The sequence below is a fragment of the Pinus tabuliformis genome, chromosome 5_1 (genome assembly GCF_031772625.1).
Source record: "Pinus tabuliformis cultivar Carrire ecotype Pingquan chromosome 5_1, CPIR1, whole genome shotgun sequence".
Taxonomy (NCBI): Eukaryota; Viridiplantae; Streptophyta; class Pinopsida; order Pinales; family Pinaceae; genus Pinus; species Pinus tabuliformis.
Genome location: NC_142305.1, coordinates 517,388,083 through 517,532,261, shown reverse-complemented (window position 1 = coordinate 517,532,261; position 144,179 = coordinate 517,388,083). Strand labels below are relative to the sequence as shown.

Sequence of the window (144,179 nt, the reverse complement as noted above, 5' to 3'; positions counted from 1 at the left end):
TTATCGATGAGAACAATCCCTATCCCATGTTACTGGGAATAGATTGGGCCACTGATATGAATGGAGTGATAAATCTAAAGAAGCGCAAAATGATATTTGAGAAAAAGTCACCACGCGTAGTGATACCTTTAGACCTTGTGGAAGGATTGTGCTACACAGAGCCAGTGCATGACGACGAAGTAGACTATATCTAGAAGATAACTGCTCGAGATCAATATTGGGTAAATCCTACAGCTGATGGTAGGATTTCGTGAGAGCACGAAAGCTCCTGCACATCAGATTCGGATGAGGAAATAGAACGATGGCGGAACCGGTTACACGAGGTAACCACGCTCAATTGTAACATGATGGTAAGATCACTACACTGCATGACAATAGAAGTAAGGGATCTGCCTATGTATGACAGGTTGACAGTGGTGGATGAATTCCTGAACAAATTTGAAAGCGCAGTGCCAGAACAGTAGCGGTTCGATGCTCTGAAATGGGCATTGCACACTACGCCCACAAGGTGGTGGGGTACGCATTAGAGAAGCTTTGAGGACTTGCACGGATGCAGAAGGATGATGCGCCTACAATTTGGGAAACCACAGATGTGGCTAGTAGACAAGTATGACGGACGAGATGATCCACGTACACACCTCGCAAAATGGACCAAGGTCTACGGGGAAGAGCCACAACCAAAATGGGTGCATTTGTTCTATCATACTCTAGATGTCATACCCTTGAATTGTTATAATGAGATAGAGCTCCACCATGGCATGAGCTAATGGGATATCTTGATTGAAGGATTCCTACTAACCTTCACGTTTGAATATCGTTGGTGGGATATTGTTGATGATGTGGTACAAGAGGTAAAAGAAGCTATCTTCAAAATACCCCAGGAGCCAATAGAAGTGCTTCAGCCGGAATGGGCGACACAACTGAGCTACGTGCTGGAGTGTTACAATGTAAATGTTGACGAGGATGATGAGGACCCACGAAATATTAACATTCCAGAAATGGAAGGCTATTGAGAGGTTCAAGGACCATTAATGATCTGAATTAGATCCATAAAATTTTTATCAAAGTGCTATTATTGTATCAAAATCAGGACAGACTTCAAAACTTGTGAACAAAGAGCTATCAGGAAGACCTCTGGACAGTGGCAGTTTGTAGCCAACAAGGAATGACGAGGACCTTGGTCAAGGTGCATTGACCGAGGCCCATGGAGACTGCGCAAGACGCAAACTAGCAGTTAGGAAGTCCGGATCGGAAAATGGAGGCCGTTTCTGATGCGCGATTAGCGCTAATCATGCATCGTTGGGAAAAACCCCTTGAGAAGGAAAATCCCTGAAGCGCTCGGTTGCATGGGCAACCAAGAAACTGTAGGGAAAGCGCTAAAGGAAAGCATGTTGGGCGGCAAGCGGATTTGGCAGGAGAACGAGTGATTCCATACATTGCACGACACGTGTCCAGTGGATGAGAGAGAAAACCACCTCTCATCGCGGGCTAACGGTCGAGCAAGTCAACCGCATGATAAGAGTGAACACCATAGGATTTGGGGGCTCCAAATTTGACAGCGGAGATTGCGCCCGATTAGAAACTAGATCTAAAGGGAAAATAAGCTACAAAACATAAAGTTTGAAGTCTGATTTGACCACTGAGTTGGCGGATGAATCATTACATGGTGTAATCGAAATACTGAACTATTTGAGGAAGAATTGGTGGAGTTCGTGAGAGGACAAGTGGCCACTTCCCTGTGAGACGTTGGTGATGACGCAGAGGCAAGGAACTCCAAGCGAATAGCAGCAGGCGATCTAAAGGGGCCGAACAGGAAGCGAACAGTCATGAGACAAGTTGGATTTAAGCCATGAACAGACAGAGAATAGAACAGAGGAGGAGGAGAACAGAGACAAGCGAGAAAGAGGCAGTGAAGCAAGAAGCAGAAAACAGAGAGCCAAGCTGACCTGCAGAGTTAAGGCAGCATCGAGCAGATAGAACTAGGCTTGAGAGGTTCAAGCAATCCCTGTGAGGATATTTGTCAGGAATTGAGCACCACATTGGACTCATCCCATTAAAGACCAGAGAGGTCAAGACTTGGTAAGGAAAGAGTCTGTGCACTCTAGTGGCTTGGGGAATCCAAGAACCACCCTACTAAGCATCCTCTATTTCAGGAGACTCAAATTGAGCTCCTCATTGTAAAAACTCTACTTTAAAGACACAATAAGAATAGGCCACCATTGAAAGCTGGAACGGAGACGTAGCCCAGGAGGATTGGGTGAACTCCTTGTTAATTTGTTGTGTTCTTGTATTTGCTTACTGTGTTTCTCTTACTGTTTTCCATTTTCTAGTGTCTGTGTATTTTGTAATCTGATTGATCCGTTGCCTAAGATAACATAGACACACACCAACACATGAGTCTGTAATACCTTTATTCATTAATTAATTAACTGAGATCACTTATGAGTGATTTTCAGATCAATTGATTGAGGATCCCGACATCACCGCGCTGCTAAAAAAGAAGCAGGTAAACATTGGGACAGACACGGAACCAAAGTATGCCACTCTTAGAGATTATTGGGATGATGCCACGGTGGATAAGGTTGCTGAGTTACTCCGTGAATACCAAGACTTATTCCCGACCAGAATTACGGATTTAAAAGGGATCGTTGGTGACTTAGGGATGATGAAGATCACCCTAAAAGCCGGCGCGAAGCCGATTAAGCAGAGGCCTTACAACTTGAATTCGAAATATAAGGAAAAGGTCTGCATAGAATTAGACAAAATGCTAGCAGCCAGAATTATTGAGCCAGTGGAAGAATCCAACTAGGTGAGTCCTATGGTAGTGCAAGAGAAAAAGCAGAAGGGCGAAATAAGAATCTGTGTGGACCTCAGGAAGCTGAACGATGCCTATATACATGACCCATTCCCAACACCATTCATAGATGAAGTATTGGAAAATGTTGGCGGCCAGGAAGCATACTCATTCAAGGATGGGTTCTCAGGGTACCATTATATCAAGATCATGCCATAAGTTAGGAGCAAAACGACCTTCGCAATGGAATGGGGCTGCTTTCAATACAGCGTTATGCCGTTTGGATTGAAGAATGCGCCAGCCATATTTCGCGCATCGTTGTTGCTGTGTTCAAAGAATACATCCACAAGTTCTTGGAGGTTTATCTGGATGATTGGACTGTCTTTGGATTAGTTAAGCACCATATAGCAAGCTTACGCTTGATGTTGGATACTTTCTGACGACACCAGATTGCGCTGAACCTTAAGAAGTGCACATTCCTCATTCCTTTTGGAAACGTGTTGGGACATGTGGTCTGCAAATAGGGACTGATGGTGAACCCTACGAAGATTGTCGTTATTCTAAATTTAGAAGCACCATGAAGTGTTAAACAACTGTGCGCTACCTTGGGACACACTGGGTACTACAGAAAGTTCATCAAAAGCTATGCCCAAATCACCACGCCGATGGAAAAACTATTGAAAAAGGATGTTACATTTTGCTGGAATGACGATTGCATGAAAAGTTTGGATGTGCTGAAGGGGAAATTGGCCTCCGCACTAATCCTGGTCTTCCCAAAATGGGATGTATAGTTTCATGTCCATGTTGATGCGTCGTGTATCGCGTTGGGAGCAGTACTCACACAGGAGGGCGGGGAAAGCTTGGATCACCCTATCGCATTTGCAAGCTGGAGGTTGTCCAAAGCAGAGAAGAACTATTCCACCACCGAGCGTGAGGGGTTGGCGATGGTGTACACGCTCCAAAAATACCGACACTATTTGCTCAGAGGACATTTCAAGATGTATACCGACCATTTTGCGTTGAAATATCTAGTCAATAAGCCTGTGTTGGGGGGGCACATATGCAAGTGGTTCTTATTATTCTAGGAATATGATTTTGAGGTTGTAGTAAAGCCGGGAGAACTAAATGTAGGACCAGATCACTTGTCACACATTGAGACAGGCGAGGAACCCACTAATTTGGAGGAGGGACTACATGACACTCAACTTTTTGTTGTGCGCATTGCAAATAGACACTTCGAAGATATAATCAACTTTTTGACCACATGGACCGCACCGAAGGAATACTCAGTCCAACAGAAGAAGGAATTGGTGGTGCATGCGATGGATTTTTCTGTCATCGCGGAGCACCTATATAAAATGGGCAATGATGAGATATTGCAAAGATATGTACCTGAATTTGAACAAAGTCAGATCCTCGCGGAATCACATAGGGGCGCTGCAAGAGGATGCTATGCAGGATGTGCGACCGCACAAAATATTCTTCACCTAGGGTTATGGTGGGCAACACTTCACCAAGATTCAAAAGCATACTGTAAGGCCTGTGATGTATGTCAAAGGACCAAAAAACCATCGTGAAGGGATGAGATGCCGTTGAATCTGCAAATGACACTACAACCATTCGAGAAATGGGCAATTGACTTTGTGGGACCTATCAAACCTCAGGGAAAGACGGGCACGCGCTACATCATCACCACAATGGAGTACCTGATACGATGGGTGGAGGCACATCCGGTTAAAGACTACACGGCTGCTACGGCTAGGAATTTTTTGTTTGATAACATGTTGACCTGATTTGGCTGTCCGAAAATCTTAATGAGTGATCGCGGAACACATTTCTTGAATGAAACCATTAGCGTGCTCACAGAAGAGTTCCAGGTGTATCATCAGAAGAGTACACCATATCACCCACAAGCTAATGGGACTGTAGAAGCTTTCAACAAAATACTAGAGGTTGCACTGGCCAAAGTGTGCAACGCGTAGTGAAATGATTGGGACCTGCGTGTACCTGTCGTGCTATGGGATTATAAGATAACGTGCAAGAAACTGACAGGACAGACACCTTTACGGTTAGTTTATGCCATGGAAGCTATCATGCCAATGGAATATATCATACCTAGTCTACCAATAATAGTGCTCACAAGGATGACGGACTGCGAAGCTATGGAGGAAAGGCTCGTGCAATTAGAAGAACTTGAGGAAGAACGGTTTTTTGCTGGGTTTCATTAGCAGGTACAAAAGCAACATGAAAAAGCCTGGCACAACCACCATATCAAGTTGCACACCTTCAAGGTAAATGAATTAGTGCTGCTGTATGACAGTAAGTTTGAAAAATTTCCTGGGAAATTCAGAATGCATTGGTTGGGACCATATGTCATTAAGGAGGTCATAGACGGAGGCACGGTCCAGCTAGTCAAACTAAATGGAGAACCCTTCCCAGGAAAAGTAAATGGCAGCCACTTGAAGCCCTACATGGGTGGGTCGGCTATCTGATTAGCCGGCTGACGGACAGTCTTTGCGCTTCGAGGAGCCAGACAAAGGCGCGAGACTATAAACATATGCAACAGATTCTGGTAGAAATGTAAGGAAACAATTGAGACATGGAGGTCTCAGAAAAAAGGATGCAGCAGGTTCAACAAGCAGCAACTTAGTGCACAACGGACATCAGTACCGTTCGAGAACAGTTGGAGGGACTTCGCGCAAAGGTCACGCGTCGACAGAGTGACTCGAGGGCGAGTCACGATGTTTATGTTGGGGGAATTTTGGGGATGGAATCCCCCCACAACATGTTTTTGGGCTCAAAGCCCAAGTTTTGAGTGATATTATTGTAAAGCTCCGTGAATTGCAGGTGTGAAATGTATGTTAGAGTCATAGGGTTGTCCGCCCTAAGTTTGAATGTAATTTCAGCCTACCCATGGTCCATGGACCGTGAGATTGTATAAATAGAGCGAGGCTCAAAGTTGTAAATGGATAATTATAGAATCTAATGGATAGAATGAAATAGCAAAGCATAGAAGATGAATCTAAGTGTGTGTTGGGTCATAGTAGTAGGAAGAGGCTCTGTGGCTGAGTGCACAAAGGCCTAGTAGAGTCCACAGCTGAGTGTGCAGGGTAGAGTTGAGTCTGTAACCAGAGAAGAGATTAATAAAGAAAGGTTTTGCTACCAATTCTGTGCATCTATTCTGAGTTATTACATGTTTGATATCATTTGCAATTATACTGTTTATTTACTATGCGCACTTGTATGAATTGTGAATATTGTTAAGTATAACTGAAAGCATACAAATAAGCTAATGTTGAATGATTAGTAAGGACTTGGGTAATAACACTGTTCAGCCCCCGAGTAGGCCTACACGAAGGTAGTATCTCAGGCTGTGAGGTACAGGACAGTGCGCGTAGCAATGTGCAAAATCGCGGACCACTTGAAACCACCAGACATCTCTAGGGTGTGGAAACTTGGTTCCAGCACCCTCCCATACTACTTTGGGTGAGACCTCAATCCACGCTCCACGGATTGTTACCGAAAGGGTTAGTAGTATTGGGATTTGTTTGGCTAAATCACCTCTGAACCTGGGTCAGGCGCTAACAATCCAACAGCTTCGCTGCCAGCAGACCTAGACAATACCTCGACGGAGTCACGCATGAACACAAGCATCGATCAGCTACCATCAACCTTGGTCAGTACCATAGTGGAGCTACTTGCATCACCTCTCTACGGAGGAAGCCTTCATCTTCTTTTGCCTTATTCATTTTTTCAAATTTTTCATTTTTTGTCATTTTTCAAAAAACGTGCATAGCCACTTATTTATTTTAGAGGTGGAAGAGGGATCCTGACTTTTTGAGAGCACAAGAGGTTGTTCCTTCAGAGAAGTATTTTATATATACCTTTGACATGCTTGTTAATGTTTTTCACCTCACCTTACTCTACTTGACTAAGCTGACAAGGGTTAACCCAAAAACAACGATTAGAGTAGGTTGTACTAGTTAGAGTGCACATGTTGTGTTTTCAGCAAGATTCACTTTGAACAGAATGTGTTTTTCATTGGTGTACCATTGACTGAAGACAACAAGTTCTTCATAAAGATAGATGACGACAGATACCCAAGTGTTGATAGTTGTACAAGTCCTCTTGTACTTTACTATGCTTGTCTTAAGAGTCATACACAGTATCATGTGAAAATAGCCTACAGACATAAACAAGAAAACAAAACAATAAAGAAAAGAGAAGAAGCACATGTGTAAACAAAGAAAGTAAGTGAAGCAGGAAAGCAAACAAACAAACAAAGAAATCAGACATGCATGCAAGCAAACTAGAAAAAGAAAAACAAACACTACTCTTACTCCTAAGCTAACAGTGCATGGGTCTACTCACTTGAAGTGATATTTCCAATGCAGCCACTGGCACATTGGTTGAGCCATGTTGGTGAAAGCATGGTTCACGAAAAGGATAGTCAAGCAAAACAACAAACATGAAAGATATAACTATGAAGACCAACACACTCTGAGCTTAAACACGTCCACATCAAAGAAAAGAGTGAAAGCGCAAGACAAGCATTTTGCGGACTTGGCATGGTGCTGTGACACATTGCATGCAGATGATAAGCATGTGCACTCTCTTCACTATGACAGATAAGTGAACATGAGAAAGAGACACAAATTACGTCTTGCAAGTGTGCTTGCTGTATATGATTCCTCCAATGCATGAGCGATGGGATCATGTGATTCATGTGGATGAAGTGAAATCTGTGTATTGGATTGACCTTTAATGGATACCGATGGGTGATGAGGAGGTTTGCGTGTTTCAACAGTTTCCTCACTCGAAGTGAAACTAACCTTAGGACAATGAGGGCCTTACATAACCATTAGCTCGGGTTGAAGTGCCTCAACAGCCTGTGGGGTTTCGACTTCATCAACAGATAGATCATCATAAACAGGTGGCTTTGAAAGATCAACATCGTGATCAAATATATGAGTAAAGAGATCATGAAAACTACGATAAGAAAAATCAATGAGTTCATCAACATCGTCATGATTTGATGAATCACATAAAGGGGTAGATGAGAAGCAATAATGTTCACCATTTGTGTTTCTGGAAAAAGTAGATGAAATATCAAGTGGATCTTCAATGAAATATTTGTCCTCTTCACTGTCAAATGACGGAATGACATCGAGTGTGTTCTGCGAATGATTGGAAGTATATGCATCTGTGGATGGATTTAGACGAGGAAAATCAAAGATAGCATAATCACCAAATATGTCAAGAAAAAGTGGAGGAGGCGCAGACAGAAGGAGGTCATCCTTCACTGCGGGTTCATGCTCAGATTTCCAGTCATACTCCTTGTAAATGATAGCGTAGGTTGGTTGTGCAATACCAACTCCATCAATAGCTTGATCCTCATTCACAACATGTGTACATTCTAGAACGAAATAACACAAGACAGTGCAATTCGGAGGATCAACAAAATGCAGGGATGGAGGTTGAGTTAAAAAGTGCATATGACAACCCATGGGTTTCCCAACCAAATCTGTGCAGAAATTAAGAGTAGTGAGGGTGGGAGAATGTAACCATTGAATAGACTTGTGTGCACGCCCTCCCACATAACTCTATGGGGGTGGAGCTATCTGATGAGGGGAAGGTGGAAAACCACTAGTGACAACAACTATGTCCTCTTATTATTGCGTAGCTCCATTAATGAAGTATGCTGAGTGGGGTTTGAGATTTTTCTTCCTTCGTGGACAAAGTGATTTGAAACATGGATACTCATATTTGTCCCAAAGATATTGGAATTTATCTAACTTTTTAGAGCTTCAAAAGAGAGAAGATGAAAGTGCACCCAAAATTCCATTAGCGATTCATGCGGTTCCTTCCATTGTTTTAACATTTTCTTATTAAGAGCTTCAAGATCAAAATGATGAAAAACATATCCTATTAGATTAATGAACTATTTGAATGAGTGCACGCAATTAGGAGGAAGTGGGCGGCACCATAGCAATGGGTATTCGCAAAGTGCGTGTGCAAGCAACACACTGACCCCTACTTCATCAAAACCTTCCACATTCTCCATGAATGCATGGAAGTCATCTAACTACTCAGACCAGGCCACTTCACCTTCACCATCATATGCAAGTTGAGATAAGTCATTAAAGAATTTCCTCTTGACTTCAAAGGGACGTCCGTTGGACAAAATTTGCGGAGGGTTAACTATAATAATATCCATGATAGATGTACGGAGATTGAAAACAGGGTGTGAGGACTCAGCTTGTCATCTGGCCCTCCTTCTAGCGCCAGAAATTTTGATGGTGCTGGACTCGCCAACATGTGAGGGGATCTCCCCGGTAAGAAGTCCCAACTAGACCTCGGACCATTGTGAGTAGGAGTCCCAGTAGTGGGTAGTACGATATTTCCTTGATCTCGGTTGCACGCAGAGGTAAGTAAGATGTCCTTGTTGGAAGCAAGGGTATGACCTTTTAGCAAGTCAAGGAAGGTCCATGAAAGGCTCTAACACACAGAAGGGTAGAAGAGTGTGCCCCTTAGAAGCCTATGATTGTGCGTAGCTTGAAAGGGAACACACGAGCTGAAAGACATCTCAAGATGGAAAGCAGGATAGCTGGTGATCCAAAGTGATGGGTTATATCAAAAACACGCTTCGATAAGATTCATACAAACACATACAGAATAGTCCATACATACATGCGTAAATTACAACTACATACATTGTTAGAGTAACCAGGATAGCCGAACTACAATAACAATATATGCATGAAATGTGTTGGCTCTTTTATATTAAAAGAGTGAAAGATACAATCATATATACAACCATGACAACCACTAGCCTCCATAGTGGAACGTTACAGTCACTGCCACCTGCGCCTCCAAAGATATGTACTTTCTCTACATTGTGGAGAAGCCAAGGCTCGTTACAATACACTCCAAGATTTCTCTAAGTTATACCTCTTAGAAGATTAGCTCCCAAAAGCCTCTATAATGAGTTATGAGGTTCTATATATAGAAAAAGGTGGGGTGACCCTTGACATTCTCCTTTGTGACTCTTCAACTACCCTCGTGACTCTTCAACTTACACATGAATGCTTACATTCTACTATTGACACTTGGTTTTTCACTTCACAACATGTTTACAATACAATATGCACATGTACCCATGTGAGACAAAAATGGGCTTGAGTAAGCTATGCAAGACATCATTGAGACTCAGGAAGACTAACTCATCGACATCCTCATGGTGATTGATGGTAGCGAACTGATGCCAATCTTGGTAGTTTGTTATGGTGTCCGCGTACTTCGTGGTGACATCCATCTAAAAGCGAACTCTTGCCTCCATTGCATCCAGGTACACTAATTTGACACCTTTGTCCAAGTCATTAGATAGCATGTGTATCATGGTCTTGAGTGTAGCTGGACCAACAACATACTGGTGCATAGTGTTTGCACTGATCTCTAAGTCTGCGTTGGTGTCTATGCGCATCAACTTCTCGAAGTACATGTCCAGCTCCAGTCGGACTTGGTTCTTTGCTTTCGTCTTAGTGAGTGTGCCAATGGATGGGATCGCATGCATGCGCACAATGACATCCATGCTCCTGAACACTCATGCATGTGAAGCCGGTAACCTGGTGATGATCTGTGGGAGTTCCTCATAGATCTGGATCTCACTCCGGATGGGTGCCTTCAACTCCACTACCTTTGGCTTCATCGTCTTTGGCAAGTACAATGGGGCTCCCTTGTACCTCATTGTCCATATTTACATGTGATCGATAACAGTGTGTATGTTTGTCAAGATGCATGCTCTCCTAGCACAACACTACTGCCAACAGTTAGGATGGACAAATGACTTATGCATGGTGACGAACCTGAAGTACAACCTTTACATGATGGTCTCAAGAGATGATACTTCATCAAGTATCTCTTTCTTCAACTCTTCTTTGGCGGATGTTGTAGATTTCTCTTCTCCCTACTTGGCTGCTTGTAGCTCCTTAAACATGCACTCGTTCTCATCTATCAAGAATCTCACACTTGAGTTGGTGGCTTTGGCATATGCCTTTGTAGCATTGACCAATGCAATTGGATTTTTTCACACATTGGACATGATTACTCATTCGTGAAACTATGCAGGAGATACATGGACATATAGAGTGGGAACTCTATGTGACGACATAACTCTGTGTTGTGACCTATCGAAGGATATGTTTTGCACATTTGCTTCCAGATTGTCCTCAAGGATTTTAGTGTCTCCTTTATCACTTGGGACTTGCTCTGTTCCCAGATCTGGTGAAGCCGGTGGAGTGACCTCTTAGCCCTTGGGCATGAGATTTGTATCCTGATCCTGCTCTTGCTGAACCACATCCATGTTCATCTATTCTAACATCTATTCAATCTCTTGAGCGAAGTCCTAGTATTGCGACTGCTCACCCTGTTTTCTATCTGCCAACTATTCTCATGAATCAACAGCCTGTATTGGCACATTTTTATCAATGTGTGCATGTTTCACCTCTTGCTTTTCATGTTCATGTTGCGCTTTCTTCTCTCTTTTAAGCATCTCTTGTTCTTCCCTTAGTTATTTCTTCAACTGCTGCAACTACTTTTTTGCCTCCTCCAGCTTTTGCTTCTCCTTCTATCTTTAAGCAATCCTTCTGTTTCATTGTCACCTCTTTTCCTCAATCTTCAAAGTTTCTCTCAATACAAGAGGATCTTCTTTGAACTTGTAGCTTTGCTCCGCCTTTGCATTGTTATTAACCTTCCTCTTACCTTTGCCATGCGCGGGTCTTCTGCCCTCTACTGTTGCTGATGTTGGTGCTCTCTAAGATGTTGTTGTCTTGGGCATTTCTAGCAATTCTATAGCCACTTTAACTAGTTATTTGAGCCTTGAGGAGTTATAACAATATCTCCATCGGTCTTCCTCAGGCCAATGACACACCCCATGAATCGAAGGAGGATACACTCTCGCATAGTGCTCCTCCACTAAGCGATGCAGGTCATATGGAATGAAACTGTCGGTGCCAAAGGTGAACCTCTTGAATTCCTCCATCTCGACCTTAACAGACTTGAGATTCTAGGTCTCATACAACCTAATCCGCAAAGGAAGAGGGGACCAAGGTGCCTTCTTCTTCATATGCAGTCTTGCTGACAACCCTGTCGAGATGTGGTATGCAACCTCTTGCATGACCAACTTGTCCATGGAAAACTTTGGTAACACATGCGTAGCCTTCTCCGCGCCGTACACTCAGACGAAGTTGCCAAGGGGTGAGGCATACCAATATTCTATGTTTACCAATACCAGCATTGCTACTTGTGACATGCAAGGAGGATCCTTCTCACAAATCATCCTATACACTGAGGTTACGAAGTGGTCTGATAGTTGTAGTATAGCTCCATGGAAGTTCCACTCAGAGAACAACTTGTAATAGATATCCACAAAGGTTTTTGAAGGTGTCCATGCCCAACCCAAGCCAGTGAACTGCTCACGGCCACATATTGCATCAAGTATGTAAGCGGACGTGAAAATATTTTCTTGCTGACCCTTGGGTGGATTCCAGGCATTTGTTACTTTCCCCTTCAGTTGGAGAGCCAACATTTCAGACCAATTGAAAGGTCTTCCTTCATTCTCCAGCTGATCCAACATAATCACCCAACTCTGTGGGTAGGTCTTTGTGCTTTATTGGCCATATAAGCGACATGTGAAGATGACCAAGAACTGATAAGCCTTCCACAATGTCTTTGTCTTGTATACTTGGTTGGGTGTTGTCCTGAACTTAGACGGCTCTCTCACCCAGCTCTTCAAGATGTCTCTTGAGTTTGCACTACTCTTGGGACTGGTGAAGAGTGCATACATTGTGTTCATCAGCTGCGGCAAGTGATACATCTCCTGAAATTCCTCTGCCCTGAAGGTAGAAAGTTCTTCCACTAGCACTTCTCAACACCATTGTCTCTGGATCAGTATGCGAGACAATCCGTTGGATTATTTCCATGCATGGAAATGCGGTATACCTGCATGCAACCTAATACAAGCCAGACTTGTGTATGTTGACACAGACTCTGCAGTTCTCTAGATTCTCCTCAAAGGTGCCTGAAAAGATGTCATTAATGTCCCGCCATTTGATCTTGATATCCTTGTCTATGAGAAACTTAGTGTCTTCATAGATGGGCAAGCTCATAGACACTTGCTCGACCATATCTCCAGTTGCTCTCTCAATGGTGTTCTTTGACCCTGCTCTCTTAGAAGCCATTGTACCCATATTAATGAGAGATTGATGAACACCTATGATACCTAGAGACATATCAACACTCATGGCAAGTAAATTGTTAGTTGAAAACCAAAAGCAACATGAGGACTGACATGCAACACACCTAGATGACTGACTGTGAAATTTGTGCAATTTTCATTGGCAGGCTGGGAGATTGATTGCCAGAACTACGTAGAGCACAACCAAGACTCCCAATAGATGATTGACTAATGAAATTCCGTAGAGCATAGTCTAGCTTGGCTTGCTGAGGACTAAAATTGCATAATGCACAGTTTCAGTGAGCATGACTGCAACCCGGGAAAATTGCATTGCGCAATTCTGGGGGCCATCTAAAGCACTACCTCTCAGACTTACGCAAAGCACACCATAGGAGGCCAGTGTGAGGAAATCTCTACATAATTTCTGGGAGCAAGGCAAGGCCTTCCATCGCATAAATGTGCAATGCAAGCCGAGGAAGGTAGGGTTTGGGCCAAGGCAGCTCAGACCCGTCGACGGGCAACTGAAAATAGTAAGGATTGAATGCATTTGTGAATCTGGGTGCACACATGAGTGAATGAACATGCATGCAATCAATAAGTATAGGATTCAATAAAATGGGAAAACAATGAAGTGTGTGAAGTGAGTCGCCACAACATCGACCGTTATTGCAGAAACTGTGTCATGCGTGCGACAACAAGGAAATGCAATGGGAAACTTGAAACAATACTTTTACAAGCTAACATGCATTAAAACAACAACAAGAATTCAATAAAAGAAAGTAAACAACACTCACACAAACCGAAATACAAGAAGTGACAGAAAAGCAACAAAAGACATGAAAAGCAGACTTACCCGGAAAAAGTTGTGTTGCGTGATTCGAAGGTTCCTAGATGCGATGGGAATGCTAGAGCTCCAAGATCAAAGTGAGGAATGAGCTTTGAAGCATCAAATAAATAGTTTTGACAAGATTGAGGCTTATGATGCACATGCCACAAATCTAGGAAAAAGTGGCACTCGGCGGGAGGTTTCTAAAATGGATTTTGTATGTAACCCCCAACTGCTAAAAGCAGATCCTTAGAATCTAGGGATGTTTTTTGCTTTTTACCTTTTTGGGAGAAGTTGCCCATGAATGCAAGGCAAGATTGCTCAGTCCTAGAGGGAACTGGTCAACTTGTGAACACATGAAATGGATAACAAGCCTCAGGATGACTTCTGTGTAGTTTCTGGACCGAGTGGCTTTGGCTGCCCCTCAAGATCTGCACAATTTTTGGACTAAAACTGAGGCTACCAGCCAGAACTGCACAAATTCTGAGAACAAGCCCGGTGATGGGATGCTTTGCGTAATTTTCAAGGGGATGCCAGCCGCATGATTTGCGCATTTCTGGAGAGCAGCTGGTTGCCTGAATACTCTGCGCAATTATGGAAAACAAGGCTGGTTTCCCTCCAGTTTTGCGCAATTCTCCAAGTCAGCGCAAGAACCAGTCGAAAACCAATTCTTGGGAAGTTAGCTTGTGGGTGAAAGGAAAAAAAGCTAGCAAACACAAGCTGATAAGCCAAAGCAACTCAACTGAAAGCATAGGTACTTGGGCAATGCAAGACATGCTACTAAGTATTGTTGGTAGGGAGGCTCCAAAACGAAGCTAAGGCCAAATTTTGGAAGATGGTTGTAGCCACTACAACAGAACAATATATTTTTAGTTTGTGGAAACATATGTCCAAAATATGTCTCCAACTTTGTAGAAAGTCATCTTCATGTCCAATTGTTCTAATATGCTATGCTTTTATATTTCTAAAATAAATGTATGATAGATGTTCTTGAACTAAAAAAACATTATCTGACATTCACACCCTTAGCTAAACTTCGTTGCTAGAAAGGACTAGTCTCCGCTAAAAGGGATGTTATAAGTCTCATTGTTCATATATTTGTTGAGTCGAAAGAGATAGATTCCTTCTTAGCAACTTCCATGGTTGCTCATAATAGCTCCCATGTTCTAATAGTTTTTTTTTTTTTTTAATATTAGAAATATATTTTCAAAATGAATATTTGTATTTTAGTTTCGACCCAAAAAACAATCATCATCCTTAACATATTTTTCTTCAAATTACTTTTTTTTTTTTTTTACAAAAAACACATATTATATATATATAATTTAAAAGTTGTGAATTTTAAATACCATACATATATATATATATATGTATTTTTTAAATATATCTATACATTCAAAAATATATTTTAAATAATTAAAATTTAATATTTAACCAAAAATTATATCACTAGGTTTTTTTTGAAAAAGATAAAAGTTTCTTATAATTAAATTGTTATTATAAAAATTTGATATATATATATAAACTTCATAGAAATATGACTATATTAATTCTAATAAGTAATTTTTTCCAAATACATTATAACCATAACTAAATATTTAGTAACAAAAAAATTATGTTTATATAGATTTGTTATTTTATTTTATTTTTACATTTATATATACTTTTTTCCATACTTTAAAGGAAATAATTATAAGAGAATGATATATATAGATATAATACAATTTTAATGAAGTTTTTTTTCTTTGAAATGAATTTGTGAGATGCTAAAGAGGACATAGCACTCAAGTTGTGTAGATTTAAAAAATTAAATTTCCATTCTAATAATTTTTGGTGTAAAAATCATTATGACTATACTTTAGACTACAATGTTTAGACGACATTTTATATGAGGGAAAAAAATATAAAATGTTTAGACTACACTTTTTTTCTTTTCATAGATTTATAAGTCATGTAACCACCTAAAATTTATAAAAAATATGTATAACATTTACATCCATAATATCTTATAATGTCAAAGTTTGACATGTTATTATATTCCAAACATGCTAGTTCCAAATTAAATTACACAGAAGCACTAAATATAAATATGCCAAATTCACAACATGCTTACCAAAATGAACTCTTAATCTTAAATATACATGTAAGGCATACATGCACATGCCATAAAACAGAAAATACCTCTACTCATATTGGTCTTAATACATCCTATAAATATATATCTTTTCATAATTACTTTGTTTAATAAATGAATTGTTGAAGGTAGACACCCACTCCCTTCACTTTTCATCCGTAAATAAATATAAAAACCACCATAAAATATCCATTCTTCATGAACATCCAATTAGGATAATACTTTTAATGAATATTATCAATATAAATTAATATTTTGGTATTTTAGCAGGAGTGTGATTTAATGAATTGAAAGATTTTCAAAATTATTCTTCCATATATTATCTTTATGGTTCATGGTTATTGAATCCTATAGAATTCTTGTAACGTTTTCCTGTCCTATATAAACATGTCACTCCTACATCATGACTACTTAATTAAAGCAATGTATCCTTTGAATACTTAGAATTATATCCATGTGTCTGAATATCTTATGTGAAGGACAATGTTCATTGATTTAACAACATTATTTTTGTATCCATCATGTCTACATTTTGTACATATCACTTTAATCGTGTATAATTTCAACTTTATAAATAAAATAAAATAATATATATATATATATATATATATAATCATATTTTAAGTAAGAAGGAATAAGATATGAATTGTATGTATGTTATTTTAATAACTTGGAACTAGTGTAATATAAATATACACTATAATTAAGCACAATTTATTATTATTATCATTTTGGAATGCTTGACAAGTTTTATTAAAATATAGTATATTTATTAGTTAGTTATCTCAATATTTGTGAGTATTACATATATAACATATTGCTTTTAAGTTTTATAATAACATCATTGTCATGAGCTGTGTGGACCTTCACTCATGTCCAAAGAATAAAATGTGGACCTTCACTCATGTCCAAAGAATAAAAAGAATAAGAATATTTTAGGTTTTCGAAGAATCTATTCATAATATGAGTCTTCTTCATAAGTTCACAATTCCCTAAATGATCATTTTAGTGACCTTCCTAAACCCCTATAGCCAAGACTTAAACTTTTGTTAACCCACTATGCTAGTTTCACAAGTTCTACAAACTATATTTAAACATATGTATACATAGAGTTCTAAATGTGATGAGGTTGCATTTTTAATAAATTTATAAAAATAAACTTTAGCCATAAATCTATGCATTTGTATACATATATTGCACATAGTTTCTTGTAGCCTAGATATATTTAAATGAGTTTAATATTTATGTTTAATTTTTTTATCTGGAAAAGAAGTGAATCACTAAAAGAAAAAATAAAATTTTATAAAAAATAAAAAATTTATCAGATTTGACGCTGTGTGCATACATGTGATTAGGTTTAATGATCAAACATTGCACATGTTTTCTTGTAACTTACACATTTTTAAATAGGTTTAAAAATTATGTTTAATTATTCTATCTTGAAAATAAAATTTTAGTGAAAATTGAATGAATAAAATTATATTTCTGATCTTCTAAATGAACACAAGAAAACAAAATATTTGTCGGATTTGACTGTAACAAAACCTTTAGTAAATTACCAAAAGAAAAATAAAATCATATAGAAATTTGTCTAAATAAAATTATATTTTTAATCTTGAATACTAGAAAATAAAAGATCTACCGGATTTAATTGTAACAAAACCTTTAGAATCTTTCATACACAAAATGTTGAATATTTTAACCCCAATAAAACTCCTAATCAAAGGTTTGTTCATAATCAAATATGAAAAAATAAAATCTACCAACATTACATTAGTTACGGTATCCGACTACCAACATTACATTAGATGAATAGCTATGGTGCACACCGTGTGATAAAAAGGTATCCGACTACCAACATTACATTAGATGAATAGCTATGGTGCACACCGTGTGATAAAAAGCACAACACTTATTCAGTGGAGAGTGTTTAGTCACACGATGGTATTCCACTTAACCTGCTGACCACTTGCATCACATTTTTTTTAATCTTAATTTTAAATTATACTATTTTCCTCATCAATAATATTTGTTTTCTCGGAATTTCCGTCTATGTGAATTTTATCATTTTTTTTAACTAAAATTCACCCGTCAACTCACAGATTTTGAGCTTGTAATTATAAATTTATTCTTTAAATTTATCATTCTGGTCGATCTCCATCTCTAATCCCTACGAATTCTGTGAAACGGTTGCCTAACCATCTGTGATTTTTCCTAAAAATTTTTTTGACTCATATGACTCAAGTGCTGTAATCTTGGGTTCTCATACCACTTAATAATGTTTACGGGCTAACCCCGTGTTGATCATATGTTGGTGTATTCTAGTCACTTATTAGAGCATACATGTAACCGGTAACCCTTTGTAACGTAAGTTTTGATGATTTTTCTTCTCATTGAATTATAATAATGCCTCCAACCTCCTATTGAGTTATCACTGGCATCTTAACATTATGACATGTTTTCAGGGGCAATCTTCTTTTATTTTACTTCATTTGGGATGTTATGCAATGCACTATAAGTAAAATGGCAATAATATCATTTAAATTATACTTTACACATTACACATAATACATAACTTAAGAAAATTAAAATTAGCATTCACGTGATATTAATTTCTAATTCATTATAGGATTCATTATAGGACTTGGATGTTCCTCTGAGCCATAAACTACAATCTTAATTTTTTCTCAACAACAGGTCACCCATAAGGTGGGGCTTCTAATTCATGGGGCAATAGGTCACCCAAATCTAGATACATATCTAGTAACATAAACTAACCAGCCAAGGAACCAAACCCAAAACCCTCCCTTCTATACCAAACCAAACCCACAACCAAGTAATGCACCCCTTTCTCTACACTTGTGGTCCCTCGAGTTGTGCCATTACCCTCCAGGGTGTCTAACTCAGCCAAACAAGGATGTTCTCAGAGCCCTGATACTCTGGGAGTTCCTACTGCCCTCCATGGTCTCCAAGTACCCTCTAGGCCCTCATATCAATCTCTAGTAGCCTCCAACATCCAGGCCGACATCCCCTATCAACCCACACCGAAGTAGTGCAAACCATTCTCTACACTTGCAATTCATTGGATTATGCCACTACTTCAAGGGTGTCTAACTTGACTAGATAGAGATGTCTAAAGCATTGTCGCTCGAGGAGTTCATAATTCCATATTGGATATTCTCTCACTATATCTAACTACCTTATAGTACCAATATATTTCTTTTTATGTGCATGCTTTTTCTTTAACACTTCACAATATAAAGTCACTTAATGAATTTTTTCAGAAACATATGCACTTTAATAATTATTAAATCATTTAAGACTTTTTTGATGCACATGGAGTCACATTAATGGATTTTTTTTAGAAACATAAGCACTTTAATAATTATCAAATCATTTAAGACCTTTTTGATGCTCCTAGAGTCTTAGGCCCTTATCATCTTTATGCATATTGACATGCATGAGATATCATAATTACAACACCGGGTTTTTTATCCTCAAAATATATATTAAAAATAAAAAACATATGTACATGAGCATGGACACACTTGCCCCAAAACATAAAAACATGCCCGACCACATTGGCCTTAAAACAAAACATAAAAGCATGCATGGACACATTGGCCCTAAAAAAAATCATCACCTCACCAATCTAATTAGTATGTTCGTATTCACCAACCTATGTTTCACATGTACATGTTACATTCTAATACCCTCTATATTTGAATTTATGATTTTTTAAAAGAAAAAATATGTTTTTAAACGTTAGACCTACTCAAAGTGTAGTCTAAGAAATACATGTTTTTAAAGTGTAACCTAGGAAAGATAAGTCCCAATGATGTTGTCCAATGGTTAAGTGGAGAGGTTTAGTCTCACAAATCTTGTGGTCTAACACTATATATGTGATAATTACTCCAAACACATTCACACTATATATGTGATAACTACACCAAACACATTCACTTGATTAAAAAATCTAAATGAGATGTTTTTCGAATTTGGCTTATGACAAAAACTTGGATGCTCCATTTTTATGGCGTATCCCGTATCCAGATTGTAGATTCGGGTCGTCCTAGGCCCTTGCCACACAACTTTCGCTGAGCCATCTGATGACCCGAATGTACAATCCGGATGGCCGTGCAGCTCCTCTTCTTTTGCTAATTATGATCGAAATCGGTTGCAACCCTTCTTTGTCGGATCCGTTATTAGCCCCTCTTCTTAAATGATCAAATACTTTTGCTGCTTCTCTCCTCCTTCCTTCACTCTGACGGTTTTCACCTGCACTCATAAATACCGTGCCTTCAACGAAACCTGCAGACGGAAACAACGAACAAGAAATACTTGGATTCCGGTATACGAAATGAAAACGTCAAACCAATATTTGAAAATGGAAATAAGAAAAAAGAAACACCATTATTGAAAATGGAAATAAGAAAAAAGAAACACCATTATTTCAAATGGAAGGAGCAAACACCAATCAAGAAAACCCCGGATTTAAAATAGATATAACAACCATGCAGCACGAGAATGGCAAAGGACAATGAAAAACATTAGATAAAGCAGATTGGGAGAATGGGAAGCATGGGATAATAAGTGGTCAAATAAGTGGTCAGGGAGATAAAAGTTATTTATAAATTTCTTTGATTTTTATAAAACAAATTGATTAAAAAGTTAGGATTGGGAAATAGTTTTTTTGGGGGCATCAAGCGCATTTATTAATCAAAATCAAAAAGACTTTTATAATCATAAAAATATGTTTTTTATTATTTTATTGAAATGTTAAAAATAATTTTTATTTTAAAAATGTTTAAAAAATAAATGGATTTAGAAGTAACACATTATAATATAAAAAAATTAGATAAAAAGATAGTTTTCACATTTACAATAAAGATTAATTTATTATTTATGGATAAATTTATTATTTATGAAATTTATTCAGATATAATATAAAATAATTTTTTAGGACATTTTGATGTTTTTTAATATAAAATAAAAATGAACACAAAGTAATTTTTTTTATATAATTTAAAAAAAAATTATTTGATTTTAATGATAGGTGATTTTTACAACACAAAATGAGTGAAGTATAATTTTTCTTAATTAATATAAAATTGTCTGTTTTTTTAATTAACATAAAATTGACTACATATTTAAAAGTATTTGTAACAAGAAAATATTTCAATATTAATGATAAATAAAATATTTTAATGTTTAGACTTTTTTTTACGCTCAACATGAAATATATATATGTATAAACTTCGAATTTACTATTTTTTATATAGATTAGTTTAAATCAAATTCCTCCAGACACGTGATATATTTAAAGTTTGCTTAATTTAAGATGAACATTATACCTTACATCTGGGTGTCATGGACACCCACACAGAGGAGGTCATGGTAAAGGAAGACTTCCTCTCCCATCTTGGCAGTGACAAGGCATAAGTATTTTTATTGCAATATTTCCCATAAAGAAAATTTTAAGGAATGAAAATTTTGTTCATGTTTAGAAATTTTGGTGAATCTTCCTAGTTTTTAATATGCAAAGCTTAAAATGTTTGGATATATTTTTCTAAAAACATTCAAATTTGTAATGATTTGATATCATTCTCTATAAAATTTTAGAGATTTATAAGGTAAAATAATTGTATATTATAAAAATTGGGTGAATAGATTTTAGAGAAAAAATCTTTAAAATATCAGCCCTTTAAATTTTCTATGATCTCCATTTCCAAAAAATGATAATAAAGACAAAAAGTCAAAAATTTAGGTTACGAGAGACCACGTTTGAACTCTGAGAAACCTCCTCGGTAGACACTTCAAAGACCAAGAAAACATAAACGTTCTGTTGGAAGGCAATATGTTGGATACGAAATTCCACCAGCACCATGCCAAGGTGGCCAACCGACATATTGGGAACCTTCTCGACATGCAACTTCAAGGCTCAATGTCGCCCTTAATGGACACAGTTATGGATTCCTTCTCGCTATCTCTAGTTCAGGCTGACATTCCACTCGACATGCATCACAGTCCCTTGCCAAAGTGCCACCAAACTCTCAGTGATTCAAACGCAGCTGCAGTTGGATTAGGCCCCTCCAGTAATCGAAGCGACCACATGAATAGTCAACGGGTCTCGTCTCTCCAACACCAATCAGCACAAACAGCTTCATCCAACCAACTGGCCCCAATGATGCATCCTCTTCCACACGATGCAAATTACCACAGGTCATGTGTCGTGGTCCAGGAAGACCAACCCGAATGCTAACTGGGAAACACACGTCTTCCAAGTTAGCTATTCTCACGACCATAATGTTGCAGTGCTCCCTCTTCTATCTGTAATTTTTCTTTTAGTTCCATATGTTATCTTGCTCCTGATTTTTTCTATTATGTCGCTGTGTATTCTTTCTCCTGATTTTTTCTATTATGTCACTATGTATTCGTCAAGAGGACCTCTGATTTCTCCTCTATAGGCTGAGGCCTCCTTCTTATATAATTTTCTCTAGTGCGTAACCTCTACTGTGTAACCTCTAGCTTATGATCATGGTTGAATTTTGCAGGACGTCATATGAATGTTATTTTTGTATATCTTTAATATAAGGACTTTTTAGAACATGAACATTATCCTATCGCAGGCGTCCACGTATTATCTCGTCCCCGTTGGGAAAAAAATTTGTCCAAATTGTTCATTTATATTTTTTAATTTTTATTATATTATATTATTTGAGTAGAATTAAATTTTAAATTTAGTTAGTTTTTTTTTATTTTTAATAATAAATTTGATTCTTGAATTGAGGTTTATGTGATCCATATCAAGTTTATGAGAAAAAAAATTCGGCTTAAATCTCATAAATAAATTTGATATTTTTAAATATTCTTCTAATAATTTTATTTTACAATATGAATTATTAATATTTATAATTTCACATTATTAATATTTGTGATTTTATTAAATTTAAGATGTTTTTGTGAGATTTGATATTAAAAAAAAAGATTTTTTTTTTCATTAATTTAAACTGAAAATTAGATTTTTTTCCTTTATTTTAATTATAAGAAAAAAATTAAATTCTTAAATTCTTAAAATTAAATTCTTATTCTGAACATATTTTCTAATAATTAATTTAATTAGTTTTTTCAATTTTGGATTGAGGGCTTTATTCATAAAAGTTAATCTTATGTTTAAAAAAAAACATCCAAAAGAAAATCATTTTAATATAAAGGCAATTTTTTTTAGTTATTTGATATTTATATATCTTCCTTATTTATATATAGATCATAAGTATCTTTTTAGCAAGTTTTACTCCCAACTTTAACTAAAAATTCTGAACATTTATTTATGTACTAACCCTAAAATTTTATATAAATATAAATAAATTAATTGTAATAATTATTTAAAAAAATAAATCAAATATATTCTATATTTTATTTACTATAATAATTTTAAAAAATATTTTAATAAAAATATTAATATTAATTTTTATTATAAATAGTTTTTGAATTAATGTAGAGGTGTTGAAAAAGTAATTAGTGAAAATGGAAAAACATGTTTTAATTAAAAAAAAATAAAAACCTAAATTTTGTTTTTGAAAAAAAAAAACAAAATCCTTTCTGACACCTTGATTATCCCAATAATTTCATATAATATCCAATCTAAAATTATAATATCTTTATATACATTTGAAAAAATAAACGTCTATATAAAAATAATCTTAAAATTAAATTTACAAGAAAATAATATTAAAATTAAATATAATATCTCCTCTTAAAATAGTTTTAGAAAAGAGTCTTCCTTCCATTAACAATAAGGCTATAAATAGTTCAATTATAAGCTATTTATAATAAATAATTTTAAAATTAAGCGCAAGATAAGGCTATAAATAGTTCAATTATAAGCTATTTATAATAAATAATTTTAAAATTAAGCGCAAGAAACTTTGTGTTATTCTCTTTTTAAAAATTAGTTTTCCTTTTCAAAACAAGTGCAACTGCGTAGCGGCAGTCCCTGCCTATAAGAGACTATGCATGTACTCCACGTAGTTGTGGTTCCATTTTGCATGCACTTCACGTAGTTTAGTTTTGACTATGAATTTTTTTAGGGGGTGAGGTATAAAGTCATGAAAGGTGGGAGTTGAGTCAAGTTTATATCAAAACTAACAAGATGGCAGTGGGACAACTAGTCTATTACATAATGAATATTCTATCTTATATCCTGGAGAATAATCTAATTAAAAATTTGTATAAAAATTTATATACAAAAAGAAAAAAAATACTTAATATATAATTATTTATCTCTTTTATAAATTTATACAAATAAATAAATAAAAATAATTTTAAAATTACCAAAAAAACAACATTGTACCATAGCATAAACAACGTGATAATATTATAGTAACGAGAATTCATTTAATATCACTCACTCGTTGTCATTACTAAGAGTTTAATGGAATCCATGAATTTATTATTCACTAAGAGTTCTAAGCAACTGTACATATTTTAAATAAATTTATATTCCATAAATGTCAACAAGGAGAATAAGTTTTGTATGATATGTTTCGAAATGATATCGTTCTCCCGGAGGCACTTTTAATATGTTTTTAAAGCAACATCACGACCTGAAACAAAAGAAAGAGAGCCTTTACAGTTACTACAGAAATTTTACGTGGATCCAACCTCTTTGATGTTGACGTGGCACTTTTTGGTTCCGTGGAGAAAGAAACTGTGAAGTGGAGAACAAACGCCCTACCCATCATGCAGAGGCCCATGAGTTAAGTATTGCGTGAGTGAAAAGGACACATCCTATCAAAAGTTTTAGAAGATGGTCGCTGAGTTGTAACTCTATACATATGGCGAACATGCATGAGCCGTGTCCACCATTGACAGTTGTAATACACAATACGATATCAATGCCTGAATCAACAACTTCATTGTTGTTGCCATGAGCCCAATAAAATGTCACCTGAAACAGGAGATGGGTTACTTTACCTTTCGTCCATGGAAAATGCTAGAGAAGCACTCCAGAAAATTCGAGCATAAAATCTAGAGAATCCATGAGTTCAGCTGGAGAATAAAACAACCCAGCTGAAGAATACAACAGTCCAGATGCTTTTGGTCCACTCCTGCCGAAAAGATAATTCAGGCCAATTTGGAAGCAGTTCCAACCCAGCTTCAACTGATTCCAGCAGTTCTAGAATTACACCATATGTACCTCCACACGCTAGAAGGGCTAAAACTACAAATTTGGAACGATGGAAATGCCGAAAAGCTTTGCAAATTCAGAGATAGTGACAAAGCGTTGCAAATTCAGAGACAGTGACAAAGCGATACAATGCCAAAGTATAGATGATTATTTCTTGGAATCAATTAATGGGTTATTGTGGAATCTGTATGTGAAAAACAGGTTGCAACCTACACCTGTAGCTTTTGAACTTTTAGTTTGTACAGAACATTATTCACTGGTAAGAACTTTTATTTACTGGTGCTTTTGAACTTTAGTTTGTACAGAACATTATTCACTGGTAAGAACTTTTATTTTCTGGTAAGAACTTTATATCAAGATTAACAAGATGGCTGCGAGGCAGCTAGTCTCTGTGAAGAGAGCCTTTACAGTTACTAAAGAAATTTTATGTGGATCCAACCTCTTTGAATATGACTCATGAGGATCCACATAAAATTTCTGTAGTAACTGTAAAGGCTCTCTTCACAGAGACTAGCTGCCCCTGGACTACTCTTCTTTGCATCAGAAAAACCCTTTACCCCCACGGGCACCAAAACTTTGTCTGAATTTTTCTTGCTGGAATTGCCCTGATTAGTGAAGCTAATTGCATCACCTTGGGGAGGATTGTTAATCCCTTTTCTATCAACCTTTACTTCTTTTATCTCCTTTGAAACTTTTGGGATCTGGTTAATGGGCAGCTTTTCTAGTATTCTCCTCGACTTTCTCCGAGAACCAAGCCAAAGAGATAACATAAAGAGAATTAAGAAAATGAATGTTCCAACAGCCAAACCAATCAGGACCCAGAGTTTCATCCCAAAAATGGATGTCTTCTTGGATAACTGAGCATTCAAGAACCCTCCAGACGACATTTTTAAAGTCTAGTTCCACTGCCAGAGAACAGTAATTTTCAGGCAAGGAATAGGAAGGTAACAATCAATGTTGCATTAAACCAAGCAATGAAGTAAAATGAAATCATCATACCACGAACGTTCTATCAGTGCCAATTGCCAAGGTAAACAACTAAATTCCCCAGAAGCGCAGCTTGCATCTGCAACCAAACTAGACAGGACACACACTAAACCCATGTTTGAATGCGAACCTTTATAAATATCCCATCACCAGCCAAAATTGCTTTTACAAAATTAAATCTGTGTTATGGTCGATAGGTTTTCACCGATAATAATCTGAAAGTAGAGCTTGTCCGTTATGGACTTTTAGGGAACCTTACTTCAACTTTTAAAACTTACTGCAGCTACATTGCAAGAATAACAATTTATAGGTATAAACCAATTTAGTAGCCCGTGCCTGCACACCCAAATGCTTTTGGCAGGCATAATCAAATGACACTTCCTAATTAAGTATGCATGGTAACGATCTAACCCTAATCAGTAAAAATAGCATTGGCTATGGTTATGCGCAGAGGATAAAAAGAATTGACAATTGAGTTTAAAATTGTGGCTCTGCTACCTGTAAATTACAAAGCTGAAGAAACAATTTTTCCTTGAATAACGAATCCAAAACTAGGCTCTTGCATTGTTGGGGGCATGGGGATTAACAATGTACAAGCAACAGTAATTAAAAGACGAAATTCAGCACCATAATATGAAAAAAGATTGCAATTTCGGCAATTGAAAATCACCTCTCAGATATGTGGATTACTCGGGTGGTCGTGAAATGAATGACCGTGCTTGAATTAAGAAACTCCCCTGAGAAAAATATCCCATAGTGCCCAAAGTCTCTGTATTCTGCCCTAATTGCCAGGAACCCCTGAAACATTTGCTAACATGCGCGCATGTATGAAAAATGTGTTTGCTAACCTGAATGAAGATAGATAACCTGAATGAAGATAGAGGGCGGTGGAATAAAGACATGTCGACAGCTGTAAACAATCGTGTCAGTGAACAATGACAAGTATAAGGGTGCTGCGTTCATGCAAGGTCCACACGCCAATTTTGAAACTTAGGATAAATTAAGTTGCCCACACCAAACTAACATCGGGGCAAGTGATGCGGGCAATAAGAGGGTAAATACAAAACTTTGGCTAAATTTTTTTACACAGAAACTGCCCAACATAAACTTTGGTTAAATACTAAATAACCGGTACAAATTTACGGTCAACGCATGAATTAATAGTCAGTCAACCGGCTAATAGTCCCTGCGCTGCCGTAGGCAAGGACTAATAAGGCTATCAACGCTTTCGATGGAATGACTTTGTTAAAATTGTGAGTTTTCCTTTTCAAAATAAGGCTATCAACGCTTTCGATGGAATGACTTTGTTAAAATTGTGAGTGGATATCCAAATATGATTCAATATTAAGTAAAAAAAAATAGATGTGAATTTTCTTCACTCACACTACTCTTATTTCTCAAAAGCTTTCATTATTTATGAATTTGAATCATTCATATTATTTTCTATTTCTAAATTATATTTATTTTATTAAACTATCATTCATATATATTTAATATATATATATATATATATATATATATATATTAATGATTATTATAGTATTTTGATCTAATGATAAAAATAGATATACATTTTTTCAATATTTATTATAATATTTTGATCAAGTAATAAAATAAATATTCTAATTATTATATTAAAAAATAAAATAATAAAATACATATTTTCAAAAATAAATATATAATTTCAATATTAAAATAGTTGGATTATTATTGTTATTATTATATAATATTTTTTGTTAAATATTATTCAAAATGTTATCTTTATATATAATGATTGAAATATGAAAAAAAAACTAAAATACCAAAGTTATTTGTGGTTTTTTAATTGAAGGGTAATTATGTTGACGGAATGTGGAAATCTATGTCATATTGTTAATGGTAAACTATGCTAAAGAAAATGGTGGCTATTTTAAATATTTTTTTTTAAATTATAAATTTTAGATAATGGTTTATTCTAAATATTTTTGAATTATTTTTAATTTGAATATACAAGTCACAAGAATTATACATTTTTTTTTTAATTTACAATATTGAAAAACGTTATAATGAAAAAGATTAAAAGTTATAAAATCGTTGTAATATTTAAACTTCTGGTTTCATTATTTTCTAGAATTTATTTTTAAGATTTATATTTGAGTAAAAATAGATTAATTCTATGATGAATTTGTTATTGAATAATGTTTGAGAGATAGTCTAGGTAGTACCAAAACATAATTTAATAAGATGCATGTTTGAAATCATATTAATATAGTAGAATTGAAAGTTTAGTTTATTAGAAAGGGCCTCATGATATGTTATATTTTAATATTGTTGATATATTAATTTGATTATCTTATTTTATATTTTAATAGCTAAGTTGTATTGAAATTGTAGTAGATATTGTTTTTATTAAAACAAATAATGAAGAGACAATTTAAAATAATACAAAATATAATTATGTTCATTTCCTAATATTTGTGCACTAATTAAATGTCTAATCTAGAATGGCCTTAAAATTTAATAAAAAATGTAAGTATATAATATTTTAATATACACTATAACAAAATACAATACAGTGATTTTGTTTTACTTTATTATTAACACTTATATTATTAAAAATTATTATTTAATTTATAAAATTTCTAAAGCAATTTATAGATTTTATTAAAATTTAAATAAAAAAATTTATTCATTTGTCTATATTTCTATATATATAATTATATAATTTTCACAAATTATCTCGAAATTGAATACTTAGTTGTTCTGGTTAATCAACGTTCTAAAAGTACTTCAGTCTAATTACCCATATGTTTAGTGATCTAAGAAGAAAATGGGCAAAAATAACTATCTAGTTTTAAAAATAATATATTATATTTTTGTTTGAAAAAAGAAAAAATATATATTATTTAATTTTATAATATAAAACAATATTTTTAGATAATAAACGAAATTTAAATAATTTTCTTAAAATATTATTTCAATTATACTTTTATATAATAAACGAAATTGGTTAGGAATGCAACCATTATTGAGGGTTAAAATCAAGTCCTTCAACTTTGTTTAATATCATCTTTTATATATATATATATAATTTTATTTTTTATTTTATTTATTTATTTATTTATTTTTTTCTTCTGAATTTAGACTAATTCTATTGATAAAAAATATGGTACAATCAAGAGAGACAGAAAACCGGCAACCGGAAATGATAGGACTATCAACCTCGGTTCCGGAGAAGGAGTGAAACAAGCAAGAAGCTCCAACAAAAGGCTGGAAGCAAAAACACTGACTTCTACCCAGAATGGGCAGAAGCCTCAACACGAAGCTTTTTCCCTTTTCTTTTTTTGACTTCAACCCAACCATCCTGGGGTGAATGAGCAATAACAACTTGAAGATTGGGGATCTCCACAGGGAGGCCCTCCTTTTCTAAATCAGAGGAGGAGGTCAAATGAACGCGCTTCTGGGCAATGGCTGAATCGGAGGAATGTGCCAGACCATCGGTGGAAGGGACCACGGAAGGAGGGGCTTGATCCAATTCTGCATCGCTATCTTCATCTTCAGAGCTAGAGGAATCAGAATCCACAACTGGAGGTAGAGAGCAAGGAGCCCATCGTTTGGACTTGGGCCTGGAGAGGTTATCCTTATTCTTTTTTGCCGGCAGAGATGGGCAGGAGTTCTGCAGATGCCCTGAATGGTGGCAATGGCGGCAACGGAATGCAGTGTTTTCGTAATCCAGAGTCTGGGTCCAGACAAAGTCGTTTATCTTGAGATTGATTTGTTCTGGAAGTCCTTTGCTCAAATCTAGCTCCACACATATTCTGGCATATGTGTAGAGACCTTGACTCTCCCGCCAGGAATCTCCCATAAGGAAACTACCCAAGGTGTTGCCTATCGCTTTATAGACTGCCCAATGCCATAAGTGGGCAGGTAAGTTTGGAAGCCTGATCCATACAGGTGTCCTGGTAATGACAGCGGTTGCTGGATCAAAATCTGGGAACCAAGGAGTCAAGAAGAGCCCTGCAGTTCCCATGAACCAAGGGCCTTCTTCTAAAGCCTTTTCATAATGCTTACTGTTCTCAAATAGAACTATGAAGTATCCTTTTGAGCAGAAACTGATCTTACAATGATGAGTCCAATTTTCATGGATCCATGCATAGAGGTCCTGAGATCGCGGCCACAGTCCGTTAAATCTGCAAATGATGGCTCTTTCTGCAAATTCTTGAAGCTGGTTTGCAAGACCTTCATGGGTGATTTCAACAGAGGGAACTTCCTCTATCTTGTCAACCAAAAAAGGCCTAGGTTTAAGGGCTTCTGGGGGTTTGGGGTTCTCAAAATCTACTGCATCTTTGTAAGAGAAAGGAGGAGTAGAGAATGATTGTCCCGCTGCACCTCCTCTCAAACGAAGGGTTAACACCAAAGAGCTATTTCTGGTAATGTTGTAATAAGAGAGGGGAAGAAGGTCTTCAAGTTGTTTACCTTGAAAAAGAAGTCTCTGAAGGCTTGAAGGGAGCCCAAACCTCCTTTCTAAATCCAGTTTGAGATCCTGCACCAAATCTGAAGAACTGACCCATTGCATGATGGTTCTGCCAGTAGGATGAGAAATTTGGATCTGAAAGGAATCTAAGAAGTGCCTAGACACAGTGCCAGGGCCTCTTGAGCGTCCGAGAGCAGATCTACCATGGCGATGATAGGGAGGGGATTTCTCTTGCGAAAAAACCAGTCACTTAAAAACAGAGACAGATCCTTGTCCAGATTCGCCAGTCTTTGAGCATTGACCAAAGCTGGATGAGGGGCGCATTTGTTGTGTACTGCTAACCTTAATACCTCTGCAAGCATATCTGGCGAGATCGAGAAGCAGATCCGCTGCTTGCTTTCGGCAGAGATGAAATATGGAGCATTCCAGCCGCGGCATTGGGTTGAGACAGAGCCAGAGATCCATGGTTGAATCCTTGGCCTGTTGCTTCGGAAATTAAAATCAGCCCCATTTGTTGTCGGACTATAGTTTCAGAGCGGTTTCCTGTCATCGGTCTCTTTTTCTTTAGCTGTGGGAGAAACATCTGTGCACCGAATCACTAGATTTGGGGATTTTGCAGAGCAGGTCTTCGATCTCTGGATGCGAGTTGTAGCGATAGCCATATCTTAGGGTTTTCCTCCGCCGTTAAGTTAAGTGAAAGTTTATTCAATATCATCTTTAATTATTAATCTAGTGTATCTTTTTAATTAGTTAAATTATAAATCTGAGGAATAAAAACTAATAATGAAAAATTAAATTAAAATATATTGAATTATATTTCTAATCATCCACCAAGCTAGATAAAAAATTGATTTATGAGACATTTTTGTATTTTGGATAAGACACTTGACTCCATTCAAGGTGTATCACACATACCATTTCAACCAAATAAACTAAAAAATTATAGGCACGCAATTCACGTATACAAATAATTAGTGACATGTCACCACGTGGCTTTTGTTTCAATGATTTTTAAAATAAAAATAACATAATGGAAATATAACTAGCAATTGCCCCTAAAGGTGCAAAGATACACCAAAGGAATTAAGATTGGGGAATATCATCTTTGGTTTAACATATCCAACTATAGGAATTCATGACTTGTGTTTTGCTATCATGTTAGCTTTACAGTTAAATCTATTTTTAAGTAAGTTAGACAATGAAGTGATTTGTAGAAGGTTTTTTTTTGGAATTATAGGTATGATCTGATGAGTCATAGTAAACATTGAGGCTTTTGGAAGTTCCTCGTTTGAATCCTGTGTTTTCGGACGACTTGTGGCATAAACTCCATGTTTATTAAAATTGAGGTTATTTCCATTTCTGGTCATGATATCTGGTTTATGCCTAGTCTAAAATACATTAGCTTTTGGGGAGGGAGACAAATTTGTGCTTGATATCTTCAAATTTGTTCTTTTTTTTATTAGTTTGACATCATGTTAAGTCACCAAAATTTTGGAAATATTTCTTCTCTCACAACATTTCTTCTCATTTTAGTCTGATATTTATGGAAATTCTGTCAAATTGGACTTGATTGGATCTCAGTTTGTTATTATGTCTGCATTTTTTGGTACAAAAGAAAATTATTGACATTACACTACCAAAATTCCTTCTTAAGATCATGAAATATAAGCTAATAGAGTTTCGAAATGTGCGAGGGTCATGACCGAGTATTGTAGGTCACATGCTTTGGCAATTTGGGTTCAACTTGATAATCCTTGGACATATTTATGTAGATTATGCTTTATAAAGTTATCCATTTACTTCCTAGTTTTGTCTCAATGTTCCTTTCTCTACAATACCACCTCATTGGAAAGCAACCTAATAATATGCTTTTTTTTTTTATATTGTGAACTATTAGCTGAGACACAAAATACAAGCTACCCATTTAAGATTGACACACCAAACAAACTAACCATTTCAACACTAATATCACCTAGATAACTGGGAGAGTAGACATTGTTTTTACACACACACCAAATTTGTGTTGAGTATTATATTGAACAAATAATTGTATATAAATACATAAACTATGCCTTAAGATAAACTCAAAATCTTAAAGCATTAATAAAATGTCTAGAGTCAATATCTCAACCATACACTAAAATAGGAACCAATTCAAGAAAATCTCCGATATCTAAATAGATCTAACCATTAGAATCAATATCTCAACCACACACTAAAATAGGAGTCAACTAATTCGAGAAAATCTATTTTATCCAAATAAAATCCATAAACCTCTAAAACTTGAGATTCTCAAAATCTGAAAAAAAAAAAAAAAAATAAATAAATAAATAAATAAATATTGGGGTCAATATCTCTATAAGAATAAATTAATTAAAAAAATATCTTACATTCAAATAAATTCAACATTCTCTAAAAATCAAAATTCTCGACCTCTACAAATTCAACAACTGAATTGAGAGAAAATTCATTAAATATTGTATGAGTTATGTAATATTAGGTCAAATTAAAAACTCTCACATTCCTATCATTCCTATTCGTCCCAATCCTCTATGGCAGTTGATAGCTCTCTTTTAGGGTAGTTTTGGAGAAGAAATGTGAGAACCTCCATTATTTCACCATAAAATAAGATTATATAAAATATACCAAATATTGAAAAATGACTAGTTTCACATAATTGGTGGAAAAGAGGGACTGGAAGTACACATTTCCTTGGTAGAATGGCTCGTTGTTAACTCAATTTTTCTAGGCCAAATGCCTACTCACCCAATGTGGATCGAGCCATCCTTCATCACAATAGCCAGAGTAGTTTGAAGTCTCATCATGTGGATGGGTAATTTTTTATATATTTTTTATTTTATAAAGATTTGATTATGAATCTCATAATTTACCCAATATATTATAACAAAAATACTAATTAACTATTAGATAAACAATATATATTTATATTATAATAATAAATTTCACTTTTAGAAAATATTGTAATGTGGAGTATTTATATTATAATAATAAATTTCATTTTTATAAAATTTTTTGATCTACATATTTTTCTCATGAGATCTAAAATTTTGATTCCAATAGATTTCCATGCTGAAAACGAAGTTAAAATAGATGTGAGTAAATATGTTATTGAGACACACGACATTTTGGAACTCTAACACTGTAGCAGAAGGAATTAAAGTAAATGAAAGGGAAATCCAAAAGAATGGAATGAATTATTTAGGTCAACTGAATATGTATCGTACAAGAGGGAAAGCAGGAGGATTGGTGTCTCGTCAATCGAAGACTATTGGATATCCCCACAAGGAAATAACATCAATATATTTATCATCCTTCATCCTTACTAAATTTGAATCGACCATAGGCTCACTACTCCACAGAGCTGACTCACAGCAGATACCATAGGCTCATAGCTTTTCACAACCAACCTCCAAGCAGCCTTCACACTCAACCTCTACACCAACGTGTTAGAATACTAATCACGAAATTGTGTATGATTGTTCATGTGACAACAAACCCTATTCATATGACAATGAGTTCAATGTTAGTCGACAGGAGTCGGTAAGATATGAATTTTAGTCGATGGAGATCACTATTTATTCTTTGGCTCACACATGTATAAATAATGGTGTTTGGTAATGAAATAAACAAGCGCATGTGATGAGTTTTCATTTTTTTTATGGTATCATAGCTGAGGGTTTCAACTAAGTGTTTAGGTGAGTGTGGTGGTTACACCAGGAGCATCTTTGAGAAGTTGTGACATTGTATGAGGAGAGCCACCAATCACTATGAAGTCGACCAACCTGTGAAAAAATTGAGTGGCCTGTGTATGCTCCATGTTGGAGTTGTTGGAGAAAGAAACTGCATATCTAAGCGTTGTTTGATTTTGGGGTCAAGAGAATTGTTGTGATGAAGTGTCTTTGAGTGGTGAGAGGAGTCGTTGAGCTGCTGTATTAAGAATTGTCTGGAGGCGTTTTTGAATGTGTTGTGCGTAAAGGAGAAGGAGACTTGCAGAGCTTGAAGTGTTTTGTGTTGTGTCACTCTTTAAAATGAATGTCTTGTGGGATTCACAAAGGTTGGAGAGTTTACCTGAGAAATGACCTGTGTAATACATATGAGTGATGATGCGGTTAATTCTGATGAGTTTATGCTACTCTTGCTTGCTATTTCCTACTATATTGGATGTTGAGGGTTGTATTTGTGTGTGGAGGACGCTGCATTGCTAGTGGGAGAAGTTCTTGTTGTTTGATGTGTGTGAAGAAGTACACCAAATTTTTTCACTTGTGGTTATTGGGAGAAGTCGTCAAGTGTTCGGGAGGAGTGTGTGTAATGGTGTCACACTAGTTGTGGCTTGGAAAGAAAGCCACAAATATGAGGTTAAGAACGCAGGTGAGGGGTGAATAGTGTGACTGCGAAAAAGAACATGTGGAAAAGTAGGAAAATTGAGATTGATGGTTGTGTCAAAGCTCAAACGAACAAAGCATTTAGTACAATGTATAATAAAGCAAGGATCCACTATTAGGAAACAACGATCATACTAGGGGGGGTGAAACAGTATTAAGGCTAATTTTTAATTCTTTATGCCAATTTACTTTTCTTATTTAACTTGGCATTCATCCATATAACCAACAACAATATATAATGTGGCAACAACATTAACTCAACACACAAACATGCAAACCATAAGCATCATACACATTAGACATAGGTTTTTCACGTGGAAACCCTTTTGGGAAAAAACCACAAAGCTTGTTGTTATTATTGATGTAAATAGAAACACCTAATCTATTACATCAATCTGTTTGTGAGCACCCACTCATAGGAAGCACCAACTCCCTTTGATTTGTTTGCAAGAACCAACTAGTAGGAAGCACCAACTCCCTCTATCTCTAGACACATGTCCAGCTTATCAAAAGTAGCATATGAGGCACTGACCTCATGGATTTGTTGCAAACACCAACTTGCAGATCCTTGGATTTATGCAAGCACCAACTTGTAGGAGGCACCGACCCCCAAGCCTTCCTAAGCTCCACTAGAGATGGAAGCACCAACTTCTCGATTTTAGCCACCAAACCATACTCAAATAAGAATTAGTTGTTCTCTGTAGTTTGGAAGCAACTCTGCCTGATAACAACTTTTGATCACAACTCACTTTACTACACTTTTTAGCTCTCTACATCACTCTTCAACATCCCTTTAATTTTCTTATCATCAGTAGTCTCTCAACTCTCGACCTCTCTACTCTCCACAACACAAAGTCTGCTCTTGGCCTTGCTTCACATAGCATAGGCTGAACTCTTGAACTTCTTCTCTCTAAGGCACACACACATCCTTATTCACAGAGATTAGGAAATTTCCGCCTTTAACACAGAGCGTAGAAAATTTAGCCTTGTTTCAATGCTCATGGGCAACTCTAGGCCTAACGCACATAGAGTGCTACCCTTGGGGTCACTAATTTTATGCTTAGGCACTTTTGGCCTTTACTCACAAAACTGGCTCTCACCTAGCCTTTCATAGTAGTGCACTTACAAGCTCTTTTCTCTTGGATCTATGGAAACAATACTATTTTGCACCCCCACTTGCTCAATTGAGGTCATGGGTTTTGTTCCTCTGTTGTCTCCCCGATCGATGTTTCTACTCTTTCGATGCTGCCACACAATCCTCTTCGATCATTGTGCACTGTACTTCAGCGTGACCTCTACATGATGCTATCTGCATCAAACTTGATCTCTGCCACTGCATTCACTGAGAATGGGCACCTAACTAACCTTACTATCTTCTCCATACTAAGAATTAATTCTCAGTCCACCTGCTTACTCAAGCTAGGCACAATCCTCCCTGTCTACCAATCTTACATCACAGAGGCTCTCCATGTTGAGAATTTAATCTTATTCCACTTGCACACTCCATTGAGATTGTCCATGCCTATTCATGGCTCACAGTACTTTAACATGGCTTTTCTGTTTTTCATTTATTTACAATGCATGCACAGGAGGTCTTCGACCATTCATCCTATGACCAAACATTTGTTCCACATTTACTCCTGTAGTTTCCAACCCATACGCCATCAATACACCTATGTACTAAGATATTGGAGAATTTCATCGCAGCACCACAGTGGTGCAATGTTTCACATTATCGATTTCCGATCTCTAATATTTCAGCCCCTTTCGATTTAGCCCTCGTTGAATATCCACTATAGGACCGGGTGTTGTGACTGGGAACAAACCATATTGGAGCCCCCTATATTGGTGTTTTTCATTTGTGGCAAATATGCGAGAAACTACAAACCTGTCATCATCGATCTCCAATTTTTAAGCACCTTCCACTCAACCCTTACCACACACTTCTTACCATAGGATTGAGAGTGCTGACTGGGGGTTTGGCCTTAACGCGTTAAGTCTTTAAGAACTCTGTCGAGGGCCTTTTTCTTTTGTTAAAGCTTTGAGCCCTTGGTTTCTTGTGTGTTCCACAACCAAGGGCTGACACCATCAGGGCCTCCTTATCGACATTTTTCACTTGTTGTCCATATTCCAATAACCACAAATCGTTGATTTCTGATAGTCCCGTCTGTTTAGCCCTAGCCTTCAGTTCCGTAACACTTCACGACCGCGTGTTGTCCAACATCTCGACGATTTCCAAATGTGGCCAATGTGCCAACCATCACAAACCTTTGATCGTCGATTGCCGAAGTGACATCATCTCATGCCATGTGGCATATTCTGACCAGTGACACATGTCACTCAGATATTTCCCATTAGGCCATTCAAAACACCTAAACTTCCTACCACGTGTCCCTTCGTACCATCACGTCATGCTGATATCAATAGTCACGTGTCCCTTATTGAAACTAATCAAATCCTGCCGCGTGTCGTCATCAGAGCTTACCAAACCCTACCATATGTCCTTATCAGATCCAATCACTAGCTTCCATGTCTCCTTATCGAACCTAATCGGATGCCTCCATGTGTCCTCCTTGAGGAGAGATAAAGAGGCCCACCAACCTTTGTTTTTCAACGAGTTCCTTTGTATTTTCCTTTTTGGCTCTCCCAAAAATTTAACACTAGAGGCTGAAATCCCTGATTTGCTGGAGTTCTAATATGCGGGACCTCAGATTACGATCGCCGATTTTCCTGGATCGTCGATATGGCATGCCCTTCGATATGCCGAGACCTCCAATTTTCGATATCGCAAGTCGCATACGTAGTTGCGTTGCACCACTAATCCTCTAATCATCGATTGCGATTCGTTGGGACCTCCGATATGCAATTCATTGGGACCTCCCATTTTCCGAGGCCTCTAATTGTGATTCTCCAGGACCTCTGCACCGAGCCTTGAATCCCCTAGTCATTGATATGCTAGGATGGCTTGGCTTCCAATCTCTGATCTCGCTGCACCTCTGATTTGCGGGACTTGCGATATGCAGGATTATTCCCTTCTTAAGGCTTTAACACCCTGAAATTCAGTAGGTCATAACTTTTGATACATAAGTCCAGAGAAATTTCCAATGGACAAGGTTTGATTAGCCATTGATCCCATCTGATACCTCAAAATATGGATCCAACCTCACTGCCAATCTTTTGCTCCTGAACTTTCCAGACATCCAGGAATCACATCCGCAATGTGACCTTAGCATGAGGCCTGCATCTCCCATGGAATTTCATCCTGGGCCATCACTGTAATCATCTTTTTAGGGAATTTCCAATAAGCCTAATACTATGATGATTCTCTACATGAAGCCTGCAAATACCATGAGATTCTTCCTTGGCCATCACTACCAACATTTGTTGCAACAAACAACCAAGCTTGTCTGGTTGACATCAATGCCAACACTCATGCCTACTGTTAGGCATGACCAACTTCCCAACACATCTCCCCAGCCTGAATGTTGAAATCAAATTCCAACACACTTGCAGATGCCCTCACTAGGCCACTGACCGTCCACACAATGCCAACTATCCACCATCCACAGTTAAGGCTACTAGAAAAATCAACCGGAAGAGCCAAGAGTGGGAAGTTGAATGCAAAGAGATGGGTTGCATTGAATGATGGAAATACAAGAATAACCAGAAGGGATGAATTATGAACAAACTCTGTTGAGTGAAGAGTCATTGGAGATATGGAGACAGTGTTAAAGGAAAGTGGGTTTTACTCCCTGGTTCATGTAAACTCAAAATTTGGGTATTTAATCGTGAAATCTTTTATTTAATCGTGAATTCGTTGCAAGTAAGATTCAATCTCTTGGGAAATGAGAGCTATTTTTTCAAATAAATTGTGCTATGTGGAGCTCAGGGATGTGAAGTCTATTGAGAGACTACAGATTTGTGTTTAGAGAGTTCGATTAGAGGAGTAGCCAAAAGCGACAAGATCTTCTGACGTTTGCTAATTTGTGCAGGGATGTTGTGTGCTGAGAATTATTCTCTGTTGTGAGTTGAAGAGTACATTGTGGTGCAATGTCTAGCGAAAGAAATATGAAAGGTCGTGGCTTCAAGCCACTGTCAATCTGTGGGATCTATCCATTGACCATTGATATCTAGCCCACCCATTCTCTTTCAAATTGAAGAGTCATTATTGAAGAATCACAACAATCAAAGGAGTTGTGCCTATTATTGAAGGTGTGTGGCATGGCGTGGATCGATCTCAGCATGAGCAGTGAACGTGGAAAAACATGGAGGTGACTAGAGAAGTGTGGAGTTGTGTGCAAGTGTGTATCCAATAAGAAGATATCGATTGCTACATGTAGAGTTTGCAAGGAGCCTGAATTCATCGAATACATTCGCTCAACAGTCGAATGGTGTGGTGAGCATTGATTGTGAGCAAGTATCTTGTGGTCATGGGTTCGTCCTCCACAACGGGCATGATTGTTGTATAGAGGATATTGTTGTGAAGGAGGAGAGCTCATTGTTGCAAAACATTGATCAAAAGCATGGAAGAGGTGTTGTAGCGCAACAAAAGCATGGTGGAGACCTGTGTGGTGGGGTGAGAGAGGCTCGACTCTCGAGCTCAGCATGGATCAAACTAGCCCTGGGCATGAGGCTAAGTTTTTTATTACCGTTGTTGGGAATTTCGACAAAGCTATACAGGGTTTAGCATTATGCAATGTGAGTCATGCAACCATTGGTGATGCTTGGTGCTTGATGCCAACTATTTCTTTGGAACCTGCGCGTGGTATTTGTTAGATTTTTTTTAGAGAACAAGCATTGATATGTTGTGCAGAATTTGTGATGTATTGCAGGAGTTGAGTAAGGAGTTGCATTGAATCATCGATTTGAACTGACATTACAGATATCCTAGTGAGCATGAAGCTCACAGCGAAAGAAGTGGATGTGCGGATTTGTTGGAGCTGACAGAAAGAGCATGCCTATAAGTGACGAGTGAGCAAAGGAGACTCAAACAAACTCGAAGAGAATTGAAAGTGCTGAAGAGAAAGAATCAAAGGCAAGAGGAAGAATATGAAATTCTTCCACACACATAACCAAATATGAATCAATTAGAAGCTTGAAGAAACTAGTGAAATATTGAAAAGATTAATGTCAGTTCTACCATCTTTCTCGGGTAAAAAGTTTAAACTTTGAGAAATGAAAATTTAAGGAATGCTTGGTTTAGTAAATTTATGGCAATTTGTTCAAGAAACTTCGATAAATTCCCAAGATAAGAGTACAAGTGTAGTAACATTGCTTCTTATTATATCATCTCTAGATGAAAACACTTTGTCTAGTACTTTGTATGAATTTGGTGAAATATGTGATGCAACATTTTTTTGGGATATTCTTGAAATGAAGTACAACATGAAGTGGAGTGAGAAAGTTGAAGTTAAAGAAAGTGTTTTTGAAAATGATGATTGTGCTTTCAGTCTCATAATTGGTTATGAAACTGAATATGGAAACATTGATGTTGCAATGATGGATGATGAATGTGTGTCTGTAATTGACATTGAAACATGTGATGATGAAGAAACAACCATTGATGTAGAATCTGAATATTTTTATGAAAAAAGTCCCTCTGATACAGAGACGTATGAACTCAAATTTGATGAGAATTATGTATCTCATGAAGAGTGGTTCAGTATGATGCATGAAAAGCATTTTATTGATAAGTGGTTGTTTGGTGAGAAGAGATGCCTATGTCCATACACAAATCGAATGCAAGACAACATGTTTGCAGCAACAAAGTTTATTAAAGAGGTTGAAGACATGAAACAACCAACTATGAAAAAAGAGAAAGAAGAAGAAATTAAAGCTATCTTAAAAGAGCAGGATGACATGAATTAGTATGGTTCTTTTTATGATTTTTTATATAAATCTAAGTGTCGAGATATTGAAAGTTAGGAAGAAGCAATAAAACTTGAAGAAATTGCAAGCATTAAGGACAAGTCTTGAGAACCTACAACAATATCAAATACAAAGAATGCTAGCACCGAATGAAGATCAAGAAAAAAGGAGAAACTCCACTGCTGTTTTATGGCAAGAAAGGTGAAGATGAAATTGCACCAACAAATGTACAAGCATGGACTATTTAGCAAGAAGGCAAAACTAAAAGCTCTGTTTTCGAGTTGTGTGTTGTATCCAAATTATGTTGTAATCCTAGTTGAGACTTAGACCACTAAGCAAGTTAACATGTAGGTCGTGATTAAGGAGAGGTGTTAAAATACTAATCACGATGTCTTCTATGATTGTTCATGTGACAACAAACCCTATTCATATGATGGTAAGTTCAATGTCAGTAGGTAAAAATCGGTAAAATATGAATTTTAGTCGGCAAAAATCACTATTGATTCTCTAGCTCATACATGTACAAATAATGATGTTTGGTAATGAAATAAACAAACTCATGTGATAAGTGTTCATTTTTAATACAACAAGCCCTCAAGACCCCTCACTCTGATAACCATATCAGAAGAAAAAGTTCAACACAAAAACTTACTGATTTCATTCATAAACATTGTTATTTATACATGAATGAGCCGCATATTCAATAATGAGTCTCCAAATTGTTTTACCGACTATTTATTTCTCTCTTACCTACAATGCGGACAAATAGTTCTTCGTCGGCATATGAATAGACATCATATTTAATCTTTGCCTAAATGTGAACCTGCGTGCAAGATCATTGAATTTTAATGAACACTATATGAATGAATCACGTTGTATTCATTTTTAAACAAAGATATTTTTTTTAAAGGGTTGAATTTATTTAAATAGTATAAAATACATTTTAAACCATTAACAATTTTAATTTTGTTCACAGTGTGGCTAAAAATAAAAAACTTAAAATAATTAAATAACATTTTAGAAATATATAAAAATCATTATTTCCTTCACAATTATATCTTTTAATTCTAACAAAATTAAAAAAATTTGTATTCAAGCTTCTGTGATCTACAATGAATTAAACAAAGTTTTTCCGGAGATAATTTTTTGGCCTATGCGTTTCCAACCAACAAATGTGGTTCATCATCAGGACCAGATGTCCCTAAACGCATCGGCCAAAAAATTCTCTTATGTGATTTCTACCAAAAAACTTTGTTTAAAACCAATAATAATAATAATAATAAAATTATTAATCTTTAAGAAAATAAAAAACTTAAAATAATTAAACAAAACTTGAGAAATATATAAAAGTAAGTTTATTTTAATGAAAATAATTTTATTTATTTATTTAATTTTTTATTTAGAATTGGATAATATAAATTGGAGTGAAATTACAATTTTTTTTGTATCATTATCTGTGTAGGATACTAATTCTGTGTCAGTTCTCCATTGCCCCCTTTCCTTGGATCATTAGTGAATATCCATCTCAGTATAGAACATCTCCGTTGAATCCTTCCTTATATCTCTGGATTCTTGGGCGGTTTATAAGCCTCCTGGGCTAAACGTTAGCCCAGAATCTAAATTTTCTGATGGCCTCAGGCTCCTCCGGCTCCGCGCTTACCCCCTTCCCCGCACCCTATATCGTTGCCTCTAACGCACTAGGCGTTGGAGTTTTACGAACACTTTAATAAAAATATGAATTTCGAACATTGAAAGTAATGATATTTTTTAAAACTATTGGTAGTTATTTATTTACATTATATCAATTTTAAATGAGAAAATAAATTTTAAATAATTGCTTAGTTTTTATTTTAATTCAGCTGTCACATGGCAACATCAATCCAAAGAGCAGCAAGAATTTGTAGGGATATGATGCATGCTCGTTTCCTTGGCCATGAATCAAGTCACATTACCAGTCTTGTTATGATTTCTTTAACCCAAAAGATCGTAAAAGGAAGTCAAAGTGTTTATGTTGACTTACCTGAACTCCAAGTAGACTTTGTTGCCTACTTGTATGTATTTACACTTTTATAAATCTTATGTATTTAAACTTTTATAAATCACATTTTTATAGTGATAACAATTTTACATAATGGTTTGTTATTTTATAAAAAGTGAAAGAGAGATTTATAGGAAAGCGTATATATTTTAGGTTTTTTTTTTTTTTTTAAGATTTTATTGTGTGATTTTAACCAGAAATATATGTTCTTAATTTTCTAAGTTTATTTAAATTATAATTTATTTAATTTTGGAGAAAAATAATTTAAAATGTTTTTTTTTTTTAATCATACCAAAATTATTATATTATCATTGCTCTTGATAAGATAATTTTAATTTTTCTTTAAAAACTATATTAACGTCATGTTATATATTAAATTAAAAATTCCAATAATTATGTCGTAAGGCATTTCTCTTTAAAATGAACTCTAAATGCTTTTGTGTCTTAATCGTAGCCGTTAGATGTAATGTTAGACGATTGAAGAGAAATCAGTCATCTAATTAATAACTAATACATTAATGTTTTTTAAGGTTTAGTTAATAAATCGGTTTCTGTTATGTACCAAGCTTTACTCTAACGACCTCACTGAACCCGTCCTGCCTACGGATATCCGCGTTTGATGCAGAGGAGGGTGGGGGTGTTGAGGAGGGCGCAACGGAGTTGCTGCAGAGGAGGGCGGCGGACCTGCAGAGAAGGGAGAAGGGTTTTGACGAGGGCCGCAGAGGACGAGGCGACTCTTTCTTCGCTGCATGAGGGCCGCGTAGGCCATTTTTTCTGCAGATCATTTTGCCCTCAGAATATGGCGCCCTCTGCATATTATGGTGGTAGTTATGAAGTTTTATATATATTTGGGTCACTGTTATCTTAAATTTTACTTTATCTTTGCTGTTCGTGAAAACCTGTAGGTGTATAGAGGATTGATTCTACTCTGCGTAAGGAGAAAGCCCTACAAGTTACCTGTTGATACGAGTTAAAAACAGGTGTGTTAAACTAATGCAGAGTGGTGCCACCGTCAGTGTCTTGTTTCTGGTGAACAGACTCTAGAAATCTTAGATACAAACTTCAATATCTGTTTTCATCTGCTGGTTAATTAAGTTTTTTTTCCAAACTATTTTCCCCTGTAAAAAGATATTAGTCAATTTCCGTATCACAGTGAGGATTAGATTGTATGGATTATATTAGGTTTTTTTTTTTTTTTCTTTGCAGAGACTATTAATTTCCATAGCACTGTATAGATTATTTTGGTTATTCCTTGTGTTGTTTGGCTCTTGACCTCCTTCTCATGTTCGCCACAAATGCCTCTTGATAGTCTAAGGAGTCTTAGACGGAGAATCCATGCCTCTTGATAGTCTGAGTCTCAGACAAAGAATCCTCTGCATTTCTTGATATCCTTTAAGATTTTAATACCTTGGATGGCCCCATCTTGCAACCCATGATAAATATTTTCATAACATAAGAAAACCTTTAAATTCCTGCAAAACCTTCCCCGTGAGGATTAGATTGTGTGGATTATATTAGGTATTTTTCCCGCAGAGACTATACTACTTTCTAAGTTACTATTATAGCACAACTGAAATGACTTTTTTACTGTTTTGTCTACCCAGATAAAGATATTATTCACGAACTGATGCTTAATACATTTGGTTGAGATTTTAGACTCTTCAACAATGTGCCCTTATTTTTCATATACAACTAGCTGAATTCAGTTACCATTGTATCTTTCTTCCGTTTTGAAAACAAGCAACAATTCTGATTTTGCACAATTATTTCTCACTTCTCTGTTTACGTTTGTTTGTGTGATTTCTTTCAGTCTAATTCCTTTTCCTCCCTCTGAAAATTAAGCCAACCCCTATCTAATTCTTGCAAAGCAAAAATGAAGCTGGTATAACATTATAAATATAAATTGTTATGTTGGTGTGTCTTGCAAGTGAGTTGACATGGACAGAGTCTGATGGTTTGACATGTAGATGATGACGGAAAGTTTTCCATATTTTTTATATTTCAAATAGAAGAACAAACCTTAATGTTTTGAAAGTAAACAGGTTTCGCAACTGAAATGACTTTCCATTTTATACTTCCATTGAGTGTAATTTCGTTAGAAAAATCCTTGTTGTCATTTCCACTGAGTGTGAATTTCTTAGAAGTTTTATCCATTTTATACTTCCACTGAGTGTACTTTCATTATAGAAACCCTTTTTGTCATTTCCACTAAGTGGATATTAGATCCCCTACCCAACTAAGAACTTCTTGCATTTCCTTGTTTTCTATGCATTATTTGTTGTCTTAGTAGTAGCCTTTCCAGTCTCAATAGGTATTAAATAGGCATTAAATGGGAAAAGAAAAAAATTCTTAACAGTTGTAGGTGTGCAGAAATTCCCACATATCCTAGAACGTATTCATGGATTCGAATCCAAATAGCAATAGGAAAATATTACAATCTATGGCCTTTAAATACTATGCCAATGTGCCCACATATCCTAGCATGTATTCATGCATTCGAATCCAACTAGTAGTAGGAAAATATTACAATCTATGGCCTTTACCTCTATCAATAAACGCAACTGATGCACATGATACCTTGGACGGAATAAGGATTGTTTGTTGATCAATTCCATAAAAATACAACCTACTGAAAGACATCAATGGCTACAGTATTATCTGATAAATTGAGCAGCAATTATGGAGCTCTATACCATATGGTAACCACATATTCGGTCTTGAAATTGGTTTCAACGATTTTCTTGAGGGCTATAGGGTGTACAAAATTTTTATTTTTCATTGGAATTTCGATCAGAAAAAATATTGCAAACTTTATTTAAATTTCCTTGCTCTCTGTATTTACTCTGTACTCAGTCTTTTTAAATTTATCTTAACATTGTACTTTTTGGGTCATGAAATCGGTTTCAGCAATAATTTGAGCTAGACCAAACAATTCATTCTTTTATATGCATTATGGATATTAGATCCTCTACCCAACTAAGAAGTTCTTGCATTTCCTTCTTTTCTATGCATTATTTGTTGTCTTAGTAGTAGCCTTTCCAATCTCAATAGGTATTAAATAGGCATTAAATGGGACAAGAAAAAAAAATTCTTAACAGTTGTAGGGTGTATAGAAATTCCCACATATCCTATGTATTCATGGATTTGAATCCAAATAGCAGTAGGAAAATATTACAATCTATGGCCTTTAAATACTATACCAATGTGCCCACATATCCTAGCATGTATTCATGGATTCGAATCCAAATAGTAGTAGGAAAATAATACAATCTATGGCCTTTACCTCTAACAATAAACGCAACTGATGCACATGATCCCTTGGACGGAATAAGGATTGTTTGTTCATCAGTTCCATGAAAATACAACCTACTGAAGGGATCTCTACTTGAATGGTTCATGAGGCATAATACTTGCTAAGGTTTCGCAAATGGGGTAGCAAGCTAAGTGGGCTTGATTGTGGGGAAAAACTCCACAGTTAAGCGCGCTTGAGCCAGAATAGATCTGGGATGGGTGACCTCTCGGGAAGTCCTGGTTACCGGGTGCAAGCCCCGGAAGTGACGATTGACGCTATGTGATTCATTTCACTAGTTTCAATCCCACTCCTTCACCCCTGTGAGAATCACCCGATGCAATGAGTGCTAAGTGAACAATTCAAAGATCATGAGAAATTAGCTAGTTACGACTAACTCTCATGGAAATGGTCATACGTTAATGACTTACTTAACGCAGTTGAATCCCAAAAACGATGGCTACAGTATTATCTGATAAATTGAGCAGAAATTATGGAGCTCTATACCATATGGTAACCACATATTCGGTCTTGAAATTGGTTTCAACGATTTTCTTGAGAGCTATAGGGTGTACAAAAATTTTATTTTTCACTGGAATTTCCATTAGAAAAAATATTGCAAACTTTATTTAAATTTCCTTGCTCTCTGTATTTACTTTGTATCCTTTGCATTTCTTGATAGCCTTTAAGATTTTAATACCTTGGATGGCCCCATCTTGCAACCCATGATAAATATTTTCATAACATAAGAAAACCTTTAAATTCCTGCAAAACCTTCCCCGTGAGGATTAGATTGTGTGGATTATATTAGGTTTTCTTCCCTTTCTAAGTTACTATTATAGCACAAATGAAATGAATTTTTTACTGTTTTGTCTACCCAGATAAAGATATTATTCACAAACTGATGCTTAATACATTTGCTTGAGATTTTAGACTCTTCAACAATGTGCCCTTATTTTTCATATACAACCAGCTGAATTTAGTTACCATGGTATCTTTCTTCCGTTTTGAAAACAAGCAGCAATTCTGATTTTGCACAATGATTTATCACTTCTCTGTTTACGTTTGTTTGTCTGATTTCATTCAGTCTAATTCCTTTTCCTGCCTCTGAAAATTAAGCCAATCCCCTGTCTAATTCTTGCAAAGCAAAAATGAAGCTGGTATAACATTATAAGTATAACTTGTTATGTTGGTGTGTCTTGCAAGTGAGTTGACATGGACAGAGTTTGATGGTTTGACATGCAGATGATGACGAAAAGTTTTCCATATTTTTTATATTTCAAATAAAAGAACAAACCTTAATGTTTTGAAAGTAAACAGGTTTTGCAACTAAAATGACTTTCCATTTTATACTTCCATTGAGTTTACTTTCGTTACAAAAACCCTTGTTGTCATTTCCACCGAGTGTGAATTTCTTAGAAGTTTTATCCATTTTATACTTCCACTGAGTGTACTTTCGTTACAGAAACCCTTTTTGTCATTTCCACTGAGTGGATATTAGATCCCCTACTTAACTAAGAATTTCTTGCATTTCCTTCTTTTCTATGCATTATTTGTTGTCTTAGTAGTAGCCTTTCTAGTCTCAATAGGTATTAAATAGGCTTTAAATGGGACAAGGAAAAAAATTCTTAACAGTTGTAGGGTGTACAGAAATTCCCACATATCCTAGAATGTATTCATGGATTTAAATCCAAATAGTAGTAGTAAAATATTACAATCTATGGCCTTTAAATACTATACCAATGTGCCCACATACCCTAGCATGTATTCATGGATTCGAATTCAAATAGTAGTAGGAATATATGACAATCTATGGCCTTTACCTCTATCAATAAACGCAACTGATGCACATGATCCCTTGGATGGAATAAGGATTGTTTGTTCATCAGTTCCATGAAAATACAACCTACTGAAAGACATCAATGGCTACAGTGTTATCTGATAAATTGAGCAGCAATTATGGAGCTCTATACCATATGGTAACCACATATTCGGTCTTGAAATTGGTTTCAACGTTTTTCTTGAGGGCTATAGGGTGTAAAATTTTTTTATTTTTCATTGGAATTTCCATCAGAAAAAATATTGCAAACTTTATTTAAATTTCCTTGCTCTCTGTATTTACTCTATACTCTGTCTTTTTAAATTTATCTTAACATTGTACTTTTTGGGTCATGAAATCGGTTTCAGCAATAATATGAGCCAAATCAAACAGTTCCTTCTTTTATATGCATTATGGATATTAGATCCTCTGCCCAACTAAGAAGTTCTTGCATATCCTTCTTTTCTATGCATTATTTGTTGTCTTAGTAGTAGCCTTTCCAATCTCAATAGGTATTAAATAGGCATTAAATGGGACAAGAAAAAAAAATTCTTAACAGTTGTAGGGTGTACAGAAATTCCCACATATCCTAGAAGGTATTCATGGATTCGAATCCAAATAGCAGTAGGAAAATATTACAATCTATGGCCTTTAAATACTATACCAATGTGCCCAAATATCCTACCATGTATTCATGGATTCAAATCCAAATAGTAGTAGGAAAATAATACAATCTATGGCCTTTACCTCTAACAATAAACGCAACTGATGCACATGATCCCTTGGATGGAATAAGGATTGTTTGTTCATCAGTTCCATGAAAATACAACCTACTGAAAGACATCAATGGCTACAGTATTATCTAATAAATTGAGCAGTAATTATGGAGCTCTATACCATATGGTAACCACATATTCAGTCTTGAAATTGGTTTCAACGGTTTTCTTGAGGGCTATAGGGTGTACAAAAAATTTATTTTTCACTGGAATTTCCATCAGAAAAAATATAGCAAACCTTATTTAAATTTCCTTGCTCTCTGTATTTACTTTGTATCCTCTACATTTCTTGATAGCCTTCAAGATTTTAATACCTTGGATGGCCCCATCTTGCAACCCATGATAAATATTTTCATAACATAAGAAAACCTTTAAATTCCTGCAAAACCTTCCCCGTGAGGATTAGATTGTGTGGATTGTATTAGGTTTTTTTCCCACAGAGACTATACTACTTTCTAAGTTACTATTATAGCACAACTGAAATGACTTTTTTACTATTTTGTCTACCCAGATAAAGATATTATTCACAAACTGATGCTTAATACATTTTCTTGAGATTTTAGACTCTTCAACAATGTGCCCTTATTTTTCATATACAACCAGCTGAATTCAGTTACCATTGTATCTTTCTTCCGTTTTGAAAACAAGCAGCAATTCTGATTTTGCACAATGATTTCTCACTTCTCTGTTTACGTTTGTTTGTCTGATTTCTTTCAGTCTAATTCCTTTTCCTGCCTCTGAAAATTAAGCCAATCCCCTGTCTAATTCTTGCAAAGAAAAAATGAAGCTTGTATAACATTATAAATATAAATTGTTATGTTGGTGTGTCTTGCAAGTGAGTTGACATGGATAGAGTTTGATGGTTTGACATGCAGATGATGACGAAAAGTTTTCCATATTTTTTATATTTCAAATAGAAGAACAAACCTTAATGTTTTGAAAGTAAACAGGTTTTGCAACTGAAATGACTTTCCATTTTATACTTCCATTGAGTGTACTTTTGTTACAAAAACCCTTATTTTCATTTCCACCGAGTGTGAATTTCTTAGAAGTTTTATCCGTTTTATACTTCCCCTGAGTGTACTTTCGTTACAGAAACCCTTTTTGTCATTTCCACTGAATGGATATTAGATCCCCTGCCCAACTAAGAAGTTCTTGCATTTCCTTCTTTTCTATGCATTATTTGTTGTCTTAGTAGTAGCCTTTCCAGTCTCAATAGGTATTAAATAGGCATTAAATGGGACAAGAAAAAAAATTCTTAACAGTTGTAGGGTGTACAGAAATTCCCACATATCCTAGAATGTATTCATGGATTCGAATCCAAATAGCAGTAGGAAAATATTACAAACTATGGCCTTTAAATACTATACTAATGTGCCCACATATCCTAGCATGTATTCATGGATTCGAATCGAAATAGTAGTAGGAAAATATTACAATCTATGGCCTTTACCTCTATCAATAAAGGCAACTGATGCGCATCATCCCTTGGACGGAATAAGGATTGTTTGTTCATCAGTTCCATGAAAATACAACCTACTGAAAGACATCAATGGCTACAGTATTATCTGATAAATTGAGCAGCAATTATGGAGCCCTATACCATATGGTAACCACATATTCGATCTTGAAATTGGTTTCAACGGTTTTCTTGAGGGCTATAGGGTGTACAAACATTTTATTTTTCACTGGAATTTCCATCAGAAAAATATTGCAATTTTTTTTTAAATTTCCTTGCTCTCTGTATTTACGTTGTACTTTGTATTTTTTAAATTTATCTTAACATTGTACTTTTTGGGTCATGAAATCGGTTTCAGCAATAATCTGAGCTAGACCAAATAGTTTCTTCTTTTATATGCATTATGGATATTAGATCCCTTGCCCAACTAAGAAGTTCTTGCATTTCCTTCTTTTCTATGCATTATTTGTTGTCTTAGTAGTAGCCTTTCCAATATCAATAGGTATTAAATAGGCATTAAATGGGACAAGAAAACAAAATTCTTAACAGTTGTAGGGTGTACCGAAATTCCCACATATCCTAGAATGTATTCATGGATTCAAATCCAAATAGCAGTAGGAAAATATTACAATCTATGGCCTTTAAATTCTATACCAATGTGCCCACATATTCTAGCATGTATTCATGGATTCGAATCCAAATAGTAGTAGGAAAATATTACATTCTATGGCCTTTACCTCTATCAATAAATGCAACTGATGCACATGATCCCTTCCAGGGAATAAGGGTTGTTTGTTCATCAATTCCATGAAAATACAACCTACTAACCAGACATCAATGGCTACAGTATAATCTGATGAATTGAGCAGCAATTATGGAGCTCTATACCATATGGTAACCACATATTCGGTCTTGAAATTGGTTTCAACGGTTTTCTTGAGGGCTATAGGGTGTACAAAAATTTTATTTTTTCACTGGAATTTCCATCAGAAAAAATATTGCAAACTTTATTTAAATTTCCTTGCTCTCTTGAACTCTACGTTGCATCATGCTGATCGTATTTACTTTGTACTCTGTATTTTTTAAATTTATCTTAACATTATATCTTAACACTCTAATCTGTAGGTTTTTAAATTGTATTTTAAATCTCTTGTCTATACTCTGTACTGAAGGGGAATCATTCTAACTTAACCCATGTAGTATGAAGCTAAAGAGTTTCATTCTCAAAAAAAGGAGAGCCATTAGTTTAAATACTAGACCTAAGATTTCCCTTTTCATGTTGCTGAGCTTTCTATCGGCACTCATGAGCACTTTAATATTACATATCTTGATGACCTGGGTATGTAGATGTCTATGGCCTTTAAATACTATACCAATGTGCCCACATATCCTAGCATGTATTCATGGATTCGAATCCAAAGAGTAGTCGGAAAATATTACAATCTATGGCATTTACCTCTATCAATGAACGCAACTAATGCACATGATCCCTTGGACGGAATAAGGATTGTTTGTTCATCAATTCCATGAAAACACAACCTACTGAAAGACATCAATGGCTACAGTATTATCTTATAAATTGAGCAGCAATTATGGAGCTCTATACCATATGGTAACCACATATTCGGTCTTGAAATTGGTTTCAACGGTTTTCTTGAGGGCTATAGGGTGTACAAATTTTTTATTTTTCATTGGAATTTCCATCAGAAAAAATATTGCAAACTTTATTTAAATTTCCTTGCTCTCTGTATTTACTCTGTACTCTGTATTTTTTAAATTTATCTTAACATTGTGTCTTAACACTCTAATCTGTAGGTTTTTAAATTGTATTTTAAATCTCTGGTCTATACTCTGTACTGAAGGGGAATCATTCTAACTCAACCCATTTCTCAGTTTCAATTCCTTCAACTAAGCTTCCATACATATGCAAAGTGTGAAATGTATATGGTTTATAACATATGATCCGTGAACAAAAGATTTATCAGGCTAGAAACTGGTTTTGGTGTGCAAGTCCCTGGCTAATGTCATAGTATCCTTATTCACTTTGTTACTAACATTGTCAACGGTTTTAGTGCCATGCCACATGGGCCATCTTTGGTTTGTGGCTGTTTTCTATGTGATATTTCAGGTGATCTTACTGCAGTGGCATAACTGGATGTCCCTATTTTGGGATTACTTGGCTTCCTTTGTTTGTTGCACGGGATGTGTCCTTAGCTCGAACCTTGCAAGTTTCAAAAGCTAACTCTAACCTTGCAAGTTTCAAAAGCTACTTGGCTTCCTTTCTTTGTTGCACGGGCTGTGTCCTTAACATCATGGCTGTTAGTTTTTCCCATTGTATCTTAACATTTCTCTGTACTTTGAGTACATTGGTTTTTACCTCTGTGAGATTCTATTCTGTATAAAGTCTGTTATGCAATAGTGGGTGCCTGCCTGAAACTCCATTTTTATCATTTGGTTAGATGCATATCTTAGAATTCCTAGAATATTGAATAAATTTTAATGTGTTTTCTGTCATTTCACAGAAGTTGTGTGTTAAAAACTATCTCACAACAAGGTGTACCTGGAATGGCGTTACTAAAATGGAAATGGCTTTTCTTGCACCAAATGTTGTGTATTTTTAAATTTAAAGTATTTATATGTTTTATCCGTTTTATACTTCCATTAAGTGTACTTTCATTACAAAAACCCTTGTTGTCATTTCCACCGAGTGTGAATTTCTTAGAAGTTTTATCCGTTTTATACTTCCACTAAGTGTACTTTCATTACGGGAACCCTTTTTGTCATTTCCACTGAGTGTGAATTGTTTAAAAACTCAGAATTGTTTAGATACTTTTTGGGTCTTGAAATCGGTTTCAACAATAATCTGAGCCAGACCAAACAGTTTCTTCTTTTATATGCATTATGGATATTAGATCCCCTGCCCGACTAAGAAGTTCTTGCATTTCCTTCTTTTCTATGCATTATTTGTTGTCTTAGTAGTAGCCTTTCCAATCTCAATAGGTATTAAATAGGCATTAAATGGGACAAGAAAAAAAAATTCTTAACAGTTGTAGGGTGTACAGAAATTCCCACATATCCTAGAATGTATTCATGGATTCGAATCCAAATAGCAGTAGGAAAATATTACAATCTGTGGCCTTTAAATACTATACCAATGTGCCCAGATATCCGAGCATGTATTCATGGATTCGAATCCAAATAGTAGTAGGAAAATATTACATTCTATGGCCTTTACCTCTATCAATAAACGCAATTGATGCACATGATCCCTTGTATGGAATAAGGATTGTTTGTTCATCAATTCCATGAAAATATAACCTACTGACAAAACATCAATGGCTATAGTATGATCTGATAAATTGAGCAGCAATTATGGAGCTCTATACCATATGGTAACCACATATTTGGTCATGAAATCGGTTTCAACGGTTTTCTTGAGGGCTATAGGGTGTACAAAAATTTTATTTTTCACTGGAATTTCCATTAGACAAAATATTGCAAACTTTATTTAAATTTCCTTGCTCTCTTGAACTCTACATTGCATCATGCTGATTGTATTTACTCTGTACTCTGTATTTTTTAAATTTATTTTAACACTCTAATCTGTAGGTTTTTAAATTGTATTTTAAATCTCTGGTCTATACTCTCTACTGAAGAGGAATCATTCTAACTTAACCCATGTAGTATGAAGCTAAAGAGTTTCATTCTCAAAAAAAGGAGAGCCATTGGTTTAAATACTAGACCTAAGATTTCCCTTTTCATGTTGCTGAGCTTTCTATCGACACTCATTAGCACTTTAATATTACATATCTTGATGACTTGGGTATGTAGATGTCTCAAGCAAACAATTTATGGAACTGGAACTTTTAGGAATCATTCTAACTTAACCCATGTAGACTGGAGCCAGATATTTGCATTCTCAAAGAAAGGAGAGCCATTGGTTTAAATACTATACCTATGTGTCCACATATCCAAGCATGTATTCAAGGATTTGAATCCAAATAGGAGTAGGAAAATGAAAATTGTTGTGCTTTATATATTTCTAAGTCTATTACTTTTAGCGGGAATACCTTCTAACCAACCTCCAGGTTTACAAGATATGTGACAGATGTTTCCAACCTATACCAACCATTGGGAGCTTTAAAGCCTGACAGATACTGTAGATACCAACTCAAGCAGTGGGAGATCCATGAACTTATATTCTCATGCATGGGTGATGAGAAGACCACCTTGGCTTACTGGTTCCCAAACCCATTGTAGAGGGATAGCTATGGTTCCTTACTCCTAGCTCAGACCTCATGTGCAATTGCACATCATCTATTTTCTTTTTTGAAGAGAGGTTTATCTTTGTACCTTTGATGATAGGAGAGTTGCGATAACTAGCTCCCAAAATCTCTTTAGGATAGAATAGTCAACCCCTCTACCACATGTCCCTCTTTGGATGACATTATCAGGCTTAGCATTCACACTGTTATGTTATTATTGCAGCATTCTATAATAAATGAACATTTATTCATATCATTTGATAGCTAGCTAAATTTCATTTTTACAAATCATATTGTCATTGTCTTTAAATCATACAATATATATCTATATATATATCTATATATATATATATATATATATATAGATATATATATATATATATATATATATATATATATTAATGATTTCTGTAAAATTCCATTTGAACATGTTTTTAAGCTTATACACAATCTTTTAAATTTTCTAATAACTACCAAATCTTTGAAATTTTTTTCAATAATTTATGTCATTGATGTTTGATGCGTTTTTGTGCATTTTAATGAAGTAATCTAACATATAGTGTGAATGTACTCATTGAAATTTTGATTAAACAAGTTTCTTTTTACAATCAGATATGTCAGTTTAGAATTGAGATGAAAGATTTCCATTTTCATGTTGCTGAGATTTCTATCGGCACTCAATAGCACGTTAATATTACATATCTTGATGATCTGGGTATGTAGATGTCTGAAGCAAACAATTTATGGAACTAGAAATTTCAGTTAACTTTGGTTTCTAGACGACTAAATATTTAGTTGTATTTGATAGGAATTTGGTCTACAATGTTGTGTTATTTGTAGGGAATCCTTTGTTTCAAGCACATGGTGTTGTCCCACTACTTGTTGACACAGACCATCCTGTGGTTGTTTCAGTTAAAGTGACTGGTATTGAAAACAAGGGAATTTCAACCATTGGTCCCTTTTATGTTGTATGTTCATCAATTCCATGAAAATACAACCTAATGACAAGACATCAATGGCTACACTATAATCTGATGAATTGAGTAGTAATTCTGGAGCTCTATGTATTCTGGAGCGTGAATTGTTTAGAAACTCATAATTGTTTAGATACTTTTTTGGTCATGAAATTAGTTTCAATAGTAATCTGAGTTAGACCAAACAATTCTTTCTTTTATATGCATTATGGATATTAGCTCCCCTTCTCAGCTAAGAAGTTCTTGTAGTTCCTTCTTTTCTATGCATTATTTGTTGTCTTAGTAGTAGTGTTTCCAGTCTCAATAGGTATTAAATGGGACAAGAAAAAAAATTCTTGAGGGTTGTAGTGGTACTTCCCATTTTCTCTCCTAACATTCACCTAACTGTCAAGGGTAACCAGCTCCACACAAAAACAAGTAATTCTTTGTTTTCTGTTAACATAATAGCGATTCTATACGGGTTTTCAAACTCCCCATAAGGAAGAGGCCATACAATAGCATTTTGTATAGTTGTATTGATCTGTACAGTAGTATGGTGTACTACAACATACCATATAGCAGGCTATACAGTCTTCCCTCTAGGTTGTTTCTTCTCGGTTTTTGTTTAGATTTGTTTCTGAGGTGAGTTTGATTAATTGTGGAGTTGCTAGATTGGTAGGTAGATTGTGGAGGTTTTATTGTAGGCTTTAAATAAGGAATTAGAAGCTGATTCTGAAAGAAAAATTACCTGTCTATGTGAAAACTATTTTATGCTTCCTATTTACTTTTCCAGCTATTATATGATTGTTGCTATGGTCCGAAATCAATTTCTACATTAATTAAATTCAATAATTGATTTGTTTGATTGAGATCATAAGGGAAAGAATCACTTAGGGCTGGAATTTTCTACAATTGGAACAATGCACAATGGATTCATTATTGAACAATTAGAAGCTAAAATGTCAGAAATTATTTCCATAGCACTTTACAGATTATGTTGGTTAATCACACAACAATGTTAAATATAGATACTTTGCATCACTTCCTAAAAAAAGCCTTGGCCTACTCTGTTTTGTCTCTGGGCGATTCAACTTTCAGGGACATTTCTGGACGTTTCTGGACTACTTCATCTCCGGTAACTGCCTTAATCTCCTTTCTGAGTTTTTGTTTAATTTCTATTTCGTCCATGGACCATGATAGAAAATACTCTGCCATCAATTGTACGTTAGCCACAAAGCATATACAGAGTCTTATAATTTTGATTCAAAATTAATTCCCAATTGAATTGATTCAATTATATATATGCTTTCTTGATTATTTAAACTTTATTCCTCTTTGATTTGCAATTTAACTTTACTACTATTAGAGGAATTTTCGTTGTTATATATATAAACCAGGACTATCACCTAGTTTCATATCTTGATACTACTTTCTAAGTTACTATTATAGCACAACTGAAATGACTTTTTTACTGTTTTGTCTACCTATATAAAGATATTATTCACAAACTGATGCTTGATACATCTGCTTGAGATTTTAGACTCTTCAACAATGTGCCCTTATTTTTCATATACAACTAGTTGAATTCAGTTACCATTGTGTCTTTCTTCCGTTTTGAAAACAAGCAACAATTCTGATTTTGCACAATGATTTCTCACTTCTTTGTTTACGTTTGTTTGTCTGATTTCTTTCAGTCTAATTCCTTTTCCTGCCTCTAAAAATTAAGCCAATCCCCTGTGTAAGTCTTGCAAAGCAAAAATGAAGCTGGTATAACATTATAAATATAAATCGTTATGTTGGTGTGTCTTGCAAGTGAGTTGACATGGACAGCGTTTGATGGTTTGACATACAGATGATGACGTTGAATTAGGTACTAACCAACCGAATCCAAAAAATTGAAATCCTCTTGAGCCACTTGTAACATCTATTTCCTGGAATCTTGTACATAGTCATCATACCTCATATCCACATGGATATGTTGAATTTAAGGTCTTGTTAGGGATTTTGGACTCAAACTTGGGTTTGTTTCCCTACAGAGGCTCTATTGCCATTATCCCATACTCCCTTTTTTTTCTTTTTATTGTATAGTATATTGATTCTCATCTATTCTTTGATTACTTTTTAGATTGTATGCTTAATAGTAAGTGGGTATTATGGTGTTGCATTTATTTTGTTTTGTTTCTCTTGTACTACATGCTGGCATGTTTTGTTTCAAATAGGAATTTGAATGCTAAAAGAGTAAACAACAGAGGGTGAAATAGTTCATATCTGTACTTAGTATTCTTTTTGTCATTCACACATTAAGATGGCAGAAAACAAATACATGCATGTGCATTTGCTTTTAGAATGCATGCAGAAATTGATTTAGGACAGTGCATCTTAGTGTGTGCTCTCTGCTCTATGTTGAAACAATTTCACTTCTCTTTCCTTAGTAGCTAGGATTTTTATTGCAAAAAGAAAGTAAACAACTATTTATCATCTTAGATTGCATATTTAGGAATTGTATATCTACATCACGCGATCAACCATAAAGGAAAACTTCTTAAGAAAGATCAACTATAAAATAAATTTCAACAAACATAAAAATGCTTTGGAACCCAACGCACAACATTTAGAAGTCTGGGCTAGAGACGTATTCCAGCGTTGTAAAGCCTGGTAATTATCACTTTCATCGTAGGTTGGGTGATTCCTCCTCTTTGAGATGACAAGTGCCAGTATGGACTTGTTCTCCCACGTACCGTCGAGTATATATTGGGAGACCACAGTAGGCTATATCCTTTATCCTTAGGAAGCCATGTCTGCTGCCCTATCGATCGCAATGCACTGAACACAGCATTCGGGAAGATTAACTGCCGTACAATAAAAAGTATTATGCAGTTTTGCGATTGGTTTGGTAATCCCCCTGTCTAGATTTCCAGAGTAGTCACTTTCGTTCCTTTTCAGACTCCTTAAAAGAAAAGGTCCATCTGAGCACTTGTCACTTCAGGCTCATTAAAAATCGAAGGCGACTAGAGTCATCTTTAGCTTTTTCTCGACTCTTAAAAATTGAAAAATCAAGTTGTGTCAAAGCATCATAAAATTTATTTTAATTGGAATAACATCACTGTTCCCTCGTTGGTCTTAGGTTGAGAAAATGGAGTCCACCAATCAAGGATTTCCCCTTGGGGGAATCCTACTCCCTTTTCATCTAGGGGAGATGTTGGTGCATCTCATATGGCTACATTGTCCCTTCCAGGGCTTACAATTGGCCCGCCAGTATGGCTTTTCTCGACCTCTGTCGTTCAAAACACTGTGATTCTTGAGCAATCAAATCAGCAACCAGATGATACTAGAGTTACCCCCCAACCTTCTACTTCGTTTGTTTCTCCCTCTCCTTCTTCCTCTTCGCTTGGTGAAGCTAGTCAAACTAAAAACCAAGTAACTGAGAAGAAGAAGAAAAGGAAGGAGAAGAAGAAGAAGAAGCCAATGACGAAAGGGGGCAACCATGCATCATCTGGCAAAAATCAACACACTGCACCATCCAAACCTAAATCTCCATGTGTCATTTGCAAAGGAAATCACTATCATCGAGATTGTCCTTGCATCCCACGGATCTTAAGGGACTGGTCTCCCCGCTTGGCGTTCCTTTCTTGCACTACTTTTGGCTATTGCATATTCCTTTATTCTTTTAAGTGACATACTTCATTTTATCCTCTCATCTAGCTTTCACAAGAGCTGTCCTTTCTTTGTTTGTGAATATGTCAACTAAACAAATGCCAACTGATCCTGAGGATTAAAAACATCTAATTCCAAGCCCGTACAACATACTAAGTACCAGGCAGGTAAGCTGTTCAGTTCCATAATGGTGCCAAAGGTGAAGTTGTTTGGCTTAATAACACTCTCCTCATTTGACCTAAAACATTTCGGGCCTCATGGCATTACCCAATGCAGGCCTTAACAATGGTGCCAAAGCTGAAGTTGTTTGGCTTAGAAACAATCTGCTTATTTGACCAAAAACATTTAGGGCCTCATGGCATTACCCATTTTGTGCATATCATCAAATTACAAATCCTGAAAGTACATAATTCCATGTAACCTCATCTAGCATAGGCATTGCATTAAATAGTTTCAGTGCTTGGTCATTAGACCTATGTTGAGCTAGCCACCTATCATTGCATTCTATGCAAATGTAGAACTTCTCTCCACCATTATGTACAACATTCGTTTTCTTTGGAAACAAAAATACTCATGCAAAACCCAAATTCAACAATATGAATTTGCCCAATACAAATCCCACAACGTAGCTCCAACGTAGCTCTAGTGTTGCTACTGCCAAATTCCCTAAAAAATGTATACATTATTTGGCACGGGAAACTCAATCATCATGCCCTATCTGATTGTTTCTAACATGTGTAGGTTTCTGAAATTGTTAATTTACAGTTTTAACTATGTTTCAAAAGAAATGATCATATAAAAGTTGTTGTAATAAATATCTTTCTTCATTATGTTTACAAGCTTAGATAACCACTCATTTAGAAACAAATTGAACATGCTTCTTGCCCTTTGCCCTTTAGTTCATATATTTTCAAGTAATGTTATAGGAATGTAATGAATATTAAACATCTTACGCGAAGAAAACAACATTTTTGTGTTTTGTTTTGTACCAGAAAATGACAACAAACCTTACTCAGAATGCAATTTCCTCAATGTTATCTGGATCAACTCATATTCAACCATACCTACAAATTGTTGAACTTGAACCAATACAATCAATGCAAAATTCAACTCCATGATATCGTACTGCAATTTCAGACGGAACACATAAGAAACACATCATGCTTCCAAAAGATTTCAATGATCTCGTAGCAATAGGCTTGCTACAAAAGGGTCTGTTATAAATGTTAAAAGTTGGACTACCTCAGCTATTGGTCCATCAACGTAAGTTTGTTATAAATTTCTTATTTCAAATTTAACATTTTTATCTATAACACATCCGCTTCTAACAATTATTCCTATGACTCTCATTTGTCGTGTAGGTCTATAAAGCTAATAGACTTCGAAATTTCTACTTCATTTGCACCCTTAATTAGCAATCCAGAAACTATGAGTATCCCAATCACATATGATGAAAACACTCCATCCTCATCGAACCCAGATCCTTTATCAAAAAGACACTACCCTCTTCCAACTACTCCAACTCCATCTGTTCTGCCAGTTCAAATTCCCATCAAATTGTTAAACCCTTACCACTAAAATTGGTGCATAAAAGGATACGTCCAAAGGAAAACAGCTCTTCGACAATTTCAGAATCAATACGGACCCAGTAAAGTGTTTGGTTTTGACCTGTTCGATACAGAGGGTGGAGAAATACATATTACATGTTTGAACAATGTCGCAGATTATTTTTTCGACAAAATCCAAAATGGAAATGTCTACATTGTCTCTAAAGGGAATGTAAAGATGGCTAATAAGCAATACAACCCCTTGAACAATGACTGGGAAATTTTGTTGAATGCAACATCTACCATAGAACATGTTGCAGTGAAAAAAAGCATAATCCAACAGTGCAATTCAATATAAAATCAATCAATGATATCAGAACAAGAAACGTCAACTCCATTGTTGATATTCTTGGTATTGTCATAGACATTTCTAGTGTGTGCACTATACGTAGAAAAGATAGCTCTGAAGTTAATAAACAAACACTACAACTTCAAGACATGTCAGGGTATAACATAGATGCAATCTTTTGGGGAGATAATTTTAATGCCGTATGACAGGAAATCTCCTCCCTATGTGCTACAGGAAATAACCCCATCATTGCAATCAAATCTACGCGTGTTGGAGAATTTAATGGAAAAAATGTTGGCACTACAATGAGATCCATTATTCTTGTAGATCCTGACATTGAAGAGGCCCACATGCTAAAGTCATGGGTTAAAAAAGAAGGTTCGACTATAGCTTCTACATCTTTGACAACAAGATCTCCTTTTGGCCATCAAAAAAAAAAAATAGCAATTGTTGATATTTACAGTATGGATTCCTTAGAGAAACCAACATTTTTCCAATTAAAGGGCACAATAACAAAAATTGGGATGGACAGTTTTTACTACATTTCTTGCCCATCCATCGTTGATGGGAAAAAATGCATGAAAAAACTTATTCCACAAAATACAGGGATGTGGTTTTGCCCAAAATGCAATGCTGAAGGAAGTGACTGTGATTATAGATACTTATTGAAAATTGACATACAAGATCACACTGGTGACTTAGCTTAAACTGTTGCTTTCGAAGACGCGATATCTACAATTCTTGGAAATAATGCCAAAGACTTCTATTTATTATCTTCAAATCCAGAACTGATCAAGGAAATTGTCTCCAAAGCTCTATGGATAGATCATATCTTCACACTATCAGTGAAGACAGAAAATTTTAAAGGAGTACCACAGTTGAAATGCGTTATCATAAAAGAAGAAAAGTTGCATTTCACGACAGAATGCAACAACATCCTTCGAGAAATTCAAAACATCTTGATATCGTAGATAAATATCGCAAAATGTATTCCTTTCTTTTTGACAATTCCTATTGTCGAATTTTATAAATACAATTTTAGACGATATACTGTTGCATGTCTTCTCACGAAATTTTCTTATATACCATTGAAATAAGTATTCGTCCTCCATTGTATCTAGCATTATGTGAGTAGACAAATTCACATTCTTATCATCTTTTTTCTTTTATCATCTTCTTTCTTTTAAAAAATGAGGTAACTTGCTGCATTACACATGAAACTATCTACCTGTATAAAGAACAAATACTAATATGTTCTTTCAAACACATTATTCAAATAAAAAATTCACATAAAACTATTCAAAACTTAAATTTTTTTCCCTTCTTTCGCTTATATAATATAACATGGTTGTTGTCTCCAAATAACATTCTTGTTTTCCCCTCTCTTGCTTATAGGTACCATAAATTTTGTGAATGGCTTCTTCTTCTAATGATGAACGTGCTCGAAGATACTATGCAACAAATAAAGAACGAATAAATGCACGTCACCATGAGCTTTATCAGGCAGAAAAAGGAATCAGAGAATGTCAAAAACACAAAAAACAGAAGGAAAACCAACATTCTTCATCTGAAATGACCCACCCCGAAAACAATCCTCCCTTGCAATTAACAAACTCTTTATCTTCTCAGCAAACCTCTCAAACAAATACATCCGTACCTCATTGCCCTAACCCCTCCTTTGCACATGCTTTCAGCAACGTTTATACTAATCAAGCACATCGAGATTTCCATGCAAAGATTGATAAACTTCCACCTAAATGCCCATGCTCCATTTGTATTGAATCATATCCTGGAATACATATCTGCAATTCCAACCACATGTATTGCTGCTCCAGATGCGTCTCTGAAACAAAGGGTCATCGCTTCTCATTATCAAACAACATGGACCCTGGTCCTCAACTAGCTATCCTTACATCTCTTTCACAAATAGAAGAAATGCTCATTGCTAGGGTTAACCCTATACTACAGGTAACACATGCACGTGGTGGCCAATATAAATACAATGGCCACACAATTTGTTTTCCTCAAGACATTACAAAAATCGCAAACGTGTTGCCACGACGTGTTGAAAACTTGGACGTCCTAATTGTCACTCGTCATAGTAATGACCATAAGGCTTATGATTTCATTGTCAGTAGACATCGTGTTCTCGCTGCATTAGAATACAAATTGGCAAATGACCCATACTATAAGAATGTTTGTATTGATAACAACACATTGGCATCCTTACCAGCAATCCCCACCGATGTCTCCTCCTCCCTTCACCATTCCAATACTACAGAAACCACTGTCCACCTTTCACTTGAACCACCACATGAGCTCACCGAAGATTCCGCAGACCCATCCGTAAACCAAACATCATCATTCGTACCCATCATACCTAATACAAATACAAAAATCCAAGAAATCCACCATTATTTACATGCTTACAACCACCAATCTGATACTACAATTAAGTGGCCAACAATTGGCTTATCACCAATCAATGAATACAACATAGAAGGTCTACTCTCTATGGCTTTCCCCACCCTTTTTCTGACAGGAGCTGCAATGCCAAATCAAGCAAGAATGAAAGCAGTGCAGTTACATGAATATGCACTTCATCTCATACATTACTACGATAACAGATTTGGAAAGCACCCATGCTTTCGTTATTACATATATAATCTCATGATGCGACATCGCAGTCAAGCAATAACATCGATTTTTGTGAAAAAGAACATCACATATAACTTCCCAATATCTATTCAAGATCTGAACATCCGATTAAAACAATTTCTAGATGAGAAATTGGCAGAGCAAGTCATGCGATTCGGTAGCCCTTTATGTGGAACAAGATCTGTTTGGCACAAAGCTAAAAATGAACTAACGGACATGATATCTCAACTCGGTTTCCCAACATTCTTCTTCACATTAAGTGCAGCTAATACAAAATGTCCTGATCTTCATGCAATCATGCCCGGATGTCAACCTTCTAATATTGCAAAACAACAAAAGTCGAGAAATGATAACATTATCTCTAACCCACATTTAACATCACTATATATGCACCATAGATTCACAGCATTTCATGAGATTATCTTAGAGAAACACTTGAAGACAAAAGATTACTGGTACAGGTACGCATTCTACCGCATTTTTTTTCGAAAAACTCGAAACAACATTCCTCACCTATTACAAAATTATCTTACAAAAATGCATACTTGACAGGTATGAATGGCAACATAGGGGATCTGCACACATCCATGGTTTCCTTTGGATAGAAAATGCACCTGATATGGAAAGCCTCAACTGGGAAGACACAGAAGCAGTTGATATTACTAGGCAGTTCTTCGACAAATATATTTCCGCTTGGAACCCTCGTACTCCTTCGACTTCAAACCAACAAATTGCTTGGCCAAATCCCGAAGACCCTTTTCTATTGTCCACACCGCAAATCTTCAGAACCAATCCTTTCAATTACTATGAACAGCTCATCAATTGTGTTGAACGTCACACAAAATGCACAGAAAGCACATGCCTAAGAAAAAATGGATCCTCATTCCAATGTCGTTGTAAAGCACCATGGGAATTACATCCAAAATCATCCTTATTCATTGATTCCAATGGCCAAAAAACATACACCCTTGTTCGCAACGACGATCGACTCAATAGCCATAACCCTACCATCCTATTTATTTGGCGTGCAAATGTTGACTGCCAACCAGTACTCTCCATACACGGTGTACAAAAATATATCGCCAAATATGCATCCAAAGCAGAAAAAAAATAAGAAAGCTTCCACCACATGCTACGTAGAATTGTCCTAGCTTCACCCATTGCTAACCCAGCAACAACTGCATTTCGAAAATTTCTTGCAGAAACCCTTGTTGATCATGACATTGGAGCACAAGAAACCTGCCATATGCTGCAAAAATTACCATTAACATTATGTAGTCAACCATTCATTTCTTTAAATGTAAACCAAAAAATTCTTATGCGCCTTCCACAAACGAACACCACCTCCACTACATCCCCACGCATCATAGATACATATATCCAGCGCCCTTCTACCCTAGAATCCACATCACTTAGAGAATTAGCAAGATCCTGGTCATATAATCCTCGTCACAAAATAAACAAATGGAAACAAAGACCTACAAAAGCAATTGTTTGGGTCATACCACATTACTCCTCCATACCATCCACAACTGAACCTTGCTACGCTGACTTTTGCAGAGTTGAACTTATGCTATACAAACCTTTTCGCCATATCATACAAGATATAGGAGATTCTGCTGCAGAATTCATCACAAATTGGCAAACATTTCGTCCATTCTACAAACCTTGGCATCAACACCGCACACTATCTAATATTTAATCTGTCGCAAATGATACCTCAACTATTCATGAAACCAATCCTCCAGACACCATGGAAATAAATGAATGGGAATCACTTTCCCAATTACACCCTACAAATGAGCTTCGCATAAATGACCTTGACATGCTTGGTCTTCATGGCTTTGATGACAACCATAACTGGAACCATATCACTATCCCATTAGATCTACAAAATAATGCCATACAATTCATTGAGAATAGCCGCTCCATCCAACGCATTCTTCAAACACATCAACATATCCTGGCGACCCTTACTACATTATCTCCAATGCAAAGAAAAGCTATAAATATTATCTCTAATCATCTTGCTAAGAAGGATTATTTAACTGCTCTCAGAATGATAATACAAGGCATTGCTGGTACAGGAAAATCCCGCCTTATCAATTGCATCAAAGATATGCTCATAAGCCTTGCAACCCCAGAACCTTCACTGGTCATGCTCCTTGCCCCTACAGGGGTTGCTGCCTTCAACATACAAGCATCGACAATCCATTTTTCTCTGCACCTTCCTATAAAGGATCTTATGCCCTTAGAAGGTAATGCTCTTGCAAAATTCCAAGAACTCAGGCATATAAGGTACATACTAATCGATGAAATGAGCTTCATTGGGCCAAAGCTTCTCAGCCATATTGATGAACGTCTTCGAGAGGCATTTCCACAGCAAAGAAACACTCCTTTTGGTGGTTGTTCCATTATATTGGTTGGTGATCTCGGTCGGCTACCACCCGTCAAAGACATACCTCTATATGCAGGGACGAGCCACAAAGGCGCACTGTGGAACACCTTCAATATAGTCATCACATTAGACACAATATTTTGTCAACAAGGCGACAACACCACACAGGTTACTTTCAAGAACATTCTCCAGAACATTAGAGATGCAAATCCAACAATTGACGACTACAACATACTCATGTCGTGCACAGATTCCTTTTTATCAGAAGATGAAATACATTCATTCCATGATTCCATGCATCTATTTCCAACAAATGCTCAAACAATGGTCCATAATAAGCAAATTATGAAATCTCTAAACACTCCAATTGCAAGATCCATTGCTGAAGATGAAAACACATATTCCAACATTTCCTCAGAAGATGAGCAACTTGAGCGAATTGTATTACTATGCAATGGCGAAAAAGTTATGTTAACTTCCAACCTTTGGGTTTCAGCCGGACTTGTTAATGGTTCCCTTGGAGAAATTGTAACCATCTTTTACAAAGAATCAATTGCACCACCACAAATTCCAACATTTGTTGTCGTAGATTTTCCCAAATACATCGGACCTCCTTGGGATGAAATGAACCCCACTCACTTGCCTATTCCAGCAGTAAAAAGAAATGGACGTGCACAAATTCCACTGAAGATGGCTTGGGCTTTAACCATGCATAAATCTCAAGGTATGACACTTCCAAAAGAAACAATTGACATTGGAAAAATAGAACGTCAAGGTCTCACATTCACAGCAATTTCAAGAGTACCTTCTCTACAAGATCTCCGGATTAGTCCCACATTCAGTTTCGATCGCTACAGTAAAATGAAGTAAAACAAAAACATTGCTCGCAGAAAACACGCAGAAGAAATTCTCTATTCAATACTGCCTCTAGATAATCTGCTCCAACCCATACTTTAACATCACCAAAAGGTTTCCTCCATTTATTTACCTCATTCTATTTCATAACATACTTTTCATATCTTTCAACAACAACCAAATTTAATCAATATTAATAATTAAGCAAATATTAGAATGTCTTTATATTATCTATACATATCATTCTAACATTTTATTTCTTTTTCAATAGGACATATGGACTCAAAAATATCATACCTAAGCAACTACAAGTAGAATGGCAAGCAAAAAATATGCGTCTCCAACTACGCATAAATCTCCAATGGTGTTCAGTATGCCATTATTCACCATGCATCTTCCACTAACAATATATAAATCCCCATGGCAAAGGTAACTTCATTTCCATTCATTCCAAATTCATTTTAACACAACTCACCTGCAAAGTATTACTAATAAATTTCCACAACTGATTTACATATTACTAATTCTAACAAAATATACATTTTGCAGGTCCATTACTGCTTCTTCAGGTCTTCGATGCCTCCAACATGTTTTGATACAACTTCAAATATGGAATGACAAGCACAATGTTCTTTAGAATATTATATTGCTTCTCAAACCTCTTCTGTTACAATTCACTATTTGTATTTTCCATTTGAAACTTAAAAAAGGATGTTTCAAGATCAAATACCATTTTGATAGTTTATGTCTTCACAACCAATTCATTGTCAATGGGTTTTAACATATTTTGTTAACAAAATCAATTGATTTTAATGAATATAATACATGTTTTCAATATATCTTGATATTAGTTTAATTTCCCATTTGAATAATGATTTCTTAAATAACCCTATCCAAATCAATATGGATACCCAGTGGTTGTTCGCGTGAATTAATTCGTTTACCTTCACCTTCAACTACGCAATTTTTACCAAATACAAACAAAGGTCTCTAAACAAGTTCAATGGATATTTATGACTACTTGCATTCCAATTCATAGCCACTTTAACCCCCAAAAACGGTTTACGCATGGCTTCCTCAAATTAAAACTCAAAATCATCAACCCTTGCTTTCAAAAAAGCCCACAAAAGCCCATTCACATTTCAATATTCTTCCACACACTATGCCTTACGGTGTTTCCTTTGCAACATTATGTGCAAATGCTAGTTAGATAAAACCTATATAAGAGCATTATCAACCATTCCGATTAATATCAAACTTATCAAAGTGAACGAATATCAAAAAATTGGCGAAGGTATAAAGCCAGTGTCATTAAAATCGAGTGCCACAGGATCTCCTGGAGTTGAGGATACTCATAGAAGTTTGTAAGGCAACATTGCTTATTAATGGGCATTAAATTAAATCAGCGGGGTGTTTATAGTTGATAAATGGCTTGCCAATTATCCAATTATGAGTATATCTAGGCTCGGTTTATTGAATGGCTATTAACAAGGTACTTATTTTCAGCTAGTTGGTAAAACCCATCTATCCAAAAAAGTTTGTATATCGTGATTTTTAAAGTAGCCTAGCCCTCAATCTATTGCTGAAGTTTTATAATATAAGGGCAATATAAATACATGTAGATAAGATAAGATAATTATATTTATGTGCAATTGATGATCACAAAGTATTCAAAGGGGCTGTTGAGTACAATGATGTCTATAAAATGCGAGAGAACCAAACGGTCTCCTATAAAAAAATACAATGTATGAATAAAAAAGATACAAATCAAGAACATAAAAGATACAATGTATGGAATTCCCTGACGAAGAGAATCAGACCCATCTCTCCTAACATTAGAGATGTTATCACTCCAAGAAACTCTCCTAGGTTGTAGATCGGAGATGCCTAGTAACATATAATCTTCAATATTGTTCTCTGAACTATTGGATTAAATGATGGTTTGGATCAAGCCAGATAACCATTTCAACTATGTTTTTACTCCAGACATGCATGAACACCCTCAACGTACAAGGCTTTAGACCACTAATGCTCAACAATTTGTAGTTTCAATGAATGGATGGAGAATACTGACCATATCGGCAGATGCATACATAAACATAAATGAATGGCTAGCTACAGGCAGCAAAAGAAAATACTGACTGTACTGGCAGATGCATATATGACCACATATGAATGGCTAGATATAAACAGCAAAGAAGCTTGCAAATCTAATTTATCAAAGCAGAGATAAGATGACAATTATCTGGCCTTAGACAAAAAAGAAAACATGAACAAATTGTTCAAGTGCAAGCTTAGAACAGAAGAGTAAATGGAATATTGAACATATAACAACAAAATAAGCTTGTATTACTAATGAATGAAGATGAGACGCTTGAGTAGCAAAGTCTCTACAGTATCCAAAAGTTTGAACCCCTGTTACATCTAGTTTTCAGCCTTTTATAGACCTTTACAATGCTCTCGAGCTCTCAAAGGTTCGTAGTGACTTAATCCATCCTCCCTGTCTCTTCAACAACTTTTATGCCCTCTAGGAAAGCATGGATTTAGAGGTTTCTTTTTCTAACAGAAGAGAACCACTTCCTGATATTTTGGCTGCGCTAGCAGGGAGCTCTCTCTTTCCAGAGATGCCCACAATCACTTCTGTTGTTTTTGGCTATGCACATTGTTGATGCACCATGATGTATCTATTTTGGGTTGCAGCATGCTATGGCCCTTCTCTTTCCTTTTCCAGCTTCTGTTTCCCGGCAAACTATCTCCTGGGCTCTGTTATATGGTGGAATGGGTCTTCGGGCCTTTGTTTTTACCTCTAAACTGCAAACAGTGATTGTTTCTATTATAAACAGTGAAAACACTGCAACACTGATAAATCCCACCCATCACTGTTCATTTCAGACTTCAAAAGTCCTCAAATATGGCCTATTCTCCCATCGGGTCCGCCCTTGTCACCATCGCAAGTCGCAAAAGGCATGTTCCTATGTTTTTCCTTGTCTTTCTGAAATACGTGAAAAACACCGAAAACATTAAAAATGGTTTTCTTCAGATTTGAAACTATATACAATTTCATTCCGAAACCCATTGGGTCCGCCCTTGTCACCATCGCAAGTCGCATTTGGCTCGTTCCCTGCTTCCCTTCGTATTTCATTAAAATAACGAAAAATTGCAAAAACCGTTGAAAAGTGGCTTTCTTTGGACCTGAAAATCTATGCAATATGATGTATATAACCATTGGGTCTGGTTATCTCATCACCCATATACTTGTTCATAGGCCCCACCCCTTGGTTAATGCCGATAGTGATATAGCGATGCGATCTGATCGCAATCGCATATCGCCCGAGCCTGAGGTCTATGGTTAGCGCTCATAGTAATCCCCGATAGCGATCGACGATCGCCATCGCAATTTCCCTTGGGCCCGCGCCAATTTCCGCTGATCCGACACGTCGATTCGATCATCGGTGATCACTGATCGGCGGTGTCTTGCACCCCTCCTTTAAGTCGTCCTCCCTACAACGCCAATTGTGATTAGCTACTTAGATCTGGGCCATTGATCGGCCAGATCTAACGGCTGCTGTGCATTGCCATGCTCAAACCTACGATAGTTGGTCTTTTGACTGTTTTAATGTATTTTAGCATCTCGATAGTCTTTTTCTATCTTTTTAAGGGCTTTCCTCCCTCGCTTGTTTGGATCTTTAGATGATCTTAAGCAATTTTGAAGACTTAGGGAGTGCTTTGGATCCATTAGCATGATTTTAAGCAAACTTTGGAGACTTTGGGGGTGTTTTGGATCGATTTTTGGGCCTAATGTTAGTGAGGCTAACATCGGCTCCTTCTGGGGATGAAATCCTCCCTGTGAGGTTTCAAGGATCACAAATCAATGCCTTTCCTATAAAACAAGATCAAATATTCCTCCTAATGTTGCATTGGGCATGGAGTCTATTTAGAATGAAATAAAAACTTGAAAACAACATATTTACAATCCCAAGGCTTGAAAGCCTTAACTGAAATAAAGTTTGAAGAACAACCCATTGAATGGGCCATCAAAAACATCTCCTCCTTCCTTTAATGTATCCCTTTTGAGAAAACAATCACCAAACTGAAAATTGACCCTTTTTATCTTTCTATCCAAGGTTTCTTTCCCTTGGTCAATGGGAATATCAGCAAAATCATCAAAGACTTGCAAAAGCCTATTGATTTAATCACCTACTTCAATAACTTTCTAGCATTTGGTATTATCAGGCAGAGATGGTCTATATTTCACCTCATCTCTGTATGCTTTCAGCTTTGGATGTTTTTCTTGGAAGGTTTTGTACACTTGCTGAATAATAAGGTCTGCTTTATACTCTGTTGTGTCATTTTTGACCTGAAAAGTTAATATAAAAGATGAATCAATTTGTTCCTTCGTGTGGGACACAAGGACTTCACATGTTCTTGCATCTTCCTTAGAGCAAGCCCCATCAAAGAACATGTCCCAAATCTGTGGGTTTTCTTCCTCTGCGATCTGGTAAACTGGTTTTTTAAGCTGCGTAGAGGCCAAATGATAAGGCTTGGTAATGTCAGGACCGAGCTTATCCATGACACCCTTAGGCATTGGATTATGGTTGGCTCTAGTGTCCAGAAGGCAATTATGAAGGATTTTATCATGAATAGACAGAGAAACATAGAATGATGGGGAGTTGTCTTCACAATTTTCAATCATTGGGCTGAGAATAACAACTGGTTGGTCATCTTGCAGATTTACATAGTCAGTGGAAGCTTGGATGGCATTAGGCTCAAGAGCCTCAAGGATAGATTTCTTGAAGGACTCATTCTTCACTGGTTCAATCAGAGGCATAGGTATTCTTGGCTTCTGAGTTTCTGATTGAAAACTGAAAGAAGAAGGGGACTTGTCAAGGCCTCTTACCTCTATGGCTGGAGCTTTGAGGATGATAGGATCAACTGTTGGTTGCTTCTACTTATTAGCTTGCTGTTCTGTAGGGACAACAACTTTATGAATAGGAGTCTCCTTGGAATTATTCATCTTTGACCTCAGATTATATTTGTGTTGATCTTCAGTTTGTAGAACAGCTTCACCATCCCATTCTTGGTTGATCTGGTCATTGAATAATGACTTCTCATAGGCATATTTGGTTAAAAAAATGGCGCTGCCTTTGTCTTCCATACAATGGATCTCATCATCTTCTTCAAATTGCTATTCTTCCATGACTGCATTTTGAAAAGGGGTCTTCACCCTTTGGTCTTCATTAACATCTTTGTTTCTTTGTAAAATTTGCAACTGCTCATTTTCTCTTCTATATGGATTTGGATTTGGAGGAGCAAAGGTATTAGCAACCCTTCCTTTCCCAGAACGCTGCTCAACTTTTAATTTGGAAACTTCAGAGGCTAATGACTCGGCCATTTTATCAATCTTGGGATCTGAAGATGATGAAGGCTTGCCCCTCTGTTTTCTAATATCAGCATTACCTTTGAGCTTCTCTGCACCCAGGATGTTTGATTCTACTTCCAAGGCTGCATCTTGCATATCAGTCAAAGAAGCACATCACCTCTCCCTCAACAGTAAACAGAAGTTAGAATCAAAGGCGCTGGCATAGATGAGTCTAGCAGAGGTAGTGGTGGGTTTCACTTCAGCTGGTATCTTGCTATACATGTGGTTAAATCTCTTATTAAAATTAGACAGCAGCTCACCATTTTCCCTCTGTAAGTTCCCAAACTCAATATGGTAGTAAAGGAGATCCTTCTTATCCCCCCAATGCTTTAGGAATGCATCATCTAAGGCCTCAATATCTACTATAGATTTTGGTGTCAGTTCCCTGAACCATTTTCTAGCCTCTCCATCTAGGATTTGGACAAAGACTCTCATCCAGACATCATCTTCACTAATGTCCAGGTTATCAGCATAGCTATAGAATGACTCAAGATGTTCTTCAGCTAGAACACCTTTAGTTCCAGTGAACTTAGGCATATACTTCTGATATTCTCCAGTAGGCATGGCATTCAAAGGAGTGGGCAGTATTAGAGGTCCATATCTAGAAGCTATGATTCTTTCCATTTTTGTAGGTTCTTGTGGACCTCCCATAGCTCTGGTGGCTAAAAGAGTACTGGCAGTTTGAACGATAGAGGTTGAGGAGTGATTGATAGGACTAAAGGAGTATGATGGATATGAGGTGAGGTTTCCTTTAGGCATACAACAAAAGGAAAACCTAAAGAATAAGGAGCTTTATGAATCTCTAAGAGTTTTTCTTCACTGCTAGTATTAGAAGCTACACTCTCAACATGTATTTGTTCTATTACAAGCCTTTCTTGAAGAGATATAGGAGATTGTTTAGGTTTACCTGAACCTGATGCTCCTTTCTGCAATAACTTTGTTTCTTTGATGATCTTTTCAGGTTCATGTACTGGGTCAGCTTGTAGCTTTTGAGGATTTCTTCAAATATGCCTCACAAACTGAGCCAGAACTATGAAGTGGAGTCACCAAGAGGTTCGACCTCTAGTAGAGTTTCCAGATAGATGATTACGACCAAAAAAGTGCCCAAAATTTGTCTATCATCAAAGTTGGATCTCTATCGTTTCCTAGGGAAGTTGAGCTTCAGTTTCCTCTCCCTGGCAACGACGCCAATTATGTTATCACTCCAAGAAACTCTCCTAGGTTGTAGATTGGAGATGCCTGGTAACATATAATCTTCAATATTGTTCTCTGAACTATTGGGATAAATGATGGTTTAGATCAAGCCAGATAACCATTTCAACTATGTTTCTACTCCAGACATGCATGAACACCCTCAGCTTACAAGGCTTTAGACCACTAATGCTCAACAATTTGTAGTTTCAATGAATGGATGGAGAATACTGACCATACCAACAGATGCATACATAAACATAAATGAATGGCTAGCTACAGGTAGCAAAAGAAAATACTGACTGTACCGGCAGATGCATATATGACCACATATGAATGGTTAGCTGCAAGCAACAAAGAAGCTTGCAAATCTAATTTATCAAAGCAAAGATAAGATGACAGTTATCTGGCCTTAGACACAAAAGAAAACATGAAAAAACTGTTCAAGTGCACGCTTAGAACATAAGAGAAAATGGAATATTGAACATATAACAACAAAAGAAGCTTGTATTACTAATGAATGAAGATGATACGCTTGAGTAGCAAAGTCTCTATAGTCTCCAGAAGTTTGAACCCTTGTTACATCTAGTTTTCACCCTTTTATAGGCCTTTACAATGCTCCTGAGCTCTCAAAGGCTCGGAGTGTCTTAATCCATCCTCCTTGTCTCTTCAACAACTTTGATGCCCTCTAGGCAAGCATGGCTTTGGAGGTTTCTTCTTTTGACAGAAGAGTAACTACTTTCTGACATTTTGGTTGCGATGGCAGGGAGCTTTCTCTTGCTAGAGATGCCTACAATAACTTCTGTTGTTTTCGGCTGTGTCACGCTGTTAATGCACCATGATGTATCTGTTTTAGGCTGCAGCGTGCTATGGCCCTTCTATTTCCTTTTTCGGCCTCTGTTTCCCGACAAACTGTCTCCTCGGCTCTGTTATATGGTGGAATGGGTCTTCGGTCCTTTGTTTTTCCCTCTAAACTGAAAACAATGATTGTTTCTGTTATAAACAGTGAAAACGCTGCAACATTGATAAATCTCGCCCATCACTGTTCATTTCGGACTTCAAAAGTCCTCAGATATGGTCTATTCTCCCATCGGGTCCGCCCTTGTCACCATCGCAAGTCGCAAAAGGCCTATTCCTATGTTTTTCCTTGTATTTCTGAAATACGTGAAAAACACCGAAAAACATTAAAAATGGTTTTCTTCGGATTTGAAAATATATACAATTTCATTTTGAAACCCATTGGGTCTGCTCTTGTCACCATCGCAAGTCGCATTCGGCTCGTTCCCTGCTTCCCTTCGTATTTCATTAAAATAACTAAAAAGTGCGAAAAATGTTGAAAAATGGCTTTCTTTGGACCTGAAAATCTATGCAATATGATGTATATAACTGTCGGGTCTGGTTATCTCATCGCCCTTATACTTGTGCATAGGCCCCGCCCCTTGGTTAGCACCGATAGCGATATAACGATGTGATCTAATCGCAATTGCATATCGCCCGAGCTTGAGGTCTATGGTTAGCACTCATAGTAATCCCCGATAGCGATTGGTGATCGCCATCGTAAGTTCCCTTGGGCCCGTGCTGATTTTCGCCGATGCGACCCGCCAATCCGATCATCGGTGATCGCTAATCGGCGGTGTCTTGAGCCCCTCAATTAAGTCGTCCTCCCTGCAACGCCGATTGCGATTAGCCGCTTAGATCTGGGCCGTTGATTAGCTAGATCTAATGGTTGTTGTGCATTGCTAGGTTCAAGCCTGCGATACTTGGTCTTTTGACTGTTTTAATGTATTTTAGCCTCCCGATAGTGTTTTTATGCCTTTTTAAGGGCTTTCCTCCCTCACTTGTTTGGATCTTTAGATGATCTTAAGCACTTTTGGAGACTTAGGGAGTGCTTTGGATCCATTTGCATGATTTTAAGCAAACTTTGGAGACTTTGGGAGTGTTTTGGATCCATTTTTGGGCTTAATGTCAGCAAGGCTAATAGGAGAGACTCATTGAAAAGCACTGAAAAAAAATCATATGAAAATAAGCCAAATCTTGTCCAGAAAAAGTGAATCCTAACTGATTTCATTTGCCAGCCACCAATGCGGATTGACCATGGATAAAAATCAATGAATCAAACTTGTACACAGAGCGCCTAATTCTAGAGCTGCGAAAAGGCACTAGGAAGCTCTGAAAATTAAAATGAAGCATGAGGAAGAGGAATGTTTTGGAAAGAGGAAACACACCCTGTAAAGATTTGGATTCATCATTTAGTGCAATGGAATTTAAGAAAAACAAGATGGTTTGATGTCAATGGTAGATTCGGGTCACCCGCTGGGCAAGCAACAACGTTTTTCGATGGGTTAGGGGCGTTGTCTAATTATTAGATTTGTTGTTGAAGTATTTGGTTGGAATTTGGAGATATTTTTCTGGCTCAAATTTTGATTTGTGTTATTTAATTGATTTTATGAATTTATATATCAATTTAACATTTTGGAAAATCTAAAGAACACTTAGATTATAGAAAAAACAATAAATCTTATCTGATTTAAAAAAAATTACACCAAAAAATAGACAAAAAAACACTCCAAAAAATCTATAAATAAACTACCAAATCCAAATAAAAATACCCATTCTACTACTCTTTATTTGATGTCCAGATTTGTAACTATGATAGAAATGGTTTGCAAACCTCTTGATCGGATGTCTTATTAGCCCTGCCTTGTAAATGATCACATAATTTGGCAGCTGGCCTCTTTTCTTCACTGTGACAGTTTTCACCTACACTCATAATGGAGTTGTTTTTTATACAAGAATTTTTTTGAGTTTAAAGTAGATTTTTAGCCTGAAATAAGTAAAAAATATTGTGGTGAAATTTTGATTTGTATTGTTTAAATTGAGTTTTTGATTACATATATGAATTCAGCGTCTCAAAACCTCCGAGACACTTCAATTGTGAAGATTTCACTAGTCAAACTTGTGATTTCAATAATAAATCTCTACCAAATTCTAGACAAATTAGATAAAAAATAAACCAATTATTTTTTTCAAAATTTTTTGTTGAAGTTAATAGAGAAATTTATTCTTGGAGAGAGTTAGTTCATTAGTTATGTTTGAGCCTTAGATTAAGATTTAATTAGTACATTTTAGGAGTTTGTTCTAACTCTCTTACTTACATGTAAACTATTTATTTATGATGATTAATGAAGAATTTAGAGAACCCTCTGCCAAAAACAATCTTCAGGTGAAGCTCCTCACATGTGAGTTGATCAGTGTGATGAATATATTTTTTTTCTTCCATTTTTACTAATTCTCACCGTCAAAAAAACAGTAAACCAAAAACACTTGAATTACGAGATTTGAAATACAAACCAGAAACATCGATTTGAAAATAGTGATAAGAAAAAAGAAACACAACTATTTCAAATAGGAGAAAAGCACAAATCAAGAAACCCTGGGATTTAAAACAAATACAACAACCATGTAGCGCGCAAATGGCCTGGGAGAATGAAAAACATTAGACAGAGCAGATTGGAAGAATGATATTGTCAACAGTACTCCATAAAAAAAATGTCACTATTCACATCTTATCATATCAGACATTATATATGCGCAAAGTATTTAGATGCAGAATGGTATACTCATTTTATTTCAGAATGGATAAAGCTTTTTACAGAGAGATTCTTTACAGAGATTGACTATCTTCACATTTATCGGACTGTATGTTGTTCGCAAGGAACAAGCAATACCGAAGGCTACCTGGCGAAAGATAGGCTCTGCCTTAGAATAAGACTTGGACTCATACCCAGACTGGTCGACTCTCTATAAGATTAAGCCACTTTAGGTTCACACCAGCATCAAGCACTGATGCGCAAGCTCCCAAATCACCTAAGGACTTGAGTTCTTCTCGTGATGCAAGCAGATTAGATTGAACGTCTGCAGATGCAGAGTAGGAGAGGCATGTTGGAAATAATACTGAGAGGGGGGGTGAATCAGTATTATTAAGCAATTTACCAAATCTTCCTTATTTGATCTTATGAATTATTCTTGCATATCAGTACCATAAAATAATGAGCTTGAATAAAGAAAATAGACAGTCACACCAAAGAACACAAGATGTAAGGTGGAAACCCAATGCGGGAGAAAACCACCTGCTGCAATATGTCTCTATCTTCTTTCAAGAAATTCTTTTACAATGATTTTGTACTGGTGCAGTCCTTTACCAGCACGCAGGCTGCAACCTGCAGAGAGCTACAACTCTCTCTCGTTTTCCAGTTTCTCCTGGAAGGGAGCTACAACCCCCTACTTCTTTTCATGAAGAATCAAATGATCAACAAGTATATAACAGATACAGTCCACTACAGATATCAGATCAGTAATTACAGAAATAACCCAGAACACCTTATGAACAGAAATATACAGTCAACAGATCATCTTAAGACAGGGACGCATATTTTCTTTCTGTGGCCTGCGACTGGACGCAGTCTACCCTCCGCTGTTCTGCGTGCAGACGCACTGTTCCTCTATGCTTTGCTGCGACCGGCGCACCCCGAAACACTATCGCGCCGCGCCTTCTTCTTCAGAGACGCACCCAATAACACAGTCGCGCCGCGTCCTTTGCCTCAGAGACGCACCTGAGCCTTTACTGTACTGCGTCCCGGTGCACTTGCCCTTTACTGAACCTGTGTCCCTTCAGATATAAAAGATATGAGGACTTCAGAACCAACCCAAACACTCAGATCCACAGATCTGATCATGCGCCATAGAGATCACAGTCCATTAGAAGATTCGCCCTCATAGATCTGGACTAGATCTCACCAAAAGATATTCAACCAAGATGATGCCTAATCCAAATGAACTCCTTTTCTTTATATAGGCAAGCTTCTCCCCAAAACATGGAACAATACCACGAGCCGACACCATAGAAACACAAAACCGTCGGCTAGATACCACGCAGGAAACCCCCACGTGCTTTTCTCTGCCTTGAAATGTGTGCACTGGGCGGACGCACCTCCTGAACGGCTGGCCGGCGTCCCTGGACGCGAGTTCTGTATGGTATACCTGCGGGGACGCACTTGCTGAACATATTTCCTGCGTCCTTCTTGATTTATCACCTGAATGGGTTTGCCATCAAGGACAACACCTGAATCATAATGCCAACAATCTCCCCCTTTGGACTTGATGGCAACCACATAATCTTCAGCTTCATTCTCCCCCTTTGACATCAAGAGCAAAGGGTATGCTCCCCCTATGCTCATGCATCTCCAGATCTGTAACCAGAAATCCATCATGAAGGAGATAGAGACATATTGCAGCTATTTCCAAGATCTCCTTCTCCATAATGCCAACAATGCATTATGTGCTCCCCCTGAGCCTATACCACCAATAGGAAGATGATCAACAGTAAGATGATGCATCAACAACCCCCAGCTTTTGCCTGAGGTATTCAAAAGTGTCCCTGGGCAATGGTTTGGTGAAAATATCAGCAACTTGTTCCTTAGAAGGAACATACTCCAACTTGACCTTCTGTTCAAGTACTTGTTCCCGGAGAAAATGGTACTTGATTGGTATGTGCTTGGTTTTTGAATGCATAACCGGATTCTTTGAGATGCTGATTGCACTTGTGTTGTCACATAAGATAGAGATTGGAGGTGTACAAGTGATTTGATAATCCTGCAAAGTCTGCATCATCCAAAGGAGTTGGGTGCAACAAGATGCAGCAGCAACATATTCTGCTTCAGCTGTAGACAAGGCAATTGAACTCTGTTTCTTGCTGAACCAAGAGACCAGTCTGGGACCCATAAAGAACGCACCACCACTTGTGCTTTTCCTGTCATCCACGCTTCCGGCCCAATCTGCATCTGTATAGGCATGAAGAGTAAGATCTGTATTTCTAGGATACCATAAGCCATAATTTTGAGTCCCTTGAAGATATTTGAAAATTCTCTTCACTGCTTGAAGATGAGTCTCCTTCGGATTTGCCTGAAATCTTCCAACTATTCCAACTGCATGCATGATGTCTGGTCGGGTACCTGTTAAATATAGTAAACTTCCAATCATAGATCTGTAGGTTGGTTGATGTACTGCTGCAGATTCATCATTTGCACTGAGACTGCATCCTGTGACCATGGGTGTACATACTGGTTTTGCATCTTCCATGCCATATTTCTTCAAAATCTGCTTGAGATACTTGGTTTGAGATAAAAGGATTCCTCCTTCCTTTTGTTGGATTTGCAAACCAAGAAAGTATGTCAGTTCTCCTAGCAAGGACATTTCAAATTCTTTCTGCATGACTGAGGCAAAGCTTTGACTCATAGCTTCTTCATTGCTGCCAAAAATAATGTCATCTACATACACAACAAGTATTAGCAATTTGTCATTTTCAATTTTTATATATAGATTGCTATCTGCTGAACCTTTTGAAAAACCTTGTTGATGAAGATATTTGTCCAACCGGTAGTACCAAGCCCTTGGGGCTTGTTTGAGACCATAGAGAGCCTTTTTCAATCGGCATACAAGATTTGGATCATTTCCAAGAATGAACCCATCTGGCTGTTCAATGTACACTTCTTCTTCCAAGTCTCCATTCAGAAAGGCTGATTTTACGTCCATTTGAAATACTTTGAAATTCTGAGAACTTGAGAGAGCAAGGAACATTCGGATGGCCTCAAGTCTTGCAACAGGAGCAAAAGTTTCTTCAAAGTCTATTCCTTCTTGTTGTGCATATCCTTTACAAACAAGTCTGGCTTTGTTTCTAATTACTTCTCCATTTTCATTCAATTTATTTTTGAAGACCCATTTTGTTCCGATAACATTCTTATCCTTTGGTCTAGGAACCAGCTCCCAAGTGTTGTTCTTTTCGATTTGCTCAAGTTCTTCATCCATTGCTTTCACCCAACATTCATCTTTGCATGCCTCTTTTACATTTTGTGGTTCAGTAGAGGAGAGTAATGCCAAGTAACTTGAAGCTTCTGCAACTGTTCTTCTAGTTTGTATACCTGCTTCTTTCTGTCCCATGATCTGAGATTCTGGATGGTTCTTTTGAACATATCTGGATGGAGTCTTTTCTTCTATTCTTGTTCGTTCTTCTGCTTCTTCGTGAGGTTCTTCTTGAGATTCTTCTTGCGGTTCTTCTTCTTCATCATTCTGTCTTTGAGGGTGGCTTTCATCTTCTTCGATGTCTTCACGATGTATTTGCCTAGGAATGTATCCCTTCTCATCAACCACTACATCAATGCTGTCAACAATTTTGCCAAGTCTTTTATTGTAGCATTTGTATGCTTTGCTATGTGGAGAGTAGCCAAGAAGAATACCTTCATCTGCTCTAGGATCAAGTTTACCAAGCTGCTCCTCAGTATTCTTGATATAGCATTTGCTCCCAAAGATTTTGAAGTGCTTTACCGAAGGAGTTTTACCACTCCAGAGCTCATGAGGAGTTTGAGTGCTGTTCACTCGGACATTTGTCTTGTTGAGAATAATAACCGCCGCATGTGCAGCTTCACCCCAGAAGGTTGCAGGGGTTCCTGATTCATCAAGCATAGCACGAGCCATTTGCTGGATTGTTCTGTTCATTCTTTCAACTACTCCATTTTGCTGAGGAGTTCTAGCTGTAGAAAATTCTCTCCTTATCCCATGTTCATCACAGAAATCGAAAAATTCATTTGAAGTAAATTCCCCACCTCTGTCAGATCTGAGGCACTTAATTTTGTGACCTGATTCATTTTCAACCAAGGCTTTGAAGGATTTGAATTTTTCGAATGCTTCATCTTTGTGCTTCATAAGTCCTAACCAAACAAACCTGGAGAAATCGTCAATAAATAATATCAAGTATTCCTCTCCTCTAGGTGTTCTTTTTCTGAATGGTCCACATACATCTGTATGTACTAGCTCAAGAGGCATGCTGGCTGATCCTTCTTTCTCTGGAAAGTTAGTTCTGGTTTGTTTTCCAAACTGACATGATCTGCATATGGTGTTGTCAGGAATTTTGATATCTGGAAGATCGCGAACTGCCTGATATTTGCAAGCTTTCCTTATTTGTGAGAAGCTTAGATGTCCCAACCTTCGATGCCATAACCAGTGCTCTTCATCCTTGCTTAGATAGCATTGTTGTTGTCCTTCATCAAATATGTATAGATTATTTGGAGTTCTTTTTCCTTTGAGAACTGTTTTACCTGTATCAAGATCACGAACAAGGCATCCATTTGATCTAAATATAACCTCGGTTCTTTGATCACACATCTGGCTGACACTTAGTAGATTATGCTTCAATCCATCAACAAACAAAACATTTCCAGCCTTAACATCTTCTTTTAAAGGAGCAATACCTTTTCCTTTTATAGTTGCAGGAGTATCATTTCCAAAAGAGACTTTCTTTCCCTTTTCTAAATTAGAATAAGACTCAAGTTTTTCTTTATCACCTGTCATATGCTTCGAACATCCACTGTCAATGTACCATAGATTTTCTTGTCCTTCTGCATAAAATGCTATCCCACATCTTTCTGTTTGAGGTTCCTTTATTCTCCATGTTTTGGTGCCTGAGGCTTGTTCCTTTTTCTGCTCTTGTACCTTTCTTTCCGGAAACCTGCTTCTGCATTCAAAGTCTTTATGTCCAAAATTATTGCAAATAGAACATTCAACTTCATTTTCAAGAGCTGAAAAGTTGTTATAGGTCCTTTTTGTAATCCCTGTCATACTTCTTTGTTTTTGAGCTTCCCTAGTCATGATTGTTTTATACGCAACACATTGAGCTGCTTTGTGACCAAAGTTATGGCAAGAAAAGCATTGTCCATTGAAGAAGCTTCTGCGATTATTGGATCTACCAGCCAACTGATTGTAATTTCTATTTTCATCTATTCTTGAACCAAATTGAGAAGATTTTACCTGTGGCTGGTTGTGGCTTTTGTTCACCCTTAAGCTGGATTGCCCCTGATAGTTTCTGTTTGACATTTGTCCCTGCTTTACCTGATGATCTTCCTTGTGCTCTTGCTCATTTCTTCTTGCTGCATCAAGATAACTTTTTGAAGTGGATGCTTGAGAAGTTTCTCCATTATAGCCCAAACCTGTCTTATTTAGTGGAGACCGCTGCACACTGATAATCTCATCCAAAGTTTCAGATCCTTTGACAAACTTGAGATTAATAGTTTTTGTTTTCTCAATTTCTTTTCTAAGACCAACAATTTCACCTTCTAATTTTTCAAGATGTTTTTCCTTTTCATCAATTTGGAATTGTAGAGTATCAATAATCATGTTCTTTTCTTCTATGCATCTCTTGAGTCTAGTAATTTCATCATAAAGGTTATCCACATCTACAGCATCCTCATAATCATCATCTTCAAATGCCATTAACAACCTATATTTATTACCTTGTTCATCTTCATCACTGTTTGATAAGCCATCACTATCTTCATGGGTGTAGTAGCTTTTCTTATTTGCGCTTTGTTTCTTGTTCCATCTAACTGGTTCCTTTCCTTTATCCTTATAAGAGCATTTTGCAGCATAATGACCTACTCTTCCACAAGCAAAGCATTTGAAAGGTAGCTTACCTCTGAACCTTCCAGAACCTCTTTGAAGATTTCTGACAAAATTTGATTCTTCTTCCTCTTCTTCTGGATCATGGCTTGCTTCATAGTAATCTTCTTTGCCTGATGCTTTAAAAGCAGCCTCCCTTCTGTCTGATGGTCCTCCCTTTCTCATTTCATAAGCAGTTAGAATTCCATGTAGCTGAGACATAGTAAGAACACGGAGATTTTCTTTTTCTTCTATTGCAGATACTTTGGATTCAAACTTGGGGGATAATGATCTTAGAATCTTTTGAACTACTATGGACTCCTTTACTTCTTCACCCAAATTTTTCATACAATTAACAATCTCATCTACCCGAAGAAAATAATTAGCCACACTTTCATCATTATACATCTTGAGAGTCTCATATTGAATCCTGAGAGTTTGAAGTTTAGCTTGTTTTACCTGTTCATCTCCTTCATAGCTTGTGATCATTTTGTCCCATATTTCTTTTGCTGATTTGAAGTGCATTACCTTCATGAATTCTGTTTGGGATATACTTCCTAATAGAGTACTGACTGCTTTTGCATTTGTTTCATACTTCTTTTTCTCAGCTGGATCTGTAGGAGTAGCTGAAGGAAAAGCATAGCCTGTTTCTACAATGTCCCAAACTTCAGTACCAAGAGATTGAAGATATGCAGTAACTCTTACCTTCCAATAATTGAAGTTTGTCCCATCAAAAACTGGTGGCCTGATTGATGCTTCTCTCTCGTAGTTGCTCATGATGAACGATCTACCTTCAAGCGATCAAGCTTTTCTGAAGGACCTGCTCCGATACCAATTGTTGGAAATAATACTGAGAGGGGGAGTGAATCAGTATTATTAAGCAATTTACCAAATCTTCCTTATTTGATCTTTTGAATTATTCTTGCATATCAGTACCATAAAATAATGAGCTTGAATAAAGAAAATAGACAGTCACACCAAAGAACACAAGATGTAAGGTGGAAACCCAATGCGGGAGAAAACCACCTGCTGCAATATGTCTCTATCTTCTTTCAAGAAATTCTTTTACAATGATTTTGTACTGGTGCAGTCCTTTACCAGCACGCAGGCTGCAACCTGCAGAGAGCTACAACTCTCTCTCATTTTCCAGTTTCTCCTGGAAGGGAGCTACAACCCCCTACTTCTTTTCATGAAGAATCAAATGATCAACAAGTATATAACAGATACAGTCCACTACAAATATCAGATCAGTAATTACAGAAATAACCCAGAACACCTTATGAACAGAAATACACAGTCAACAGATCATCTTAAGACAGGGACGCATATTTTCTTTCTGTGGCCTGCGACTGGACGCAGTCTACCCTCCGCTGTTCTGCGTGCAGACGCACTGTTCCTCTATGCTTTGCTGCGACCGGCGCACCCCGAAACACTATCGCGCCGCGCCTTCTTCTTCAGAGACGCACCCAATAACACAGTCGCGCCGCGTCCTTTGCCTCAGAGACGCACCTGAGCCTTTACTGTACTGCGTCCCGGCGCACTTGCCCTTTACTGAACCTGCGTCCCTTCAGATATAAAAGATATGAGGACTTCAGAACCAACCCAAACACTCAGATCCACAGATCTGATCATGCGCCATAGAGATCACAGTCCATTAGAAGATTCGCCCTCATAGATCTGGACTAGATCTCACCAAAAGATATTCAACCAAGATGATGCCTAATCCAAATGAACTCCTTTGCTTTATATAGGCAAGCTTCTCCCCAAAACATGGAACAATACCACGAGCCGACACCATAGAAACACAAAACCGTCGGCTAGATACCACGCAGGAAACCCCCACGTGCTTTTCTCTGCCTTGAAATGTGTGCACTGGGCGGACGCACCTCCTGAACGGCTGGCCGGCGTCCCTGGACGCGAGTTCTGTATGGTATACCTGCGGGGACGCACTTGATGAACATATTTCCTGCGTCCTTCTTGATTTATCACCTGAATGGGTTTGCCATCAAGGACAACACCTGAATCATAATGCCAACAAGGCACTCGACACAAACTCTCAAAGACTCAGACTGACTCAAACTCCAAATGAAAATGCCTTAGCAATGAGCCTTACACTCCTTACATAGGAAGAGAGGGGGGACAAACATCACTGTGGATCATCTGTGATCTGACTTAAAGGTAGACGGAATCAATACCTTTCGGTGCTGCTAGGGAAATGTCCATACAAAGATTCTAATCCTGGTGGATGGAATTATTACTTTCAGGTAATGCCAGGGCGTCAACCATCCAGTAGATCCTTGTCCGAAAAGGTAAATCTTACAGAAAATATTCTTCTCAGTACAAAGCTCATGAGAAGATTGACAAAACAAAGTGGATGCTTTTCTGAAAGCCTACGAGAAAGATTATTTACACAGTGGAAACTTTATTACAACAAAGCCCACGAAAAATATGGTCACAATTAAGCCCTTGTGACTGGTACTCGTGTTTACAACATGGATGATTTTTATGTAAAGCCCATGAGAACCGTCAAAATACTGTTAATCCAGGGAATCTATCTCTTTTATACAACATTTCGTCCCAGGCTTCTGTGTAGATCCTGCGGACAATCATCGGTTTCCCTAGTACAATCTGATATTGAACTTTGGTTAATACAAGCCACTCCATGTGTTCTCTCATATATTATTCCAGGGAATTATTATAGGGAGATCACCTGTAGGTCGTCCATTCTACTTCTGTCATTTCTTTGACAGTGCTATAAATGGGATGAATGCATTCTACATTTGGTTGATTGAATATATTACAATGGGCTTTACAATATTTTTCATGCCATATTGGGTCCATTGCGGTCCTACTTACACCATAGTCAGTCCACCAGTCTCTAAACCATTTGCATTGTTGATATCCTTGATAATGGCCAATGTTGTTGAATTTTAATTTGGTGTAATGGGTTCTTACCTTATCATCAACGTTCAGGAAATCCCACCAGAGTTGCTTGTAATCTGCAAAATTGTACACTTTATCTGGAAAAATGATCTTGGGATCACTTCTTGGCCATCTAGTAGTAGGTTGTGTTTTGACATGTCCTGGCTCGTTCCAGAGGTCTCTTGTCCTGTATATGTAGACATACCTTTAGTGTATTCCTGTGCTGGGTCCACCATGGTACCAAATTGTGGCAATGTCATGAAAATTTTGCTCAAGTGCCCGCTGTGTAATGTCAGCATCGCGTCTTGCTTTGTCATATATCATATCATGAATCCACTTGCTTCCTTTAGGGTACACTTTTCTTTCTGGGACAAAGTGTTGAATATCTATATGAGGCTGCAAGTTGGCATCCAAGACCTTTGTGTTTCTCAGCTGCCAAGTGGGTCTCCAGTTTTTCTTATAGGTTTCCCAGTCTTGGTTGTCCGGAATAGTCATTAAGACTTCTTGTTTCTGGTGCTGGTCCCATTCAGTGATGATCATCATGACATGGTCTCTTGATTCAATGTATTCTTTGCTAAGAAAATCAGGAAGATTGTTGTCTTTTCCTTTAATATGTTCTACCTGAAAATCAAAGTTTGCAAAAAGAGCTTGCCATCTAGAAAACTTGGCTTCTCCGGCCTTCTTGATGTCTTTTGTTAGTACCTTCTGCAGAGCAGATGCATCAGTTCTAAGCAAAAAGGGTTTATTAATAAGATATACTTCAAACTTACTGATGTAGTTCCATGCTGCCTTGACCTCTTTCTCTATTGTGGAGTAATTTAATTCAGCTGGGTTCCATACTCCAGAAGCAAACTGAACAACTTGTTCATCTTTTCCAACCTTTTGCTTCAAAACTCCACCCCATCCAATATTATTTGCATCTAATTCAACAATTTTATATGCAAGATCATCAACAACGTATAGAATTGGCAAAGATTTTACCTTGGCCTTAATGTTCTGAATTGATTTTGTATGGACCTCTGTCCATTCTGGAGGATTCTTCTTCAGTATTTTGTTCAATATCCTTCTGTCACTGGCACAGTCCTGATAGAAGTTGCTGACATAGTTAATGCAACCTAAGAACCTTTGCAGTTGGTTCTTGTCTGTTATGACATCTGGAAATTTTTTTGCAAACTCAAGTGCATGTTTCTGCAGGGAAATCTGCCCATTGCAGATTGTGTGGCCCAAAAATTTGATAGTGGTTTGAAAAACCTCTATCTTCTTTTTGCTAAGCACAAAACGATTATGCTTAACCAAATTCTTAAATAAATTTACATGTTTAAAATGATCATGAATTTTTTTGGAGAAAATTAATACATCATCAATATACACAATAAGCCAATCAAAATATGGCTTGAAGATATTGTCCATTACCTTTCGAAATTTTCATGGCGCATTCTTGAGTCCAAAAGGCATGACACCCCATTCATAATGTCTTGCTGGTATACTGAAGGTAGTTTTGAATTTGTCTTTTTCAGCAATGGCCACTTACTAGAATCCTGCTTTCAGGTCAAAATTTGAAAAAATATTAGCTCTAGCTATCCTTCTGATTAAATATCCTTTATGAGGTATTGGATAGGTATCATCTGCTAAGACTGAGTTTAGAGGTTTGTAATTGATGACTAACCTTGGGATGCCTCTAATTTGTTAAGCTCTTTTGTTTACATAGAACCCATAACAGTTCCAGGGACCGTTAGATTCTCTAATCAAGTTTTTGCTGAGGAGCTGCTGAATTTCTTTCTCGCAAAGATCTCTGTAGTCTTTTCTCATCGGAATAACTCAGCTCTTACAAGGTTTACCAACATATCCTTCCTTCTAAGGGAGCTCGGCAGTGTGCTGCTTCCTATGCCAGAATGCATTAGGTTCCTCTGAGAAACATTATTCTTCTATTTGTTTCTTCAAATCTCCAATTTTGTTTTTTATCTGGGACAACTTGAGCTATTCTTCAATCCTCAGAGTACACTGAAGAAAGGAAAAGTAGTAGGCTTGGGCAACAAAAAGCTTCTCTATGAAGTACCTAAAGCCTCTCTTTGTTTTGATACTCATTGTGTATATCTGAAATTTGCAGTAGCTGATATTCTAGTAGACTGCATACTTGGAAATGTCTTTTTGGCTGTAGTAGAGCCTCATGGGTCACTCAGACTCAAAGGAGGAAAATCTAGATATTTTATATCTGTCCCTACCTCTAAAGGGAAAAGAAAGAGAATTGAACTCCCATATATCTCCAATTTGAGAATATCAACAATGGTACAAATTGTAAAAGATATGGATAAAGCAAAAGCCAAATTATCAGATCTACAAGATCTGAAATGTACTTTGAGGATTGAAGAACAACTCAATTTTCCCCAGATAAAAAATAAAATCAGAGATTTGAAGAAACAAATAGAAGAAGAATGCTGCTCAGAGGAACCTAATGCATTCTGGCATAAGAAGCAGCCCACTATCGAGCTCCCTTACAAGGAAGGATATGCTGGTAAACCTTGTAAGAGCCGAGCTATTCTAATGAGCAAAGACTACAGAGATCTTTGCGAGAAAGAAATTCAGCAGCTCCTTAGCAGAAACTTGATTACAGAATCCGACAGTCCCTGGAACTATTATGGGTTCTATGTAAACAAAAGAGCTGAACAAATTAGAGGCATCCCAAGGTTAGTCATCAATTACAAACCTCTAAACTCAGTCTTAGCAGATGATACCTATCCAATACCTCATAAAGGAGATTTAATCAGAAGGATAGCAGGAGCTAAGATTTTCTCAAAGTTTGATCTGAAAGTAGGATTCTGGCAAGTGGCCATTGCTGAACAAGACAAATTCAAAACTGCTTTCAGCATACCAGCAGGACATTATGAATGGAACGTCATGCCTTTTGGACTCAAGAATGCACCATCAAAATTCCAAAAGGTAATGGACAGTATCTTCAAGCCATATTTTGATTGGCTAATTGTATATATAGATGATGTATTAATTTTTTCCAAAAACATTCATGATCATTTTAAACATGTAAATATATTTAAGAATTTGGTTAAGCACAATGGTTTGGTGCTTAGCAAAAAGAAGATAGAGGTTTTTCAAACCACTATCAAATTTTTGGGCCACACAATCTGCAATGGGTAGATTTCTCTACAGAAACATGCACTTGAGTTTGCAGACAAATTTCCAGATGTCATAACAGACAAGAACCAACTGCAAAGGTTCTTAGGTTGCCTTAACTATGTCAGCAACTTCTATCAAGACTGTGCCAGTGACAGAATGATGTTGAACAAAAGACTGAAGGAGAATCCTCCAGAATGGACAGAGGTCCATACAAAAGCAGTTCATAACATTAAGTCCAAGGTAAAATCTTTGCCCGTTCTATACGTTGCTGATGATCATGCATATAAAATTGTTGAATCAGATGCAAGTAATATTGGATGGGGTGGAGTTTTGAAGCAAAAGGTTGGAAAAGATGAAAAAGTTGTTCAGTTTCCTTCTGGAGTATCGAACTCAGCTGAATTAAATTACTCCGCAATAGAGAAAGAGGTCAAGGCAACATGGAACTGCATCAGTAAGTTTGAATTTTATCTTATTAATAAACCCTTTTTGCTTAGAACTGATGCATCTGCTCTGCAGATGGTACTAACAAAAGACATAAAGAAGGCCAGAGAAGCCAAGTTTGCTAGATGGCAAGCTCTTTTTACAAACTTTGATTTTCAGGTAGAACATATTAAAGGAAAAGACAACAATCTTTCTGATTTTCTTAGTAGAGAATACATTGAATCAAGAGACCATGTCATGATGATCATCACTGAATGGGACCAGCACCAGAAACAATAAGTCTTAACGACTATTCCGGACAACCAAGACTGGGAAACCTATAAGAAAAACTAGAGACCCACTTGGCAGCTGAGAAACACAAAGGTCCTGGATGCCAACTTGCAGCCTCATACAGATATTCAACACTTTTTCCCAGAAAGAAAAGTGTACCCTAAAGGAAGCAAGTGGATTCATGATATGATATATGACAAATCAAGACGCGATGCTGACATTGTACAACGGGCACTCGAGCAAAATTTTCTTGACATTGCCACAATTTGGTACCATGGTGGACCTGGCACAGGAATACATGAAATGTATGTCTGCATATACAGGACAAGAGACCTCTGGAACGAGGCAGGACATGTCAGAACACAACCTGCTGCTAGATGGCCAAGAAATTATCCCAAGATCATTTTTCCATATACAGTGTACAATTTTGCAGATTACAAGCAGCTCTGGTGGGATTTTCCTAACATTTATGATAAGGTAGGAACCCGTTACACCAAATTAAAATTCAGCACCATTGGCCATTATCAAGGATATCAACAATGCAAATGGTTTAGAGACTGGTGGACTGATTATGGTGTAAGTAGGACCGCAATGGACCCAATATGGCATGAAAAATATTGTAAAACCCATTGTAATATATGTAATCAGCCAAATGTAGAATGCATTCATCCCATTTATAGCACTGTCAAAGAAATGACAGAAGTAGAATGGACGACCTACAGGTGATCTCCCTATAATAATTCCCTGGAAGAATATATGAGAGAACAAATGGAGTGGCTTGTATTAACCAAAGTTCAATATCAGATTGTACTAGGGAAACTGATGATTGTCCGTAGGATTTACACAAAAGCCTGGGATGAAATGTTGTATAAAAGAGATAGATTCCCTGGATTAACAATATTTTGACGGTTCTCATGGGCTTTCCGTAAAAAGCATCCATATTGTAAACATGAGTACCAGTCACAAGGGCTTAATTGTGACCAGATTTTTTGTGGGCTTTGCTGTAATAAAGTTTCCATTGTGTAAATAATATTTCTTGTGGGCTTTCAGAAAAACATCCACTTTGTTTTGTCAATCTTCTCATGAGCTTTGTACTGAGAAGAATATTTTCCGCAAGATTTACTTTTTCGGACAAGGATCTGTTGGATGGTTGATGCCCTGGCATTACTCGAAAGCAATAATTCCATCCATCCGAATCGGAATCTTTGTGCAGTCGTTGCCCTGGCAGCACCGAAAGGTAATGATTCCATCTACCTTTAAGTCAGATCACGGGTGATCCACAGTGATGTTTGTCCCCCCTCTCTTCCTATATAAGGAGGGTAAGGCTCATTGCTAAGGCATTCGCATTTGGAGTTTGAGTCAGTCTGAGTCTTTGAGAGTTTTTGTCGAGTGCCTCTCCTGCTCTGCATCTGCGGACGTTCAGTATGATCTACTTGCATCACGAGAAGAACTCAAGTCCTTAGGTGATTTGGGAGCCTGCGCATCAGTGCTTGACGCTGGTGTGAACCTAAAGTGGCCGAATCATATAGAGAGTCGACCAGTTTGTGTATGAGTCCAACTCTTATTCTGAGGCAAAGCCTTTCTTTCACTAGGTAGCCTTCGATATTGCTTGTTCCTTGCGAACAACATACAGTCCAATAAATGCGAAGATAGTCAATCTTTGTAAAGAATCTCTCTGTAAAAAGCTTTATCCATTCTGAAATAAAATGAGTATACCATTCTGCATCTGAATACTTTGCGCATATATAATGTCTGCTGTGGTAGTAGTTATCTCTGAAGCTTACATCCGAAGTTCGCAGGAAGTTCGCCAAAGGAACGAAGGGACGCCAAGGCCGTTGTTAGGCGAGGAAGCCATTGTTGGGGCCATGAGAGCGTGAAAGTTCTGAGTAGGTTCACCACTGGTTCACCAGGAGTCAGTAATCAGAGATAATCGAAGAGACACAGCAAGGCCAAGTCAGCAGAAAAAGTGACAGCAGCATAGCGCGCGGAGCGCGCGGCACTGTAGCAACAGCACTGTAGCAACACTGTAGTAGCACTGTAGCAAGCTTGTGACCAGAAGCCCCTGCTGAAAATTGGTATCGGTATTCAAATCTTTATACTCATAAAAGAATGGAGCCTTTCCGGAAATCAATTTCTTTCCGAGAATTAGAAGAAAGAGATTCTCAGGCTGAAGAGAACCCTTTACGGGATATGTTTGCTACTAGTTCTAGTAGAGTATTAAATTCTGTTGAACTTTCATATGAAGAACCCCAGCCTTCAGCCCGATGGGAACTACCTGCAATAGCTCCCTCAGAAGTGTATAGTGACCTTTCAGCTTTCCATCTAATAGCCGCTACTAGAATAAGCATTAAAGAGTCTGTAAGCCAAATTCAGGAGAATTCAGATAATATACAGACTATATCTCTGTTAAAACCCAAAGAATTACAAGCAGAGGCAAAAAGACTAAAGACGAATTATTTGCATTTAGGATGTATCCGAGTAGGAATCAATGCTCTAACCCATAAAGGGCTAAATACTTTTGTGCTAGCTACTGTTCGAGATATGACGCATAATAAGTATACAGATTCCTTAATAGGCAGGATTATTGCTCCTCTATTTGATGGCCCAATCTACTTCGACTGTTACCCCAATTCCTCTGTTTATACCTTTGACGAAACCATAGACCAGATTCTGCAACTACAAATCATGACTACTGGTTTCGATATGAAGAAAAAGAGGAATAATATTGTCATCGAGACTAAAGGCTGTTTCCGTCACACTAATACCTTGTGGCCAACCTTCCGCCATACACCCAGCCGAGACTCAAAGTCAAGTATAGTTGTCCTCACTGATGCAAAGAACCAAAAAATTGAGCATCAGACCATTCATTGGGAAGACTTGACATTTCCAGAACACTGGGTTGTAAATAATCGTAAGACTCTTATTACAAAAGCTATTACCTCTGCTGATATCACACAAAATTTGTCTTCTGCAGTTATATCATTTCCCAGAAGATCCACAATTGACTGAAGAGGTATAGAACTTTCCTGTAAACAATCCAAATATTACAGAGATCCTTGTACAGTAGATACTGCTTGTTCTACTTCATCCTCTTGTAGACGTAATTCTTTGTATGAGTTAGCCCAGCTTGTAAATTATTGTTCTTTAGAAGTCAAATGTTCAGATTGTCAGGAACATGTAAATCTGCTTACCCTAGTCGAATCCAAGATCCATACAAACCATAATCCCATAACTGGTATAGCTCCTCCTTCCACGTCTGTAAACTCATGCCCAAATCCCAAGTGTTCGGACATTCCTTTCCTGCATGAACCAGATGCTAATCATGTGCTCATGATGCATGAGCTTATCACACGAGAAGGAGAAAATCCAAGGCCGACAGAGACGATATGTCAAATGAGACTAGCGAAGCCTAGATATGGTTTGGGATATCTTGAACAGGCCAATGGCCTGATACCAGAATGCAGATTTCACCCTGTTCCTTCTGACTGCAAAAATCCTGCAGTAATGGAAATGCATAAATTCATCTCTCTCATGGATAGATGCTTAAAATCTGAGATTAGTGCCCAATGGATGAAGGCAATGTTAAATTGGGATCTATACACTAATCCTCAGGCTAATGAATTTTATCAGAATTATACTCCTACGGAGAAGAAAAAATTTGCTGAAGATTGGAAACATTATATGGAGATGAATAATACATGGATATCTTTCTACTCTTGGAAAGATAATATTGCCCCATTAAATGTCTTGACTGGTTCTACCAACACTTCAGCAAGCAAGCATGCTTGGACTGCTAGATGGATCCAAAGTTGAAACCCCTACAACCTTTCCTACTTATAAATGAATTGTTATAGGTGAAAATCAAAATGCAGCCAAAGCCATACCACTGGTACAAAAAGATGACAATGCTTTAGGCATTGATGGCAGAATTCAGAAAGCCAGTGAACAGCTTAATTGGACAAATACTGTAGTAAAAGGCTTAGAAATGAATGTTGCAAAATCAGCAGAAGTCAAGGAACAAATTGATACTGTCCAAGTATCAATTAATGATGTAAATAAATGTTTGAACAATGTACAGTTTGAGTCCAGTATGATTCGTTCTTATGCAAGAGATTCTTTAAATAAAATAGAAGGAGTAGAAGAAAAGTTAGTTGATCATCTGGATGCAACTAAGCATATTTTAACTGGTTTAAAAGATAAAGGTGAAAAGATAAATCTATCCAAAATGGAGAAACCAGTTCCAAACTCCTTTCTTGTGAAAAGAAGCATAAGAATCCAAGACCCTGTGAAATCTGTGGACAAATTTCTAGATTTCCAACATTATTTCCTAAAGAGGTAGCCACATCATCAGATTCTGAGGCTACAAATAGAATCACTATTGCATCCTTATTTAAGGATGAAGAAGAAGGAAAATGCAAAGAACAGAAAAACCAAGATACACAAATCTTTCCTATTTATGAACCTATTGAACATAGGTTCACCAGATATCCAACACCTGACATAGAAGGAAAAGGAAAACTTCCTGAAGCACATACATTCTTTCCAGATTCCCACAAAGAGTGGAATATAGATAACATGAGTGTTGGCCAAATACGCCAAATGATTGACATGATGTATATAGAATATAAACTCATGTGTCTAAGGGGAAAATCTGAAATTGATGCTTGCAGGACTATTACTCAGTGTTTTATAGGGACACTCCTCAGGTGGTGGGAGACAGAATCATCTCCAAAACTCATAGAAACAATGGAAGCAGAAGTTCTCAAAGATGAGAAAGGAGATGTAATACATAACCCTGATGGCACAGTTATTAGCAACATGATAGGGGCATTAACATCAATGATTCTAGAACATTGGTGTGGAAGTGAAATAGAAATTGCTGATAAAAATGAAGTAATTTTGATGAATCTAAAGTGCCACAAAATGTCCCAATATGAAGACTTCCACAGAGATTGGATGCAGAGAATCTACGAGGTAAAGGATTCAAAGAACCTGTTATGGAAACAGGTATATCTTGCAGCCCTACCTTCTAGATTTGTTGATTACATTAGATTGCAAGAAGTCTTCCAATTACCTTTTGAGTCATATACATGGGGAGAGATATATGCTCTCATTACAAAGACATTGGTCAGTCTTTGTACTAGCTCAAAGGTAAATAAGTCTCTGGAAAAACTTTCCAGATTACCTGATAAGAAATCCATATGCAGCAAATATGGATTAACATTGGATGATCCTTTGGTAAAACGAAGGAAGGCTAAGAAAAGAGCCAAAAGAGAGTTTAAAGAAACTTTCTACAAAAATCGAAGGAATTATCCAAAGAACAAATGAAGATATTCAAAGCCGAGGCAAGGACAGGCCTCCAGAACAAAGAAAGGGTATTATAAGTATGTTCCCAGCACACACTACTATAATCCCTCAGATATTCACCTGCACACCACTAAGCAAGAGAAATGGAATAAAATTACTTGCTAGTTATGTGGAAAGACTAGACACACTTCCTCTAGATATCCAAGAGGCGAAGAGTCAAAGCTAAACAAAGGCAAGAAATCCCAAGCCTTTGCTCAAAGAAACAAGCAAGTAAAACAAGAAGGAAGAAGACCAATAGTGTGCATGAAATGTGGCTCTCATGCTCACAGTACAGAACGCTGCCCGAATGTCACAATCAGAGAAATAGCTCAGCAACACCAAATAGATGAGTCTTCTTATGATTCTTTTAGTTCTTCATCAACAGAAGAACTCCATGCTCATATGGAGCAATATTCAGGTTCTAGCTCTTCAGAATGCTTATGTTCCAACTCTGAAGAATGTGCCTGCCAAGCCCAATATATTTCTGATTCTGAATATTTCAGTGAATCAAGTGAAGAAGAAGGGGAAAAGTCTAAGCCCCAGAAAGAAAAATTCCTTATGGCCGCAACAAAAGAAGAAGAATTGAAGATTTTGTCACAGATCTAAGCCATGGAGGATGGAGAGATGAAAAATCGCCTGACTGAAGCTTTCATGAATTAGCTCAAAGTAAAAGCTTCAAATAGTTCAGGTAAGAAATATTTATTTGTTGATGCATCATATGAAAGAAATACAAAATCATTCCAAAGGCATCAAGTCAGTCGAGAGATTCATAATCTCAAGACAGAAACTTCTGGGATAAAAACTCAAATTGCAGAAATAAGAAAAGAAAAGCATGTGGCAAACGAAGATGAAGATGATCGGCCATGGAATACTGCTTCATATATCAGTAACCAAGAAGTTCAAATTGCTGAAGGAATGAAGGATCCAAATTTTGGATTCAGAGATTTGATATTGTTAACTATCTCCTATCAGCATCACCATGTACTGGTTAATATTTGCATAAAAGGGCAAATGTTTGAAATGGTTGCTCTTTTAGATTCAGGAGCAGATGTTAATATTTTAAATATGAAGAATGTTCCAGCAAAATATTGGGTTGCTGCAGAAAGGAAAGTAGTAGGCTTGGGCAACAAAAAGCTTCTCTATGAAGTACCTAAAGCCTCTCTTTGTTTTGATACTCACTGTGTATATCTGAAATTTGTAGTAGCTGATATTCCAGTGGACCGCATACTTGGAAATGCCTTTTTGGCAGTAGTAGAGCCTCGTGGGTCACTCAGACTCAAAGGAGGAAAAGCTGGATACTTTATATCTGTCCCTACCTCTAAAGGGAAAAGAAAGAGAATTGAACTCCCATATATCTCCAATACGAGAATATCAACAATGGTACAAACTGTACAAGATCTGGATAAAGCAGAAGCCATATTATCATATCTAAAAGAACTGAAATGAACTCTGAGGATTGAAGAACAGCTCAAGTTGCCCCAGATAAAAAAAAAAATTGGAGATTTGAAGAAACAAATAGAAGAAGACTACTGCTCAAAGGAACCTAATGCATTCTGGCATAGGAAGCAGCACACTGTTGAGCTCCCTTACAAGGAAGCATATGCTGGTAAACCTTCTAAGAGCTGAGCTATTCCGATGAGCAAAGACTACCGAGATATTTGCGAGAAAGAAATTCAGCAGCTCCTCAGCAGAAACTTGATTAGAGAATCCGACAGTCCCTGGAACTATTATGGGTTCTATGTAAACAAAAGAGCTGAACAAATTAGAGGCATCCCAAGGTTAGTCATCAATTACAAACATGTAAACTCGGTCTTAGTAGATGATACCTATCCAATACCTCATAAAGGAGATTTAATCAGAAGGATAGCTGGAGCTGAGATTTTTTCAAAGTTTGACTTGAAAGCAGGATTTTGGCAAGTGGCCATTGTTGAAAAAGACAAATTCAAAACTGCCTTCAGTATACCAGCATGACATTATGAATAGAATGTCATGCCTTTTTGACTCAAGAATGCGCCATCAAAATTTCAAAAGGTAATGGATAGTATCTTCAAGCCATATTTTGATTGGCTTATTGTGTATATTGATGATGTATTAATTTTATCCAAAAACATTCATGATCATTTTAAACATTTAAATATATTTAAGAATTTGGCTAAGCACAATGGTTTGTTGCTTAGCAAAAAGAAGATAGAGCTTTTTCAATCCATTATCAAATTTTTGGGCCACACAATCTGCAATGGGCAGATTTCTCTGCAGAAACATGCACTTGAGTTTGCAGACAAATTTCCAGATGTCATAGCAGACAAGAACCAATTACAAAGGTTCTTATGTTCCCTTAACTATGTCAGCAACTTCTATCAGGACTATGCCAGTGATAGAAGGATATTGAACAAAAGACTGAAGAAGAATCCTCCAGAATGGACAGAGGTCCATACAAAAGCAGTTCAGAACATTAAGGCCAAGGTAAAATCTTTGCCTATTCTATATGTTGCTGATGATCTTGCATATAAAATTGTTGAATCAGATGCAAGTAATATTGGATGGGGTGGAGTTTTGAAGCAAAAGGTTGGAAAAGATGAACAAGTTGTTCAGTTTGCTTCTGGAGTATGGAACCCAGCTGAATTAAATTACTCCACAATAGAGAAAGAGATCAAGGCAGCATGGAATTGCATCAGTAAGTTTGAAGTTTATCTTATTAATAAACCCTTTTTTCTTAGAACTGATGCATCTGCATTGCAGAAGGTACTAACAAAAGACATCAAGACGGCCAAAGAAGCCAACTTTTCCAGATGGCAAGCTCTTTTTGCAAACTTTGATTTTCAGGTAGAACATATTAAAGGGAAAGACAACAATCTTCCTAATTTTCTTACCAGAGAATACATTGAATCAAGGGACCATGTCATGATGATCATCAGTGAATGGGACCAGCACCAGAAACAAGAAGTCTTAATGACTATTCCGGACAACCAAGACTGGGAAACCTATAAGAAAAACTGGAGACCCACTTGGTAGCTGAGAAACATAAAGGTCCTGGATGCCAACTTGTAGCCTCATACAGATATTCAACACTTTGTCCCAGAAAGAAAAGTGTACCCTAAAGGAAGAAAGTGGATTCATGATATGATATATGACAAAGCAAGACGCAATGCTGACATTGCACAGCGGGCACTCGAGCAAAATTTTCATGACATTGCCACAATTTGGTACCATCGTGGACCTAGCACAGGAATACACGAAAGGTATGTCTACGTATATAGGACAAGAGACCTCTGGAACGAGCCAAGGCATGTCATAACACAACCTACTGCTAGATGGCCAAGAAATGATCCCAAGATCATTTTTCCAGATACAATGTACAATTTTGCAGATTACAAGCAACTCTGGTGGGATTTCCTGAATGTTGATGATAAGGTAGGAACCCATTACACCAAATTAAATTCAGCACCATTGGCCATTATCAAGGATATCAACAATGCAAATGGTTTAGAGACTGGTGGACTGATTATGGTGTAAGTAGGACTGCAATGGAACCAATATGGCATGAAAAATATTGTAAAACCCATTGTAATATATGCAATCAGCCAAATGTAGAATTCATTCATCCCATTTATAGTACTGTCAAGGAAATGATAGAAGTAGAATGGATGACCTACAGGTCATCTTCCTATAATAGTTCCCTGGAAGAATATATGAGAGAACACATGGAGTGGCTTGTATTAACCAAAGTTCAATATCAGATTGTACTAGGGGAACCGATGATTGTCCGCAGGATTTACACAAAAGCCTGAGACGAAATTTTGTATAAAAGAGATAGATTCCCTGGATTAACAGTATTTTGACGGTTCTCATGGGCTTTCCGTAAAAAGCATCCATATTGTAAACACGAGTACTAGTGACAAGGGCTTAATTGTGACCAGATTTTTTGTGGGCTTTGCTGTAATAAAGTTTCCACTGTGTAAATAATCATTCCCGTGGGCTTTCAGAAAAGCATCCACTTTGTTTTGTCACTCTACTCGTGAGCTTTGTCCTGAGAAGAATATTTTCCGTAAGATTTACTTTTTCGAACAAGGATCTACTGGACGGTTAATGCCCTGGCATTACCCAAAAGCAATAATTCCATCCACCTGGATCGGAATCTTTGTGCGGACGTTGCCCTGGCAACACCGAAAGGTAATGATTCCGTCTACCTTTAAGTCAGATCATGTATGATCCACAGTGATGTTTGCCCCCCCTCTCTTCCTATATAAGGAGGGTAAGGCTCATTGCTAAGGCATTCACATTTGGAGTTTGAGTCAGTATGAGTCTTTGAGAATTTGTGTCGAGTGACTCTCCTGCTCTGCATCTACGGATGTTCAGTCTGATCTACTTGCATCACGAGAAGGACTCAAGTCCTTAGGTGATTTGGGAGCCTGCGCATCAGTGCTTGACGCTGGTGTGAACCTAAAGTGGTTGAATCATATAGAGAGTCGACCAGTCTGTGTATGAGTCCAAGTCTTATTCTGAGGTAGAGCCTATCATTTTCCCGGTAGCCTTCGGTATTGCTTGTTCCTTGCGAACAGCATACAGTCCGATAAATGCGAAGATAGTCAATCTCTGTAAAGAATCTCTCTATAAAAAGCTTTATACATTCTGAAATAAAATGAGTATACCATTCTGCATCTGAATACTTTACGCATATTTAATGTCTGATGTGGTAGTAGCTATCTCTGAAGCTTACATCAAAAGTTCGCAGGAAGTTCGCCAAAGGAACGAAGGGACTCCAAGGTTGTTGTTAGGCGAGGAAGGCGTTTTTGGGGTCGTGAGAGTGTGAAAGTTCTGAGTAGGTTCACCACTAGTTCACCAGGAGTCAATAATCAGAGATAATCAAAGAGACACAGCAAGGCCAAGTCAGCAGAAAAAGTGACAGCAGCATAGCGTACGGAGCATGCGGCACTGTAGCAGCACTGTAGCGCACCAAAGTATATAGATTCCTTAATAGGCAGGATTGTTGCTCCTCTATCTGATGGCCCAGTATACTTCGACTGTTACTCCAATTTCTCTATTTATACCTTTGATGAAACCATAGACCAGATTTTGCAACTACAAATCCAGACTACTGGTTTCGATATGAAGAAAAAGAGGAATAATATTGCCATCCAGACCAAAGGCTGTTTCCATCACACCAATACCTTCTGGCCAGCCATCCGCCATACACCCAGCGGAGACTCAAAGTCAAGTATAGTTGTCCTCACTGATCTAAAAAATTGAGCATCAGACCATTCGTTGGGAAGACTTGACATTTCCAGAACACTGGGTTGTAAATAATCCTAAGCCTCTTATTCCAAAAGCTATTACCTCTGCTGATATCACAGAAAATTTGTCTTCTATAGTTATATCATTTCCCAGAAGATCCACCGTTAACCGAAGAGGTATAGAAGTTGCCTGTAAACAATCTAAATATTACATAGATCCTTGTACAGTAGATACTGCTTGTTCTACTTCATCCTCTTGTAGACATAATTCTTTGTATGAGTTAGCCTAGCTTGTAAATTATTGTTGTTTAGAAGTCAAACGTCCAGATTGTCAGGGACTTGTAAATCTGCTTACCCTAGTCGAATCCAAGATCCATACAAACCATAATCCCATAACTGGTATAGCTCCTCCTTCCACGTCTGTAAACTCATGCCAAAATCCCAAGTATTCAGACATTCCTTTCCCACATGAACCAGATGTTGATCATGTGCTCATGATGCATGAGCTTGTCACACTAGAAGGAGAAAATCCAAGGCTAACAGAGATGATATGTCAAATGAGACCAGCCAAGCCTAGATATGGTTTGGGATATCTTGAACAGTCCAACGGCCTGATACCAGAATGCAGATTTTGCCCTATTCCTTCTGATTGCAAAAAGCCTGCAGTAATGGAAATGCATAAATTCTTCTCTCTCATGGATGGATGCTTAAAATCTAAGATTAGTGCCCAATGGATGAAGGCAATGTTAAATTGGGATCTATACACTAATCCTCAGGCTAATGAATTTTATCAGAATTATACTCCTACAAAGAAGAAAAAATTTGCTGAAGATTGGAAACATTATATGGAGATGAATAATACATGGATATCTTTCTACTCCTGGAAAGATAATATTACCCCATTAAATGTCTTCACTGGTTCTACCAACACTTCAGCAAGCAAGCATGCTTGGATTGCACTAGATGGATCCAAAGTTGAAACCCCTACAACCTTTCCTCCTTATAAAGGAATTGTTATAGGTGAAAATAAAAATGCAGCCAAAGCCATACCACTGGTACAAAAAGATGACGATGCTTTGGGCATTGATGGCAGAATTCAGAAAGCCAGTGAACAACTTAATTGGACAAATACTGCAGTAAAAGACTTAGAAATGAATGTTGTAAAATCAGCAGAAATCAAGGAGCAAATTGATACTATCCAAGTATCAATTAATGATGTAAATAGATGTTTGAACAGTGTACAGTTTGAGTCTAGTATGATTCGCTCTTATGCAAGAGATTCTTTAAATAAAATAGAAGGAGTAGAAGAAAAGTTAGTTGATCATCTGGATGTAACTAAGCATATTTTAACTGGTTTAACAGATAAAGTTGAAAAGATAAATCTGTCCAAAATGGAGAAACGAGTTCCAAACTCCTTTCTTGTGAAAAGAAGCATAAGAATCCAAGACCCTCTGAAATCTGTGGACATATTTCCTACATTACTTCCTAAAGAGGTAGCCACATCATTAGATTCTGAGGCTACAAATAGAATCACTATTGCATCCTTATTTAAGTATGAAGAAGAAGAAAAATGCAAAGAACAGAAAAACCAAGATACACAAATCTTTCCTATTTATGAACCTCTTGAACATAGGTTCACCAAATATCCAGCACCTGACATAGAAGGAAAATGAAAACTTCTTGAAGCACATACATTCTTTCCAGATTCCCACAAAGAGTGGAATATAGATAACACGAGTGTTGGCCAAATGCGCCAAATGATTGACATGATGTATACAGAATATAAACTTATGTGTCTAAGGGGAAAATCTGAAATTGATGCTTGCAGGAATATTATTCAGTGTTTTACAGGGACACTCCTCAGGTGGTGGGAGACAGAATCATCTCCAAAACTCATAGAAACAATGGAAGCAGAAGTTCTCAAAGATGAGAAAGGAGATGTAATACGTAACCCTGATGGCACAGTTATCAACAACATGATGGGGGCATTAACATCAATGATTCTAGAACATTGGTGTGGAAGTGAAACATAAATTGCTGATAAAAATGAAGTTATTTTGATGAATTTAAAGTGCCACAAAATGTCCCAATATGAAGACTTCCACAGAGATTGGATGCAGCTAATCTATGAGGTAAAGGATTCAAAGAACCTGCTATGGAAACAGGTATATCTTGTAGCGCTGCCTTCTAGATTTGTTGATTACATTAGATTGCAAGAATTCTTACAATTACCTTTTGAGTCATACACATGGGGAGAGATATATGCTCTCATTACAAAGACATTGGTCAGTATTTTTACTAGCTCAAAGGTAAATAAGTCTCTGGAAAAGCTTTCCAGATTGCTTGACAAGAAATCCATATGCAGCAAATATGGATTAACATTGGATGATCCTTTGGTAAAATGAAGGAAGGCTAAGAAAAGAGCCAAAAGAAAGTTCAAAGAAACTTTCTACAAAAATCGAAGGAATTATCCAAAGAACAAAAGAAGATATTCAAAGCCGAGGCAAGGACAGGCCTCCAGAACAAAGAAAGGGTATTATAAGTATGTTCGCAGAACACACTACTATAGTCCCTCAGATTTTCACCTACACACCACTAAGCAGGAGAAATGGAGTAAAATTACTTGCTGGTTATGTGGAAAAACTGGACACACTTCCTCCAGATGTCCAAAAGGCGAAGAGTCAAATCTCAACAAAGGTAAGAAATCCCAAGCCTTTGCCCAAAGAAACAAGCAAGTAAAACAAGAAGGAAGAAGACCAATAGTGTGCATGAAATGTGGCTCTCATGCTCACAGTACAGAACGCTGCCCTAATGTCACAATCAGAGAAATAGCTCAGCAGCACCAAATAGATGGGTCTTCTTATGATTCTTTTATTTCTTCAACAAAAGAAGAGCTCCATGCTCATATGGAGCAATATTCAGGTTCTAGCTCTTCAAAATGCTTATGTTGCGACTCTAAAGAATGTGCCTGCCAAGCTCAATATATTTCTGATTTTGAATATTTCAGTGAATCAATTGAAGAAAAAGGGGAAAAGCCTAAGCCCCAGAAAGAAAAATTCCTTATGGCCGCAATAGAAGAAGAAGAATTGAAGATTTTGTCATAGATCCGAGCCATGGAGGATGGAGAGATGAAAAATCGCCTGACTGAAGCTTTCATGGATCAGCTCAAAGTAAAAGCTTCAAATAGTTCAGCTAAGAAATCTTTAATTGTTGATGCATCATATGAAAGAAATACAAAATCATTTCAAAGGCATCAGCAGAAACCTAATAGAGTAAGGTCACTTACTCTAGGAGAAGTCAGTCGAGAGATTCATAATCTCAAGACAGAGATTTCTGCAATAAAAACTCAAATTGCAGAAATAAGAAAAGAAAAGCATGTGGCAAACGAATATGAAGATGATCGACCATGGAATACTGCTTCATATAGCAGTAATCAAGAAGTTCAAATTGCTGAAGGAATGAAGGATCCAAATTTTGGATTTAGAGATATGAGATTGTTAACTATCTCCTATCAGCAACACCATGTACTGGTTAATATCTGCATAAAAGGGCAAATGTTTGAAATGGTTGCTCTTTTGGATTCAGGAGCAGATGTTAATATTTTAAATATGAAAAATGTTCCAGCAAAATACTGGGTTGCTGCAGAAAGGAAAGTAGTAGGTTTGGGCAACAAAAAGCTACTCTATGAAGTACCTAAAGCCTCTCTTTGCTTTGATACTCACTGTGTATATCTGAAATTTGCAGTAGCTGATATTCCAGTAGACTGCATACTTGGAAATGTCTTTCTGGCAGCAGTAGAGCCTCATGGATCACTCAGAATCAAAGGAGGAAAAACTAAATACTTTATATATGTCCCTACCTCTAAAGGTAAAACAAAGAGAATTGAACTCCCATATATCACCAATATGAGAATATGAACAATGGTACAAACTGTACAAGATCTGGATAAAGCTGAAGCCAAATTATCAGATCTAAAAGATCTAAAATGTACTCTGAGGATTGAAGAACAGCTCAAGCTGCCCCAGATAAAAAACAAAATTGGAGATTTGAAGAAACAAATAGAAGAAGAATGCTGCTCAAAGGAACCTAATGCATTATGGCATAGGAAGCAGCACACCGTCGAGCTCCCTTACAAGGAAGGATATGCTAGTAAACCTTGTAAGAGCCAAGCTATTCCGATGAGCAATGACTACGGAGATCTTTGCGAGAAAGAAATTCAGCAGCTCCTCAACAGAAACTTGATTAGAGAATCCGACAGTTCCTAGAACTATTATGGGTTCTATGTAAACAAAAGAGCTGAACAAATTAGAGGCATCCCAAGGTTAGTCATCAATTACAAACCTCTAAACTCAGTCTTAGCAGATGAAACCTATCCAATACCTCATAAAGGAGATTTAATCAGAAGGATAGTTGGAGCTAAGATTTTTTCAAAGTTTGACTTGAAAGCAGGATTCTGGCAAGTGGCCATTGTTGAAAAAGACAAATTCAAAACTGCCTTTAGTATACCAGCAGGACATTATGAATGGAATGTCATGCCTTTTGGACTCAAGAATGCGCCATCAAAATTTCAAAAGGTAATGGACAGTATCTTCAAGCCATATTTTAATTGGCTTATTGTGTATATTGATGATGTATTAATTTTCTCCAAAAATATTCATGATCATTTTAAACATGTAAATATATATTTGGTTAAGCACAATGGTTTGGTGCTTAGCAAAAATAAGATAGAGGTTTTTCAAACCACTATCAAATTTTTGGGCCACACAATCTGCAATGGGCAGATTTCTCTGCAGAAACATGCACTTGAGTTTGTATACAAATTTCCAGATGTCATAACAGACAAGAACCAACTGCAAAGTTTCTTAGGTTGCCTTAACTATGTCAGCAACTTCTATTAGGACTGTGCTAGTGGCAGAAGGATATTGAACAAAATACTGAAGCAGAATCCTCCAGAATGGACAGAGGTCCATACAAAAGCAGTTCAGAACATTAAGGCCAAGGCAAAATCTTTGCCCATTCTATACGTTTCTGATGATCTTGCATATAAAATTGTTGAATCAGATGCAAGTAATATTGGATGGGGTGGAGTTTTGAAGCAAAAGATTGGAAAAGAAGAACAAATTGTTCAGTTTGCTTCTGGGGTATGGAACCCAGCTGAATTGAATTACTCCACAATAGAGAAAGAGGTTAAAGCAGCATGGAACTGCATCAGTAAATTTGAAGTGTATCTCATAAATAAACCTTTTTTACTCAGAACTGATGCATCTGCTCTACAGAAGGTACTAACAAAAGACATCAAGAAGGCCGGTGAAGCCAAGTTTGCCAGATGGCAAGCTCTTTTTGCAAACTTTGATTTTTAGGTGGAGCATATTAAAGGTAAAGACAACAATCTCCCTGATTTTCTTAGCAGAGAATACATTGAATCAAAAGATCATGTCATGATGATTATCACTGAGTGGGACCAGCACCAAAAACAAGAAGTCTTAGGGACTATTCCGGACAACCAAGACTGGGAAACCTATAAGAAAAACTGGAGACCCCCTTGGCAGCTGAGAAACGCAAAGGTCCTGGATGCCAACTTGCAGCCTCATACAGATATTCAACACTTTTTCCCAGAAAGAAAAGTGTACCCTAAAGGAAGAAAGTGGATTCATGATATGATATATGACAAAGAAAGACGCAATGCTAACATTGCACAGCGGGCACTCGAGCAAAATTTTCTTGACATTGCCACAATTTGGTACCATGGTGGACCCAGCACAGGAATACATGAAAAGTATGTCTGCATATACAGGACAAGAGACCTCTTGAACGAGCCAGGACATGTCAGAACACAACCTTCTGCTAGATGGCCATGAAATGATCCCAAGATCATTTTTCCAGATACAGTGTACAATTTTGCAGATTACAAGCACCTCTGGTGGGATTTCCTGAACGTTGATGATAAGGTAGGAACCCATTACACCAAATTAAAATTCAGCACCATTGGCCATTATCAAGGATATCAACAATTCAAATATTTTAGAGACTGGTGGACTGATTATGGTGTAAGTAGGACCGCAGTGGACCCAATATGGCATGAAAACTATTGTAAAACCCATTGTAATATATGTAATCAGCAAAATGTAGAATGCATTCATCCCATTTATAGCACTGTCAAAGAAATGACAGAAGTAGAATGGACGACCTACGGGTCATCTCCCTATAATAATTCCCTAGAAGAATATATGAGAGAACACATGGAGTGGCTTGTATTAACCAAAGTTCAATATCAGATTGTGCTAGGGAAACCAATGATTGTCCGCAGGATCTACACAAAAGCCTGGGACGAAATGTTGTATAAAAGAGATAGATTCCCTGGATTAACAGTATTTTGACGGTTCTCATGGGCTTTCCGTAAAAAGCATCCATATTGTAAATGCGAGTACCAATCACAAGGGCTTAATTGTGACCAGATTTTTCGTGGGCTTTGCTGTAATAAAGTTTCCACTATATAAATAATCTTTCCTGTGGGCTTTCAGCAAAGCATCCAATTTGTTTTGTCAATCTTCTCATGAACTTTGTACTGAGAAGAATATTTTCTGTAAGATTTACTTTTTCGGACAAGGATCTGCTGGACGGTTGACGCCCTACCATTACCCGAAAGCTAAAATTCCATACACCTGGATCAGAATCATTGTGCGGACGTTGCCCTGGCAGCACCAAAAGGTAATGATTCCGTCTACCTTTAAGTCAGATCACGGATGATCCATAGTTATGTTTGTCCCCCCTCTCTTCCTATATAAGGAGGGTAAGGCTCATTGCTAAGGCATTCACATTTGGAGTTTGAGTGAGTCTAAGTCTTTGAGAGTTTGTGCTCTCCTGCTCTGCATCTGCGGACATTCAGTCTGATCTGCTTGCATCACGAGAAGAACTCAAGTCCTTAGGTGATTTGGGAGCCTGCGCATCAGTGCTTGACGCTGGTGTGAACCTAAAGTGGCCGAATCATATAGAGAGTCGACCAGTCTGTGTATGAGTCCAAGTCTTATTCTGAGGCAGAGCCTATCTTTCGCCAGGTAGCCTTCGGTATTGCTTATTCCTTGTGAACAACACACAATCCGATAAATGCGAAGATAGTTAATCCCTTTAAAGAATCTCTCTGTAAAAAGCTTTATCCATTCTGAAATAAAATGAGTATACCATTCTACATCTGAACACTTTACGCATATATAATGTCTGTTGTGGTAGTAGTTATCTTTGAAGCTTACATTTGAAGTTCGCAGGAAGTTCGCCAAAGGAACAAAGGGACGCCAAGGTCGTTGTTAGGCGAGGAAGCCATTGTTGGGGCCGTGAGAGCATGAAAGTTCTGAGTAGGTTCACCACTGGTTCACGAGGAGTCAGTAATCAAAGATAATCAAAGAGACACAACAAGGCCAAGTCAGCAGAAAAAGTGACAGCAACATAGCGCGCGGAGCACGCGGCACTGTAGCAATAGCACTATAGCAGCACTGTAGCACACCACTGTAGAAGGCTTGTGACCAGAAGCCCCTGCTGAAAATTGGTGTCAGAGCCGAGCTATTTCGATGAGCAAAGACTACAGAGATCTTTGCTAGAAAGAAATTCAGCAGCTCCTCAGCAGACACTTGATTAGAGAATCTCAGAGCTACTGTTCGAGATATGACGCATAATAAGTATACAAATTTCTTAATAGGCAGGATTGTTGCTCCTCTATCTGATGGCCCAGTCTACTTCGACTTTTACCCCAATTTCTCTGTTTATACCTTTGATGAAACCATAGACCAGATTCTACAACTACAAATCCAGACTACTGGTTTCGATATGAAGAAAAAGAGGAATAATATTGCCATCCAGACCAAAGGTTGTTTCCGTCACACCAATACCTTGTGGCCAGCCATCCACCATACACCCAGTCGAGACTCAAAGTCAAGCATAGTTGTCCTCACTGATGCAAAGAACCAAAAAATTGAGCATCAGACCATTCGTTGGGAAGACTTGACATTTCCAGAACACTGGGTTGTAAATAATCCTAAGCCTCTTATTCCGAAAGCTATTACCTCTGCTGATATCACAGAAAATTTTTCTTCTGCAGTTATATCATTTCCCAGAAGATCCACCATTGACCGAAGAGGTATAGAACTTGCCTATAAGCAATCCAAATGTTACAGAGATCCTTGTACAGTAGATACTACTTGTTCTACTTCATCCTCTTGTAGACATAATTCTTTGTATGAGTTAGCCCAGCTTGTAAATTATTGTTCTTTAGAAGTCAAATGTCTAGATTGTCAAGAAAAAGTAAATCTACGTACCCTAGTCAAATCCAAGATCCATACAAACCATAATCCTAGAACTGGTATAGCTCCTCCTTCCACGTCTGTAAACTCATGCCCAAATCCCAAGTGTTCGGACATTCCTTTCCCGATAAACCAAATGTTGATCATGTGCTCATGATGCATGGCTTGTCACACTAGAAGGAGAAAATCCAAGGCTGACAGAGATGATATGTCAAATGAGACTAGCCAAGCCTAGATTTGGTTTGGGATATCTTGAACAGGCCAATGGCCTGATACTACAATGCAGATTTCGCCCTGTTCCTTCCGACTGCAAAAAGCCTGCAGTAATGGAAAGGCATAAATTCTTCTCTCTCATGGATGGATGCTTAAAATCTGGGATTAGTGTCCAATGGATGAAGGCAATGTTAAATTGGGATCTATACACTAATCCTCAGGCTAATGAATTTGATCAGAATTATACTCCTACAGAGAAGTAAAAATTTGCTGAAGATTGGAAACATTATATGGAGATGAATAATACATGGATATCTTTCTACTCTTGGAAAGATAATATTGCCCCATTAAATGTCTTCACTGGTTCTACCAACACTTCAGCAAGCAAGCATGCTTAGACTGCACTACATGGATCCAAAGTTGAAACCCCTACAACCTTTCCTCCTTATAAAGGAATTGTTATAGGTGAAAATCAAAACGCAGCCAAAGCCATACCACTAGTACAAAAAGATGACAATGCTTTGGGCATTGATGGCAGAATTCAGAAAGCCAGTGAATAGCGTAATTGGACAAATATTGCAGTAAAAGGCTTAGAAATGAATGTTGCAAAATAAGCAGAAGTCAAGGAACAAATTGATACTATCAAAGTATCAATTAATGATGTAAATAGATGTTTGAAGAGTGTACAGTCTGAGTCTAGTATGATTTGTTCTTATGCAAGAGATTCTTGAAATAAAATAGGAGTAGAAGAAAAGTTAGTTGATCATCTAGATGCGACTAAGAATATTTTAACTGGTTTAATAGATAAAGTTAAAAAGATAAATTTGTTTAAATTTGTAAATGCAGAGAATTTATTATTTAAATGTAAGTGTTCAATGTTAACTGACCGTGCAGAATATTCATATTTAAATTGTATCCTCCTACACCACAAACGAGTGAATTCCTTAGGTAAGCACCTATCAAAATAAGCCAAAGTTAGATTTGTCTTCCTTTCCCTAACATTCTACCTTAGAGGTTAGAGCATGTCATACCATTAAATTGGATCCTCCACCACAAAGGCAACCACCCCATCAAAATAAGCCAAATATTAGATTTGTCTACTTTTCCCCTAACATTCTACCTTGGACGTTACGGTATCTCATATCAGCCAAACATGAGATTTGTCTACTTTTCTCTAACATTCTACCTTGGACGTTACGGTAATCTCATATCATTAAATTGGACCGTGCTGCACCGCAAACTCGGCAAGCACCTATCAAAATAAGCCAAAGTTTAGATTTGTCGACATTTTGCCTAGCATTCTACCTGGGAAGTTACGGTATCTTGTATATAAATAAAAAAATTCATTCTTTCTTTCTTTCTTTCTTTCTTTCTTTCTTTCTTTCTTTCTTTCTTTCTTTCTTTCTATCTATCTATCTATCTATCTATCTATCTATCTATCTATCTATCTATCTATCTATCTATCTATCCACTTTTAGTTTATATCCTAACCTATTGTTAAAATTTAATCTATCTATCTATCTTAAATGTTATCCCCTTTTAGTTTATATCCTAACCTATTGTTAAAATTAATGAAAATTTATATAAATTTAATTTATATACGTTTAAATGTTTCATTTTAGAACTTCAGTTACGAACAGAATGTGGAACGTATTTTTATGGGACATGTTCATTGCTATCTATCTATCTTAAATGTTATCCACTTTTAGTTTATATCCTAACCTATTGTTAAAATTAATGAAAATTTATATAAATTTAATTTAATTTTATTTATATACGTTTAAATGTTTCCTTTTAGAACTTCAGTTACGAACAGAATGTGGAACGTATTTTTATGGGACATGTTCATTGCTGTATAATGTATGGGGAAGTTTTATAATGGTTTAATATTTTATTTAAATTATTATTATAGTGAATGTTTAATAATATTAATAATATATTTAATGTTATATATTGAGATATGGGTTTATATTTAATGTTAAAAAAATTAAAATTGTTTTAATAATTTGTTTATTAAAATATTACTGTGAAATATGGTAAATAATATATATCTTAATATTTTTATAGGTTGAGATATATCTGAACAACTAATTAATAATTGTTATATATATGGGTTGTTTGGTTTATAAAAGGGTGAGTTTATCTAATTATTTAATATAATTTTTTAGGATATAACTATATATTCTATTACTATTTCAAGATATACTATAACTCTGAGTTAAATCTTTATTAAAATTAAACCTGGTAATAATGGATTTTTTTTTACCATTAAATTTAAATTTTTAATTTAAAAATATAATATATAATTATAATATATTTGATATTAAAACATATAAAAGGAAAATTATTATATTTTTTTAAAACAAAATTGACTTTTATAAAACAAATTAGTTAGAAATTTATGATTACGATATAGTGTTTTTTTTTGCTTTGGGAATTTATTAATCAAAACCCAATTTTTTTTTCTCATTATAAAATTTTTGTATTTTTGTTTTGTTAAAATTAATAATTTTTAAATTATATAAAATAAATTTAGTATGGAAAGTATTTAAAATAATTTTTATCTTGAAAATACTAAAGATTAAGTAAATTTAGAGTTAACCGTGTATCCATATATGTATATATATATTTATTTACCTCGTGATAAATTTAGTGTTAAAGAGAAAGTAATGTTATATATAAATTTTATTAAAAAAATATATTTTAATGATAAATGATTTTTACAATTTATAATTTTTTTATAAATTTGATATATAGTATTTAAAATATATTAATAACAAAAAAATATTTTATTGTTAGATCATAAATCTAATATTTTAATGTCATACTTTTATATTCAACTTGACACATAACAACATACATATATGGGAGCTTTCTATGGAGATAGATGAGGTCAAATCTCTAAAAAAAAATAAAAGCAAATAAACTTAATCTTAATTAAAAGCATTCTTGTTCATATCGTTGTATTTTTATTTGTATTAATATATTCTTGTTCTTGTTCGGAGAGATATGAAAAATAATATATTAATAGTATAACATTGTGAAAGAAAACATGTGTTCTTAACCATTCTAATATGTTAAAAGTGATGCTAAATTAATTAAAAAATAAAACAAATGATATATAATAAAATGTGAATAAAAATATTAAAAATGTCATATCTTTATAAAAAATATATATAATAATATAAATTATAATATACAAGTAAAATATAATATTTAGAAACGTAATAATATAAATTCAAAATATCATAAACCATTTCAATCTCAGTGTACACTAATTATTTTTATCATAACCATACATATTGGATGTCAAGTTTGGAGTTGCAATATTTGTAGAGTCTCGGAAGAAACTACAACAAATCCAATATTTGTAGAGTCCTGGAGGAAACTACAAAAAAATAAGAAGAAAAATAAAAATACAATGATATGAATAAGAATATATAATTATAGGACACTATAAAAGGAAACCCTTGTTCTTAATGAGACTGTGATGGCAAATTATTTTAAATATATAATAAAATGTAAATAAAAATATTAAGAATGTCATATATGTATAAAATCTATATAACAATATGAATTTGAATATACAAATAAAATACATTTGTTTATAAATATAATAATATAAATTATAAATAATATGAGATATTTTGATTTTAGTGGACATTAATCATATTATCATCAACATAAATATTGGATTTCTGATTTAGAGTTCTAATAAGAGAGATCAAAATTAATTTATTCATTCTATTCTATTTTTTTGATTGAGGCAAGTCATTCCCCGAGTGCTCTCTATGACTAGGTATCTTATTGGAATGAGAGTTCATTCTACATCCCAGTAAGAGGGTAATGTGTTATTATGTCCACACTCAAATTCGAGTTGACAAGTGTTCCTTTTAAAGTAGAAATAAAATAATATCCTTCATAATAAAAACAAAAATATTTCCTAAATAAAAGACCGCAAAAATAAATATCGTTAATCTTAATTAAAAGAATTCTAAAATATTGATATTTCCATTCACACTAACTCAGTTGATTGTTGAAAATGAGAATCAAAACCAAAAATATGTCATAAAATATTTTGACCTTGGTAAAATATTTCCATTTCCATGTTAAGTAACATAATTTTATATCAAACTTTTAAGAAAAAAAAAAATTATAAAACCTAAAAAACAATTATATTTTCACTTTTGAACCTAAGGAAGATGTATAATTCTTATTCTTTTTTTAAATATTTCAATATAAGACTTCAATAAACTATCTAAATATCTATGCTAATTAATATATTTTAATATGAAACTTTATAGAGAGAAATTGTTATAAAAAATTACTCTAAGTTTTTTTTTTTTTTTTTTTTTTTTTTACTTTAATGTTTTCTATAATAATATATTTTATTATTTGAAAGGAAGAAACAATTGAATGTAAAAAAAATAATTACCCTTTAATAGAAAGGAAATGTGTAATTCATTCAATTATGAATCTAAAAAACTTGTGATAAACCAAATATCTTAATATATATAGCTAAATATGTTGACATATATTTCAAAATATATTAATAAAAAAATAAATCTTTTAATGGAATAATGTACTTAATAAAAAAAAAATTTCAATGTTTGTGATAAAATAAAATATTTTAAATTCTTATTCTTTTACATTTTCCCGTCTTTTGGAAATATTTTGTTTTTTTTTTTTTAAATCAATCAAATATTTGATGTAATTTATAAAATCCAAGTGTTAATGAATATTTTCAGGGCAATGAATCCCTTTATATACTTAAAAATTCAAATTAACATTTTAAGTCATTTACACATTCGTTTATGCAATTTCTCTCTCTCTCACACACACACATATATACCGCAATAGGGATCAAATCTCTTGAAGTGTAAATCAATTTTCAAAATTTACACTCTAAAATAAGTTTGCATCCTAAAATAATTGATCTTTTTGGGTACTTGGTAGATCTGTGGTCAAGATGGATCTATATTGGTGTATAGGAAGAAGTCAAACAACATAGGAGCCAAGAGATTTCCAAAAGTGATTCCAACTTTGCCAAAAAATCCACCTTAGATTTAACCAAAAATGCCCAATCTTGTGGGATGATATGAAAAAATGTAATTACTTCAAAATTCTAGGGGAAATTGTTAGGTGACAAAGAGTTAGAAAGAAAAATGAAACTAAGATATTATAAGGAGGTTATCAATTCCAATAGCCAAAAGCTAAAAAAGAAAAAATTATCTATCTTGTTCAATGTCAAGAAAAAGGTGAACATTGTTAAAATAAAAACAAATTCTATAGCTTCTTAGTAAAACTAAGAGGGTTGAAAATGAAAAGCACTCTCTTAAATTGTTCATGTTTAACTCAAATTCAATCTCTTAAATTGTTCATGTTTAACTCAAATTCAATCTAATTTTCTTGAAGTTTTAAGTCAATAAAAATATGATGAACCTCAAAAACTTCTCTGAGCCCCTTTTGAACATAAAAATAAATTGTTAAAGACTTTTGAGTAAACTCCCACCTTTTTAAAATCCAACTAACCATAACAATCTTAATAAAAATTAATAATCATTACCATCATCATCATATTTATAGTTAATAATTAATTGTATAATAAATATATAATTAAAAAAAAATAATAATAATATAAATTAATAAAATTGTTTATATAATACGTTTTTTAATTATAATTAATTAATATATAAAAATATTTACATATTATTACACAATCATATATAAATTTTATTTTAAAAATAATATTTTAATAATAATTAAATTTTATTTTAAAAATAATATTTTAATAATAATTAATCTAAATTTGCATTAGTTAAAAATTTCCAACATCATATCTCCATATCTAATCTAGAATCTTAAAATAAAATAAATCAAAACTATTTCGGAAAAATCAAATCTTTATTATAATTGATATGAAAGGTTCTTGATGATGATGGTGGTGGTGGTGGTTAAAGAGACCAAATTGGTCTATCGGACCTATGATTTTCTTAGTTTTTAATTATCTGGCTCCTCGTCTTTCTTGGTGCGATTGGTGCTGTAGTTTTTTTTTTTTTTTATCTACGGTCTTCCAACTTCCTTTATCTTGCATCTCCTTGATCTCTTCTGGTTCTTGGGACATTGGTGTCTTAACTTTGCGATATATTGTGTTCGTCCTTTTGAAGATAGTTGGAGAAGAAGTTTGGTCTTATGTCATATTCGGTAATACTAAAGGGAAATTAGGTAGACATCATTCTTATGATGATGATGGAATTTGAATACTAAAATAAATTTAGGCAAACGTCATCTTTATTGAAGTTTATGAGAGAGAGTGGAATTTGATAATTCTGGGGACATGAACAAGTTTAATGACATCTTACACCATAATAGAATGGAGGCTGTGATAGTAAAATAAAATCTAATGGTGATTCGTATATCTGGTAAACCTTTAATATTCTCACAAATATGCAAACTACAAAGTTTAATGTCATCTTACACCAGAACAGAATGGAGGCTGTGATAGTAAAAGAAAATCTAATGGTGATTCGTATATCTGGTAAACCTTTAATATTCTCACAAATATGCACACTACAAAAAGAAACAAAATCAATCTCAACTGCTTTTGAAATGATTTATGATATCTTTAATGACTTACAAATATACACATTTAGGAGGAAGAGAAAATTAATGTCAAATGCCCTCAATGAGGGATTCTAATTTAACCAGGAATGCTATGCCAAAATTTAGATAAAGGTTCACTGGGCGTTGTTTAATCCCATATGAATCCTCTTGTTCATAGCTAACTCCAACAGAGGGGACTGGATTTACACCGAATCAGTTCCACTACCATGCATCCTAAGATTCATTTAGGTTTCCTCCTTGTAGACAGAGTATATGACCTCCAGTCTTGTTAGAGTGTATCACATAATTCTATACATTTTAGTATTCGCAGTCCATCGTCTATTGGAAATCAATGATTTAATGAAGATGTAAATTTGCCAGTACTAGGTAATCATTTCCCCCAACATGGACTTCAGATATTCGAAAGCAACGTCGTCACATAAAAGGGTGAGCCCCATCTGGAGACCAAACCCATACTCCTCTTCGGCCTTCTCTAACAATGCCCGGAGAAAAGGCATATCTTATTGTCTTATAGCCCTTTGCAAACTTGCAAAACACCCTGATTATCTGCTTGAAAAGAAGAACTTGAGGATTAGATCAGATTTGAGGATAGAAAATCAAAATCAAATATCTTGCATAAAATCGAATAGTAATGAGAAGCTTGCACAAGACTTGAGGAAAGAAAGCATACGTTTTGTATATTTAATAACTAGAAGTGAAAATATATTGAGCAGAAGCACAAAATTTATGCAATAAGGTCGTAATGGTATATAACGATAATATGGTCCACTCTGTTCTTATGTAACAAATACAAGATGCTTCAAAGACAAAATTTTAGGCCCACCTGTAATCAGAATCAACTAATCAGCATGAGCTTGGCCCTTCCAAGGATATTTTCATATCGATAGTCTTTCCAGGAGGCACATATTTGTAATCGTTACTGGACATGGTTTTACCATAGACAAAGGCAATCGTTGTTTCCCAGCGTCTTGCCTTCGTACAGGGAGGAGCTTGTGTAGATATTGAAGTTCCCAAGCACCATGGGAGATGGGAACTCTCGGTCGATAGTGCTACTGCCTATGATGGATATCCATGGTGCTCTGTTGAAAATAAATTAGAAGGAATTGGGCATCAGCGAAATGAATGTTTGAATTCAAACCAACTGAAAATTCAACTAGACGCGCAGGGTAAATTTGAAATTCAAATAAGCGTGGTGATGCAATAAAATTGAAATTCAAAATGTCTGGGCAAAGAAAAACGTTGAGTTAATGTTGTCGGCATGTGAGAATATATTACGAACTTTCATTCATGTACAATAGGGAAGACGCATTATCATGGCATGGTTCAGGTAAAGAAGATTATGTATCGTGTAGAACTGCCGCATTGCCATCAAATCTTCCTATGGTTTGCTATGCCCTGTATCGTGAACATGCCTTATGGCTGGCTAATTAGCTCTTACCCATATTTTATAGTTGTCTATGTCAAGTTTCAAAGAAACCCTGGGCCGTCATTCGAAAATAAAGAGAAAACAATTACACGTAGTCTAACGAGGCGGAGGAGTTGCCTAGAAAGTTATAGAAATTCCAGTGATATTTAGAGAAAATCTGGCAAGGATTTTTGTAAATCCAAGTTATAATTGTTAAACTTCAAAATTTTAAGTGTCCTAGATGATCCAGATGGTCTCCATAGAGATACAAGACAAAGATGGCTCAAAAATCAAAGTGTTTGGATTGTGCTCGAACAAGGATCAAATCGAAGACCTCGTCATCCTAATCATGTTGGTGCGAACGGCTCTTCAAACCGAGCTTGTATGCGAAAGATAGAGCTCTTCAAAGTTTGACATGATAGGAGAAAGTGGGGCCCATAGTTTACCACATGGCATCCTAGTAAGCAGGTGGGACCCACATGGCAACCCATCAATCATTGACACTTGGCGTTTTCTCATTTTGTCTCCTAAACCTACATGAGAGACAAAATCATTTTTAAATGATTAATCAATAACCATATAACGAAATGTTTCAATATAGTTATTAAAAATAACTATATAAAAATCATCCAAACACATGGTTTCGGGATCGGCGGCAACAAACCCCACCGAACCCTTTAAAACAACCTTATCGCAATATAAATCGCATATCGCATTGATAATATGGTTTCAGGATCGGCAGAAATAACCCCCGCCGAACCCTCCTCCACATCTCCCGCATATATGTCCGACCATATATATATATATGTTGTTAAAACTCTGTATTATCGGGGCGGGCACGGGCCACCAGTAGTGGACCCGGCCCACAACCTATCGCCCCGACCCCAAAATACATGCGATAACAAATTGCCGATTTGTATATCGGCGTAACCCCGATAAAGGCGTCGATACCTCCGCATCTAAAGTTCTGGAAATCACGGCAATAAACGCGCCAGCGCCCGTATTAATCGCTGATACCAACTGCCGATCGTCGATATTTTGGGATCAAAAGCACCAATAAGGTAATCATGCGGGGTTCAAGGGATGTGCCGCCCTATTCCAAATACATTATGGTTGTAAAAGGTTTATATATGGAAGAGGCAGGATTTGATCCCCCGACTTCTCCGTAACCATATGCCTCCTTTACCAATGCACCAACCACCTGACATTGGTAAATCTGCTGATGAGATTTTATATAAACTCAGAATTTTGCCTTTGCACGTAGTTCAAGGAGGATGAGATTGTAGACACGGATTTCGAGATAGAAGGTAGATTAATTAATATTTTAATGCAGGAACCATGAATTTTGCAGGAAGGAAGATTTTTCACTTTGTCAGAAATTGACAAGTTTTATATGGTTTTTACACCTCTAATTGCCATGAACACAATGGTGCTGTTCATTTCTTCATCAGATGTCTGCATTTTCCAATCATTTTCAGAGTGCATGTGGAACCATGATTTCAGCAAAAACAGAGCGCAAAACCATGAGCCATGAAATTTTCCCAAGGAGGTAAAATTTTGACATTTCAGAATATAGTCAAGTTTATACTTGTTTTTCATGGTTTTCCCCAAGGATTGCAAAGGAGAGATCAGATTTTTCATTTGAGTTGCAAATTTGCAGTCCATCCATGGAACGGAATCTTTGAGGAATCCCGAGGGAATCTAAAAGATTCCTTGAGCTCAGAATTCTCAACTTCTCAGAATTCAGATTTTGGACAGTCGATTCAAGAATACTTGACGCTATAAGTCTGATGGTGGCTTTAGATTTCTTATTCTCTCATTTCTTCTTCTAGTCACTTTTCTAAGTGCCTGTGCAGATGTCCATATTCATGTGCAAGTAGCCATCTTCATGAGATCGATGCCTTGAGAGTAATGGTCTGAGCAGCTTCAACAGTGAGACATCCACTTCTTTAGATGGCCCTTGGTTGTGAGGTATTTGATGTGTTCATGTACTTCTTCTTTCTGCGTTATGCTGCACAGGTTCTTGATTGATGTTGATGCAGGATCTTGTTTATTACATGTTGTCATGATTCTTTGTTTGATTTGATGCGGAATCTTTTATGTGATGTACTAACTCTTCATGTTATGTTTCGAAATCCCTTGTTGTATGTTGCTAGGATACTTTTGTTGTCGTCATGCATGTGTTTTGCTTTGACATCCCTTTTGTGCCATGTTGGTGGGATGCACACCATGCATGTTTTTGTGTCATACTGATAGCAGTCTTTTGATTGAGAGTTCTAGTTGTGGAACATCTCTTAGAGCCACTCCTGCGTAAGGGCCTTCTTCCTTGTATGATCGAGGCATTATCTCTTGTGTACATGACCATTATTGACAACACTTAATGCAACAGCCTACACCATCTTGACACTGGGGCCCGGAAACATAGTCCATCGTGGACGAACTCTGTTATCAACGTTTATGTTTTCATGTGTTGATGATTGTTATGTTCCTCTTCTTTACAGCATCCATATGTATTCGATAATTTTCTTTAAAAAACAATTTTAACACATCACAAAAGTAAAAGGTCTTGGAAGGGTCCTTATTCACACCTAAACTTGGATCAAGTGGTATCAGAGCGGTCTTTTCGTGTATGTGAATTTCAGCATGAACAATGGAACGTGCAATGACATAGGATGAAAGAGAGATGTACGATACCATGCTCGACATTTCCAAGAAGGTGGAAATTGTATATGAAACTCTACAGAAAGAAACAGAGGAAAAGGAGAGGTTATAGCTTTAGTTGAAAGCCACAGAAGAGGCCATGGATGAACTGAAGCAAAACAAACATAATATTTAAATAGAGAATGATGAATTGAAGATGCGCTTACATGAAGAGAAAGAGGGAAAATAAAGTTTGCTACGACAGCTGCAAGCAAAGGACGAGGCCTTGGAGAAGCTGCAGCGTGACTCATGTGAGGTAAAAAGTAGTTCTCCATCTTCATCTATGTTTCCTGATGATGATTTCACTGTGTTTGAAAATCATACCACAAGTATTGGCTCCAAACTGTTGAAAAAAATGTGATATGAAGGAAAAGGCTTGGGCGTTAATGGCGAAGGCATTGTCAATCCCGTCCAAGTAGAGGAATTACCGTGTCGAGCAAGACTTGGGTATGTTAGGAAAGAAGTTAGGGAATGCGCAAGGACAGTTAGCGAACCACCAACGATGGATGATGAGCAGCCCTCATCAGTTCTTTCCAAATTGAAAGAGAAGGTAAAAGATGTTGATTTCCTTTCGATTTCATCTTCTCATAGTATGATGTCTATTGGAGATTTGGAGATCCCAATTACAGGGACAAACATGAGGCTCCTTACAAAGATGAGGCACGAGGAGAAAGAACTTGGTGTTAATAACCAAGGCATCACTCAACCTTTGGAGGTTGTGCATGAGCATTGATTTGCAGGCTCGAGATACACTAAAGGAGAGTGCTCAAAGGTGTTAGATTTGTTCGAGACATCAACCGGGAAAGAGAATTATGGGAAAACATCCCCATCATCCCATGGCAGTTTCCATTGTAGGGAGAGAGCTGAGGTAAGCTCTCATTGCCATACTGACATCAGAAACAACAAAGGAAGGTATAACCATTTTCGATCTTCGAATGTTCATTTTGATTATGATCATGTTGTTAATAATGAACGAAGATCAAGGCATTAGAAAACATGTACCTTTTGTGGTTTACCTAACCATACCTTTTCCAAGTGTTGGAAAAGAATGGCAGCACTCATGAGGCGCGAAAGACCCTCTCAACAACATGAAAAGAAGCGGGTTAAGCAGATATGGAGGAAGAAATCATACTACAGTCATTGTGACAGAAATGGCCATCAAAGAGCCACTTGTTGGAAGCTCCATCCAGAGCAGCGCCTTAAAGACAAAGCATTGGTGTGTGAACCAGGAAGAGCAGTTGTTGGACAAGAAAAACCACCTCAAGGAGGTGACCCATTCACATTGATAAGTGAAAAATGTTTTTTTGGACTTGTTGTCATTTCATGGTCATTCTTTTATAAATAATTTGTTGCATTTTAAAGTGTAAAAGTGATGATGTGTTTTCCATCACTTGGTCAGCAACAATGATGTCTGATCATGTTTTGAGTCGTATTTTGAGTTGCATGTTAAAACTCTGAAAGTGATGTTATGTTTTCGTCACTTGTCAAAACAATAATGTTTGGCCTTATGTATGTAAATCATGTGTTGCAATGATGATGTGTTTTCCATCACTTTTTTAAGCAACCATGATGAGTTGGCCTTGTTGTCATAGCTGGGGTATTACATCCATCTTGTTGTAAACTTGACCACCAAGTACGTATTATAAACTCGTGGCAAGTATGGGATGTTTGGGTCTTTGGTTGGTCATCTCATTCAAAGCATGTAATTTGCAAACAGTATACTACAGGTTGCAGAAGTAGTAGGTTTCGGCTCGTCGCTTAAGGCTTCGAAGAACAAAGGTGAAGGAGACAGACACAATACCTTTTTAAGACATTTGTGATGCAGACAGGGTACAGAAAAAGATGCAGATTATTTTCCATGCTTTTGGAGGACCAAAAGCTCCTCAGTGGGGAGGATTGGTCCAGGTGGCTCTAGAGAGACACAAGACAAAGATGGCTCAAAAATCAAAGTGTTTGGATTGTGCTTGAACTAGGACCAGATCGAAGACCTCGTCGTCTTGATCGTGGTGGTGCGAACGGCTCGTCAAACCAAGCTCGTATGCGAAAGATAGAGCTCTTCAAAGTTTGACATGACACGAGAAGGTGGGGCCCACAGTGTGCCACATGGCATCCCAGTTAGCAGGTGGGACCCACATGGCACCCCATCAGCCATTGACAATTGGCGTTTCTCATTTTGTCTCCTAAACTTGCATGAGAGACAAAATCATTTTTAAATGATTAATCAATAACCATATAATGAAATGTTTCAATATAGTTATTAAAAATAACTATATAAAAATCATCCAAACACATGGTTTCGAGATCGGTCGCAACAAAACCCGTTGAACCCTTTAAAACAACCTTATCGCAATATAAATTGCATATCACATTGATAATATGGTTTCAGGATCGGCGGAAATAACCCCCGTCGAACCTTCCTCCACATCTCCCTTATATATGTCCAACCATATATATATTTATGTTGTTAAAACTCTGTATTATTGGGGCGGGCAGGGGCACCAATGGTGGACCCAGCCCACACCCTATTGCCCCAACCCCAAAATGCATGTGATAACAAATCACTGATCTATATATCGGCGTAACCCCGATAAAGGCGCCAATACCTCCGCATTTGCCGGCTGCTGATAAGTCCGACCGCCGATATGGATATCGGCGAAGTCTTGGAAATCACGGTGATAAACGTGCTAGTGCTCGTATTAATCGCCAATACCAATTGTCGATTGCCGATATTTTGGGAACAAAAGCGCCGATAAGGTAATCATGCGGGGTTCAAGGGATGTGCTGCCCTATTTCAAATACATTATGGTTGTAAAAGGTTTATATATGGAAGAGGCGGGATTTGATCCCCTGACCTCTCCGTAACCATATGCCTCCTTTACCAATGCGCCAACCACCTGACATTGGTAAATCCACCGATGAGATTTTATATAAACTCATAATTTTGCCTTTGCACGCAGTTCAAGGAGGAGAGAGACTGCAGGCACGGATTTCGAGGCAGAAGGCAGATTAATTAATATTTTAATGCAGGAACCATGAATTTTGCAAGAGGGCAAAATTTTCACTTTGTCAAAAATTGACAAGTTTTATATGGTTTTTACACCTCTCATCGCCACGAACACAATGGTGTTGTTCGTTTCTTCATCAGAGGTCTGCATTTTCTAGTCATTTCCAGAATTCACGTGGAACCATGATTTCAACAAAAACAAGGAGTAGAACGATGAGCCATGAAATTTTCCCAAAGAGATAAAATTTTGACATTTCATAATATAGTCAAGTTTATACATGTTTTTCATGGTTTTCCGCAAGGATTGCGAATGAGAGATCATATTCGTCATCTGAGTTGCAGATTTGCAATCCATCCATGGAACAGAATCTTTGAGGAATCCCAGGGGAATCTAAAAGATTCTTTGAGCCCAAAATTCTCAACTTCTCAGAATTCGGATTTTGGACAGTCGATTCAGCACTACTCGACGCCACAAGTCTGGTGGTGGCTTTATATTTCTTATTCTCTCATTTATTCTTCTAGTCACTTTTCTAAGTGCCAGTGCAGATGTTCACATTCATGTGCAAGTAGCCATCTTCATGAGATCGATGCCTTGAGAGTGATGGTCCAAGCAGCTTTAGTAGTGAGACATCCACTTCTTCAGATGGCCCTTGGTTGTGAGGTATATGATGTGTTCATGTACTTTCTTTTTCTGCATTATGTTGTACAAATCCTTGATTGATGTTGATGCAGGATCTTGTTTATTACATGTTGTCATGATTCCTTGCTTGATTTGATGCGGAATATTTTATGTGATATACTTTCTGTCATGTTATGTTTCAAGATGCATTGTTGTATGTTGCTGGAATACTCTTGTTCTCGTCATGCATGTGTTTTGCTTTGACATCCCTTTTGTGCCATTTGGCGGGATGCGCACCATGCATGTTTTTGTGTCATACTGATAGGAGTCTTTTGATTGAGAGTTCTAGTTGTGGAACATCTCTTAGAGCCACTCCTCTGTGAGGGCCTTCTTCCTTGTATGATCGAGACATCATCTCTTGTGTACATCACCATTATTGACAACACTTAATGTAGCGGTCTACACCATCTTGACACTGGGGCCCGGAGACGTAGTCCCTCCGAGATGAACTCTGTTATCAACGCTTATGTTTTCATGTGTTGATGATTGTTATGTTCCTCTTCTTTACAACATGTAGATGTACTCGTTAATGTTCTCTTAAAAATCAATTTTAACACATCACCGAAGTAAAAGGTCTTGGAAGGGTCCTTCACACCTAGAACTGGATCACTAGACGTTTTTGATGGTGCTGAATCCATTTCCACCATCAAAAACACAATTCAAAGACTTCCTTTACAAGATTTTTTTGAAATTTTTTTGCTCGGATTCCCGCCACTTTTGGCTGTCTGGTCAAGTCCTTCGCCTCATTAGATAACTCCAAATAAATAATCATTAATGATGTTTTCATAAAATTATTAACCGTCAAAAATACGTTTTCCACAATGCCAAGTACATTAGAGAAAACCCACATCAAAAAATTTTAAATGTCAAATATGGGTAAAATATCCTACAACGTGTAATTTGTTTGTCAAATTCCAAATTCCATCCCTGGTGGGTATATATTGCCACTTATTTGTTACCATAATTCCATTGATTTTTTTGCTCTGATGTATAAAAACTAAAAGTTATAGACTTGGTTATTTTATTATTTTAAATAAAAAAATTATTTTCTTTTAATATTCTATTACATTCACATCACACATATATATTTATTTCAAAATAGTTTTTGACATTTAGATATCACCAATTTTATGTTGTTTCAATATAAAATTAAATATATATGATGTTTAAATTTTATAATTATGAAATTTTAATAAAATAGTTATAAATTATTTAATATTAAATAATATTTTTTAATTAAATTTGAAAAAAAACAACAGAAGTTTTTTATAATTAAAGATATTTTTGTTGTGTAGAAAGAGACTTTGTAACACATTATGGAAGAGATAGTGTGCTGTTCCACTTTTCGCTGTCCGGGCAATTCCTCCGCCTCTTTAGATAACTCCAAATAAATAATCATTAATGATGTTTTCATAAAATTGTTAACTGCCAAAAATACATTTTCCACAATGCCAAGTACATCAGAGAAAACCCACATCAAAAAATTTTAAATGTCAAATATGGGTAAAATATCCTATAAAATGTAATTTGTTAGTCCAATTCCAAATTCCATCGCTGGTGGGTATATACAACTGCTCATTTAATGCCAAACTGCTCATTTAATGCCACTTATTTGTTACCATAATTCCATAGCTTTTTTTGCTCTGATGCATAAAAACTAAAAGTGAGAGACTTGGTTATTTTATTATTTTAAATACAAAATTTATTTTCTTTTAATATTATGTTACATTCACATCTCACATATATATTTATTTCAAAATAGCTTTTACATTTAAATATCACCAATTTTATATGTTGTTTCAATATAAAAATAAATATATATGATGTCTAAATTTTATAATTATGAAATTTTAATAAAATAGTTATAAATTATTTAATATTAAATAATATTTTTTTAATTAAATTTGAAAAAAAATGAGAACAGTTTTTTATAATTAAAGATATTTTTGTTGTGTAACACAATATGGAAGAGATAGTATGATGTTCCCAATGAAAGAGAGATTGTCCTGTCCTGACCTATAAAATTACACACCAATGAAAAAAATTAAAATTTAAAAAAAAAATCCAGTCAAAAATACAAAAAGATAAATCTACTACGTCAAAATGGATATTTTTCAACTGATTAAGAATAAAGGGAACCATATTTTTCAACAGATTAAGAATAAAGCGAACCGAAAATCCACAACTAGAACATTACAATCTCAACCCAAGATTATGAAATCTTAACTAACGCAATTTTAGGGGAAAAATTTTGCCCAATATTTGTCGACCAGTAAAACTGATCAGCAAATATCTCCGGTTTTTGGAATATTGTCGGCGGTTCACCATCGTCAGTATTGTCGATGCACACGTGTGATTTCAATTATACAGCGTATCGACCAAGTTGCTAAGTCCATCGCCATTTTGTTTTAACTAATGGAGCTGCAAATTTTTGTTTTTATAAGCCGTCTCTGACTATTTTGACTTTTTACACGGAAAGGGACAGGCAGTAAATGCCATAAAAAGTTAAAAGGAAGCAACGGGCGCTTTAAACACGAGAGTAAAATGGGTAAAGCGACGGAAAGTATCTTGGAACGGCAACACCGCACGCTTTAAACGCGAGAGTAAGATGGGCAAAGCAATGGATATTGAAACATCAAAATATCGGAAGGCCAATGTATACTGGCCGTTTTATTAATATTATTTTGGTATTTGGAATAGATTTACAGTAATTTCACTTGTGTTCACACTATTGGAGAGGATATTGAAGCATCAAAATATCTGAAGGTCAATGTATACTAATCGCTTTATTAATATTATTTTGGTATTTGTGTTCACACCATTGAAAAGGATATTGAAACATCAAAATATCTGAAGGCCAATGTATACTTGCCGCTTTATTAATATTATTTTGGTATTTGGAATAGATTTGCAGTAATTTCACTTGTGTTCACATCATTAGAAAGGATATTGAAACATCAAAATATCTGAAGGCCAATGTATACTAGCAGCTTTATTAATATTATTTTGGTATTTGTGTTCACACCATTGAAAAGGATAGTGAAACATCAAAGGCAATGTATACTAGCCGCTTTATTAAAATTATTTTGGTATTTGGAATAGATTTGCTTAATTTCACTTGTGTTCACACCATTTTCTGTGTGTTATAGATTCTCCAAATATAACACTTCTAAAGTTTATGGAACGTGTCTTTTTTTTCAACATTTTAAATCTTTGTTTCCCTAACAGTGCGCGCGGACATCCTGATTGCTTGAATGGCCCCCTCTGCTCAGGATCACTAGGCAAAGTTGACTGAGAATGATACATTTAGCCGGGTAGATGTCGTCCTCATGAGGTTTAAGAGGGTACGTCAGTGGGTGGGCTTGACCATTCAAAGTTTGGATTAATTTTTTATTTAATTTATTTTTAAATAAATATTTTTAGTGTTTTTTATTTTTAAAATTTATTTCAATTATATTTATTTTTAAATTTGCGGATTTATAATTATTTTAAAATAATATAATATTAAAAGATACAATATTTTTAATTTTATTTTTAAAATTTTGAAATAATATTGAAATTTGCCATTATTTTTTAAAATTATTTTAAGAGGATATTTTAAATTTGGTTTGAAATTGTAAGATAAAAAAAATAGTAACATTTGATATGGTGTTAGTGAAAGGCCTGTGGCCATAGTCAGAAATAATTGTATAACAAAAGAAATAAATTTTAATAACAAATATTTTAATGATAGAGATAAGAAAATAAATTTCATTTTAAGTTTTTTTTAGTATTATAATGATTGTTTGTCACATTAGATTCATATGATATTGATATTGAGCCATCTAATATTCATTTTAAATTAAGTAAATAATTTGGATGGCAAAAATTTGAAGTTGGGTGGACATTCATAGATGGTTCAAAGGATTGGAAATTTTTTAATGTTGATGGATTTCAATTTATGGAGCCTAGAGGCTTATTCTACAGCTCAATATGATGTGTGATGATGTTCTTTTGTCATCAAAGTTGAAATTTTGCACATATGACAAAAAATAAAAATAAATAAATAACTATACAAAACATTTAAATAATATTTATCCATAAAAAAATTTGTACATAAAGAAAATAGATCCCTCCAGACTCATGCTATATCTATATTTAAGATAGATTTTTAAAATCTAAAACACAATCATCTTTAATCCTAGTCCCATGGGACAGCATAATTAGGCATGTGAAAATGAAATGTTATGTGTTCATTACAATTCCTTTGTTTTTTTTTTTTTTTTTTATGTTTTGATGAACATATAAAATTAATTATATAATTAAAAAAATTATTAGTCAAAAAAGCATCTAACTAAAAAAAATCAAAATTCTATATATTACTCTCACACCAACTATGTCTACATCCTTAGTTTTTAAACAATGACACCCCTTATTCTTTCACTACCTCCTAACAATTCTGGACAATTTCACTAGTTTCTAAAAATCTATAATATTTCTGCCATGTATACCTGCAAAACAATGACACTCCTCCTTTAACTTCCTCTAAACAATTCTAGACCATTTCACCATTTTCTAGAATTTCTATAATATTAAAGGCCGTTACTTACTCCACTCCGGCTCTCACATAAGAGTAAGCCCACACAAACTAAGGCATCAAGTAAATTACTTAGTTTTATTTATAATTATCTACCTTCCCATTTGTTTTCATTCACAAATACTTTATTTTTAAGACCAAATACATTTTTAAAATTGAATTTATTAAACAATATATAAGTTAAATATTAAGAATTTTGTCCAAGAAATTAAAAAGATTTTATTTTATAAAAAAAATGAAAAACTATTAAAATATATATAAATACACTTATAACTAATTAAAAAAGTTAAAATAAAACCAAAAATATGAATTATAAATACTAAAAAAATTCTAAATACACTCGATTCAAGTTTACCAGCAACTATCCAAATAACTCTAACCCTAAGCATGTAAGAGCACCATGTACGAAAAGCATAAATGCGAAACGCACTCCAAAATCATAAAGAAGAAGCATGCTTATTTATAACTATTGAAATAATTCTAAATAACTATAGTTAAACTGGTATCGCTCCTATTTATGGGAGAGCATGTACCTGAAGTTCCCTGTTTCCCGGAGTTTTTGGAGATGATCAGAAACAGGGATCAAAATTGAACACATCAGAGCCCTTCAAAGGGTCTCTGGCACGTCAGAGAAGTAGGGAGAAAATTTTACCAATCAAAAAAAATTAAAAAATTGATTTTTGTCATTTAAAAAAAAAATTGGAATAATATTTTAAAATTTTTTAAGAAGTGCTGTCAAATTGTCAACCTTTTTTTTTTTAAATTTCATTTTTTCTGAAATTAGAATTTTAGGAATGTTGAATTTGTAAATTTCTTTTCATGTTAAAACTTAAATCCCATTTCAGAAACTCCCATTTCAAAAACAACAGTTTCCTTTTGAGTTGTTTTTTCTAATTGTGCATATGATGCAAGTTCTTATTAATTATTATGTCACAATTACCTTTTGATACCATTACATTTGGCAGTTTCTGAGTCGCTCCCATTTCAAAAACAACAGTTTCTTTTTTAGTTGTTTTTTCTAATTGTGCATATGATGGAAGTTCTTATTAATTATTATGTCACAATTACACCATTTGATACCATTACATTTGGTAGTTTCAATTGAGAGCGACTAGATGTCAATATGGGCCATGTATTAGGTCTATAATTTCACTGGGTTGGTGAAGGTTGCCCAAAGCAAGGTTTGACGACGATTTAAGCTGAAGAGGAGCATAGATTCATCATTCAGCAAACGCCTGTCAAGCAAGGTTTAAGCATGATTTATGCTTTGAGAGGAGCGCATTCAACATGCTTCCTAACATACTGGATTTGATTTGTTTGCGGATTCCCAATTCCTGGTACGTTTTCATATTAAAAAAGGAGATACCAAAAACATATACACCTTTATACACTCTTTTGTTGAATCCTAAACCTGTTTAGAATTTCACTGAATTTTTTCATTCATGCAATAAACTTAAATTTGATTGAGCTACTTGTATATTGGCTTGAACGTTCTGGTCACAAAAATTTCCTACAAAACTAATTCTTATCTAAACTGGAGCAGGAATATAGGTCTCCTGTTTATCCATTAATGGTAAATGCATCCGATATATTAGTTGTGGCTCATATCAGACCTGCCTTATACACAACATCCATGGGGTTGTTGTTCCACCATTCTCCTGTGAAGAAATAAAAAGAAATTTGAAAATAATTTACTGTTGTCAATTGAATTGCTTTTCTTTTTATGCTTTTCATGATAGAAGTGCGACCTAAATATGTGCCCCTCTAAATGAAATTAAGACCTGCCCTTCAAATTTGATCACTGATCAGAAACGTTCCAAAACTGTTGAGAGTTTTAATGGGTATTTTGGAGTTTTTCAGGAGCTTCATTGATTATTGACGTTTTGGGAGCTTCACAGCAATGAATAAGTGCAAACTTAGGTACATTGCCAGTTTGGGTTTAGATTTGGATATGGGTTTGGAACTAAGAGAAACAACCTGTTTATGGAAAGCCCTTCTATCCAAATGAAGATGAGGAGTTTGGCCAATCCTTATCTTTGTCATTGGAAAGCTATTCATTCTCGTCATATATGCGGATAGCGATGGATATAAAAGAATTTAGGAAGATTGTTGGCCACTAGCAAAACCATCCCGCACTGAATAGAGAAAAAATGGAATACTAAACAAAAAAAAATAGTTGAAATTATGAAAAAAACCATTTTTAATTTAATTTTCATATTTATTTAAGTATAAAATATATATTAACTTGGAAATTTATAATTTTATTATACCAACTTTTTTAAAATAACATTGGATTTAAACTCTATTGTTTTAATTTTGTTTAATGACTATTAATATATATTTTATTTTTTCTTATCTCTATCATAATTAGATTTAATATATATAATATTGGTGAGGTTAGATCAAGGGCAAAGAATTGAACCAAAGACTTAACATATCTTTGCATGAAATCCCCTAATAATCGACCTTTTTTCCGGTTTGGGAGTTCTGTAAGGAATTTGATTAAGAAATTGTTGATGGATTAATATTTTGAATTTTTTGATAAATGCTTCGAAGTTCAATCTTTTACATATTCTTTTGCAAGATGAAATTTGATTAGCAAATTTTGAACAGAAGTAAATAATTATTTTATTTTTATTTTTAATATATATTAAATTTTGATATATTATATTACCGTCACTCCCAAATTAACGTTCCCTTTAAATTTGGTCAATACTTCTACTTCTAGCCGTGCTGGATACTGATCCCGTATATCAAAAGTACCCGCCTACCAGAAAATTGTGCAACATAGTAAATAACCCTAAACATGTAAGAGCGTCATTTCAAAAACACCTTGGATCCTCGAACACATTAATCTAATCTTTTGCATTGCAATCAATCTTATATTAATTTCGTAATTTTATAAATCTGGTTTCCTTGATTTCTTCTGTTGCATTATGCTATTTCTAACTATGAGAAGGAAACTGTAGATTAATCTACTTCTTGTTGCATTAAATTATTTCTAATTATGAGAAGGAGACTGTAGATTAATCCACGTGTTTTTGATGTGGAAGGTTTTTTTTTTTTTTTTTTTTTTATATACAATCCGGCCATTTCGTTTTCTTTATCAAAAACATAAGTAGCTGAGCCATGAATTCTCTGTAACTCTTTGCCATCTGCAACAAAAATTCCATTAATTTGAATGGGCAAATTAATATGCCATTGAAAATTTATCAGAACATAATTGAATCAAGGAGAAGATGGGAATTACCACTATTATAATAGTGTATATCAAATTAGGACCGCCAAACGCATTAAACCCTCTGCAATTCCTTTCCACATGTGAAAAGAATCAACAACAAAAATTCAGAAACCGGAAATTTAAATTTCAAATGCCAAATTGAAAATGCATCCGATAAAATTAATTAAATCAAGAAAAGGAAGGAAATGATAACTAAGTCAAGAAAAGGTGGGAAATGATAACGATAAATTTTATTACCATTTTATTGTGTAATAAATGAGATATACCAAAATCGGTAACTAATTCGTTCCTTCCTCCTGTGAAGTTGAATTTAACAGTAAAAATCAAAAGAAATCAGGGATATACCGCATACACACAGTGCTCCACCGACAAATATGTAGAGTGCTCCTCCTACAAAATGATCGCTCCACAGCACAACCAAAATCCCCAACTCGGAGAAAGGAGTGGGTGAACCTAAGCGAAGCGAGCGAACCAATTATTGCCACAATTTGAAATCGACCCACATCAGGTCTAGATTCAACGGTGTAAATTGATTCACCGTGACAAGACAGCTGTATCATTTCGAATTTATCCGTTAGAAGAGATCATAGTTACCACCCCATGAAAGCGAGGAAAAATAATTCATATTTAGTGATTGGATGGGATTACCGTTGCAATAAAATGGTCGATTTTACCACGTGCTTTTCGAGATATCTAATGGTAGCACACATGATAGAGTTTTTAAGTATATTTTCAACGTGGCATTCATAAAAAGATTTGCTCGGATGCATTAAAAGTTATAATGATACACCTATGTTATGTTAAATAAATTATTGTCTTTAGATAGTGCCAATTTACGTGCCAAAATATGGAGATTTTTGCAAATTGATTTTAAATATCAAAACTCAAAATATGGGTTGGATTTTTGTAATTTGATTCTAAATACTAAAATTTGAGAGCACGAAGTTGGTGATGGGATTTTCTTTCATATTGTTTTTATTTGCCTCCAGAGATAAACTCAACTCTTACATTTTTATTATAGTAAATTTGAATTTTTTTAATGGCTTTATGGAATTAAATTCACATCCACACATCAAACATGTATATTTATTTCAAAAAATAATTTTTAATTTTTTAGGTATCACCAATTTTATATCTTGTTTCAATATAAAAGTAAATATATACTACTTTTAAATTTTATAGTTAAGAAATTTTAGTAAAATAGTTATAAATATTTAATACTAAATAATATATATATATATATATATATATATATATATATATATATATATATATATATATTTTATTTTGTAGAAATTATATATATATATATATAATGATAATTAAAGATATGTTTGTTGCACTTAGAGGCACTCTCCTGCTCAGTATGGAAGAGATGTTGTCATGTCATGTCTTGTTCTGTTATTTAAACATTATGACTTGGTAAAATTACATACAAATAAAAACCAGTGTAGATCTATCTTAATCACACATGGATCAAATCTCTTGAGATGAAACTTATTTTAGAGTGCAAAATACAATGTACTATTTTTCATTGTTTAAATTGTATTTTTGAATTCTAAACAGAATTCATATAGGAACAATTAAAAATTTTAACCATCAAAACTTAATTTTTTTTCTATGTATAGATATATATGAAGTTGATATAAACATAAATTAGTTAACATGGATCTTCAACGAGTCTATATAAATCTCTTGTTGAAATATTTTTGAAAAGTATAAGATTTAAACATCTGATTCACATTTTTTTATTACTAATTACTTTACAACATACTCATTTTTTTAAAATTATAGACATTATTTTTTATTTAGAACATAATTTCTTTTTTTCTTTAAAGGGGCACAGACTAACCAACAAACTTACACATCCCCTCATGCTGGGTTGTAGAATGAGCATCTTGGCTCAAAAATGGATCAAAATTTACTTAGGACATTAAATAGTGACACTCAAACTATTTTAACTAAAAGGAAAAATCAATTGCTTTATATAACGTATATATAGTTCTTTTTAAACTTTTAACTACTCTATTCTTCTATAAAGTTGATATAAGATTATGTTGAGAGTGAAATATTTTACCACTTCTCCTTAGTATGGACATCCACAATGAGATTATTGATATTTGTTATACTTTTAATTAAACAAAGCAAACACGTATTTTATTTTATTTTATTATGTCGTACATTTTTTGTATTTAGATAATTTGGTTTTTTTTGTTTTTTAAAAGGGATATGTGTTAAATCCATACTTAATTACACAACTCTCTCATAAAAAATTAATAATTAATAAAAATAAAATAAAATTAATAATTAAAAATTTGAGGTAAACAAAAAGTGAATATCCTTTGCTACAATACGATTTACCATATTCCTAAAATCGAAATACAAGACTATATATATATATATATATATATATAGATCTTAATTCAATATCTACCAAGTACCCACAGGGATCAAATATTTTTTCATGCAAACCTGTTTTAGAGTGATCCCTCTCGGGGGCTTGGTAGATCAAGAGGTAAGATCTATATAAAAGTCCCTAATATATACCATATATGTTTGCTTCATTAGTTGTTATATACCTCGTGAGTACCTAAGCACTTTGTCCTTCTCGGGGTCATAGAGTACCCCTCCCCCTGATGCTATGGATCCATTCAATGTGCAAAACATGGAAATCTATTTTCCATGGTGTATCCATAGGAAGGACTGCCAATTTTGTACAAGTGAAAAATGGAAGCCATGTGATCAGGTGGAGAATGAAGCCCTGCTGTCTTTGAAGACTCTGGTACCAAAGATTTCAATTGGCAAAAAAGAAACAACATGTTCCAGCAAGAGGGTAGATTAAACATGGATGTTGAGGCGATAAGAATGTTGATGCAAAAAAGTGTCCATAAGAGTGTACAAGCAAAAGAAAAATACATTCAGTAGTAAGGTGCAATTGACTGTGCAAGATTTCCTCAACAAAAAGTGGCATACTACATAATAAAGTTTGGGATTCTGGCAGTCTGAAGTTAGGAATGGAGTAGCATCATAACAAGACACATAACCAAAACTAACATTTTGTTTGTGATCTAGGACGATCGAAAAAATAGAGACATATGACTACGAGATCACATACTTTACCACCTAGAGAGTATGACACAAGAGCATCAACCTAGGGCTAGTCATTTTGGCTTTGACCCAAGCTTCTAAAGGGGAAGGGACTTCCCTCATAAACAAATTGTACAAATAGAAAATTGGAGTGAGAATCTAGGTTGTTAGTTTAATTGTGTGGCTTATTGAAATAATGTAAATTAGTAAGATGAGGTGTTAGATTGTTTTAGTGATTGGTCATTCCCGATGGAGTAAGAAACCACAACACAACACTCTTGTCTACAAGTGTAGTCAAACTTGTGTCATGAAGTCTAAAAGATTATTTCTATTTTAAACCGCTACATATCGATATTTCCATGCCAAGTAAGTAAACTACTACATTGGTGAAACCTAACACAAAATATCAGTGTTTATTGTTATTATAATCTGACATATGGAAAGCTAGCTAAATAATAACAATACTTACCAACTATATATATTTAATTTGGGATAAGGGACAATTTTAGAGCAAATAATATACATTACTAGAATAAATTTTTAAATTTTTATACACAATATCCCTAACATTCCAGCAAATAAAATTTTCCTATGAACCACATCTATTCAAAAATTGGAGTTGAGTTAAACATAAATTAAATAAAACTTCCAAATTATAGTTACAATTAGCTTCTTTTCCAAGATTTACCAATTACAATTCTGTCAAGCTTCTTTTCCACAAAAAGTGGTTGTCACTCATACATGGAGGATTAAAATAAATTCATTTGTTTTCGAGTATTAAAAATGAACATGGTAATGAAAAGTATTTTGATAAATGGAAGGTTACCACCAAGCACTAGTTTAGATCTATCTTAACTCAAGATGTGCCAAGCCCTTAGAGAGATCAAATATCTTGAGTCTAAATCCATACTAACTCCTGATCTACCAAACACCGAGATAGATCAAATCTTTCTGCATCATAAGATATTCACATCTCAGGAGATTTGATCTCTCTGGGTTCTTGGTAGATTCAAAGTTAAGATGGATCTAGGCTAGTTTAATTATCCTTTTTAAGTAGGTTATATTCCACATGAATAATAATGTAAAAAAAATTAACGTGGAGTTATTTTATAACCTAACATAACATATCAGGATAGGACAACATCTCTTATACACTGGGATGTTGAACACACGCAGAAAATGCCATACAAGTTAAAAAATAGAGCTAGAAAGAAAAATAAAAATATCTGAAGAGGCCACCTTATTAACACTATTTTGAAGGTTTTGCACATCGCCTCTGTGTTGGTGGATTCTCCAAACATAACACTTTTAAGGTTTCTAGAGTCATCCTTATTTTTCAACATTTTAAGTCCCCATTTCTCTAGCATTGAGCACCCATTATGATTGCTTGATTGGATCCCGCTTTTCAGGATCAAGACCCAATTTGCTTGAAGTTTTTCGCCCAAATTTAAATAAGAACGATACATTTAGTAGGGTAGATATCGTCTTCTTGAGATTTGAAATAAGATTTAAAAGAGTATGTTAGTGGATGGGTCTTTTGGACATGTAACATATTAATTTGCTCGAGATGTGACATAATAATTTGCTAGAGATGTGAGATAATAACCCTTTAGAATTTAGATTAATCTTTTTATTTAATTTAATTTTTAAATAAATAATCTAATTTTTAAATTTATTTAAATTATATTTATTTATAATTTTTTTAAATAATATTATATAAACAAATATAAAACCTTTCATTTCTATTTAAAAATTCTTAAAATAATATTGAAATTCTTAATAAATGAAATGTTTCTTCCTAACAATATTGGGCATTTTCACTATTTTCTAAAACTTTATGATATTAAGCTAACACAAACTAAAACGTATCTAGTAAGTTGTTTGTTTTCATTTAAAATAATCTACCCACAAATTTGTTTTCTTCCCAATACATCTTTTAAAATTAAATTTACCAACCAATATAAATAAAATATTAAAAAAAACTATCACTAAATAACAAAACAGCCAAAGTTATGTTTTATTTGAAAAAATTAAAAAATTAAAAAACCATGGAAATCATAAATTTTAAAAATACACTCATATTGGAAGTTACGGAAAAAAACAATAAAAAAATAAATTCTAAATACATTGAAACTCAAGTTTACATATAACTCTATAACCATCCAAATAACCCTAACTCTATAACTATCCAAATATTCCTAACTCTAAACATGTAAGATCACCATGTATAAAGGCATAAATTATAAATACACTCAGACTCAAGTTTACCTATAACTATGCAAATAACCCTAAGACTAAACATGTAAGAACGCCAATATGAAAAGCATAAATGCCAAATGCACTCTAAGATCATAAAGGAAAAACAAGAAAATTTATAACTATTGAAATAATCGTATATAACCCTAATCCTAAACATGTAAGAGCGTCATCTCAAAATAAGATTAGATCATCGAACAATTTAATCCAATCTGTTCCATTACAATCAATCTGATTTTAATTTTATAAATCGGGTTTCCTTCCTTTCTTCTGTTTCATTAAGTTATTGCTAACAATGAGAGGGACACTGGAGATTAATTACCTGTTTTTATGATTCAAAGGTTCCTATTTGTCTGTATTTGCTTTTGAAAGTGCGTACAACCCGGCAATTTCGTTTACTTTATCAGAGAGCTAAGTAGCTGAGCCATGAACTCTATCAGCAAGAAAAAATGAAATTAAATTTGAATGGACAAATTGATATGCCATTGAAAATGTATCATAACAGAATTGAATCAAGGGAAGGATCGGAATTACCACTATTATAATAGTGTATATCAAATTAGATCTTCCAAACGCTTAAACCCTTTAGAATTCTTGTACACCTGTGAAACAAATTAACAACAAAAATTCAGAAACTGAAATTTAAATTTCAAATGACAAATTCAAAATACATCTGATAAACTTAAACTAAACGAAGAAGAGGAAGCGATAACGATAGAAGAGTTTTGATCTCCATTTGATTGTGTAATGAATCTATTAGTTTGACAACGAATTATGTAATTTTGGGTAAAATGTAACTAGTCAATTCTATACCGAAATGTTAGTTATGTAACGGAGGTCGATGTTATAAAACTAGTGAATGCCCGAGAAATGTAATTGTGGAGAATCATTGTTGAATTAATAGAGATTCCAATTCCTTGCCCCGTGGATGTTTCCTTGACACCCTGTCGAGGTTTTACCATCTAAATTTTGTGTGTCTATTTGTGTGTTTGGTTTCTAGTTAATTATGGTGTTTTCTTGGTCAATATATAACTGAATGTGTGTAATTCTTTCTTATTATTTCTCCTATTCTACCAACAAGTGGTATCAGAGCGAAGTTAGGGGCAATCTGCGTGTGGACCAGAGTGGAAAATCGTGGAGGCTCTGCGTGAAGGCGAGCTCATTGCTGTGTGAAGGGAGTGCGTGTTTTTCATGGAGCTGTTGTCAAACCCGTGGAAGCTGTTAGCAACACCCTGTCTCTGCGTGTAAAGGCAAGCAGATCTCTGCTTGAGAAGCAACATCCTGTTTCTGCGTGTGAAGAAAAAATACGCTGGGAGGTCTCTGCATGAGTCCTTGCCTTTGCCTGCCTGCGTGAAGGCCAGGAAGCCACTGTTGTCTCTGCGTGCAATGCTGTTGGTGCTGCGTGGCGTGAGTCTGGTGCTGCTGCGTGACCAGAAAATCCATCTGTTTGCATGAGGAGCACGTGTAAGAAAGGAAGGGTGGCCTGCGTGAAGACCAGAACACCACTACCCTCTGCGTGCTGAAGCAGAGATAGCCGGAACTATGGTGCTGTTGCGTACCAGAGATCGAGGAAGTCTGACCGCTGCCCAGAAGAAAACGCTGGTGAATTTGCCTGATTGCTGATTGTTGAGACGCTGCGTGCTGTATTTTTTTTTTCCTCCGCGTATTGGTTGAAGAAGCCAGAGCCAACTCGAAGAGCAGGTGCTGGTCAAAGCTGCGTGAAAGACCAGGTATTATTTTTTTTCCAGCAATTGTTAAATAAATTCTGGGTTTGTTAAAGGGTTTTCTTTGAATCGAAAAAACAAAGGTTTTTCCCTGAAAAATATTCAGCAAATTTTTGTAGGGTTTTAAGTCAATTTGTGGAAATTTTCAAGAAAATTGAAGTAGGAAGAGTTAAAACTTGGAAATCCTTTGTTGGAATTGGAAATCCTTTTGTTGGAAGAAGACAATTGAAATATTTTTGAAACCCTAGACTGAAGATTGAAACCTTAGAAAATGGCCAAGATGTCGAATGCAAAATTCGAGGTGGAGAAATTCACCGGAAAGAGCAATTTTGCTCTTTGGAAACTGAAGGTTAGGGATCTGCTTGTGCAACAAGGGTTGCACAAGGCATTGGATGGGGCAACTAAGAAACCTGCAACCTTGACTACTTCAGACTGGGAGGACTTGGATGCCTGAGTTTTCAGTACCATCCGGTTATGCCTAGCAAATGAAGTTCTCTTCAATATTGTTGAAGAGACTACAGCTTCAGGATTGTGGGAAAAACTCGAAAAACTCTATATGACAAAGTCATTAACCAACAGAATTTATCTGAAAAGACAGTTATACAGTCTTTGAATGAAAGAAGGTTCAAATGTTGCAGAGCATTTGAATGTTTTTAATACACTTATATGTCAATTAACAGATATGGAAGTTAAAATACAAGAAGAAGATAAATCCATAACCTTGTTGTGTTCTTTGCCTGAATCATGGGATCACTTCGTAACTTCAATCAGCTTGAGCACTGCTGATTCTTTGAAGTTTGAATCAGTCGTGGGAGCTCTCCTGCCTGAAGAAGTACGAAGGAAATCCAGCACTGAAACAGCTACATCAGAAGCAATGGTAGCTAGAGGACGCTCAAAGGAAAGAGGAGAAAAACCAAGGGGGTCTTCCAGATCGAAATCGAAGGGAAAGAAGTGTAAGGGAAAATGTTGGAACTACAATAAAATTGGACACTTGAAGAAAGACTATTGGAAACGAAAGGAATCTGAAAACCAGAAGAAGGAAGCGAATCAGGTCGATTCAGGTATGATAGACGAAGTTTTATCCGCTGAAGAATTATGTATAATAGATGAAACTTCACCTGAATGTAATGTCTCTGAGGGTTTATATAGCTGGCTGTTAGACTCTGGTGCTTTGCATCACATGTGCCCACATAGAAATTGGTTTACTTCGTATAAAAACGTAAACGGTAGTTCTGTGTTTATGGGTAACAATGTGTCATGTCAGAGTGTTGGGATGGGAGATATCAGGATGAAGATGTATGATAACACAGTTAGAACATTAACTAGTGTTAGACATGTACCTGATTTGAATAAAAATTTGATTTCTTTGGGAGTGTTGGATTCAGATGGTTATAAGTTTACAGGTTAGGATGACGTCTTGAAAGTCTTTAAAGGAGCCCTTGTGGTTATGAAGGCAGAAAAGGTTGGAAATCTTTACAGGTTAAAAGGAAGTACTCAGGTCAGTGAAACAGCGGTTGCGTCAGAAAAGGAAGAAGCAGGTACTCGTCTATGGCATCAACGATTGGGTCATATGAGCGAGAAAGGTCTTCAGATACTGATGAAATGTAAATCTCTTCTCGATCTGAAATCCTTGAAGTTAGATTTCTGTGAACATTGTGTGTATGGAAAACAGTGTAAACAGAGATTTAAAATTGGAAATCATAATAGTAAAGATGTTTTAGACTATATTCATTCTGATCTGTGGGGACCATCCCCTGTTGTGTCATATGGAGGTGCACTGTATTTTTTAACGTTTATTGATGATTACTCCCGTAAAGTTTGGGTATATATGCTAAAAAGGAAAGTTGATGTATTAAATGTCTTTAAACAATTTAAAGTAATGGTAGAGAAAAGAACAGGCAAATCTATTAAATGTTTAAGAACTGACAATGGAACTGACAATGGTGGTGAGTTCACTTCAGTTGAATTTGAACAATACTGTAAGGATGAGGGAATTGTTAGACACAAAACTGCTGTTTATACTCCTCAGCAAAATGGTGTTGCTGAGCGTATGAATCAGACTCTTATGGAAAGAGCCAGAAGCATGATCAGTGATGCTAACTTGCAAAAGGAGTTGTGGGCAGAAGCAGTATCTATTGCTTGTTATTTAGTTTACAGATCACCTTCAGTAGCAATTGATTGTAAAATTCCTGAAGAAGTTTGGATAGGTCAGTCTTGTGACTATTCACATTTGAGGATATTTGGCTGTGATGCTTATTCTCTTATTCCGAAAAATCAGCGTTCAAAATTAGATCCAAAGTCGAAATGTTATGTCTTTGTTGGGTATGACTATGCAGTGAAAGGATATAGGTTGTGGTATCCTACATTGTGGAAGATAGTCATTAGTAGAGATGTAACATTTGATGAATCCTCTCTTTTAAAATCAAATGTTGAAAGAATTGAACAGGCACAGGTATCGCCAAATCAACAAGTTCAGTTGGAGGCTAGACCTTTCAGTGACAGTCGAAAGGAAGTAGATACTTCTGGAGAAAAAGGTGTTGAAGACACAAAGGAAGTCGTTGAAGCTTCTGAACCAGCACAAGTTTCTGAACCAATTCAGCAACCAGTCGCTCTAAGAAGGTCTACAAGGGAAAGGAAAACTCCCAAGAGGTATGAAGATTCTGCTTCATCTTTTGCTTTGATTACTGAAGATGGGGAACCTTCTTATTATCAGGAAGCAGTAGATGATACAGATAGCGAAAAATGGAAAACAGCTATGGAAGAAGAAATGGACTCCTTAGCCAAGAACAATACCTGGGATCTTGTAGAGCTTCCTGAAGGGAGAAGTGTTGTTGGGTGCAAATGGGTCTTCAAGCTGAAACGGAAAGTTGATGGAAGTATTGAAAGGTATAAGGCGAGACTGGTAGTCAAAGGGTATTCTTATGTTGAAGGTATAGACTTTCATGAGATTTTTTCTCCAGTTGTAAAACTTGTTTCTATTCGTATTGTATTGGCACTAACTGCGTTGCTTAATCTTGAGTTAGAACAGTTAGATGTTAAAACAACTTTTCTACATGGTGATTTGAACGAAGAGATATATATGGAAAAACCATAAGCTTTTGTATGAGGTCGCAGCAGAAGATTAGTTTGCAAGCTCAGGAAATCATTGTATGGTCTGAGGCAGTCTCCCAGACAATTGTACAAGAAGTTTGATTCCTTCATGTTGAGCCAGAACTTTATAAGAAGTGAGTATGATCATTGTGTATACTTCAAAAGTTTCAATGGCATATTCATTATCTTAGCTTTGTATGTTGACGATATGCTTATTGCAAGCAAAAGCATGGAAGAGATCAATAGGTTAAAGGCTCAACTCTCTAGGACGTTTGATATGAAGGATCTTGGAGCAGTAAAACATATCTTGGGCATGGAGATACATAGAGACAGGAAAAATGGTAAGCTTTGGTTATCACAACAGAAGTATGTGGAGAAAGTACTTGAAAAGTTCTCTATGAACAATGTGAAACCTGTTAATGTTCCACTAGCTTCCCATTTTAAGCTTTCTTTGATATTAAGTCCTAGAGCTGATGAAGAAAAGCAGTATATGTCTCATGTACCATATGCAAATGCTGTAGGCAACTTAATGTATGCGATGGTATCTACAAGACCTGACATTTCACATGCAGTTGGAGTTGTCAACAGGTTCATGGCAAATCCAGGTAAAGAACATTGGCAAGTAGTGAAATGGGTGCTTTGATATCTAAGAGGCACAAGTGACCATTGCATCGTCTTTAATGGTAGTGAAGGACTAGTCTGTGGATATGTAGATGTTGACTATGCAAGTGATTTGGACAAAAGAAGATCTACTACAGGTTATGTCTTTGCTCTTGCAGGTGGAGCAATTAGTTGGGTGTCAAAGCTTCAAGAAACAGTTGCGTTGTCCACTACCGAAGCTGAATATATAGCTATTTCAGATGCCAGTAAAGAAGCAATCTGGTTAAAGGGTCTACTCGATGAATTGGAAGAACACAGGAGAAAGTGAATGTGCTTTGTGACAGTCAAAGTGCTATTCACTTGGCTACAAACCCTGCGTATCACAGCAGAGCCAAGCACATTGATGTAAGGTATCATTTTCTGAGACATGTGATCGATGGCAGAAAAGTAGCTCTTAAAAAGGTCCATACGCAAGAGAATTGTGCAGACATATTCACAAAACTAGTTATAGTAGAGAAGCTGCGGTGGTGTTTAACTTATCTTGGCTTGCAGAAAAGATGATGAATGGGCATGGGAAAGCGATTAGGAAAATTGTTGTCAAGGTGGAGTTTGTTAGTTTGACAACGAATTATGTAATTTTGGGTAAAATGTAACTAGTCAGTTCTATACCGAAATGTTAGTTATGTAATGGAGGTCGATGGTATAAAACTAGTGAATGCCCGAGAAATGTAATTGTGGAGAATCATTGTTGAATTAATAGAGATTCCAATCCCTTGCCCCATGGATGTTTCCTTGACACCCTGTTGAGGTTTTACCACGTAAATTCTGTGTGTCCATTTGTGTGTTTGGTTTCCAGTTAGTTATAGTGTTTTCTTGGTCAATATATAACTGAATGTGTGTAATTCTTTCTTATTATTTCTCCTATTCTACCAACAGAATCAGATTTGCCAAAAGCAGTAACTAATTCATTCCTTGCTCGTCTGGATTTGAATTTAACACTGTAAAATTAAAACAAAATCAGAGATATAGAGTGCTCCTGCAAATTGAACGCTCCACAGCAGCACTATAATGCTGAACTCATTGTAGTGCAATGAGTGAACAGAGGAGAAAAAGAGAACCGAGTGAGCCATTTCATAATTCAATTTAAAATCGATCCACGTCAGGCCTAGATTGATCCAACGGTTATATTGAGCCATCGTGACATGACAACTATATAAATTCAAATTTATTCGTTACATGGGATTATAGTTACGATCCCACGAAAGCAAGGAAAAACAATTCATGTTCAGTGAATGGACGAGATTGCAATTGCAATGAAAATAGTAGATTTTACCATGTTTCTTTTCTAGATATCTAAGGTAGCAAACGTGGCAGAGCTTTTAAATTTGTAAAAAAATCAAATATGGTAATAATTTTATCGCTAAACATAAGTAGCATGTCAATGGACATTAAAAGAGCGGGGTTTTATATATCCACCGTTATATTTCTGCAGGTCAGTTATCTTATGGTGGGCATTAGGGTTGGAATTTGGATTTCCTTTTATCCATCATACACTTTTTTTTTATAATTTCGGATCTTTATGCTTCTAGTCAAGAAACAACGTTATATTTAAAATTTTACCCTTCAAGAATGATGCTCTCATAATAAATTAACCCTTCACCAATTACCCTTCAATAACATAATTATTGCTACATAAGCATTTGTTCATTGTTGCACTTCTCTTGCAAGGAGAAGTGATAGTTCTCCTTACAAAGAGTATAGAAGAACAAAAAAGTGCTACTCCAAAGCTTCTAGTAAAACACAAACCACATATTACACATCATAGGTCAAATAAAACATTCATGTTTCCCAATCCAACTTTATTTCCCTCACCTTCTATTGCCGAAATAATTATGCAAGACCTTGAAAAAGGACTAGATGCACAACTTGTTCTACTACTACCTCGATGGAAAAGAGGAAATCATTGCCTTATCTAAAGGGATTGAGTACACCAAAATTCAGATGGTCTTCTCTTGTGCATGTAAAACAGATGAGTTACTCAAAGGATAGATACTCTTGAACCCCCATTCAACCTAAATGCCCCAAGGATAAAAAAATTCCCCCTTGGTCAAAATTGATGATTAGAAAACCGGTTATGACAATTCGACATTCCCACCGGTTAAGACAATTCGACATTCCTCTAGGGTTACATTTTTTTGTTACTTCCAATACTTCTAGAAATACACCATGCTCTTCTACAAGTTAGAAATTTTCTAAATTCCACAAGTTCTTATTTCTCCTAGAAAAGAGGATTTGAAAGATGTTA

The 144,179-nt window shown here is 35.9% G+C and overlaps 1 long non-coding RNA gene across 1 annotated transcript; it reads right to left on the bottom strand.

Annotated features, from left to right (window-relative positions):
* Nucleotides 1–25,787: 25,787 nt before the first annotated feature.
* LOC149165783 (uncharacterized) lies at nt 25,788–26,215 on the bottom strand. The gene is made up of 2 exons (XR_016260350.1): nt 26,178–26,215; nt 25,788–26,083 (listed from the first exon to the last, which is right to left on the bottom strand). It is a non-coding gene; the product is annotated as an uncharacterized LOC149165783 (long non-coding RNA).
* Nucleotides 26,216–144,179: the final 117,964 nt, after the last annotated feature.